Raw genomic sequence first — 134,302 nt, forward strand, 5'->3', positions numbered from 1 at the left:
GTTCAGCTGGGAGCCGCGGCCCCCAAACCATCGCTGCTGGCCTCCACCTTGCAGGCCTGGGTATGCCACCTGCCCTCTTCTCTGCTTACAGAGCCCTGAGCTGTTCCCACATCTGCAGCGTCAAGGGAGGCGGGAGGGGACCCAAACGCTCACCTGTGCCGTCGGTGGGCGTGGTGAGACGGGGCGCCCGGAAGAGGTGCGGGGAGGCGTCCCGGGGGGCACGACAGGGGCGTCTGCGCTGGGGCTCAAAGAGGCAGCCACCAGGCTCCACCTCTAGTACTGGGTGGGCCCGAAAGCTCGTTCGGGTTTCTCCGATAAGATATCACAGAAAAGCCCGAATGAAGCGTTTGGCACACCCAGTATTTGCGACCAGGAGCAAGTGGACAGGGCTCCTTCCAGCGACGGCAGGGAAGCGAAGCAACCGACAGACAGTAAGTGCCAATGGGGAGACTTTTCTCTTATTGAATTTTTATATCATCAGTAAGAAAGTAACCAATTTAATACTACCGTGCAAAAAAGGAGAAGGTAACGGGTTGGTACTTTTAGGTCATATTAACATATTTAGTAAACTGTTAATCTGGGAATAATGTTAGGTCCAAAGAAGAGTTGCAAAGTAGGGCAAAGAGCTCTGATTTCCTCCTACTCACCTCCCCCCGCCCCGGGTCAGCACCTCCCCGCCGCCCACTGCATGTCTGTCCCTGGAGGCGTCAGGGCTGGGAACCTGTGAAGGAAAACCCAGATGAGGTTTTCATCAACTTTCTCCCACGAACGTCCTTTCCCTGCTCCGGATCTGGGGCAGGACATCACGGGGCACCGGAGGGCGCCGTGGGGTCCGCTCCGGGAGCCGTGGGGATGGCGCCCAGAATGGCCTAGTGAGGGCTCCACGTCCTGCGTCTCCGTCTCTGTGTCTTTTTATTTGTGGCCTGCTGTTTACACGTGGTCATGGGTCGAACACAAGGATGGAGACGGGCGCGGCCTGAAGCGATGTGGCGCTCCATCCCGGCTGGCCTGGAGCCTGGAGACCCTGGATCCCTAAGTGGCTTCGTGTGAGAGGATTCTTACAAAGCAGAAGTTGCTAATGTGGAGTCGGAGGTTTACAGGCCTCCCTACGAACTGTACAGCCGCCGCAGCTCCTGTCTGCGACTTGCACCGGCAAAACGCTTTTCTCTGGGTAGGAGTGTTTATCACTGACATTGTTTAGAATCACTCCGCTGGTGACGGCAGGAAGAGGACAGCCTGCCAGCCGGCTTTATTTGTGTTTTAAAATCCCTGCAGACGGTGCCCTCCTCCCTCCGTCCCACACGGCAGCAGCCCGGCCGTGAGGAAGGGGGAGGAGAGGGCCAGCGGGGCAGAGGTCTGGGGGCTGACGGGCAAGGGGAGGCACCAGCCGTGAAGGGTGACAGCCCTGCAGAGGTCCTTGCCCCCTCAGGGCGTCCACAGAGGGTCTGGTTCCCAGGCTCCTCGGAGGCCCAGGGCCGCCCCACCCTTCCGGCGGCCCGTCCTCCCGGCCCAACTCCTGAGAAGCAGCTGACACCACGGTTTTAGGGGAGGAGCCCAGGGAGCGCAGGGCGCCTCCTGCAGCGGGAGGGAAGGCCAGCAAGCAGCAGCACCGCTGGGCCCACCTGTGTGCCATGCACCTGCGCGTGGCCCTCGTCCAGACCGTGTGTCCTGGTTTTGCTCGCCACAGGCCAGCCCGCTCGGGACCAGCAGCGCCAGCCCGTCGTTCCTCCGTCCCACCGGCACGCGAATAATCATCATTCGGGGCAGACGCGGTGGAATAGCTGAGACAGGGCCTTCGGGCAGGTGCCGCTGGACATGAGCGTCAGCGAGAAGATGGGCGGTTGGGAGATGGAGCAGGGGAACCGCCAGTGCAAAGGCCCTGGGGCAGCAGCACGAAGGCCTCCCGGCAGGGGTGTCGGGGCCCAAGGCAGGGAGGCGAGGGGGGCGGGCTGGGCAGGGGGGCAGGCCCCTCAGACCAAGACAGCAGGCTTGGGTTCTGCTCTCTGTGTCGGGAAGAGGTTGGATGAGCGTGAGGAGAGGCCTGCGAGCCGTGCTCCGGACCCCTCGGAGGCGGGAACCCTCTGGTCCAGGCCGTGACTTCGGGGAGAGACGGAGAAGCGGTGGGGGCGGGTGGGGACCAGGACTTCCCTGCAGGGCCTGCAGACCCTCCCTCTCCCCCAGCTGCTCGCAGGCAGAGACCCGCGTCACAGCAGCCCCACAGCCCATGATCCCACAGACCCCTGGTTCAAGGGAGCCGGCTGTGTGGGCTGGGTTCGGGGCCTGGGCAGCCGGGGGAGGCCGGCACGGCGGACGGCAGCGTCCGCCGCCTGCACGCAGCCCTCCCGCACCTGTCCCCAGATTAGATTCCTCCTTTCTCATTTCCACCGTAATGGGTCCTTCAGACCTCATTCCAGCCCGAGATATTATCTGACCCGTATAATTAATTAATTATAGCCCCAATATTATAGATTATTAAAAATAGCATAACTAATAGTGTAATATCTCAAGCTGTCGACTTTAATAGTCAACATTGTCTTGGTGGCGCTTATCAGCCCGGGACACCCGGTGAGAATATTGATTCCGGGTAATTTTAGCCGTCATCTGCCATCCTGACGGCGAATTGTCAGGTCCTCACCCAAGCCGGGGCTCATTTGAAATCGTTAAACCGCCGTGCGGCTCACAGTGGATCTTAATGTTTCCTTTTTTTCCCCCCTTCAATATGTTTCAGCAACAGAGGAAAATAAATAGAGAAGTGGAGAGAGAGGGAGAGAGAGGGCGGGGGAGGGAGGAGGGGGGGGAGCGGGGGGGGGCGCTCTCAGGGCCCGGGAGGCAGGACCCATTTGTCTCTTCCCCTGGGGACCCCTGCCCCCCCCCCACTTCCCCAGCACATCTTCTCAGGGATTCTCCTGGCTGAGCTGTGCAGGGGGAGGGGGCTGAAGGACAGGGCTGAGGGGTTCGAATCAAACACACGGACAAGACGTGCTGCAGCTTGGCCCGGAGAGGGAGAGCGCGCCGGGGCCCCTCAGGGGGGCCTCCACCCGGTCTGCACCCCAAAGAGCTCCCCGAAAGCCCACGGGTTACAGAGATGGAGAGTCAGACCCACACCACACACACGTATGCACCCAGACACACACACACACACACACACACACACACACACAGTCACACACCATGCACGGACCCACGCAAACACGTGGACACCCACACACACGCAGAGCCACACGTGTGAATGGACACACTGGCACCTGTGCGTGGGCCGCAGGGACACGCCCCCAACCGTGTGGACTCACTGCGGGCCCCCTGGCCTCCCGGGTGCGGACACAGAAGCGGGGGCGGGTGTGGATCTCACCCCCGAGGGGACCGTGGAGCGGGGAGGGAGGTGCAGTCACAGACATGCGAGGGGGGCCTCGGGAGAGGAGGGAATGGAGAAGCGGGAGCCGCTTCGGGCCACGAGGGCAGCTGCGGGTGGGGAAGCCGCAGGGCGGGGCCGCGGGGGCCCGTTCTCCGCAGCCCCCCCACCGCCACCCGCGTCTCCGTCCCGCCCTGCGGCTCAGCGGCCCGGGGGCGCACCCGTCGTCCCGTGGTGATCGCCAGCCGTCCTCGGACACGCGCCCACCCCACCCCCGCAGACAGGGCTCCCCACCCCGCGGACGCTTCCTCTCGGGCACGCAGCCTCCCCTCCTCCCCGGCCGCCAACAGCTCCCCGCGGGCACACGCCCCTCCCCCCCGCCCCGCGGACCCCGCCCCGGGACCCCAGGAGGCCCCTGCGCGCCAGCGTCGCTGCTCCTAGGCTTCCCGGAGCCTTACTCAAACTTCTAATTATGATTCATGCGGGCGATAATAATAATTTAAGAATCAGGGAGCCGCGCAGGAGGCATTAACCTCAATTAAGCTCATTACGCCGCCTGACCGCCCCCCCAGGTGCCCTCCCGACCCGCGGCCGCAGGCCCCGTGAGTGTGGTAGGGCCGCTGGGCACCTACGACTGCATTCATTCACTGAGCGCCTCTACGAGACGGCCTTTGCGCCCCCCCCGCACCCTCAGACCCCGCTGGACGCTCCCTGCCCACCCCGCCCCTTCCTCCCAGCACCCACCCAGCTCCCTGCTTGCTCTCCTCTGGGCCAGAAAGGGCACCTTCTCACCTCCCTGACCTTCACCTCCCACCCACCCCCCTCAGGTGACCGCCCAGGCTCCTCGGGGGGCAGACCTGCCCACCTCGCTCTCTGCTGCCTGCAGACCCAGCCTGGACTCACCCTGTCAGGCGTGTGGTGGGGAGTGCAGAAGCATGGGCACACGGGAGGGACACACCGTGACCGCGGTGGCTGAGCCAGCTGGTGGACAGGTGGACGTCTGGTGACAGAGGGAGCAATGGATGGGAGAGCCACGTGAGCCGGGAACGAACAGACAAGTGGGTGGGTGCTGACAAGGCCACGTTTTCTCAGCCCTGCTGCGTGGACTGTATCAGTCAGGGTTCTGCTGCAATCCCGCTGTGTAACAAATGGCCCCAACGCTCTCAGTGGTCCACAGCAATGGTCATTCCTTTCCTGTTGGCAGACCAGGATCAGTTGCCAATTGGCACCCCCTCCCCTGCCAGATTCATCAGGTGGGGTTCAGGCAGCCTCCACACCTTCATTCCCATTCCCAGCTGAGGGACCATCAGCGCCCTGGAGCAGGTTCTGATGGGAGAGACTGGAAGCTGCTAGACGCAGAAACTCAGAGGCCCCTGAAGGCCTGAGTGTAGAAGGCCTGGTCACTCCTGCCCGTGCAGGTCACGTGGCCAAGCCCAGCTTCGGCAGATGGGAAGCATCCTTTCCCCGTTGGAAGGCCCTGGCGGGGAGGAGCAATGAAGGGAAGGGAAAGCTGGGCCTAAATTATCCAATCGATGACATTTCTGATTTAACTGGAGCTTTTCCGGTTGCATGGGGCTGGGGGTAGGGGAGACGCATTACTGTAAATGTACACGCACGCGCTCGACACAGCAGGGGTGGTAATTCCTCCCTGTACAAAGACTCCCCAGGTCTGTCTCCTGACCACTGGCCCCCGGGGAGGCCCGAGCAGAGCCAGTGGAAGCGATTCAGGCGCCGGGGGTTCACCGAGGCAGGAGGAATCCAGGAGGGAGTGCAGGAGAGGCAGGGGCAGGGCCGAGCAAGGGTGCCCTCCTGCAGCCCTGGCCCTGGAGGAAGGGTGGTCCCCGGGGACAGGCACGCCGGTTAGTCGGGGCCGGTTCTCCCAAGCAGCTCGTGGTGTGAGCTTGACCCTCCACACTCAGCAGCTAGAACTGGGGATCTGGGCAGGGCACCACCTGCATCCACTGCACCAGGCAGAAAACTGATCAGTGCCAGGTCACACTGTCAGTGGAGGACAGAGCCAGGGTGGCTAGGGCAGGACAGACAGGCTAGGGAGTCAGAGCGCTACGGGGGTGGAAGGTCCTTCCAACCTTCCTCACCAGTATAAACATGCCTTTGCATTTTGCACCCTGCATCTGCTTCGATGGGGGACACGGAGTTGAGTGAGACACACACACAATGTCCAAGAGCCCACAGTCTGGGGCCAGAGCCCAACGTGAACACATAAAGTTCTCATGACATGTTAAGACATGACAGGGCGAAGCTGGGGGTTTGGATGGGCACCCAAGATGGTGCCTCCCTCCGTGTGCTGCTGCCCCTAAGGTGAGTGGGAAGGATCTGTGTAGACAGCAGCCAAGGGCACCGCCAACAGAGGCGCTCGGCAGCCAGACCATCCGGGCTCAGCAGGAGCTCTGGGCACAGGACGCAGGCTTAGGAGGTAGGCAGCAAATCCCACAGGACCCAGCCAGGAAGGCCTCGATGCCAGGCTGCGGAGCCCGGAGTCGGCCCTGGGCCACGGCAGCCTTAAGGAGTTTCTGGAAGAGGAGTGTGTGACGGGATTTGTGTTTTAGAATGACGGGGACAGACTGGAGGGCTGGGCTCTGGCAGGGGCAGGAGAGGCGGTCGCCAGAAGAAGATCCTGACACCCAGGGCCAAAGGCTCCCCAGACCCTCCACTCGGGAGGGTCTTCTCACCACTCACCTCCAGACAGAGGGGTCTTGGGCATTACCCTGGGGGAAAAAAGCCATAGAAACCCCAAATAACTCTAGTGACCACTGACAGTGAAAATGCCTAAGCCTGGAGCTCTGGGTGCTGGCGGGACCCTGAGGGACAGGAGGGGAGGTGATCATGCAGGGGAGGGTCAAACCTGGCCACCGCTGCTGCCCCTCAGAGGTGGACGGTGACAGGCAAAGAGGCTGCAGAGGACAGAGGCCCCAAGCAGGACCGGGAGGGACGAGGCCTGCAGAGGCAGGGACCTCCCCCTCCCCCACACCGGGCACCCCACCTGAGCCGTCTTCCCCGCGGCGCCTGATTGTGCATGTTAAGGACGCTGGCACCCGAAGGACCCAGAGCCACATCAAAGCCCTGACACGCGCCGGCTGGACGACCGTGAGGACACCACCCATCCCCCCTCCAGCCCCAGTCTGCTCGTCTGCAAGGTGGCGACTCCCGCCCCGGGCCTGCCCTCGGGCCAGGAAGCCTGTTGGAGCCAGGGTGCCCTCTGGGGCCGAGAGAGGGAGCTGGCCGCTGCCTCTACGACGCCGGGTGCCCCTGCCTTCCACACCGGCACCCTTGGTCCCCCACAGCCTGAAATCACTCCCAGTTGTTGATTTTTGTTTGTTTTTGGTTTTGTTTAAAGGGTTTATAGATCTTTTTTTAAAAAAATTTATTGTATTTTTGGCTGCATTGGGTCTTCATTGCTGCACGCAGGCTTGGGCGAGCGGGGGCTACTCTTCGTTGCGGTGCGCGGGCTTCTCATTGCGGCGGCTTCTCTTGTTGCGGAGCGCGGGCTCTAGGCACGCAGGCCTCAGCAGCTGTGGCTCGCGGGTTCAGGAGTTGTGGCTCGCGGGCTCTAGAGCGCAGGCTCAGTAGCTGTGGCTCGCGGGCCTAGTTGCTCCGCGGCATGTGGGATCTTCCCGGACCAGGGCTCGAAGCCGTGTCCCCTGCATTGGCAGGTGGATTCTTAAGCACTGCGCCACCAGGGAAGCCCTGTTTAAAGGGTTTAAACCTCACCTTTGTATTTGACTGATTCCTTGCCTCCAACCAGGCCCAGCGCTACATGCTCTTTATCTCTGAACTCCTGCAGCTTACAAGCAGGCGGATTCAAACCCAGGCAGTGAAAACCCCTGCGCTTTGGTAGGTCGCGGTTTGGCCTTGGTGAATGGGCTGCTGACAGCGTGTTGACAGTGCCGGGAGGCGAAGGCGCCGGGGGCCTGGGGCGCTGTCCGCGGTGTTGAACATGGGCTCGGCGCGCGCTGCCCATGGTCCTGAAGACGCCCCGACGCCCGGGCTGCGCGGGGCTGGGGCCCTCTCGTCCCCAGAGCTGCAGCGCAGCAGCCCGCATTCTCTCCCTTCTCTGGTGTTCTGAGTGTGGGGTACCCTTTCTCGAGTAGTCAAGAGACCCCAGGAGAGGAATACCTTAGAGAAGATGAGGAAACAAATGAGCAGAAAGTTCCCCTTTCACTTGCCAAACTCCAGGTGAGAAAGCGGCTGTGTGGGTCGTTTGGGGGTGGGGAGGCAAAGAGGAGGGAGCATGGGGGCTTCTGCCTCCACCTCTGCCCCCTCCCACACGTGCACAGGACAGTAGCCCGTTCAGAGAGAGCACAGCGTCAGCCGCAGGACCGGGGCGCACTGGAGGAGCCGAAGCATTCATTTGCAGAGGGGACGGTAATCCGTGCCCTGCGTATTTCACAGCGATGTTGAGAGGACGCTGGGCCGTCTGGAGTGGGGTGAGCTTTGCATGAATCAAACATCATTCAAACGGGCGGTTACTTATCCGTGCGCCCTGGGGACACCTAAGCACTGCTGCCCTTCCAGGTGCAAGACGAGAAGGGAGGCCCCCACCCCACCACCATGTGCAGTGAAGGCTGTACTCTTGTCAGCCTTCGACCCTCGAGCGGAGGATATGGGGACGTTAAAGGTCATATGGAATCCACTCCCCACAATTCACAGATGAAAAATTAAGGAGGGGGTTCACAAACACATGGTGAGTTAATGGCAGAGATGGCGGGGTCTCCCTCCTGCTCCCAAACTCCGTTGCTGAGGAGAGGGGACTGGCGACGGGTTGAAAGGACTGAGTTGCTCTGCTCTCCGCCTGCCCTCGCCTCCCAACACCTCCCTTCCCTCCCCTCTTCTGCATAAGCCCAGCCCCCACTCACTCGTGTTCCAGGGTCCACTTGTATCACCAGTCTCTCCCCAGATTTCTACCCTTGTCCATGTCGGTTCCTGCCTTGACACCCTCCCCCCGCCAGCCCGCCGGTGACCCCATCTGGCCCTGACTGATGTGCAGTGTGTGTGGGCTTAGCAGCGAGGGGGGGTTTCCTGTCCACTGGGTGGGTGGACGCATCCCCAACTTAAGCCCTGATTTCACCTGTCATTGCCCACCTGGGGCCCCACAAGTGAAGCTGGTGGCTTGGAGATAACCGGATATGGCAGATGGGCAGAGATTGCACAAATGACGGTCTAATTGACAATCAATTGTGATTAGGAGCAAAAGGACGTCTTTATAGACCCGGACGCTCTAGGCTGAAGTCGGGGAGATGCGAGGTTGTTTCCAGGTATCTGGGAGAGGAGGAGGGGTGTGTGCGTCTCCAGGACAGGTCGTTCCTTCGAGATGGGAGAGGGGTGGGGCAGTAGAGGATGCCACGATCTTCCTGATCCTTGTCCATACACAGCACCCCGCCTTCCCACGGGAAAGCGCCCCGAGGTCTCCTGTGTAGCTCCGGAGGTCCCCCTCACACCCCACTGCCCTGCCCTTTGCAATTCATTCCCTGCCTGCCCAAGCTCCCAGTAGAATGTTCAGGGGCAGGGAAGAAAGGGGAGGGAAGGACCTCCAAACTCCAGGACAGGCACAGTGCTTTCATCCAGGTAGCACTCAGCCCTGCAGCAGCCCACACCTCTGGGCAGGGACGGCACTTGGCTGCGCTGAGTGTGGGCGTGGGCTTTGGAGAGGAGCACGGTGCGGCTGTGTATTGCAGTGTAGTATTCCATTGTGCGCATTACACATCGTACTTAACGTATTGTATTCTACTCACTACGCTTTAGCGGTGATCACCACACATTCTACTACATCCACATTATATACCACGTCATTTTCTGTGTGTTTGTGTTCATGTCGAATGACAGTCGTATCGAGAGAGCTCGCGTTTCTCTTCCTCGCGTGTGCGTATAAGGGGGGGTGAAAGCAGACCCCTGGCCGCCCCCTGCCCACCCAGCGACGTGTGGCGGTCTGGACTGCCGCGTTTGTGCCTCGCCTGGTGACCCTCGGACGGACAGGCGCGGGGTGTGAGCATGCCTTTGAGGGGCTTGTGACACTATGTCACACTGAGACTCGGCCGCCCAGCGCCAGGTCAGGGCCCAGCCCTTAGGGTGCCTAGAAGCTGTGCCTCATGGGGGATCAGGCAGCAGCTCAGGGGACAGGGGACCCTGTGTGCCCCTCCGCCAAGACCAGCCCGGAGCTGGTGGGTGCATATGCGAGCCACGAGGTCCACACGGTGTGCCCGGGTGCTGGAGAATGAGCGTGTGCGTGAGTGCGTGTGAGTGCGTGGGCACATCTATATTCACACTTTGCTGGGGGAGGGGTGGAGAGAGCCTAAGAGTCCCTCCAGGAAGGTGGGGGTGGGAAGGAGATAATTACCTCTCTGTGATGAGAGATTATCCACCCTCCTTCCCCCAGAGGTGATTTATAATTTAAAGATAAAGAATAATCAAGTCCTGGCAAGGAAGGACACAGTGTTGTGGGTCTGATTAGAATCTCGGGACCGACCAGCGCGCGGGGGAGGGGACCGGCTGGGGGAGGGGAGGTCTTGCCTGCCAACCCCCCCCCCGCCGCCCCTGAACCCCGCCTCCTCGAGGCTCAGCATGTCCGAGCTTGGCCTAAATTACAGCCAATCGGTCCCCCATTATTTCTCCCAACTTTTAATTTCTGCTTCCAAAGGATCATTGCCCGCGGTAATTGCAAAGGAGCCGTCCTTGTGCGCAGAGCAGGCTCCGGGGACCGCAGTGTGAGGCGACGCACAGCCCTCGTGCACGCGCACACGGCCGCCGGCTCCCGCCTGGGTCCCGCGGTCGCGGCCGCTGTGCCCGCGGGCGTGTGCAGGGAAGAGACGCAGCGGCGGTTCCGCCCTCGGACGCCAGCCGGTCCCTCCGCCCCGAGGGCCAGGGCCCTGGGGTGCAGCCCTCGCCGCAGTAGACGAATGTGCACACAGAACACCCGGACCGAAGGACTTATTTCTCCGGGCGTGGCAAGGGGGAGTTTGCTGCGACGTTTCTCCTTGCTTGAGGCTATCGATTTTTGTGCAGGCCTCCTGCCGTCTGTACGATTTTTTCGGTCCCCATTTTGGGGGGGCGGGGCGGCCGCGGGGGCGGGAGGGCCCTCCAGCCGTCCCCATTTTTGATTCCACGTCTAATGAGCGACCCTGGGGGCCGCCGGCCCCGCCCCCGGAGGGGACTCGAGGCCAGGCCCTAATTTGACGACGCGAAGGGGGCGGGGGCGGGGGCGGGAGGGGACAGAGGGCCGGAGACCCTGTGCGAGGGAGACCCCGAGACGCGAGAGCAGCCCTCGAGCGGAGCGACGGAGCGAGGCGGGAGCGAGGTCCACGGGACGCCTGGGAGGGGGCGGACGACGCGGCGAAGCCCCAGGGCGTGGGCGCGCGAGGACCCCACTCCGCGCCGGCCGCCGAGGCGCGCCGAAGCCCCGCGCGCCGGGAGCCCGCGGAGAGGCCGGCCGGCCGCCGCGATGCCCCAGCCAGCCCTGCCGGCGCGCCCGGGGGCCTCCGCGGCCCCTCCGCGGGCGGATCCCGCGATTATCTAAAGGCCGGGGCTGCCCCCTCCCCACCGCCCGGGAGGCCGGCGCGCCGTTTCCGGACGAGCGGAGGCGCAGCGGCGCGGCACGCGGCGAACCGCGACCGCCCTCGCGGGCCGCGCTCCGGCTCCGGGCTGCGGGTCTGTCGGCCGGGCCCGGGGCTTAGTCCGTGTGCCCCGCGCGGGACCCGCCTCCTCCGCCCGGGACCGTTCGCAGCCAATTAGGCGCGCGCGCTAACGAGGGCGGCGGAGCCCGCGGCCGCCTGCGGGCGCACGTGTGTGCGGCGAGTGGGCGCGTGGGCGCCGCCGGCGGGGCCGCCATAAATGAGCGGGCCGGGCGCGGCGGGCGCCTGAGGCGGCGGCGGCGCCAGGCAGCAGCGGCCCGAGCGCGGGGCGGCGCGGGAGAGCGAGCCGAGCCGCGGCCGCGGCCGCCGGGGATGGGAGCCCAGTAGCCGGAGGGGCCCGAGCGGCCGCAGCGGCGGGAGGCCAGCATGAGCGCGAGCGGCCCGGCGGCCACCGGGGACGGCCCCGCGCTGCCGCCGCCGCCGCCCGGGCCCGCTCCGGGCCCCGCACCGCCCGCGCCCGCCGCCGCCGCCGCCCGGGACGCCATGGACGGGCGCGCTGAGCCGCCCGCCTTCCCGCGGGCCGGAGCCCCGCCGCTCGCCGCCAGCGACACGGTGCCCGCGGCGCCCGAGGGGGCTGGGCCGGCCCGGCCCGGCCCGCCGCCGCGCCCCACCTCCTTCTCGGTGCTGGACATCCTGGACCCCAACAAGTTCAACAGCAGAAGACGCCGCTGTGTGCTGCTGGGCCCCGTGGCGCCCGCGGCGTGCGCCCCGTGCGCCCCGGCCCCCGCCGCCCCGGGACGCCCGCCGCGCTCAGAGGAGCTGGAGCGCCGCGCCCTCGCCGCCGCCGGCGGAGCCGGAGCCGGTACCGGAGCTGAGCCGCCGCGTGAGTAGGGCACGGCCGGCGCCGGGTCGCGGGGGTAGAGGGACGGGCCGCGTCTACGCGTTTGCGCTCCCGGGACCCCTCGGCGAACCTGGCCGGCCCGGCGCCAAGGCTCGGTGGAAAGTTCGCAGCGCGCGGGGCCCGCACCAGCCTGCCCGCCGCCTGCGTCCGACCCGGACTCCAGGGCCCGCACCGCCCGGTGCCTCCCGGGATGCCTCCCCCGGGCCGGGCCCAGGGCTGCGGACTGCATGGCCGGCCCAGGTTTGGCCACCGCGCACCCCGGGCATTGGAGAGGGAGTCTTGCGCGGCGGCTACCCCGTGACCTCCCCACTCCCACCGCAGCCTCCGGCTCCCTCCCTCCATTCTTTTATTTCCTTTTTTTCCCCCGTTCTCTCTCTGTCTCTCTCTGTCTCTCTCTCTCTCTCTTTTTTTTGGACAAATCAGACTAATTGTGACAAAACGCTGGTTATCTCTGGAAAAACAATTAAATCCCTTCGATTACAGTTAAGGGGAAATGTGCTTAGCGGCGGAAAGCGGCCGGTAATGGGGCGGCCCGCAACCCCGGCCTGGTCGATATCCCATTACGGCTGCATGCATATCTCTTTCAAGCACCTTGCAAACTCCCCCCGAACATCTAAATTATAGGGTCAAAATTCGGATAATTACTCGATTAAAACCTATTACACTTATTAGGGGCCGCTATTGATCGAGAATTGCATTCGACCGGCTCCTGATTGCTTTCGGTGCCCCTCTGCCGGCCCTTCCTCCCTCCAACTTCCCGGGCCCTCTACCCCCCGGGGAGAGGCACGCAGGGCCGTCAGGGCTCGGGTGGGCCTTTTCAGGCGAAGGGTCTCAGGGCACCTGCACTGGGCTTCCTCCCGGTTGGGCGCAGATGAAGGAGGAACAATCGCAGGAAGGCTGGAGGGGAGCCCCTCAGGCTTTCCGCCTGGCCAGGGGACTCCATCAAATGGGGAAGACATCCCAGTCGGAAGGCCCAGTTTCTTGGTAGTTTAGGGAGGGAGCTGGGTCAGGGCCCCTCCTTCCTCAGCCCACTCCTGGACAGAGCAGGAGCTGGATGGCGGAGTGCTGTCAGGGTCACCTGGGGGACCGTCTCTCCTCCTGCTGAGGGGTACGGGTGGGGGCCAGGATATCTGCCCTGCCGGCCTCCCGCAGCCTGTGGTCACCCTGGAGGAATCTTCCAGGACTGAATTTGTCCTTTATTCTCCAGTGCTCCGTGCCAACCTGACCGGGGCCTGGTGCCCGACTGGGCGGCATGGTGCTGGGCGCCTGCCCTGGCTTCTCTCCTGGATGTATGACCACCTGTGGGAGCAGGGGCTGCGTAGAAACAGCCCTCCCCTCGCCTCCCCACCACCGCTGCCAGGCCCTGACCGGGACAGATGCTTTCTTCCAAATTTCTGAGATTCAGATCGCGGCCACCGCGCGGGCCTCTGCTTGGAGGATCTGGAGCTGCTGCTCAGACTTGATCTAGTGGGGACGCCCATCCCGGCTGGTCTCAGCACCGCTCTAGACCCCCACTGCCCAGGCCAGGCCCTCCTGGTCGGGACCAGCCTGGACCTGCTGGGGTCTCAGCCGAGGGGCCAAGGGTGGCCAAGTTCCAGGGCCCCAAGTCTTGAGGTAGGGATGGATCTAGGGCAACTTTTTTGGTCCCCGGAAATCGCCTCCCCACAGCAGGCTCCAACCTCACCCCAGGACTCTGGCCCGGCTCACTCTTAAATGCCCAGTAATTGGCTGGCTCTGTTGGAGCCTTGTGGTAATTGGAGGGTAATGTACGCTGAAATAAATTAAATGGCCGTTAACTAGTTTGTACATTACGCAAAATGAGTTTAATTAAGTTTGTATCTGCCCCGTGGATCGATGGGATCTCTCCCTCTGCCACAAGCCCCGCGGCCCTGTCCTGCCCCGCTGGGGCAAAGGCGCGGGGCTCGGGAGATGTCGGGAAGGGGGGGCTTCTGGAGAGAAGGAATGCACAGGGCACGGAGAGAGAAAGCGCGGGAGGGTGAGAAGGAAAGGAGGGGAGAGGGCAGGGAAACGAGTGGGCTAAGGGGAAAGGGAGGCAAGAAGAGAAGCAACGGAAACTGGACAAGGGATTCGTTAAGGGGAGCAGGGCGCCGGAGGGGCCAGCGAGCGGAAGGGAGGGCGCCGGGTCCTAACTGTGCTGTCCTCCCTCCCCGCCCCGTCCCCGCCCGCAGACGCCGGCGACCCCTGCAAGGCGGACGAGGCCGAGGCCAACGGCTACAGCAGCGGCGGTGGCCGCAGCCCGAGCGCGGACAGCGGGGACGAGGCGCCCGACGACGAGGACGAGGACGAGGCGCCCGAGGCAGGGGCGGCTCGCGGCGCGGAGGCGCGGGGAGGCGGTAGCGGCCTCGGTGCCCGCGGGTCGGGCTGCCGGAGCGAGGCCGAGGCGCCCCCAGGCGCTGTCGATGAGGCCGCTGCCCCCGGCCCCCGTGGGAACTCGCCCGGAGCCCCGGGCCCGCCGGGAGCCTCGGCGGCCCCCGGGGACGCGGGGACGACCCCGCAGGGCGCGGCGACGGCGACAAAGCCCAAGCGGAAGCGCACGGGCTCCGACTCCAAGTCCGGGAAGCCGCGGCGCGCGCGCACCGCCTTCACCTACGAGCAGCTCGTGGCGCTGGAGAACAAGTTCAAGGCGACGCGCTACCTGTCGGTGTGCGAGCGCCTCAACCTGGCGCTGTCGCTGAGCCTCACCGAGACGCAGGTGAAGATCTGGTTCCAGAACCGCCGCACCAAGTGGAAGAAGCAGAACCCGGGCGCCGATACCAGCGCGCCGACCGGCGGCGGAGGGGCACCGGGGCCGGGCTCCGGGCCGGGCGCGGGGCTGCCCGGTGGCCTCAGTCCGCTCAGCCCGTCGCCGCCCATGGGCGCACCGATCGCCATGCACGGTCCGGCCGGGTACCCGGCGCACGGCCCCGGAGGCCTGGTGTGCGCCGCGCAGCTGCCCTTCCTGTCGAGCCCGGCGGTGCTGTCGCCCTTCGTGCTGGGCTCGCAGACCTACGGTGCGCCCGCCTTCTACGCGCCGCACCTCTGAGCACGGCCTCGGGACAGGACGGGACGCCGGGCTGGGCAGCCCCACGCGGCCCTCGTGCCCCCGAGGCCGCGCCCAGGACCCGAGGGCGCCCGCCGGTCGACCGTTTTGTAAGGCTGCGGTCGCCGACTCTGTATATAGCCGATTGCTACAGAAGAGTTTTAAATTTATAAACGACTGTCCGCGCGCGTCGGGGCCGAGCTCGGCCCTCTGGGAAGCACTTTGCCGAACTCAATCAATAAACCGCAGGAGGCCGCACCCAAGTCCCTCAGGCTCCCTCATCGCCCGCGCCCCGTCCTCCTCGCCGCCCTTCGGTGGGGACTTGTGCGCGACCGAGGCGCTCCGGGGTGCTCGACCCGGCGCGGGCCTTGAGCCCCAGTTTCCGCCGGCGCCCCGTAGCCAAGCTCGCCCCATCCTGCGTAGCCCGGGTGCCCCCACGCGCTGGGGAACCGGCGCGCGGCTTGGTGCTGTGTGCGCCGAGGCTCCGGTCCAGGAGTCCCGGGTCCCCGCTCCTTCCCTTCCCCGTCTCCCTCCTCCGCCCGGGGCGCTTGGGGGTGAGGGAGGCCCAGCGGGACAGTGCCCGCGCGGTGGGGCCTGGGGGCAGCGCTCGCCTGACCGGGCGCCCACCCTGCCCCCGCCTCGCTGCGCACCCGCGCTGCCTTCCCCGAGCACCAGGCCGGCTCGAGGAGGAGGGGGCTCCCGCCGCTTCCCGGTGGAGGAAGGCTGGGGCTGGCCGGGATGGAGCAACCTGCCCAGCGGCGCCTGAGCCGGACCCCGAGCCCGGCCCGCGGGAGTCCGGCGCGGCCACCTCTCCTCCAACAGCCTGCAGCCCGGCTCCGGGCGCGGTCCCCACGCCGGCTCCTGGAGCGCTGGGGAGCGAGGGGGAGGCGAGAGGCGGCGGCGCCTGGGCCGGGTGGCCGACTCGAGGCGAGAGCCGCGGCTCGGGGACGCGGGCAGTGCCGCGCGGTGAGGGGGTCCCCGCCGCAGCCCCGCCGGCGCTCAAGGTGGGTGTCCACGGACGCCGGCGCGGTGAAGCCGTGCGCCTGCCCCGCCCCGTGGCTGCTCCGCGGCCGAGCCCTGCGCCCGCAGAGGCGACACCCCTCTGCGTGTGCGACTAGCGAGCTCTCAGAGGGACGCTTTCCTGCGCTCTTCAGCCCGTCACCCACCGCCGTGGGCAGGGCTGGGACCGAGGTTAGGGCTGGGGAGCAGGAGGGCCCTGCGGCGGGTGACAGCCACCGCCGTCCAGGCCCGAGTCCGGGAAGCCGCGGCGCGCACGCACCGCCTCCACCTACGAGAGGGCGCCCTACGGTGTCCCCTCCGTCACCGGTGGGCAAAGGGTGGGGGAGGGGCCGCCCCTGACCACCGCGCCGGGGGAGGGGCGGAGGCAGCTGGAACCGCCCTGCCCACCCATGCAGCCCCCGCCGCCTGGGCCCCCGGCCTCTCGCTGGCTGCCCCTCACCTGCCTCAGACCCCAGTTCCCCGCCATGCGCCGCTCCGCCTCCGCCCTCCGCATCAGCTCAGGGCTGGTGCTGCTGAAAGTCTCGGAGTGTTCTCGCTGCTGGTAGTTAGCCGTCACCCGAATCCTCCACCCAACCTGCGGGCAGCCGGGATGTCCCCGAATCTAACCGGCCGGCCGGGGTGCGGAAGGATGAGGACACCCCTGGTTTCACTGCTGAGGCCTGGGCCTCCAGGGTGTAGACAGCTGACAGAGGAGCCCCAGAAGGCTCCAGAACGTTCCAGAAGGTTCTTGGCCTCAAATCATCAGCATTACTGTGCACTTAGCCCAAACAGGGTGCCAGGGGCTGCCAAGCAAAAAGACACAGCCTCCACTTTCAGGAGCTGGGGGGAGAGGCCAGAGGAGGGCAAACCATGAGGACCTTGCAGGAGCCGGACCTGTCCCTCAGGGGTCCCTCCCCTCCCTCCCTCCCCTAAGCCCACCTGCTGGGCCAGAACCTGCTGGAACAAAGGGAGAGGTCAGGGAAGACCAGTGCCCCCGACCCTCCACGAGGCCTGGTCCTGCAACATTGTCCACGGTGGGGCAGGAGGGGAGAAGAGGGATGGGTTCAGACTCGAGACTCGACAGCTCTGGCCTCCTCCCCCTCCCCGTCCCGCATCCTGCCCTCACTCACGACGGTTGCCCAGAAACAAGGCGGCCACACCGCTGGACCCTTCAACATCAGTCAGCTGTGGCTCAGGGCACCCGTGAGGGGGCCGTTGGAAGCCATGAGGCAGGGAATCAACGCCCCCCGCCCGCCCGTTTCCACCTCCAGGCGGACTCAGCCCTGAGCTGATACCACAGCCGTGATTGGCCCACACGCTAGGCAGACGCGGCTGCTCTGAGCACCTGTGCAGGCCCTGCTGCGGGAGCGGGGATGGCTCCCTGTCACTTCCCTGGGCCCCTCCAGTCTCTCTTTGGTGCGTGCCTACCACGTGCTGGGCCCTGTGTCAGCCCATCTGAGCCTCCCCACGCCCGAGTGGCATCCGAGCTGCGGGTATCTGCACATGGTCACGTGGGAAGAAACAGGCCCTGGCCCCGGCCTGAGTGCCCTTGCCCCTCCTGGAGGTGCCCACAGGCCCAGCTCCCACCCCAGCCCTCCCGCTCACTCTCCTATCAGGTCCTCAGAATCCGCCACGTACCTGGAGAACTTAGGGGTGCAGGCTCCTCTGGCTGCTTCCCCAGGGACCCTCCAGCTGGCCCCACCACCCTTGCTCCCAATAGGCTATGGGGGGGGGCCTGCCTGCCCACTTCTCAGCCTGGGGTTCCTGAGCTGGAAGCAGAGGGGAGTCGTGGCCCTGCTGGCACCTGATCTGTCCCCCCCCATGGTCCCACTTTGTTGTCAGTGCCATGAGCAGTGGCACAGCCCCAGGATCTTCATGTACTCTGGGAAGGCCCTCCTCCAGCCCCTAGGACCAGCCCTGGCCCCAGACAGCATCCACCCCCAATCCCAGAATGGTACTCAAGTAGTTTCCATCACGTGGAAGGAGCAAGCAAGACACAGCCCCTGCAGGTACGGGCCCGGACAAGCACAGGCACCCAGAGCCCTCCCTGGGGGACTCCCTTCCCCACACTGCCCCCCAGCCTCCTGCCCAGGGACTGCTGAGCCCCACCCTCCTCCCTTCCTTGTGCCCAGCCCACAGCTGGCTGGCTGTGGTCCCTTGCTGTGTGTTAGGCTTTGGTTGCATGAAAGAGAAAAACTGAATGAACAGAAGTTGAAAGGAGATTGTTTATTTTCTCTTGTGTGAGGGAATGCTGACCTTTGGCAGCCCTGGGCAGCTAGGACACCTTCCCAGGGTCCTTGGAGAACCAGTTCTGTCCAGCTCACCACTGCCTCATCCTGGCTGGGCTGGACCCTCATCCTCATGGACCCATATAGAGGGTGAGGCTCCAGCCATCACATCCACATTCTAGGCAGCAAACAGGAAGAGAGAAGAGGGGCACAACTGCCTCCTTTTAAGGCGATTTCCAGAAGCCCATGTAACAGCTGCTCACATCTCATTGGCCAGAACTTTGGTCACATGACCACTCCTAGCCAGGGGAGGTTGGGAAATGTAGTTTTTCTAGCAGATGCGCTCTCATTCCTGGTAAAAAGAGGAGTGGGTGCAGGGGCTACCACCCTTGCAGAGCATCCCAGCAGCTGCACCGTTTCCCTGCCTGCCTGCCCCACTTAACTTTAAGCAGCTTTGTTCCGTTTGGGCATGTTGGGGACCCTCAGCCTTACCCAGTCATGGCCACACCCTCAGGGGACACTCACCTGGACTGCAGCCTGCCCCTGGCCCACTGTGCTCACTTCCCTGCTCAGGACCCCCCAGGGCCCACCGTCCCACCCCCAAGGCAGGCTCACGCCACCTGCCCGTCCTGCCACAGCCCTCCCCTCCCCCTTCAACGGTGGCCCTGCTGGCACCTCATCCCTGTCCCCCGCACGGTCCCACTTTGGTGTCAGCGCCAGGAGGACTGGCACAGCCCCAGGACCTCCACCCCTCCTTGCCGGGCTGTGCTGAGTCCAAATACGCTCTAGTGTCTCCACCCGACCCGGGATTGCTTCTCCGACTGCCTGCAGTGTGGCCCCCTCGCAGAGCCACCAGAGCTGTCTACGCTGGCCTCCCTCCCCCGCCCGTCACGCACCCTCTTGCCCGCCCACAGCCCATCCCGCTCCGGTGCCAGGTCTGCTGCTGCTCCTTCCTGCCGCGGACGCTGCCGATTCCTTCTCAAAGCTTGGGGGACCCACTGTGCCCACCCGGCCTGCAGAGGCAAGGATGAGCCCCAAGGGCCGAGCCCAGCTCTCCCCCATCTCTGAAGTGCCCCAGCGGCACCTCACTCCCCTCCCAGGACCCACTGAACTCCCGCTCCGTCCCCGTCCCCCTCCACAGAACACGGAAGCTCTCCTGTGGCCCCCTCTCCAGGCCCCCCAGCCCTCCCCAGGCCCGTGGTGCTGGCCCATCACTCAGCCTCCTGTGCCCCTCCCCACTTCCCACCCCTTGCTCCAGGTCAGCCAGCGTGACCTACCACGTCCCCCATCCCAGGGTGGCACCCAGGTCTCCATCCTGGGCCACTGAAGTGTCACTCAGCTGGGGGACCTTACCCAGCCATGTGCGGCTTCCTGGAGGGTGTGGTGTTTCCACGGGGAAAGGCAAGGCTGGACAGACAACTGGGGGAACCTGGGGGCAGGCAGGGGAGTAGTAGCAGGGAGGGGGTGGGGAGGAATCAAATAGGTCATTCCCAGGGACGCAGGGACTGTCACTCAAGGGGAGGGTGCAGAGCTGAGGCACACAGGTCCACGGGGTGGCGGGGGGAAGTCCCTCCCATCCATTCCACGGCCACACCCCCTGTAGGCAGGACACAATCCGGGTGCCATGTCCCACCCCATACCAGACAGCCGTGTGGTGGCCCCCTTTGGAGAAGCCCCTGCTGGGCACTGACAGGCTCTCCCTCTTGCCAGGACACAGGGCTGAGGGCAGCTGGGCGCGCATCCCCAGAGTAAGGACAACTTTTCCTGCTTTCTGGGCAGCTGGACAATGCCATGTGACTAGGTTTGGCCAAGTTGGCATGAGCAGAGTGTATGTTGCTGGAGGGGCTCCCAGGAAGGCTCCTCACAGGAAATGGCTGAGCCCAAGGCACACACCCCCTGGCCCCTTCCACAGACCCAGTGACAGCTGGAGCTCCAGCAGCCACCTTGCACCAAGAGGTAGCCTTGGGGGATGCAGGCCCCGTGCTCTGATACTGGGAAGGGATGAGGCCCAATGGCTCTGCGCGGCCTCCTCCCCAGCCTGGGCACCACCCTAGGACAGAAGCATATTTAAAACCTTGCGTTCACAAGCCACTGTTACTCAAGTTCTCTGTTCTGTGCAGCCAGCTCTGACTGCCACCGTAACAGCCCTGCCAGCCTCCCTCCTGCCATCCCGCTGCCTGGCCCAGGCAGGGTGCCCTGGACCAGGGTGCAACACCACCCCACCCCGCACCCCACAGCAGCCCCCGTGGTCCAAGGCTGGAGCCGGAGCCCTCAGCACCACGAGGACCCGCTCCCACCAGCCCCACCCACGCTGCCCCACACCACCCGCGCTGACAGGGACTCCCCATTCACTGCTCCCGCCCTCCTGACGAGAATCTGCCTAGCCCAAATGCCAGCACTGACGCCCGGAGGCCCTGGGGCCCCACGCCCCCAGGCAGTCCGGCTCTTGCTTGCCAGGTCCTCACCGGGCACCCTGCTCTCTCCCACACGCAGGTGGGCTCCTCAAGGCACTCGGGGTGTAGCCTTCCCCTGCTGGCTCCAAACCCACCTACTGCCCAGGCTGTCCCAGGCCCCCCTGCCCCTCCCTGACTCGTGGGGTCCCAAGCAGCACGTGACAAGACAGATGGGAAGGGGGGGCACTGAGGGCACCAAGGGAGGGGGTGCAGCTTCCTCTGCTTCCGCTGGGGCCTCTGAGGCAAGTGGGACCCACCCAGGACCCCCTCCGCACCAAGTCACTTCTTGGGGGTCCTGGGCTCAGAGTGGTGGAGCCTGCTCCCCGAGGAACAGGCCACTGGGCCCCACTGGCCAGAAGGGCCAGCCCGGGCCCCGCTGCTGCTCCCGCCAGCCAGAAACACATGGACCTGTGGGTCTGGTCTTAATAAACACTCACGGATCTTCATTACAAGCTGCGATGCCAAGAGCACCGGTCACAAATCAGCCACGAATTAAATTAAATCTTATAAACACACCAGTTACCTGACTTTACCTGCAGTTATACAAAAGAGGACAGAAATATAAGAGGTCTTTGACATAGGCATGGACTACCAAGGCACAGTAATTAAAACAGTATGATATATAAATTGGCAGATGAGTTGATGAGATAGAACAAAGTTCAGAAATAGAACCACTGTATGTAGGGACTTTAACAAATGATAAAGGCAATATTTTAAGTTTGCAAAAACAAGTGAATTCATTACTAGTGTTGGGACACCTGGATAGGTATTTAAAATAAAAAACAATTTCCAGAGCCAGGTTTTATATCAAAATAAATGGTAAGTAGATCAGTGACTTAAACATGAAAATGCAACCTATAAAAGTACTAGAAGAAAAGATGGAAGAATTTTTTAATACAATCTTTGAGTGGGGAAGGAATACAAAACTCAGAAGCCATGAAAGGTGGGTTAAATTCAACTACATAAAAAATCTACATGGCAAAAAACAACATAAGCAAACTCAGAAGATAAAATGAGGAAACATTTGTGACTCAGCATGTACAGCTTGTTAATGAATAAAGAGCTCCCACAGTTTAATAAGAAACCAATAAGCTAACAGAAAACTGGGCAAAGGGTATGGAATACAATTCACAGAAAAGGATAAACAATGAATGCTTTAACATTATGAAAAATGCTTGCTCTCACTCCTAAGAGAAATGTCAATTAAAACTATAACACGCTACTTTCTCATGGAGCAAAGCCCAAAACATTCATCAAGTGAGAGCCAAGGCAGAGTCAGCAGCTGGCTGGCAGGGCGCTGAAGGTGTGCCCACCACACAGACACACGCACACACAGCTAGTCAGAAAACCACCAGACTCACTGCATCAAAGCATTTAAGGAAATCTCTGTCCAATCATTAGCTAATCACTAAGCTGCCTTGAAGATAAGTCAACAGGTCCAGTCTGAGACACAGGAAGAACGAAGAAAAATGAACAGGCCTCAGAAGCCAATGGACACCATCAACCAAGTGTGTATACATGATGGGAGTCCTAGGAGAGAAGAGAGGGAACGGGGCAGAAAGAATCTTAGGAGAAACAGTGGCCAAGTTTGATGAGAAACAATCTCTACAACCAAGAAGCTCAACAAATTCCAAGTAGGACACACACAAAGAGACCTTAACTAGACACTTCGTGGTTAAAACAGTCAGAGGATAAAGACAAACAGAGCATCTTAAAAGTAGCAATTAAAAAACGAACTCGTGTTCGAAGCTTCTTTCCAAAGACTAACAGCTAGCTTCTCTCCAGAAACCCTGCAGCCAAGGAGGCTGTGGGATGACACACTCAAAGTGTTGCAAGAAAAAGACCGTTAAACCAAGAATTCTACATCCAGCAACATTATTCCTCAAAACGAAGGAGAATTGAAGACATTCCCAGAGAGACAAAAATGAAGAGAGACTTCACTGCTAGCAGAGCGGCCCTACAAGAGACACTGAAGGGAGTGCTTCAGGTTGAAGTGAAACATATCAGATTCAAATCCTCAAAGAGAAATTAGGGCGCTGGGAAAGGGAACTGCAGAGCCAGATAAGAGACAGTATAAATGTGCTTGTGTTTGTAAACCTTTTCTCTTCCTATCTGATTTAAAAGACAACTACATAAAGCAATAATTACAAAACTATGTTGATGGGCTTACAATCTATTAAGATACAATTTGTATGACAAAAATAGCAGAAAAGAGCTGGAAGGAAACAGAGCTCTAATGGAGTTTTTGCACATTACTGAAATTAAGCTGTTATTCATCCAAACTAGATTGTATTAAATTGTTCATCATAATCCGTAAAGCAACCACTGAAAAATATTACTTTAAAAATAGCGGTAGAGGGCTTCCCTGGTGGCGCAGCGGTTGAGAGTCCGCCTGCTGATGCAGGGGACGTGGGTTCGTGCCCCGGTCCAGGAGGATCCCACATGCCACGGAGCGGCTGGGCCCGTGAGCCATGGCCACTGAGCCTGCGCGTCCGGAGCCTGTGCTCCGCAACGGGAGAGGCCACAACGCTAAGAGGCCCGCGTACCACAAAAAAAAAAAAGAAAAAAAAAATAGTGGTAGAGACACAAAGGAATTAAGGTATTACAAGGGAATTAAACAGCCATTTAACACACAAGAAAAAAAGGTAACAGAGGAAGAAAGATTTTAAAAGACATGTAAAAAAAACCAGAAAAATGGCAGACATAAATCTTACCTTATCAGCAATTACATTAAAGGTAAATAGATTAAACACTCCACTCAAGCAGCAGAGACTTGGTAGAACAGATTTAAAAACATGATCAAATATATGCTGTCCATAAGACTTCAGATTCAGAGATATAATGAAAGTGAAAGGCTGGAAAAGGATATACCATGCAAATAACCAGAAGCTACGCTAACATCGTACAAGAGACCTTAAGGCAAAAACTGTTTAGTACTAGAGATAGAGAAGGCTGTGCTATAAAGGGTCAACCCATCGGGAAGAAATAAGAAGTATAAACATATATGCACTTAACAGAGCCCTAAAATACACAAAGCAAAAACTAACAGAGAAGGGAGAAATAGATAATTTAACAATAATCATTGGAGATTTCAATACCCCACTTTCAATACTGGATTTAACTGCTGGGGTAAAGATCAATAAGGAAAAGAAGACTTAAACAACACTATAAACCAGCTAGACCTAACAGACTCTACAGAACACCCATCAACAGCAGAATACTCATCCTCTCAGCTGCACATAAAACACTCTCCAGGATAGACTGTAAGTCTCAAATTTTAAATTGAAATCACAAAAAACGTGTTCTTTGGCTACACAGAATGACATGAGAAATCAAATAACGGAAATTTGGGAGATTCACAAGTATGTGGAAATTAAACGACAAACTCCTAAATAAACAATGGGTAAAATAAGAAATCAAAAGAGAAGTTAGAAAATACTTTTGAGATAAATAAAGATGGATACACAATATACCAAAACATATGGGATGAAGCTAAAGCAGTGCTTAGATTAAAATGTATACCTGTAAACACCTATGTTACAAAGAAGACAGATCTCAAATCAATAAGCTAAACTTCCACTTAAGAAACTAGAAAAAGAATGAAAAATACTAAACACAAAGCAACCCAATGGAAATAATAAAGATTAGAGTGGAAATTAAGTAAAAAATGAAAAATAATAGAGAAAAACAACTTTGAAGAGATTAGTGAAACTGATAACCCTTTAGCTAGACTAACCAAGAAAATTAATGAGAAGACTCAGATTTCTAAAATCAGGAATGACAGAAGAGACATTACTATCAACCTTACAGAAATAAAAATGACTATAGAGTAATGCTATGAACCACTGTATGTCAACAAACGATAACAAATAACCTAGATGAGATGGACAAATTCCTAGAAATATACAGACTACTGAAACTGACCTAGTGGGATTTATCCCATGAATGCAAGTGTGGTTCAACATACGAAAAACACTTAATGTAACACACCATACGAAAAGAATAAAGGACCAAAACCACACGATCATTTCAATAGATGTAGAAAGTGCATTTGACAAAAATTCAACTCCCTTCACGACAAAAACACTCAACAAACTAAGAACATAAGGAAACTTCCTCAACCCGATACAAGGTCATCTACAAAAAACCCAGCTACCATTACACTCAATGATAAAAGACTGAAAGCTTTTCCTCTCAGATCAGGGACAAGAAGAGGATGTCTCCTGCTCTCTCCAATTCTATCTGGCACTGTACTGAGGCTCTAGCCAGAGCACCCAGGCAAGACAAAGAAATAAAAGGAATCCAAATTGCAAAGAAAGAAATACAACTTTCTCTTGCAGATGACATGAGAGTGTGTATAGAAAATCCTAAGGAATTTACACACACATACAACTATTAGAACTAATGTGTGAGTTCAGCAAGGTTTCAGGATATAAGACCAACATAAAAAAGTAGTTGTATTTCTATGCATTAGCAATGAACAATCCAAAAATTAAATTCGAGAACAGCTGCATTTACAATGACATCAAACAGAATAAAACATTTAAGAATAAATTTAACAAAATAAATGTAAAACTTGTATACTGAAAACTACAAAACATGGAGAAAATATAAAGAAAACCTAAATAAATGGAAAGATATTCTAAGTTCACTAATTAGAAAATTTAATATTAAAATGACATTACACTTGGCCCTTGAACATCTCAGGGTTTAGGGGAGCCTACCCTCCATGCAGTCAAGAATCAACGTGTAACTGCACCATCAGCCCCTGAGTCTGTGGTTCTCCTCCAAGGAGTCAACCAGCCACGGCTCACGCGGCCCTGCGGTAGTTACTGCTGAAAAAGTCCTTGTGTAAGTGGACCCGTGTAGTTCAAACCCATGCTTTTCAAAGGTCAGCTATACTTTCCAAAGTGATCTCTAGGGTCGACCCAATCCCTAAAATCTCAGATGCACCCCCCCTTTTTTTTTGGTGGCACAAATTCATTCATTCATTCATTTATTTTTGAGATTCCATTACTCTTTATTTCTAGCAACAGTGACAGACATGTGAGGCGGCTCAAAAATTTGTTTGGAAATGCAAACGACCCAGAATGGCCAAAACAATGTTTAAAAAGAACAAAGTTGGAGGATTTCGAAACTTACCACAAAGCTACATTAATCAAGACACTGTAGCAGTAGCATAGGATATATATAGGTCAAGGGAATAGAAGTGAGAGTCCAGAAATAAATTCACACATTTACTGTCAATTGATGATCAAGAAAAGTGCACACAATTCAATGGAAGAAAGAATAATCTTTTCGAAAATGATGCTGAGAAAACTGAATATCCACACGAATGAAGCACAGACAAAAAAATTAACTCAAGGGCTTCTCTGGTGGCACAGTGGTTGGGAGTCCACCTGTCGGTGCAAGGGACACAGGTTCATGCCCTGGTCTGGGAGGATCCCACATGCCGCGGAGCGGCTGGGCCCGTGAGCCATGGCCGCTGGGCTTGTGCGTCCGGAGCCTGTACTCTGCAATGGGAGAGGCCACAGTGGTGAGAGGCCCGCATACTGCAAAAAAAAAAAAAAAAAAAAAAAAAACACTCAAAATGGGGCTCCCCTGTGGCGCAGTGGTTAAGAATCTGCCTGCCAATGCAGGGGACATGGGTTCGAGCCCTGGTCCGGGAAGATGCCACATGCCACGTGCCACAGAACAACTAAGCCCGTGTGCTACAGCTACCGAGCCTGCACTCTAGAGCCCGCGAGACACAACTACCGAGCCTACGCTCTAGAGCCTGCGAGCCACAACTACTGAAGCCCGCGCGGCTAGAGCCTGTGCTGTGCTCCGCAACGAGAAGCCACCACAATGAGAAGCCTGCGCACTGCAATGAAGAACAGTCCCCACTCGCGGCAACTAGAGAAAGCCCGTGTGCAGCAACAAAGATCCAACACGGCCAAAAATAAATAAATAAAAGATAAATAAAATTAAAAATAATTAACTCAAAATGGACCAAAGACCTAAAATGAACAGCTACATCTTAAAACTCTTAGAAGAAAACATAAGAGTATATATTCATGACCTTGGAGTAAAGCAACAGCTGCTTGGATATGACACCAAAATCACAAGTGACAAAAGGAAAAATAGATATATTGGGTATCATCAAAATTCATAATTTTTGTGTTTCAAAGAATACGATCAAGAAAGTGAAAACACAGAATGGGAGAAAACAGTTGCAAATCATATAAAGATCTAGTATCCAGAATATATAAAGAACTCTTACAACTCAAAACAACAATTCAACTTAAAATAGGCAAAGGATCTAGATGTTTCACCAAAGAAAATATACAAATGTCCAATAAGCACATGAAAAGATGTTCAATATCATTAGTCAAATCAAAACCACAAAGATACACCAACTCCACACCAAGATGGCTAAAATTTAAAAGACTTAAAATTAAAAGCAGATGTTGGCAAGAACATGGAGAAACGAGAAGCCTAATTACACTGCTGGTGGGGACAGAAAAACGGTGCAGCTGCTTTGGAAAATGTTTTGGCAATTCAATCAGTAAGTTAGAGTTACTACCACGTGACCCAGCCATTCCACTTCTAGGTATAAACCCAAAAGGAATGAAAATCTTCGCCCACGCAAAAACCTGTACACAAGTGGTCACAGCAACGTCATCCATGATAACCCCAAAGCGCAGACAAGCCGGATGTCCACAACGAACGGATAAACGAAGCGCGCAGTGTGTCCATGCAGTGGTGAGTCACCCGGTCCTAAGAAGGAAGCACGGACAGAGGCCCCAGCGGGGAAGCACCCTGGCAACGCTGTGCTAAGTGAAGGCGGCCAGTCACAAAGGGGCACAGGCTGCTACGACTCCACTCACAGCAAACGTGCAGCAAAGACAAATCCAGAACAGGAGAGCAGAGGGGGCCGGGGCTGGGGGAGCAGGGTTTCTTTCAGGGTGATGAAAAGTTCTGGAACTAGACAGTGGTAGAGATCGTACAACACTGTGAGTGTATTTAACGTCACCAAACTGTACGCTTTAAAAGCGTGAATGTTACGGTACGTGAGCTATGTCTCAATAAAGTTGATTTTTAGAAAAACGGAAGAGTGAGGTAGCTCCCTGCATTCTGATGTGAAACCGCCAGCAGCAGCCTGTGAGCTGGAAACGCCGTGAGCAAACAGCTGGCTCCCCTTCGTGTCAACATGAAATGTGGGTTTTCCTCCGAGGAGGAGAAGGCCCGGGGGCAGGGCTGGAGGCTGCGCACTCATCCTGGACGTTGAGCGACCCTGAATCACACCACAAAGGGCACAGGCTGTACAAGACGCCCACCTGTGGACACGGCTACCCGAGTTCACCCCGGGCTACTAGGCAGTCAGACCGGTAAGCGATGGCCGTGGTCCCCCCAGCAGGGGCGAGTCCACACCTCTGGGGCACTTTAAGGAGAAAGTGCACCATTTCTTCACGTTACATACACACTATAATCGTGGCTGTTGTTACAGCCCAGACCGGGTCTGCCTTTCCATCCTAGCTCATCAGCAGAAGAGGAGCTGACGACCAGAGGGGACCCGGCCTGGCGCTCTAATTCAGCGCATAGTTAAACTGGTTTGCAAACTTCTCATGCTTCTTCCGGTCCATCTGGTTCATGGCTGTGACCACCCTCTGCACAGCGGCCCTGCAGGGAAAGCACAGCGAGACGTAATCAGGGAGGCACCGGCCAGGGCTCCGGGCTGCTGAATGCAGCCTGGCCGGGCTCAGGCACGGGTCCTGGGCCGGCTGCCCATCCGCTCCCTACGGACGGGCGACACAGCTCGGACACAGCCAGAGCTTCCCCGCCCAGAGCCGAACACCAGTTGAGTGGCTCTGCCACCGAACGTGGCCTTGGCCGCGTCCTGGCACCTCTCCCGTCACTCCCTGAGCCCTGAAGGCAGCTCCCAGGATCCCCAATCCTGCCAGCACCAGGGTGCACCCCACAACAAGGGCGCAACCTGCCAGCAACCGGGCAGAAAGCAGCATATGGGCAGAGGCGGTCAAGACATGCTGGATCCACTCAGCCCAGCTTGCTTTCGCCCCACCGTGCAGAGCTCGACGTCAGGCGAGGAACGCACGTCTCGCGGCCAGCATGGTTGCCCTGACGAAGTAGCGCCTGTGCCTGGGAGGAAGCCGCTGGGGCCTGACAGCGAGGAGGCCCGGACACGAGCACCACTCCAGGGGTCAGGCACGACCTCCCTCACAGATCACAGAGGCTCCGGCCACAGTTCCCGGCCCCTCGGAGGATGCCCCCGGCCCCCGCTCCTCTGGGCACCAGCACCCACGGCACCATCAACCCTGGCTGAGCCTCGGGGAGCCAGCCTCGTGCCCAGAGCCCGCGGGCCGAGCCCTCCCCTGGATGCAGACGCACATGGCAGGCCAGCAGCGAGGAGCTGTGGGGGCTCCGCGCGGGTGTTCAGGAAGCCGCCCTCCTGCTCACCCGACTCGGGCAGGGCCCTGGTGCCACCTCCTCTGCCCGGGGTGGACGGCGCCCACGGGGCCTGGGCGCAGACACCCTCACACCTTCTAGGGCACCTGGCAGTGCCGCCAGGAGCGCCTCCGGCCGCCAGAGCGGCGGGGTTGGGGGCAGGCAGTAGGGGCGCGGGCTGGCGGCCTCTCCACTCTCATCGCCAGCAACACCAGGCCTGGGGCGGAGGGCGGGACCCCACGCGGAGCTCTTACTTGGCGAAGACCTTCTTGGCAATGCGTGCGCGCGCTGTGTCCGCCTGCCGCTTGAGGTCGGTGAGGCCAGACCGCCGTCGCCTGCCCTTCCCACCAGGCCTGGACGAGCCGAGATCCACCCCAGTGGCTGCCTCCACGTCCCTCATGAGCTCAGGGTCCTGCCAGGCTGCAAACACACCCGACATTGCAGAAAACTCCTGGCGCCGACCTCACCTGAGCCCCGAGCCCTCCCTGACACGGGGGCAGGGAGGGCCACCGGCTGCCCGGGGAGTGGGCGCAAGGCCCCCGTAGGCCAAGGTGGGTGCCTCCACTGACCCCTTAGGCAGGAAGGCAACCGAGGCTGGCGGCCAGGGGGCTGACAGTGCCCCGCCAGAACCCAGGCGTGGTCTCTGGACCCGGCTGTTGGCCGGAGGGTGTGCACAGCAGGGTGGCCTCGGCCTCTTTACTGGTCCAAAGATAACTTGGCCCCAGGCCCCAGCGATGAGGGTGTCGGTTCACGCAGGCGGCCCTGCTTCTCCCGCCACAGCCCAGGCCCTTCAGGTCAGAAGACGGTGCTCCGCGGGGAAACAAACATCGCCCAGGCCCAAGGCCTGGTCTCACCAGACCCGGCTGCAACAGAGACAGGTCAGTGTGCCTGTCTGCCAAAACGGGAAGCGTTAACCGTCTAAATGAGGGGCTCCTAATGCAGCGGGCACAGGCATCGGAGTCAGAGGCCAGCGTCCCAGCCCCACCCACCACTGCCCTGGCAGCGACTTCCGCCTCAGTCTCCTGCTGGGTCGGTGGCGTGGAGGTCCCTGAGACTCCATCTACCCTGCTGTCTCGGGAAGGCCGCCCTGGTCAGGAGTGTGACAGCACAGCGCCCCAACGTGCCCAGACCTACGGACCCAGGCCCTGGCTGGCAAAAGGGGGCTGGGCACCCCAAACCCCGATGGCGCCCACCGTGCAAACAAGAGCCCCACGGGGGCTGCGGCAGAGGGGCTGGGCGGCAAGCAGAGCACGTCCAGCGGGGGGAGAAGCCACGTGCCCACACAGATAGCGAGGCCTCCCCAAGTTGATCTTTGAGGTGAAGGAATACGGGGCGGCACAATCCAGATACGGCAACGATTAATCCAAGATTAAGGAAAACCGTCCAAACAGTTTATCTCCCAGTAATGAGAAGGCGTCACAGTTTAGGAACCTGGTGAATGGAGCAATTGTTTAAACACAACGGAAAAACGCCGGCACCCAGTAGAGATGGAATGAGCATCTCAGTAAAATGAAGGAGCAATTTAAAAGCCTTTGAAAGAAATCAATAAGAGCCGGGCCGCGCGGCCGTCCTGCATGCTGACGGGCCCTGGAGCTCCGCGCGCATTGTCACCGAGGTTAGCGCCAGGGAAAAGAAAATTGCCCGGCGTGTGAGGGAGGCGGGGGTCGATACTGTAGTTAGTAAAGAGATGCTATTTCACATCTGACTGGCCAGCGCTGGCCCGCGGCCCGGCCTGATACCTGTTGTTAACAAGTCACCGAGGGCTGCAGAACCTGATACTCTTCAGGGCTGACACAAAAATAGGCACTTAATTTGCTCCCGAGTGCGGGCCACCACGGAAGGCCTTGCCCGCGGATTAATGGGTCAGGGCCGCTCCCCGCCGCCCTCCAGGGCTCCAGGTACCAACCCTGGGTGTGAGGCTGAAAACTAACGTTTGTCCCTCGTGACAAAGGGGAAATCCCTGCTAAAGAGGACACACGGCCCAGCTGAGCCCCACACTGGCACCACCCCTACAGACACAGCCGCCTGCTGCCTCGGGGAGCTCCGCGCCGGGGGCCTGGCCTTTCTTTTAAGAAAAGGGGCCCAAGGCGGGACAGCCTCCAGACCCCAGCCCAGACCCGACAGACCACGGGATGTCGACACGGGTCAGGGTCGCCCCGGTGGGCCCCCCACCCCCACCCCAAGTGTACCTGGGTGCTGCCCTGCCAAGGACGCTGCTTCTGCGGGTCACCACCCTGCCCAGCTGTTCAGGGGCCTCTGGGGGCCGGGCAGCCGCCACCCCGCAGCTCGTGCCAGAATACAGCACCAGCTCAGGTGCCAGGATGAGATGAGCTCCCTGAACGGCAGAGAGCATCTCGGTGGCTTTGGCACGAAAGCCCCTCTCTGGCACGAAACAGGCCTACAGGCCGGTAAACGGGGGCCCTGGGTAGGACCCCAAGAGAGCGCCCCAGGCTCAGAGGCTCAGCAAGGACGCCTGGGACCACCGGGCAGGACCCTCACCTCCTGCCCCCACACACGCACACACAGTCCACGTGCATGCAAATCGCACACCACACACGCCGCAGCCCTCCTGCCCGGCCCCTCGTGCACGGCTCTGCGAGACAGCAGGTGACAGAGGGCGGCAGCTGGCGGCCTGGTGGCAGCTTGGGGCTCAGCCAGTTTACTTCTCATGCCTCGCTTTTTCCATTTGCTTGAAAACGGGTTTAAGAACCCAGAACCCCAACAAACGATGACAAGGTGGTCTCTGGCCGTGGGTGTGTCCACGCCGCCCGCCAGGAGCCGTCAGGCTGGCGCTCAGCGTCCTGCTGGCCCCGAGGACAGTATGTCCCGGCCATGCTTGTGAGGTATGACTGAGCGGGAGGCGGCAGGCAACCGCCCGCGGAAACCACGGGCCACTCTGCAGGCTGCTGGGGTCCAGGGCGCCCCCACGCCGTGCCGCCCCCACCCCGCCCCCCACCTACCTGGGCGCCCCGCCGGCCTCTGCAGCCGCTGCTTCTGCCCGCGGGCCCTGTCCTCCGGGTGGAGGGGCTGTCCCGCGTCGTCTCTTGGGACGATCTTCCCGTGGAAAGGGCACTGAGGCAAAGAGCGGAGCACTTCTGAGGCGGAGCGGGCCACCAGCCATCCCTACCTTCACGGCTCTCGGGAACGGCCAGCCCACACCACCGTCTGCTAACACACCCCTCAAAAGAAGGGCCCTCGGGCGCAGCCGCGACAGAGCCAGGCGGCGGAGGGAGATCTGCTGTCAGTCTGGCCAAAGCCCCGCCTGGCGCACAGGGCTGCCTAAGTGGACCCCCGGCCCGGCACACAGCATGCTCAGGACACACGTGCGCGGGGACGCAGCAGCCAGGGCAGAGCAACTCAGCCCTGTGCCCGCGTGTCAGACCACCCACGCAGGGGAAGGTCCTGGCACCAGCAGGCTGGAGCCCAGTGCCCCCTCCAGCCCCATCCTGGCCTGGCTGAGGTCGCCATCCCACTGCCCAGCCCCGCACCCTCCTCACCTTCAGGCGGTCTTGGCGCTCGCAGAGCCGGCCGTCGGGCCGGGGGGCACGGCACCGGTGCTGCACGGGCTCGAATCGCCCCGCAAAGGTGATCTGGCGGCTCCGGAGAGACTCAGAGACAGCGGCGCTCTCTACTTCCGCTTCCACCTCGCAGGGCTTCCAGAAGCGGTGCTCCGAGTCGGACCTGCACATGGACAGGACGCTCAGCGCCACCATGGGGTGGCCACCACAGCACCCGCAGCAAGGCCAGCCTGGGCGGCTGAGCAGGGGACACCCCTGGGCCTGTGAGCCCATCCGGGATGAGCAGAGACGCTTACCACGGCGGGGGCACTGCCAGGCACCCCACCCTGGCGGCCCACCGCCCTAGCCTGGCCTGGACTCGGGGCAGGGGCTCCCTGATGGAGGTTAATAAAGGACAGATCTGCCGTCCCCGCCCCACCCCGTGCCCGCTCTGGAGAGAAAGCGTCCAGCGCAGCAACGGGGGCGGCTTCCCGGAAGCTCTCTGCGGAGCCCCAGGCCCAGCCCGCAGAGATCCGAGTCAGAGGACCAGAGGGCGGTTGTGACGACGGCCTGGGCAGAGAGCCTGCAGCAATGGGCCGGGCCGGACCCCAGTCCTAGGCAGACAAGCCTTCAGGCCGTCTGTCATGATGCCCGCCCATCATGTTGTCATGATGCGGACAACAGGGGACATCCCCCCAGGGAGTAACGGGAGGTTCAAAGAAGGTCCACAGGCCTCCGGGCAGGGCTGTACGAGCCCGGGGCACCATGCCTACGAGAGCCTGAGAGCCACACTCGGCGGGACACGTGAGGGCCTGCGCGGCGGCAGAGCCGGGCCCTGTGTTGGTTGTGTCCCCTGCGCCCAGGCCGGGGCAGGCTGGGTGGCCCACAGGACCCACGGGACGCCCGCGCTCACTTGAGGATCTTCCCGGCCGTAGGCTCCTCTCGGCCCCAGTAGCACAGGTCCACCCCGAAGGGCACGATGGGCGCCCGGGCCCGCTCTGCCGCCAGCCTCTCGGCCTCCTCTGGACCCAGCGGTGCCCTGCAGACAGCACAGGAGGATTCAGTGACGCACTGCCGGGAGCTGGCCGCGGCCACCTGCCTCTCCACACCCCCCGGAGCTCCCGGTCACACCTGGGCCGTGACCTCTGCCACCTCGGGCCTGGAACCCAGGGCAGCCACTGAAGCCCTACCAAAAGAATGGCCATCCCAAGACCACACGGGGAGCTGGCCTCAGATCTGCGGTCCTCACACTGGGCCCAGGGGTGTCCCGATGCCCGCTCCCTTGAACCCCAGAGCCTTGGCCCGCCCCCAAGGCCTGGCCTACACACCAGCGCTGAGGACCCCCGGCCCCTGCAGCCCCTGCCCCAGCATGGATGTTGGCAGGCGCTTGCCCGGCCGGGGGTGCATATGCGGGGCTGCCTGGGCAGGGCAGGTGTCCGGGCATCACCTGGGGCTTGCGGGCGAGGCCGGGGGCAAGTGGCGCTGCAGCCAATGCAGCTGGGCAGCCGCAGAGGTGGGGTCACAGGCCTCCTCGCTGCTCCCCGTCCTCTTCCTCGCCTGCGAGGCCAGTGTGGCCGGGTCTTTCTCCAGCCCTGCGACAGAAATGTATCTGCTCTTGGCCACCATCCCCATGACCCTGGACAGACCCCTGGAGGGCACCGTGTCCCCATCCCACGGTGATGGCACAGCACGTGTGAGGGAGCCGAACCCTCCATCAGCACAGCACCTGCCCCGCCAGCCAGATGAGGCCCCAATGCCGGCATCTTACCGGCAAGGCCACCAGGCCACCTCTGCAGGCCAGGGTCCGTGCCCAGGTCCCCAGGGCAGCTTCTCTGACACTACTGGGCCCCACTGGCCCACCTGTGCCAATTCCCGGGCTGTCCCTGACCCCTGCCAGCCCCTCCCAGTTGGGCACCTGGGCCAGGGGCTGCCCAGGAGGCACGGGGCAGGGTGTGGGTTAGGACCTCAGAGGCACTCCATCCTGAGAGCGAGGGCAGCGCCTCCCTCCCCAAACTCTCCTCCAGACAGGGAACCGCTGCCAAGAAAGAGGTGAACAAGAAACAAAATATCTGGAAGGTGAGAAAAAAAGAGGAGCTGGAGCACCAGGGCCCCACAAAGAGGGAGCCAGGAAGACGAAGACGGCAGGCAAGCAGAGGAGAGGATGACTCCAGGCCGGGCTGAAGGACAGGAGGGCGCCTGCACACCCATGGGCAGCTCTCTCTGGTCAGAGACGTGAAGGGCATTCACACAGGCATCAACTTCCTCACTACTGGACCCCAGAAAGAGAAAAGGCAACTGGAGCGGATGAAATAAAGAGCCCAATCTTCCTGGAATCAGAGCAAGACCGAGGGGCCATTGAGTGTCAGGAAGGAGACAGAAAGAAGAAGGTGCAAGTCACTTACAAGGATGTTTAGGAATGCAAGAGATGAACAGAAAAGTCTGAGAAGCTTTCCTTCGGAAGCCATAAGCATCCCACAGGCACCAGTGTCTTTAAAACAACAGTGAGTGTAAGGTCTGGGAAACAACAGTCAAACTTGGAATTTTATACCCAGCTATGCTAGGTTTCAACATGCAGGTGAAGGACACAGCCCCACCTGGAGGTTCAGGAGGGTTTGTGGGACACATGGGGACAAAAGGCCAAGACATGACTTGGTAAGATTCACTCCCACCTCCCCCGAAACCCGAGTACCCACAACCATCAGAAGTAAGTTAGTACCTGGATGACCCAATGTGCCAGGCTGGGGGGCCTGAGTGAGCGGGAGCCAGCATGTCCCCCATCTTGTGCAGGACGTGGGGACAGGGACGCGCTGGGAGGTGCATGGCAAGGGGAAGTGTGAGTGCAACTCTCCTGAGCAGGCGTCACCATCAGAAGCAAAAATACTCTTATCATTTTATTTATACTGGACGAACACTTTCAACACCAGCAGGAAGTTTACCCAGCAAATAGAAGACAAGGAAAAGAAAAAAACAAAACAGGAGCAACAACAGCAAACTAAAGAGGAAGGCTGGCAAACAGATGTGCAGCAAGCTGGTAACCCCAGCTGAGAACACAGTAGTAACTCAATGGACTCAAGTCAACGAATACACACACGGATGAAGTTAAAAACAATCAGCCATTAACCACTTTGGCGAGAACCACTTAAAACAAAAGGTTAACAGAGACTAAAAATAAAAGACAATAAAAGGATGAAAAGACACTTGCTATGCCAACGGGAACTAGAAGGAAGCTGAGCCGATGTCACCACAAAAAAAACTGGGTTCTACATCAAAAAGCTGCATAAGAAGAGGAGTGTGTGAAGGTGTAACGGAAGTGCATGGCTCTGCCTCACGAGCGCCCTGAGAGCTCCGGCCGGACCCTGGCCAGTGGGGGTGAACGAAGGGTCAGTGAGGTCGAGGCTTCTACGACAGACACCCTGGGGTCTCACGTCCGAGAAGTCCTTCCCAGGACACACGGAAAACTGACACGACAGCCAGGCAGTCCGCTGCAGGGGCCAAAGGGCCGCCACGGGAGCAGAGCAGCACCAACGCTGACACGAAGCGCTGCCCGCGACGCCATGAGCCTGGCCTCCCTGATGGTGCGTCTCCATCCCTCCATCCACGCGCACGGACTCGAGAACATCCCCCGCGTAGAGAGAGAAACCAGAAAGGAAATGACACAGCACTGAGAGCTGGACGCCAGGGGAAGTGCTTCCTGGGGGAGGAAGGGGAAGGGGAAGTGGCAGGGGGTGGGAGGGGAGAGGGGCGAAGAGGACGGGTTGGGAAGGCTAGCTCAGGCCGCCATCAGCTCCGGGCTCTCTGCAGCAGGGCGGGCAGACCTCACGGCCAAGTCCTCCCGGTGTCTGCACGCGGCCTCTCCGCGTGCACGGCCAGCGTGCTGGTCTGGTGCTTTAGCAGATGATAGCGGGCGAGTAGCTGCGACAGAGGCCTCATACCGCCACAAATCCAAAACCGTTTACCCCAGGCCCTTCACGAAAAACACCTGCCCTGCCTGCTCCAGACGCCCTCCAAGTTTGTGCACGGCCCTGAGGGTATGGGGTCCATCCCTGCATCTCAGGTGCCCGTGGCTGAGAGTGGAGGACGTGGGGCAGAGCCACTTGGCGTGGCAGGGTCCGCCTTGGACACCCGGCAGCACCCTGAGCTCTGAGGCCTGGGTGCTCTCGGAAGGCTGGCGGGGACCCGGCCCCGTCAACAACACATCCCGGGCCCAGTCACGAAGCCTTCCAGATGCCCCCGCTCGGGATGCCGACAATACAGCGTCACCAACGGGTGCAGAGACCCCAACACGGGCACGCGCGCACACGGGGAGGCAGGACTGGTAAGTGGCCGCTGTGGAACTCATGTAGGTGGCTACAATCGCAACCCAGAGAGCGATACGGGGATTCCTAGGAGTTACAAAAATGAAACATATTTTTCATTGGCTTGTTGTTTTAAACCATTAAAAAGATGGGTGAGCGTGTTGAAGCAGGGTAAACACTCAGAGCACTAAAAACCACTACCGTTCTCACACTGCTGTAGAAAATCAATCTCCCTGACACACTTTTAAGGTAAAAGTCCGAAAAGCAGACGTGTCCCCCGCTCCCGGGTGCTGTGTTTTCCGGGAGACCAGAGGTCGCAGGTCACGGCGAACCCCGCCCATCCCACCCACCCGCGCGGGGGTGTCTGCCTCAAACACAGATCTCAGCTCAAATCTGCTCCCTCGGCGCTCCACGGCTCTGAGGGAGAATCATGAGAACGCCAAAACCCCCTGGGCTGGTTTAAACGGACCAAGTGGCACCTCCGTGCGTGCAGCGCTAAAGCAGATGGGGCAGGCAGGATCGATGGCAGGAAACGGAGCAGCGGGCGGCGGGGGCTCCACGTGGAGTTCGCTGCAAGCCTGACACTATTGATTTTACCTAGTTCAGCTGGCCTTGTAATTAAAATGTAAATTTCAGAAAGAGATTACGTCCTGACAGAAATGGTGGGATTAACGGGAAGATAAACGCCCCTCAGTGAAAATTCAGAGAAAGAAAGAAAGCGGGCACCCGCCTCCTCAGCTGTGGATTTAGACCGAATCTACTGCAGTGACCCGAGTTTAACTGAGAAACCAGTGACGGACTATCAACTACAGTTACGAACTGGCACGCCCAGCACTTCCCGCAGTGGCCTCGCGGCCCCGAGCTCTGCGCTCCTGACCGGGCCCCAAACCCCTCCAGGAAAGGGGGGGACGGCACCCAGCCCCCCGCTGCCGCAGGACAGACCCGAAGCTCAGCAGGTCCTGTCATGCGAGGGCTGCCAGGCTGCCTGGCCCACGAACAACCAGGGGATGGCTCGGCTCCGCTCTGTCACACCTGGGGCCCCACTGGGAAGACAAGCAGTGGGTCGGTGACACCTGGAGGTGGTCACCCACAGTGGTGCCTGGTGACCTGGGAGCCTCCTGGCGGGGCTGGAGCTCCCTCGAGGCGGGCGGCCAGGGGAGACCTGGGAGGGCAGTCAGGGCACCCCAGGGCCTCCAGCACCCCTGGCAGGAGGCGGGCGGAGGCTGCACCCTCAGGCGCCCAGGGAGGGTCACGTGGCGCAGACGGCAGAACCCAAACGCTGGAGGGCCGTGAAGCTGGTGTGGTAACTGGGTGTGACGCGCCTAACGGGTCACGTCCTCACGCTCCAACTGCCTGCGCGTCTCAACTAACAAATTCACATCTCATTTCACACACTCCGATTCAAATCTACTTGTCCACTTCGCCACAAACCCACACGCGATCTTGGTTTTATTAGCTTCCTCTGGACAAGAGGTGCCTCCTGTGCAGACAAGGCTTTTGGAGACCTTTTGGAAAACAAAAGAATGCTACATGGGAAAGACAGGTCGCGGGTAGCAGGCCTTCTCAAGGTGTGTCATTGCTCCTGGGCCAGGTGTCAGGCTGTGACTCCATCAACGGGAAGGAGGACACCGCCTGACCTGTGACACCCCTGAGGAATGGAGACTAGGCAGCCGGAGAGCCCAGAGAATGTGGGGCGCTTGCCCCCCACCCACAGAGGCGGTGGCCTCCCCCCGACTCCCTCCCAGCCCAAAGGGCTCTACCGCAGCGGGAACCACACCGCGTGCCCCCAACACCCCCCCGCAAGCCCAGGAGGCGCTCTCTGCTCTGAGGGTGCCCTTCCAACCCTGGACTCGCTCCCGACAGCTGAGACTTCTGTGACCCCAAGCAGGCCTCACCGTGGTGGGGCCTGAAGCTGCAGGGCGGGGGGGTCAGCATGGGCCTGTGGGGTGGGTCGGGGGCCTCCGTGTGTGGACAGCCTGGCCGCCCCCACAGGAACTGGCAGCAGGGCCTGCCGACCAAGTGGACAGCGGGAAGCCGGGGCGGGCCTCGGGGAGGGGCCCAGGCCAGTGAGCGCCCCAATCAGGAAATGAGCATCACGTGGTTTGCCACGAAAGCAGCTCCGCAGGGTACCTCGGGACCCAGTGGCATAGACTCGGGGTGCCTACCACGGCCAGCGCCCTGCTTGGCGGGCCCCAGGTCGGACGTGCGGTCTGCCCCGAAGGGCAGCGTCCCGAGTGGGACCTCCTCCTGGCCCCTTACCACACTCAGGCTGCAGGTGCTCAGGGACGCAGGCCTCGTACCCTTCCTTCTCCGGGACCTCCACAAAGTCCTCGTCGTCCTCGTCCTCGTCACTGTCCCCCGGGGCTGCCGCCTGTGGAAACACCCCCAGACTTGTGAGTGGACGCCGCAGGCGGAGATCTGAACAACCCCAGTCCTACTTCTGTGGACTTTCTCCAGGTTGGGGTTTAGCGTTGACCGTGACGGCCGTGTCTGAGGTCTGCTCTCGTCCCTAAACCACACGAGCTGCACGTGCTCCTCCACCGGACGGCCCTCGGAAACGCACGGACGGGCACTGCTGCAGCCCCCAGAGCCCCGAGCGGCAGGTCTCACCCGCACAGGCAGGGCCTGGATGATGGCCCTCCATCCAGCCCCAGCCAGGCCAAAGCACCTCATCCTACTAGCTCCCCACCTGTGCGTCCAGTGGTGCCGGCGTGACCACAGCACTTCTGGAATACTCTACCCTCAAGACGGCTTGTTAAAAAACCACCGAAGAGGAAGCTTCCTCTGGACAAGGCCAACCTCCCCGCCTGCTCTGCGAGGCAGGGTCACTGTGCTGTGCCTGGAGCCCGCCCATCCCTCAAGCCCAGGGACCCAAGAACCACCCAGAGCGTTCTTTTCAAGACCCGTCCCCTCCACGTCTGCCCCCACCCCCTCCTGGGCAGTGCCCGGCTGGGTAGGAGCGGCGGGGACACTGAGCATGGAGGGCTCACCTTGTGGGGACCAGAGGGCCCTCCAAGAAGCAGGACCACTGAGGGCCTCGCACACATGCCAATGTGCTGGGGCCAAGTGCAGCACGAATGAGGTGTTGGCAGCCCATGCTGCTCTGACCCGGAGGCACAGCCCCTCCGCGGCCAGAGCAGCCTCCTGCTCCCCTTCTCCCTCACCCATCCTCAACGGCTCCCGGCACTCCAGGACAGGGCGTGGGGGCCTGTCCTTCCCGAGAGGATCACGGCAGAGAGGCGCCCAGAAGCCCGGCCCCACTGCCAGCGCCATCCTGAAACACTGGGGGCGCGCTGCCTGCCTCCAGCCTCTCAGGCCAGGAGGGGCTGCTGCCCCCAGGCCCACCCGAAGGAAACGTCCAGAGAGCTAGCCCGCTGTCGGGGTGACAGCAACCGATGGTTGTATCCATCAGACTTGCCCTCCCCTCCAGAGCCCACCTCGCCGGCAACGCCTCAGGGGCACACAGGCACGCCGGAAGAAGGATGGAGGGCCCGGCCCGCCGACCCCCAGGGCAGGAGGCCAGCCAGGCCGCAGCTGCCCTTGGCACTGCCAGGCCCGGGACGCCCCACGCCCTGCGGACCCGGAATCCATGGAGGAGCTGCCCGGGAGGCCTCACCAGATGCAGATGCACTGAGCTTGGGCACAACCGGCGGCGTGCGTCTGGGAAGCGTGGAGACATTAATCACTGGAAACTGTAATTTTTGTTATCGGTCTAACACTGATCAAAAGGGAAGCCTGTCTCCGCCGCTGACCTGTGAAACGTCCCAATTACACTCTTTGGAAATGACAGGGGCACTTAACTCCAGAGCTGAGCAAAATGACGACCATCAATCACGTTTGAATAACAATGAGCCGCGGACCTGAAAATTATTTTCGTATAGAATCTACCCAGGAATTTATGAAAGGTGGAAAGCAGCCCAAGGTTTTAGGGCATTACGGTCCCGGCTAGTGCAGTGCGTATCAAACACTAAACAGAATTTATGCGTTTTAATTTTCTAAAAGGTAGATGTGGACCGGGTGCTACAATGCATAACACGTAGTGCCAGACTTTAAATATGGGGCTCATTTTCATAAAATATTATGTTTATTGCTCACACCCTTGAATTTCACCTGAAACTTTTATTAAATTTTCATTTCCTAAAAAATAATTAGCTGCTTAGCTAACTATTAGGAATTATACCTTCTTTCTCCCCAACTAAAGTTGTTTATCCCTGTGATTAAACACGAAGCCCTGGCTCCCTCTGTTCTTAAGTTCTCACCGGAGAGGCCATGAAGCTGTACGGCACACAGGAAGATCATCTAGCCCTACAGAGCTGACTCCTTCTGGCCCCCGGCCAGGTCCTCGGGCACAGCTTTGCCGTGAGCGGCCCTGGGGCCCTCGTACGAGACCTACCTTGGCCATCGCTGCCACGCTCGGGTCCTAAACCCCGTGGTAGCTGGGGTGACCCTCAAACCATGGCCCTGCAGAAGGAAGCAGGGGCTTCGCTGCTGATACTGAACTCAAGCTTGAATGAACCCATTCTCGAGTTCTAGCTCACACGGGCTGGGCTGGGCTCTGATGTCCTGAGCACACAGCGGGACCTTCTGCGTCCGGCTCTGGGCACACCACCCGCACGGGAGAACAGCAGTGCAGATGTCCCGAGGCACGATCCCTGAGGCCGGAACACGCGGGGCCAAGGGCCTGTTCAGAGGAAGGAAAGCCCCTGCCCGCAGGCTGGACAGTCCTCTCCAGGCCTCCGAAAAGCACGTGGCTGGGGACACCGAGGCCCACGAGAAAGCATCCACTGTGCTCGAGGGGCCGGCCCAGGGGTCCCAGGCAGTCGCGGTGGCAACCTGCCCTCAAGATCAGGTCAGACGCCACACTGGGTGTGGGCAGAGGCACTACGGGCAGAGTAGGGGCGAGGAGAGGCCCGAGGATCCTGGGAGGAGGTCACGCCCTACGGAGGAATCGGTTGAGGGTTGGTGGCCTTCAAAACAGGGCCAGACTCGCCAGTGGTTCTCAAGAGCAGTTCGCTGGGAGCTGAGCTTCCCAATCGGGAAGACAGACCACCAGGCATGCTTGAGAGAGCAGCCCGCCCTCGTCTGGGGGCCAGGAGGCCACGCCAGGTCGCCCCCAGGGGTGCGCCCACCCTCCCAAACAGGTCAAGTCCCAGGGCCTCAGAGGCCCAGGCAGGCGGTCCCAGCCCTGCGGTCAATGGTCTGGGTGAGGGCCAGGCCGCAGACTGAACCCTCCCAAGGCCGCAGGGAGGTGTGGAGGATGCCCTGGGCTTTCCTCTGGTTTCACACAAAGTGATTCTCGCCCACAGTTAAAAGGATTTAGAAAAATGAGGCTCCGTGATCATAATTAAACAAGCAATATAAACAGCTAAGATATACAATGCAATCTGTTTACAGAAGTAGGGCAGCAGGTTGCTAATTACTCGAGAAAGATGAGAAAAGCCACCTCCCAGGTCTGCCCGCCCAAGGCACGCCCGAGATACAGCTGGACCATTAAATAAATTTTGTGCGATCTAATTAACTCGGGGCGCCATCTCCATTACTTTTCACCCAAGAAATCACTTTTGTTCAGTTTCATGTGTGTGTTTCCCTTTTTTTAAAAAAAAAAAATGATGTAAGGCCTCGTCAGACAAGTGAGCTCCAAGCTGCATTTGTCTCCGCGGCTTGATGGCAACGCATTTAAAACCCCATTCTATCTTATAAACTAAAAATTAAACGTGCTCAGCTGTGATGGTCGTCATCACATCTGCTATTTATATGCTAATGCCCTCCCTGGACGCGGTGCAAATTGCCCAGCCGGGCCAGTACCTCACGTGCATCCTCCCCACTGCCGGGGCGCACCTCGGAAGACAGAGGGCGGGGCGCGGCGTGCACCACGGGCCGGGAACAGGAGGTGGGCGGGGCGGGGAGCGTGCGCTCACCCCCTGCACGGGGGCCTGAGAGCCGCCAGTCAGATGGAACTGTCCCTCTCTCACCCGCTCCCACGCGGCCGAGCCCTGGGAGCTGCTCTGGCACCTCGGCCAGCCTGCTGGGGGAGCGCAAGGAGGCCACCAAACCCCTGGACATCCACTTCCAAGCCGAGGCCAGGTGGCCTGAGTCTGTTCCTCGTCCAGAGGGGCAGCGCTCTCCTCCCGGGCGCCCTGACGCAGCCCTGACGCTCGCTCTCCTCCCGGAGCGAGGTGCTTGCTGTGCCGCGTGGGCCTTGGTGAGAAGACCCAGGCGGCTCCGCCTAGACTCAGTCTTCCCACCTGTAAGAGGACGGTGAAGATGGAATCCACCGCACAGGGCTGATTTGGGAATTAACGGGACCGCATGTGAAAAGTGTTTGGAAGACGGCGGCCACCCTGGAGGGTGCTGGGGGGATGGGCTGCAGGGCACAGAGGGCGCAGGGGCTTCGGGTAGAGACAGCTGACCCCGCCCCCCCTCCCCCACAAAGCTAACACACTCCCAGTCCCGGTCCTCTCCCGGCTCCAGCCCTCACGCAGCAGCAGCCTTCAGCGCAGTGGTGATGGAGAGGGCGCGTCACCAGAAAGGTTGTTTACTGGCCCTGCCAAACACAAGGTCCTGACTGCCTGCTGATTTAGTTCCCCTGCTTCCCAGGGGCGCCCGACGCGCTTGTTCCCTGCTCCTTCCTTTTCACCTACAGGAAGCCAGCACTCAGCTCCTGCAGCAGAGAAATGCCTCCAGCGCACAGCATAGCCGTGACAGCAGCCTGGCCTCGGCCCGCGCACCGGCCTGGGCGACCAACAGGAAGAAAACCTCACCCAGAGTTAAGAGGAGCGATCTCCACTTTTGCAATGAGAGGGGGCGTGTCTGAGTTAAAACCCTGTGGCTGCCACCTCAGACCACCAATGGGTGAGAACGAGAGCATCCGCGCGGGCATTCCAGCCGTGGAAGCGAGAAACCCGACAACTGAGAAGACACCCACACTGTCCACAGCTTAAACAGACTGATGCTTGGATTATTTTTTTTCTGACTTACTGGCTGGGGGAAGATTAATATTTTGTTAATTACACAATACAAAGTTAAGTGGTGATCGTAGCTACATAGTTAAACAGCAGGCAATTTAAAAGTTTTCAAAGGATTTTTATCAGTTTAAGGGATGTAGCAGCCACGGATTATTAGACCTCTCCTCTAGCAACAGAACTGGAAACTAAATCTACCAAACGATGCTCCGTATCGATCTAGTTAAGATTTATCCCCGGCCTGCTTCCACAAGGAACTGGGACAAACACTCTATAAAACAAACGGTTAAACGTATTTAAACTGGTTTAAGGATTCTTTAAAGACGGAATGTCTGCATCAAAAGGAAAACAATACGGCAACACACAGATGAAACAGGAAATCTGAAAAAAAGGCCCTTGGCCTGGCTGCAGTCAGGCTGCCCAGAAGCCCCTGCACGACCCACAACTTCCACGGTCGGAGCCATCGTCTAGGCTTCAGCACGACCTTCACATCAGCTTCGGTCTCTTCCACGTTTGTTAAAATTCTCAAATATTTAACCACACGCTCCCAGCTCAGCTCATGCTAAGTGGGGAAACACCAGGCAAAGGATTTAAGCCCTGGACATTTTATGTGAAAACAGGCGAGGGAGAAAACACTGGTCCGTAATTCTAATCACCGCTGGGCCGCACGGAGAGGGCGCAGATGTGCAGATACCGCAGCCGCGTCTATTCTGGGAAGCAGGCTGCCCGAGCGAGCGGGGCGCTGCCACTCAGCGACCAAGCCCCAATCACTCCATCAACAGGCCCGCCGCCACTGCTAGTGAACAAGCAAGCACGATCTCCAAGGATGCAGGGCCTTTGGAGTCAACTCCTGCAGGAGGCTGACAGGGCAGCGCCACTCCCACACCCAACGACGCGCCCACCCCGACAGACCCCGGCCACCCCAGCTCGTGCCCTCAGCCGCCTCCCTGTACAGAGTGCACTCTGACCTGACTGTGTCGTCACGTGCCGCCCAGGCTTTGGGGCTACCCGGCCACAGTCAAGGATGCGTTGATGCTCAAGCTGGAACCAGACCCAGTGGGCCACTCAGGGCTCACTCCCAGCAGCTGGCCTCACCTAGTAGCCCTCAAGGGAGCCATGTCAAGATATCTGGAAGGTTCTGCTACCAGTTCTGGGCTCCGAGTCTTGCCGACCCGGGCAGTGCTGGCTGGCCCCAGACCCGGAGGGACCAGCCTGCGCTGCCCGGTCTCTCCTTGAGGCTCTCCCCCAAAGCCCTGGCTGCTCCAGGACGCCTACTGCTCGGAAAAGGAGGGAGCTGCCCCAGCCCCGCCAGGCACGGTGAGGGAAAGGCAGCCTTCAAGCAAGACAGGCTGGTCTCAGGTGCCTGTGAAGGGGGCCCACGGTGCCAACCCCTGATCCACCCCCTCAACTGCTCTCGGCCCGGCCTTCCACCCTGACGCTGCACCGGGAGGCTGCTGGGGCTCAGAAACACACCCCCCAGACCCGAGAGGACGCACGCACCAGACCAATGCCTCCCCAGGGCCCAGAAAGCACCTTTTCTCATCGTGAAACAAGTATCTCAGTCAAAATTCACAGAACTAACTTATCTCCTGTTCAGCCATGCACCAAGCAAAGCCCTAGCGGCTGCGGAAGCAGGGCCAGGCGCCGGCTGACGACCAGGCCTCGTGCCCGCGTGTCTCGGGAGGAGGTCAAGATCGCCCTCTGCCGGCCCCCGGGGGCTGCACACCGGCAAAGAGGAGGGCGGGGGACAGCGCTCGGCTGGGAAGACTCTCAGAAACTCTCGCAGGGCCCGTCCCTGCGGGCCCCTGGGGGCAAGGACGAGGCACCAAGGCCCAGGGGGCTGGCCACTCTGCCCTCTAAGTCTGAGGGACTCCAAACTTGACCCTTTCCTCAGCAAGGAACAGCACTCTCCCCACCCCAGGGCTTCCTCAGGAAACGGAGAGGAGGCCGGGGGAGGGACCTGCCCCGCCCCCGCCCTTCTCCCCCTTCAGGTGCCACAGCTCAACCCTGTGGGGCTGGGGCTCTGGGTGTCCCTGGGGCGCAGTGCACTCTGCTGCCTCTTTTCTTTTTGGTTCTGACCAGAGGCTTCTTGGCTCTCTGATCGCTGACGACATATAGCTGTGGCTGTCACCTCCCCACCACCACACCCTCCAGCTGTAGTAGCTCCCCGCCCCCCCCCAGCCCCCTGGGACACCCTCGGAGGACCCAGCTCTCTCGGTCCCTTTCAGGCACGAAGGTGCAGCTCCTGGTGCAAGCCCACAGGAGGGGGCCTGGACGCCACCACCTCTGAGGCTCGGGGTCACCGCACGGGGGCCTGGTATCTGGGAGCAGGTGGTTTTACCCCTGCCCAGTCCCCAGGGCCCCTGGACCAGGGCCACACGCCTGCCCCCGCCCCACAAGCCTTGCTGGGGACACAGCCATTGAAGATCAGCTCCCCGCTCCCGAACCACGTGGCACCTGGGAGGCGGCACCGTATGCCCAGCAGATGGCAGGCCTCGAGCACCCTCCTGAAACTGGGCACCAGTCCCCACATCCACCCCACTTGGCCACCCTAGACTGGGACACTGCTCTGTGCGTAAGAGACATCCTGGTTTTCCGTGTCCTGCAACCACCCTCGGCTCCAGCGCACAGACAGGAGAAACGCCCAGTGCTAGAAGTTGCTACCGAGTTCACGGGAAGGGGCCTACTAGGTGCTCGGGCCGGGAGGCAGCCTAGTCTCAGCAAGGCCGCCTCTCGCACATCCCTGCCTGGGCCCTGGGAGCCCCCTCCCCAGCTAGAGCCTTCCTCCCGCCCGCCGCCCAGCCCACCTCCCTCGCCCTCTGCCGAGACCCGGTCCCAGTCCCTCCGCGTGTGGCGAGGGCCTGGCTGTAGCCTCTGGTGCTCTCAGTCCAGGGCTCCCGCTCGGGGAAGTCGGTTCCCAGGGAGGAGGAGAAGGGGCAACTCTGGGGCCCCAGGGACGCCTGCTTGCTTAGGAGGCCGAGCTGGTATCAGAGGAAGGTCCCCTAGCTGTCCTCACGGGCGGACAGGCCGGCGGCACTCACCTCCCTCCTGCAGCCCTCCTTGGGCATGACATTCAGCTCCCGAGATCGCCTCAGGGCAGTTTCCAGCTCGGCCTTCAGCTCGATGGCACCCTCCAAGTGCCCGCCGTGCGTCCCTGCGCGGGTGAACAGCTGCGAGGACGGGGAATCGCTCAGCAGGCCGGGCAACCCCCCTCCCTCCCTCCCCCGGGGTCACCCTGGCACCTGCTGCCCACACACCCGGCCCACCTGGACCCAGGAGCACACGGCTGGCAGGAACCTGTTCTGGACGAGCCTGAGCGTGTCCCGGACCGCATGCACGATGGCCAGGTTGTCCTCATCCTCGTGCACCGTCAGGCTGTCTGCGGCAGGCATACGGCTCGTCAGAGGGACCACCGTCCAGGCAGGTCACCGGGCACCCCAGACGGGCCACCTGCACCGCCACCCACCCTGCCCCAGCCACGCATCACCCGGGACCCCAAACCTGACTCCCTAAGGAGACTCACTGCCTCGCGATCTCGGCCACGACACATTTAGCCTGACCCCAACGCCTCCCTCCACGCCAGGCGGTCGGGAGACCCCTTCCTGCACTATTCGCGGGATGGAAGCCGCACCCACCCCTGGGCCCCAGGGTCCTCCTTCTGAGCTCCACCACGCCCGCAAGCCTCAGCCGGGTACCCCAACCTCCAGCACGCCCCTGCCTCCGTGGCCCCGGCCAGAGGGTGTCGGTTCCTTGGGGCTTGCAGGGCTCTTCCTGCAGCCTGGCTGTCCTTCAGCCCCGCCCAAGGGGCCTGGGCCACATGGGGTCAGATGGGGGGGGTCAGTGCCCCTGCCCCACCGGTGGCTGGAAAGCAGGAGCCACGTGAGACCAGCCTGGCACCCCGTATCATCACAAACATGGTGACAAGCTGTTTCTCGATGACTTCTTTCTCCCAGCCACCTTCCGAGCCCTCCGCAAGGGCGCCCCGTCACTGGTGCGTCAGGCCCACCCTCACCGCCGGGCCTGTGTGCCGCAATGAGGGCCGCGAGGCAGGGGCCACAGGACCCACAAGCCTAAGTCACCCCTGAGCCCACAGCTCGAGAAGCCCGAGCTCAGGGCCGTGCCCAGGGCCGCAGCCAAGGCGGCCTGGCAAGGGGACAGCCCGCACCTGAGGAGAGCTCCACCTCGAGCGTGTATCCGCGGGAGCCCAGCCCGTGGTGCCGCACAAAGCCTTCCGGGTCGCTGTCCTCCGAAGGCGGCCCCGCGGCTCCCGGGTGGCGGGCGCAGACAGCCAGGCTCTTGCTGCAGCAGGGCTGCTCCTCGTCCCTGCCTGCCTCCTCGGCCATGGCGGGCAAGGCGGCCCCCGGGGTCAGCTCAAGGTCAAAAGGCACCAGCAGCTGGAAGCAGCTCTCCAGCTCCGTGAGGCAGTTCCGGATCTCCGTGGACATTTCTGGGAGAACGAGACAGGGCTCACTGGGGCCCATCAGGACTTGGCCGTCGAGGGTGGGGATGCAGCCAACTGCCCGCCCTGCCCGCCACTGCCTCCACAGGGGCAGGCAGGCGCCCTGCTCCAGAGACCACCTGGCCGGCAGCAGCAAGGCCATCCTTCAGGGCGTCCTGGGTCCCACCCTCAGTCCTGACTCATGCTGCGACGGCGCCTGGCGGCATCTATGGACACCCGGCGAGACCCTCTGTGGACAATACTTCTGGAAGACAGCAGCCAGCCGAGGGGGCACACCACCACCGTCCTGCTCTGGCCGCCTCCCACCCTCCCGGCCTCTCCCCGGGGCCAACCACCCCTCCCCGCCCTGCGGCTGTCCCGAGGCCAGGCCTCCTCCCCAGGCGCTCCCCCGTAGCTGCCCTTCACGGCAAGGGCTGGCCAACGGTGGGGATCTGGGGAGGAGGCCGCCAAGACCACAGCTGGGGGGTGGGGGTGAGCAGACCACTGCGGGGCGCACGTCTCAAGCACGGCCGCCGGGGCTGCGGGGGAGGCGTGGACGGCCTGCAGGGTGCCTCCTGCTGCCCGGCCTCCAGAGGGGATGGCTGGGGTCTGTGGCTGAGTGCCTCCCCAAGCCCTCAACCTGAGCCAGCTCCGCCCAGCCAGCCTGCCCACTTGCCTCCCCACTCCACCCCACCCCACCCCTGTCGGGGACCAGGCCCTGGGACAGGAGAACAAAGAGCTGGGCGGAGACCCGAGCTCTGCCTGGGAAGGTGCAGCAGGCGGGCACGGGGGCACCCCCGGTCCCCACAGCTCACCTTCCATCTCCCGCGCGGCCTGCTCAGACCTCTCCTTGTAGATCCTGTCCAAGCGCTTCTGTTTCTCCTCTGCTCGCTGTCTCTCCGCCAGAGTCCTAGCGTCCACATCTTGAAAATCTACCTGAAAAGTTGACGTAAAGATCACACCCGACCATCGTGAACCCAAGCAAAACAAGAATCAGAAACAGACCTAAGGGGGCTTCCCTGGTGGCGCAGTGGTTAAGAATCCCCCTGCCAATGCAGGGCACATGGGTTCGAGCCCTGGGCTAGGAGGATCCCGCATGCCGCAGAGTAACTAAGCCCGTGCGTCACAACTACTGAGCCTGCGCTCTAGAGCTCACGAGGCCACAACTGCTGAGCCCGCGTGCCACAACTACTGAAGGCTGTGTGCCTAGAGCCTGTGCTCCGCAACGAGAGAAGCCACCACGATGAAAAGTCCACGCACCACAACGAAGAGCAACCCCCGCTCACCGCAGCTACAGAAAAGCCCGTGCGCAGCAAGACCCGAGGCGGCCAAAAATAAATAAATAAACTAACTGACTTAAAAAAACCAAAAACCAAAAGCTGGCGTAAAGGAAGACGCAGCCACGCCAGCTACAGCCACGAGCTCTACGTGTCTCAAGTTCACACGCCCTGTTTTTAACACACACAGCGACACACTCAGCTGCGATGTTTAACCCCCAGGAAGAACACAGCCAGCGGCGTCTCCTAGTAAAATAAGACGTTAAGGGCTTCCAGCCCCACGCGTGCCGCAGGCAGGCAGCAAGCTCGCTCCAAGTAGTGGGAAGGAAGGCTGCTGGCTGGACTGAGGGGCCTGAGAACATGCTCGAGTGGACCCCTAGGGAGTGGCAGGAAAGGCAGCAGCGCAGGCCAGGAGCACGGGCACGTGGGGGAGGCTGGCGCTACCGGTACCGGTAGGTACCCTCCACCCGGGCCAGCCAGAGCCTGTGGCAGCCCAGGCAGCAACTCACAGTGAAAGCGCGGCACAGCCCGAGCGCAGAGCCCAGCACAGAGAGGGCTGCGTGTGAGCAGCTGAATCTCCCTCCTTCTTCTCTTTCATCTTTCCTAGAAACCAGGTCCAAAGGCTCAGCACCACCGACACGTGGGGACAAGCTGCGGCTCTTCCCCCAAAGCTGCTCCTCCTGCCTTGGGAGCCCGAGGCCCGCCCCCTTCAGCACCGCCGGGGGCCAGGCAGGTCTCCCCGCGGGGAGGGGCAGTGCAGCTTGGGGCCTGCCCACCTGTTTGTTGTGCGTTAAGAAGTGGAAGCCCAGGGCCAGCTTCTTATAGGCTGTACCATACTTCTCGTTCCAGCCGCGGATGGCCCGGGTGGCGGCCTGCCTCAGCTTCTGTGCCACCTCCCTGGGTGGGGGCAGGGGCCGCTCGTGGTCGGTGCCCAGTGTGAGCTCCAGAAACTCTTGGAAGTTGGAAACGACTAACATCCTGAAATGGTGAGACCTGGCGAAGAGCTGGTCCAGGACCTGGAAAGCGGAGAGGCGGACCTCGGCGTGCTCCTGGCTCAGCTGGGCCATCAGCAGGTGGTAGGTGTGGCCAAGCTGCTCCTCCGAAGACCTGGGGACACAGCTGTCCTCACCAGGCGCCTGACGCACCCACAGGTGGCGGGGACGCAGGCCCTCCCACCACCCTTTGCCCTTCCTCCAGAGCAAAGTGGACAAACTACTGCCTGCGGGCCACACCCAGCCCCTGCCTATCTCTGCTTGGCCCACAAGTCAAGAACGGTTTTTCCTTTTTTTGGTTAAGACAAGTCAAAAGAGTAACACTTCCTGACGTGTGAGATTCAGCATGGGTGCCCAGTTTTATTGAGACCCAGCCAGGCCCATTCATTCATTCAGCAGCTGACCGCTCGTCCACAGCCCAGTGCCCACAGCAGACTTGACCGCCTGCGGAGCCTGAAGGACTCCCCACCCTGCCGGCCCGTGGGTAGAGGTCTGCCGGCCGTGCACTCGCGTAGCAGAGACCCCACCCCAAGGGGAGACCACACGTCCCAGCACCCCCAGAAAGCTCTGTGGGCCTCTGGGAGCTGCCCTGGCGGGGCTGGCACACACCCTAACCCCTCGTTGCTCCTCCTCCCGGCTATCCCCGGCCCTGCATACACCCTGCTGTTTGGGGGGATTCTGGGGTGTGCAGCAAAACCTGATCTGAGCCTGGTCCCTGATCTGGGACCTTCTATCAAAATCTAAATCACTGACACGATCACTTAAGTTCTCCTCTTTTGTAAATACAGGATATGAAAAATCACTAATTCTCCTCGGCTTACGTTCCCAGCATGACAGGCCCTCTACAGTGGCAGAAAACAAAGAGTGGTGTTGATACACAGGTCCTGCAGAGCCCACCTGCTATGACTTCTAACCTTCCTCCCATCCTTTGTTCCAACAATAACTAATCCGTAAGTCACACACGTGCGCTCAAGGACACGGACACACACACATATACACACATGCACACGCACGCACGCACACGCACACACACACACACACACAGGGGAAAGAACAGACACCAACCACAGCCCTGCTGTGTTCTCCCCCATGCCGCACAGCCCCACCTGGGACCGCTACCCAGAACGCGACCAGGCCCCGCAGGGCCCTGGGGAGACGTCCTGGGCATTACCCTTTGCTGGTTCTTTCCTGGCAGAGGGTCGATCGTGGGGACAGGGAGGGGAGGGCGGACCCCGGGGGAGCCCCACGATCTCCCAGGGCTGTCACGGGCTTGCTGAGGCAGCTGTCACCTAACACGTGAACGCTTACGACGTACTTGCAAATTTTCTTCAGCTTCTTCATTTTCTCGGGATCCACTTGGGGCTGTCCTGAAGTTGTGAGCTCTTCCACCAACTCTGAAAGTTCCCGATCCATATGTAGAAACCTGGAACGCAGACACGCTAAGTGATCACCTAGTACTTTGAGGCTCTGGGTTTCATTAGCAAAGGTTTGCTGGGCTCCACATCGGGGTGTAGGCGCAAGGCTGGGTCCTCGCTCCCTGGCCTCTGGGAGGTGACCCCCGATGCTGAAATACAACAATTCAAGGTGACGTTCCAAATCAGACCAACAAGACCTTTTTGGTGGAAATTAGAAAAAGAACAACAGCACGTGAGCTCTGGAGATGCACGGTCTGATCCCACCAGCGCGGCAGAGGATGCAGCCCCGGCTGTTCTCCGCCTCTGGCCACGCACTGCGGAAAGGCGAGCATCAGAACGGTCCAAGCGGCACTTAGTTAAGTTAGCTTTCCCACAGGACCGCCGCCGCCCCTCTTCCCTCGCCAACACGACTATCCATCCAAAGGCCACAAGGCGGCCTCTACACCCGGAGCGAGCTGCTGCGACTCGACCTGCGCGCGGGGAGTCGCCCGGTGGCCGGGTGAGGAGGAGGCCGGGGTGCCCGCGCAGCACTTGAGCAGGAAAGAAGGGGCCGGGGTCGCCCTGAGCCTGGGGCGCCGAGGACGCCTGACTGGCTGTAGGGCTCGGCTTCACCAGTGGAACGAAGGGCCGGGAAGGTGGGAGCAGCCTCTCCCGTCGCGCCCGCCAACAGTAACGTTTATCGTCGCCGACCCTCGGCGGCCAGGGCGGGAGCCGCTCTCCCGAGCACACGCCAGCACTCGGCTGCCCACGGCCCTGTCAGGGCCGACTCCGCCCCCGTCCTGAAGTCCGGGGAGCGGCCGGACTGAGGAGAGGGCGTCCGGGGAGAGGTGCGGTAGAGGCATCACGGCGGGGGACGCAGGGGGCGTCTCCAAGAGAGGGCTCGCCCTCCGGCCGCCCGCCCCCGCCCCGTCGCGCCTGCCTGGCGGCGCAGGACCGCCGTACCTACCGCGCGACCCGGCCGCTCGCCTCACCTCACACCACCCTTCCGGCGAAGGACCCGCCCCCTGTCACATGCCCCAGATCGCGACAGTCATTGGCTCGCCCTGGCCTGGGTGGTGCGGGGACGAAGGTCGGCCCGGCCAGCATAGCGTCTACGCCGCGACGCCGCTGCTCTCAAGTTAGCCCGCCCCTTCCGGAAGAGGCTCCGCCCACCTCCTGTCACGCGCCCCCGAGCTCGGCAAGCAGTGGCTCGCCCCGACCTCCGAGGCGCGGACGTGGGGTCAGGGCCGAGGTCTGCGCGGTGACGCAGGCGCGCTCCCGGCAGGGGAGGGTCGGCCGGGGAGGGCGACGCGCGAGAAAAAGGAGGCGGGCGGGCGCAGCAAGTTCTTAAAGGAGCCGCGTGCGCGGGGGAGACGGGGCGGGGCCAGGTTGAGGGGTGCGAGCTCGGCGTTCACGGCGTCGGCGCCGGGAGGACTGCGGTCCCCCGGCCCGGCCCCGCCCCTGCGATGGGTCGCCCGGGTGGGCGCCGCTGCGCATTTTTCCGGGAGTGCCGGAGACCCTTCCTCAGGCGCCGCTCGGAGGGGTCCCGGGAGGGGGCGCGGGCTCCCCGGGGCTGGGGGCCTCGGCAGAAGACCCCCAACCCTCCCCGAGGAGTGGCGCCCCCGCTGTCGGCACTAGCGTCGCCTGGGCGGCTACACTTCCCGGGTCCGATGGCAGCGCCGGGAGCTGTGTCCGGGGGACCCTCCCCGGGAGACCCTCCCTGGTTCGTCTCCCGCCCGCTCGGTGGCCGAACGTCCCGGAGGCGGGGACAGCCCGGGCTGGGCGTTGGGTCCTCACGCGGCCGGGGACCCCAGGTGCCAGGTGACACCCCCAGCCAGGTGGCCGCGCACCCCAGCCGCCCTCCCCGGCGGCCCCTGCGTCCTCGGACCCCCGCCGCAGCCAGGCCCTCGGGAGGCGCTCGCCCGCTCACCGGCCCCGGGCGCCCGGCCCTCCCTCCGCAGCGCCGCGGCCTCCGCAGCTCGTGCCCGCCTCACTGGGGCTCTGAGTGCCGCGGCGCCGGCCCAGAGCGACGTCAGGGGGCGGCTGGGATGGGCTGCGACCCGGGGTGGGGGCCGCCTGCCCCAGAGCGCGAGCGCCGCGGCCTTAGCGCGCAGCCCAGGCAGGGCCCCTCCCTGGCCGACGGTGACCAGGCGCCTGTCTCCAGCCTCAAAACGGCGTGAAGTGCTGAGACGCCACAACACGAAGGGCCTTAAACACAGGACGCTGAGTGAAAGGAGGCCGTCAAAAAGAGCAAATGTGTGATGTCACTTAGACAAAATGTCCAGAAGAGGCAAACCCACAGCAGAGGGAAGGGACGGGAAGCGCCTGCACATGGGCACAGGGTTTCTTTCTCGGGATGACAGACGTGACCTAGAATTAGAGGTGGTGGTTTCCCAACCTCCTTACTGTATTAAAACGTTGAGTTGTGCATTTTGAAAGGGTGCCTCTTGTGGTATTATTATGTAATTGTGAATTACATCTCAATAAGTAGCTATTAAGAGAAAGGAAAAGAAAGAAGGAAAAAGACAAAAATGAATTTAGAAACGACACAAGAAAGAGAGGAAGTGGCCACCTGCCCTCTCTGTGCCTAGACCTCAGGCCTCTGGTTTGCTCCAAGCAACCAAGAGCTGTTTCCCTTCTGCGGCTACAGGGTAACTGTTTCCCGACATAACGAGGCCCGACTCTCTCCAGCTCCTCCTCAGCCCTGTGCAGGCCCAACTCCTAAGAGCTGTCCCTGCCCGGACCCAGGTTGGGCAAGATGCTTGTGTGGCCCAGTCCAGCCTTGTGCCCACACCACCTGAGCCAGCTGCCTGCCGCCCTCTGGTGTCAGCTGATGGATGGCCGTCTGTCCTTCCGCTCGCACTGGCCAACGACCTTGGAGCCCCCCTGCACCCCTCTTCCTCTCATCCGCCTCGGCAGTCCACAGACAGGCCCACTTTCAGAACGTATTCAGGATCCGAGCACTTTCAGTCATCCACGGCCACCAGCAGGTCCCTGCCACCACCCCCCCAGCGGGTCACTGCAGTCACCTCTGCCCCCTCCGCCCTCAGACCCCTAGGGTCCATTCACCTTGCAGCAGCCAGAGGAACCCTCTAGAGGCTGAGGTCAGATCATGTCATCCCTTCGGCCCTGCAGTGGCTCCTATCCCAGAGCAAAGCAAAAGCCTTTATCAGCCCACGGGGCCTTCCAGGTCTGTGCTGGCCGCCCCACCTCCTCCCCCTGCTCTCCCCTCATCCCTGCAGCCAGGTCAGGCTTCCTGGAGCCACCCCATGCCTGGAAGTCAGTTCATCCCCGCCCCACCGCAGCACTTTCTCTCGCAGCCTCTCGCCTCCCTTCGCCCGGCCCCGCCCCCGGCCCCGCCCCCGGCCGGCCTGCCCTTTCTTAACCTGTGCTTTGTCTCACACTCACAAGATGACAGGCTTGTAATCTTCTTACTAGGTTATTGGGTTTCTTCCTCTTCTCTCAGGACATATGCTCCATGAAAACAGGGATCTTTGTCTTGTATCATGATGCCAGGCATACAGTAGGTGTTCCATACTTGTTGAATGTTGAATCAATGAATAAAATTAACCAAGCTGAATTGTGGTGAGAACTAAAAAAGATATTGTAAAACAACCAAATGGGATTTTTCAGGATGATAAACCCCAAGCAGCATGAACATGAAGAAAACCACTCAAGGCACGTCATAATCAAATTGTGGGAAACCAGTGACAAAGAAGCACCTTCAAAGCGGTCTGAGAGAGAAGGCCATGTTGCAAAGATAAGAGAGCAGCAGATTTCTTGCCTGAAACAACACAAGCTCCAAGACAATGGAACAAAACCCTTGCAGCAGTAAAAAAAAAAAGACAGTTAACCTTGAATGGTATGTACAGTGAAATGTCCCCCCAAAACTAAACTAAGGTGAAATAAAATCATTTTCAGACAAATAAAAGCTGAGGGAATTCATCAGCAGATCTGTGGTGGAAGAAATGTTACAGGAAGGTCTTCAGAATTAAATCAGAGTTTAATAACAAAAATATCTGGAAAATCTCCAAGTATTTGGAAATTAGCCAACAGACACCTAAATAGTCCATGGGTCACAGAAAAAATCACAAGGGAAACTAAAATGTTTTGAACTGCATGAAAATGAAAACAACATTAAAATGTATGGGATGTTTATGTTAGAAATGAAAGGGCCCAAATCAGTAATCTAATCTTCCCCTCAAGAAGCTGGAAGAAGAACACTTAAACCCAAAATCAGTGGAAGGAAGAAAACAATAAAGAGCAGAAATCAATTACACAGAAAACAGTCAAACAACAGGGGAAAATAATCCAAAAGTTGCTGCTTTGTAATAATCTATAACATTGATAGAAATTCTGATTGATAGAAAACTGACTCTAGCTAGACTGATCAAGGAACAAATGAGAAGCAAATGACCCACAACGGCACGAGAGCGCACATCACTACACGTTGTGCGGATATTACAAGATAATAGACCACGTTATAGACGACGTGCTTAGCAAAGGCCTAGCAGAACAAATCCAGCAATACATTAAGAATATAACATACCAAGTGGGATTTATCTCAGGAATACAAGGTTTGTTTAACTGCTCAAAATCGAAGAATGTAATTCTCCATGACAACAGAATAAAGAAATATCATATGGTAATTTCCTTAGACAAACTAAAGAACATTTGACAAAATTCAACATCAGTTTATGGTAATAATTTTCAGGAGACCTCCTCAACCTGATAAAGAACACCCAGGAAAACCTACCGCAAGCATCACCCTTAACAGTGAAAGAGAATGCTTTCCACCCAAGATTGGAAACAAGGCAACGATGTCCACCCTCCTATTTAGCCCTGAGCTGGCGGCTCTGGCTGGTACAAGAAGGGAAGAAAAAGAGAAGCAAGGCATGCAATTAGGAAGAAAGAAGTAAACTGTCTTTATTTACAGATGATACAATTGTGTACATAGAAAATTCCTTAAAATTTACCAAAAAGCTACTAAGATTAACGAGGGAGTTTAGCAAGGTCACAGGATACAAGGTCAATATACACAATCACTCTATGTCTGTCTGTTACCGTATTGGAAATGTTGGAAAGGTAAATTTCAAGATTAAGTTTATAGTAGTGTTAAAGATCATGAGATAATTAGGGTTAAATTAACAAAATATGTGCAAGGTATGTACACTGAAAACTATAAAATGTAAATGAGAGAAATGAAGGTAGATCTGAATAAATATGTGGAGACACAGGCTGTGTTCACAGATTAGAACACCCAGGACTACCGATTTTCAAGTCCCTGTTATGGACTGAATCCCCGCCCCAAACCCACATCTCCGTGTGACTGTTTGGAGGCAATTAAGGTTAAATGAGGTCATAAGGGCGGGGCCCTGCTGCAGCAGGACCGGCGTCCTCCTGGGAGGACACAGGGAGAAGGCGCCAGATGGATGGGGTCTCACTAGGACCCAACTGCCGGCGCCGTTGTCCTGGACCTCTGACCTCCAGGACCGTGAGGAAATATCCTCCTGTCTCAGCCGTCCAGCTTGAGCAGACTAAGACTGTCCTCAAATTGATCTTGAGATTCTACGCAATTCCAGTTTAAACCCCAGCAGACTTTCCCCCCCGCCCCCCCCCCCGGTAGAATTTTACGAGCTGATTTTAAAATTTACATGTGGGTGCAAGGGAAGTAGAGCAGCTGACACAATCTTGAAAACCTAGAAAACAAGTAGAACAAAAGGGACTCACACTCCCTGGTTTCAAGAATTCCGTTAAAGTTCCAGTGACTGAGATGGAGTGTGGCATGAGGACATCCAGAAGTGGACCCAGACAGAGAGTCAGGGGATGGTTTTCCCAGCAAAGGAGCCACCATCATTCGATGGGGAGAAAGTCTTCTGATGTTGGAGCAACAGGATAAACACACGGGGGAGAAATGATCCTCAAGCTGTCCCTCAGCCCACACACACAGGTTAATTTGTGATGCATCACAGACCTAAACATAAAAGCTAACACTAAATCTTCTGGAAGATATAAGAGAATATCATTGTGACGTTGAGATAGGCAAATATTTCGCAGAATACAAAAAGGCATTCACCATAAAAGAAGAAATTGATAAATTGAACTTCACTAAAATTAAAACCTCTGCTGATCAAATGACAGTGTCAATGAAGTATATATACAGATTTCTGACCAAGGGTCGGGAGCCAGACTATGTAATGAATCCCTACTAATTAAGATAACAGGTAATCCAAGGAGAAAGGGGCCGAAGGCTTGACAGAGTTATGACTAACCAATCAGCGGGTAGTGAGGCAGACCCAGCCCAGGAAACGCAGAGCACAAACACACATAGAAAAGAATGAGGTGGGGCGAGCGGAGGGGTGTGGACTGTGTGGCCCCTCCAGGAAGTCCTTGGTGGCTGCGACGATAAACACGTGATGACCCCAGGACACAGGGACTCTACTTCCAGGTTTTTACCCAGGAGAGAAGAAGGAATGTCCAGAGACGGGGGTGCCAACGTCCCGGGAACCGCCCGCGTGTCCAGGGCGGGGTGGACCAGCAGGCTGGGTGCGCGTAGAGAAGCAGCGGCCCACAGAGACCACGGGGAGTTTCTGGGTGAGACAAGTCAGGGACCAAGAGCTCAGTGCGTGATTTGATTTTAGTGAAGGCGGAACTCACCTGAGTTATGAAAAACGGGGCGATGGCTGTGTGTAGGGCAAGCAGACAGTCTGGAGGGGCCGGGGGCGCTGGCCACCTGGGCCCACTGGCTCATGTGTGTGAACATTTATTTAGCAAAACTCATCCAGCTGTTGACCTAAGAGCTGTGTCTCCACACACGCCATTTTCACAACCAAACAAGCCCACAGGGAGCTGGTGCTCACGGCCAACGGCACATGCAGTCCACATGGAGGGCCGGGCACTGGCGGCGGTGCGAGCGGGGTGGCCCATGCCGGCCAGCCGCCTGTCGAGCAAAGGTAACACAAGACCGGCACTCCTCCCACAAAACACGTGTGTGTGTTCAGCAAAAGCCACGCACAAGAGCGCTCGGGGCAGGTTTATCTGGAAACAACCAAGTGTCCACCAGTGTGTGGACGGGAAGTCACCCTCCACACGTCGGTGGGACGCCACACACGGTGGAAAGCACGAGCTGCCCCTGCCCGTGGGCGGGCCACCCAGGGAGCCGACAGTAGCGTTCTGTTTTCACCAAGTCTGAGAACCGCTGAGCCACTCTCACCAAGAACCACCGCTGCTGGAACGCTGGCCTGGGAAGAACCCGGGGGGCAGCCCCGAGGGCCCCACGCACGAGCACGCGTGCAGAAACTCATCCTCGTGTGTGTGCACTGCTACAGAAAGGAAAGGGCAGGAAGGCAGGCCGGGAGGACCCCTGCTGCCCCCTCCCTGGGTGCAGGTGGCAGCAAGGAGCCCAGCGCCCCGCGGACAGCTCTGCCTCGCACCCCTGCAGAGCCGGGAGCCCACGTGTGCACCGGGGCCTGACTGGTGGCAGATGGGCACGGGCAGACCCTGCTCGGACGGCGCTGCCATCCTGGGCCCCCACTAAGCAGAGCACACAGCGACGACCTGGAGACCGTGGTCTCTGGGGTGTGGGCCCAGGGCCCAGGGGTCGGTGTGGGCGCCTGGCAGAGGAGCAGAGAGCTGGGCCCAAGGCCGGGAGCCACAGCGGCCAGCACCCAGCAAGAAGCCTGGGCGGGTCAAGGGTCGGGGAAGCACAGCAGTGAGGCCAGGAAGGAGGCCAAGGAAGCCAGAAGGCTCGGCCGACATGGCAGAGAACAGGCGTGAGGGAGTGGTTAGCAAGAGCCACGGAACCCAGCGCCGGTCCTAGCGGGAAATGTCTGCGGGAACGACGGGGACAGAGATTCGCAGCACAGAGCACGGCCTGGGGCCAGGCGCTGGGGACCTGGTGGAGCGGGTGGCCCTGCCCCGACCAAGCCGGAGTGGACTCCGGCTGCTTCTGAGCCCCATTTGGCCACAGTGACAGAGCTGTGTGAATTAAGAAGAGGAATTTGCCAAAGGGAACTGGGCAGCTCCTGGACTGCAGGGGGCCGAAGCAGTGGGCTGGGGGAGGCCCCTCCACCGAGGCACGACCTGCTAGGCAGAGAGGCTCATGCGGTCGCCCGCATCCTAACCCTGAGGCCCCTTGCCGCGCTATCCCTGCCGAAGTTCAGCGGGGAGATCTGAGCAGCGGCCCCTCCTCCCAGCCTGGCACCTTCTCAGCAGGAGACACGCTCTGCTTCAGGTGCCTCAAGTGACCCCAGAGGAACCCCCAGTTACCAGGCACTGCTCGGGGAGCAGCGGTGAGGCTGAAGGGGCCCTGGGACAGGGCTACGGGACGGAGCTCACGTGGGAGCAGCTCTCCGCCAACCCGGGCCCCGGCCTGGACCAGCGGCCAGGTGGCAGACACCACCGGTGGGGTGGGATGTGCACGCGGAACAAGAAGTAGAAACCCTTTTATTCCCGTGTCTTACGTTTACATTTTATTAGCTAATCAACATCAACATGCAAAAATAAGCGTTGAATACAAACCTCTACAATACGGTTTCATGTAAACTACAATGGTTCATTTGATTTGAAAAGTCATCAGTGGTTACTTCAACTGAACTATTGGCTTCTGTAATGAATAGTGTTTAGAGCTAAAGTTACGGAGCCGTCGGCAAGGCCTCTGCAGACCCCGGTCCAGTGGATTTCCACGGATACATTCTCAGGCAGGAGATAAGGCGGCACGAGTGACATGACACTGAGCCTACACACATCCTAACACAGCCCCGTGGGCGCGGCTGCAGGCAGGCGGAGGTCCTGGAGGCCGGCCCCACCCGCGGTGCTGGCGTTTTGGCAGCAGCTCTACAGAGAAGTGACAGGGTTCCTCGTGGCACCAAGTCGCTGCAGGTCAGTCTGGCATGGCCACCAGCGCTCCCGGGCCACGGCCGAGGACCAGCCTGTCCCCCGGGGATCCTCATTAGCAAAAGGGAGGGAGCTGTGAGAACACGGGGAAGGGATCAGTCCCTATGGTGAAAGGTTCTAGCCTCCCTCCGCGTGGCCAGTCTTTAAAGAAGTTTCTCTGAAAGGTGAAAGCGCTTCAGAAGCGTCGAAGAGCTGACTTGTTACCAAATCAAGTACGAGCTTGTTAACTCTTCCTTCTTCTCTTCCCAAGAGTGTTTGTCGTTGCTCACTGATCTTTGGTCGCAAGAAACAGAAAGGCAGGCAGGCAGGGGCCCGCAGCCGCCCGGGCGCGGCAACCCGCCTACATGATGTACACCTTCTCGGCCTGGGAGAAGTGGAAGACCTCTTTGGTTCTCGGGCAGACGACTTTATCATCCTGCCGGATAGAGAGCAGGGACTGAAAAGAAAGACCAAGCGCATTAAGACGGGCCAAGATGGTTTAAATCAACGTTTCTATGAGAGAAACCCACAGAACCAAGTCTCGCGAAACAAGTCACTGCATTTCGCAAGTTACTTCCGGCAGGTAGCCCTGCCACGAAGCCTTCAGTGCCCAGCCCTGCTAGCCCCGCCCCACCCTCTGACCCCGCCCACGCTTCCTACAGGCCCCGCCCAGGCCCCGCCCTCACGTTGTAGCCGTAGACGTAGCCGTTGGGCAGCATCATGGGCGGGTTGTTCTCGTTCATGACGTCCCCCGAGATCTTGCAGACCAGGCGCGAGTTGGCGCAGTGCGCCATGGGCAGGGGCTGCGCCAGCTTGTTCAGGGAGCGGCTGCACACTGGGCAGTCGGGGCTCCGCGAGCTGCCGTCCTCCTTGTAGCACTGCCTGCGCGTGGGTTAAGGAGGGCGGGGGCCGGCTGAGGTTCTAGGGGGTCCCCCGGGCACCACGGGGGAGGCTGTTCCGAATGGGTCGATCCCTGGAGTTTGGGCAGGACCCGGAGGCGGCCCGGCTCAGGGCAGCTTTCCACTGGACACCTCCTCCCCCAGTCTCAACACCGTGGGGCTGCAGCCCAATTAAGGCAGGGGTCTGAAGTCGGGGGATGCAGCGCCCGTTTCAAGGTGGAGGACGAGGGTGCTAAGGAGCGGGGTCTTGGACCCCAGCCCCACACTAAGAGGGGCACACGGGGAGCCACTCCCAGCGCGAAGGATACGGTGTCTTTATGGCCGAGAGGCCGGCCTGCAGGGTGAGGGTGAACACGGAGTTGTTCCCCAGCTGGTGCAGCCGGTAGTTGTCGTACCGGAACTGCTGGATCAGCATCCGCCACCGGGCCGGGTCCAGCAGGTCCTGGAAGAAGCGGGGCAGAGTTGGGGTGACAACAGCAAACAAACGCGAATCTTCTTCCCTGCAGATGAAAGGTGACAGGCGGAAGAGTCACCCCACTAGCCCGCAGGCGGGCGGCGGGAGGGCAGCCGTGACTTCCGGCCCGCGGCGAGCCCACTGCTGACTCGCTTTCTGGGACACCGACCTGTTGGGAGGGGACTCGGATGCTCTGGAGCATGTGTCCTGTGGCCTCGAGACAAGTCAAGGACTTGGGGCTGGAAGGACAGCTCAGCACGGAGTGAGCTCCAGAGCCTCTTGCTAAGAGCATTAAGGTCTGAAAGGAGAAGCCTTATTCCAGGAAACCACTTATTAGAAGAGATTAAATCATGTCCTTGCCTAAAACCACCCAGGTTTAGACTCAAGAAGAGAGCACAGGGAGGGAGGAGGAGACACACACACAAAAGCACAGCCAGAGGTTCTGTGTGAGCTCCTCAAGAGTCCTGGTGTACGGTACACATCACACTCCAACGTTTAAGAAATGCTTTTAATATTTCTTTTATCCAAGTCCACGGAGAATGAGGTCCACACCCAGGGGCTGGCACTGCCCAGTGCCGACTCCGAGGCCCTGTGCGGCCTCTGCTACAGCCACCTCTCAGAACAAAGCACTTCGTCCCGTTCCCGCCGTGACCCGTCAGGACACGCCTGTGACTTCCCACCATGAGGGACGAGGGTTTCGCTCCCTTAACCAGGCTGCTCCAGCACGTCTCAGGAGTATCTGGCCCCCTGCTCCTGCTTCCAGGACACTCCACCGTCCCACTCGGTTTCTGAGTTTTCTGCACCCTAGATCCCCGCTTGCTCTGAGCCGAGGTTCTCCTGCGTCATCTTGGTCTTCTCGTTTGTGCTGCTCAATCTGTCTGACCGACCTTCGTAGGTGGGAGGCTGTGTCAGCGGTGCAGGTGGAGAGCTCTGCCCCGGGGAGGGGTCACCCGCCCTGGCGGCTGTGGCTTCCGCCCTGGCCCGGAGCCCATTCTGAGGCTCGGCCCCTCCTGTCTGCAAAGCCATGATGGCAGCACTCGCCTGGCTCTTTACAGACCCTGCAAGGCCGCATCGGGGAGGGGCCACGCTCCATGCCCTCCTGAGCTGGACATCTCGCCCCCAAGGGCAGGCCGGCCTTTCTTGCACTTCTAACGAATCTCCAGAGCAGGAAGAGCAAACGCTGTGAGTCAAAACCTGAGTTTAGACCTGAAGATCTCTGTGACCTGCTGACTTACATTCCCCAACACTGCAGAAGGTGTGAGTTCAGTCAGGGTGAGAAGCTTCCAGCCACACACTCCGGGCGGCAGGGGCCCCACAGAACTCGGCGGGGCAGGCGGGGCTGCAGGGCAAACACCCGGGGCCTTGGACAGAGACCAGCTTCAAGGCCCGGAGCACAGGGCAGGTTCACCACACAGAAAAGGGGTTTTACCCTCTCCCTGCACACGCTGCAATGCTGAGGCCCAAGGCGATGGTCAGGGAGGCCCTCTGGGAGGGAATGGGGTCACGAGGGTGGAGCCTCATGAATGGGCTTAGTGCCCATCTAAGGAGAGCTTCCATTGGGCTCCCAACCCGTCCGCCATGGGAGGACACAGCAGAAGTCTGCGACTCGGATGAGGGCCTCACCAGACCCCGCGGGCACCTGATCTTGGACTTCTAGCCTCCAGAACCGTTAGCAATACATTCTGCTGTTCACAAGCCCCCATCTGTGGTATGCTGTTGCAGACGCCAGAAGGGACGAAGACAGAAACCGGCTACTGGAAGTGGATGCTTTAGATAACAAATACCTCAACACGGGGGTGTGGCTTTGGAACTGGGCAATGGGCAGCAGCTAGAAGCTTGGAGGTGATGCCAGACAGAAGGGAGCATTGAAAGGTGGGCCCAGGAGGAGGAGGGGGAGCGGCAGGGAGCACCCCAGGCTCCGCAGAGAAGCCCAGGAGCTGTGGACTGTCAAGGCCACCGTGATGAGGCCTCAGACGAAATGAGGACCACGTTACTAGGAACTGGAGGGAGGGCTCCTTGTTACGAGGCGTGGCGAGCCTGGCCGAACTGCACTCGGGGACGGGGGAGCTGTGGGCGATGAGCTGTCTCTGAGCAAAGTGCCGAAGGTGTAGCCTGGCTTCTCTTGAGTGTTTATAACAAAAACCAAGAAGAGAGGAATGACTTAAAGACAGAATCGTTCATGAAAAGGAAGCACAGCTTCAGGCTGTGGCAAACCCTGTTCGCGCCGTGAACGCTGAGAAAGGCTGCTGAGGAGAGGAGACCAGCGGTGAGCGGCGCCCAGGGCTCAGTGGGCCACCCCAGGGAAAACAGCCAGTTTGAACCTCAGGGGACGGAGAAGGGAAGGAATGAAGGGGGGCTGTCAGACTTCTCAGGTTTTACGGGACGGGACTTGCGGTGTTTTTCCAAGAGAAGGTTCAAAGGTCATTAGGGCAGCCCCCAGGTTTCAAAAGGCCCACAGCTGTGGGGGGTATGCCCCTGCCCAGACCCCACATGGACCCTCAAGGTCAAGGAGAGCCGCCGAAGGGGGAGGGACCGAGGGCAGACGTGCCCAGTGATCCTGGCGCAGGGAAGAGAAAGCAGATCAGGAACAAGCGAGGTCGGGAAAGACACTGGCAGAGCCGTGCAGAGGCCCCGGCCTGTGCAGCCCTGACCAGGCACTGCAGAGAGAGAGGCGCCCCCGGGGAGGGAAACGGAGCAGTCGGGCACTTGGAGCTGCGCTTTGCAACTGATGCGCTTCGGGAGGTTTTCTGATTTAAGGTTTTTTTACCAGCATAATGGAAACAAGACGGGAAAAGTGACCCTGGGTCCCACGAACCAGGCCCAAGACGGGAAAGGAACAAGTCGTGCGTGGGCCACGTTCGACTGTGGCAGTGACTACAGACCAGACCTTACAAGCACCCAGGGCCCCCAGGCGCACCCTACCTTGTAGGGGGAGATGTGCGTGTCCGGCGGGAACGCCAGCATGCCCATGACCTGGCGGACCTCGTCCAGCTGGCTCCCTTCGGCCTGACTGAAGTGCTTTCTCGCGTGTCTGGAAAAGGACAGCGCGGCCTGTTGAAGTCTGCGCTCCCAGCGCCGGAAAGCTGAGCTCAGCTCCAGGGCAGCCGCGGGATCCTGGGCCCCGCCCCCACCCAGACACGCAGAAAGCCTCGGTACTCAAGCACCCCCTCCTCCAGGGGACGGGGACGGGCTGCGAGGCACCAACTACAGAATCCCACCTAGAGAACACCCAGAGGCAGTGCCTGAATGCAAACAGTACCTCCCCGAGCCCTTCCAGGTGACCCTGGGTGCCACGGACTGGGCCCAATGACATCCACGGCACCCGGATCCGACCCGCCCCTCCTCCTGCACGGCCCCTGGGGCCCCAGAGAGGGTCCAGCCTCCCGGCTCTGCAGTGACCCCCAGAACAGCCTCACTCGCGTCCACCCATCAGACCCCGGGCACTGAACCCTGGCTGTGCCGGTGGAAACAGCAGGAGGGGGCGGGGACCCCTGCCGCCACGCCTGCACTATAGCCTCCTTCCCTGAGGCTCCCCGTGGAGAGCAAAACTGGCCACGCCCACCCTCTAACCACCACACCCTGGGCTGGGAGCCCCCCAGCCCGGCGCCCCGTGCCGCCAGGAGACGGAGCTCAGGGCGCGAGGCTGAAGCTGCAGCAGCGGGAGGAGCGACACAGCTAGCTGCCCAGGGCTCCGCTGCCCTGGGGACACGGTGCTCCCCGCTGCCCACAGCCTGACCTGCGACGGCCATTTGCTCCAGGGGCCACGACGGGAAGTGTGTGGTGGAGGCCTGGCCGTCGGGGGCGCCCGCGGCCTCACCCCCGCTCAGCAATGGGAGAGAAGCGGCCGTGCGTCCCTGGGCAGGGCCCAGCCAGCCAGACACCAGCCCTGCCTGCCCCCAACCCAGACCGGGAGGGGACCCGAAACGTCCGCCCCGAGAGTCAGGAGGAAGGCCTACCTCACAGCATCGAGCCTCTTGTTCTGCCGGATGAGCTCAATGAACTCCTGGATCCTGAGGCTGAACTCCAGGCAGCTCTGAGGGTGAAGACAAGACAATGGGCAGCTTAGACGGGGTCACCAGAGCCACGTGCCAGCTTGAGGCCACGCGCACAGCGACAGCCGCTCCGAGTCACCAGGGAGGCAGGGCTGCCACTGAAACCGCGATCTCAATCCGCAGCCGTGGCTTTCTGGGCTCTGACGGGCTGGGGCCCGGCCCCTCCCAGCGCAGCCTCGGCCAAGTGTGCCCCCGAGTGCGTCCCTCGGGCCGGGCCGGGGAGGGCAGGGAGGGCCGGCCGGCGGCGCCGGGGGCGAGAAGCAGCGTGGGCCGTCGGCAGCGCAGAGGGCGGCGGGTAACCGCACAGACACAGCGGCCGGTTTCCTGCACGTCAGTGAGCACGCGCCCTCCTCTACCTCCAGCCTCGCCGGCCGGCAGCCCTCAGCCACACGGGGCGCCTTCCACCTAGGCGGCTCCGCAGCGGCCGCGTTGAGGCGGGGGACCCGGTGGGTGGGAGAGAGCGCTGGGCGAGGACCTCAGGGTGGGGCCGTGCGAACCCCAGGAGAATGCTCCGGACAGAGGGCCGGGCCAGTTCTGAGGCCCGGCGGGGCGGGGCCTGGGGCGCTCGGCCAGGACCAGGTGAAGGAGGCAGAGGTAGTGAGAGCTGGTCAGGGGCTGGTTCCTGGAAGAGGCGGGAGCCCCAGGATTTGCCGAGGGTGCGGGGGGTCTGGGGCTGGGGCTGCTGTGCCAGGAGAAGGCCGTCTCCCAAAGGCGTCACCTGGGAGGTGTCAGTCCCAAAGCTCCACGGGAGACTCTGCGGGCGGCTAACAGGGCCCCAACCAGGGGGGGTCGCCTGTATGGAAGCCCAAGCTAACTTTGAAATCTTAGCGATATCAATCCAATTGGGGCTAAAACCCCTGCGGTTGGGGGTAGAGGGCAAGCAGGCAAAATGAACTTTCGTGACCTAAGGTGAAAAACCTGGATTATTTTACAGAAGAATTTAGATGATCACATCTTTAACATGGTTTCCACCAGAGACAGAATACGTGGAATTAACAGAACAGGACGCAAACCTCACTGTCACTGCCACAGCACCCAGGTCGCAAGATGGCGTCAACGGTGCTCTACGCCTGACGCTTCAACTCGAGTTTGCCAACCCCACGACTCCCCACCCAAGCCCCGGCGTGCACACTGCATTCTGGGGAAGTGCCTGGGCCGGACCCTGGGAGGACACCCTCCACAAAGCCCCCCCCCCCCCCCCGGGACACGGGGTGAGGCCGGGCTGACTTGACCGCCGGACCGTGCTGCGCAGGGCGTCCGAGGCACGGCCGAGATGCAGAGAGCCACTTACCTGGTGCCCGCCCACACATCCACCCCACAGGTGCTCAGGGAAGACAGTCTCCCAGCCCGAGCCCCCCTCCCTGCCCTCTGCACGGGGGACTAAGCCCTGGGCAGCAGTCTGTCCTGACCCCCGACTGGGTGGGGCAGGGCGCAGGCCGCCTGGCAGGTGCCGCACAAACCAGTGAAGAGGACACGCCCCCTTCAGAGGCCGGACCAGCAGGGCCAAGAAGGGGAGCAGTGGGGAGAGGCCCCGCCTGCCTCCGGGGCCCAGCGACTGCTGCTGCCTGGGGCCGCTGGTGGATATGCCGCCGAGGAGCGTCACGGGTAAACGCTGGGCCACCGCTTTACACAACTGACACGTGGAAATGCGTTTCGTTATTTACGGTGGCTCTTCGCTCTCCAGGTTAACCTTCAAACAGTCTGCCGAGAAGGAAGGACACACGCAGGCGTTCACGCTCCACGATCTGGGTGACGTCACGTGCTGCTGGCTGAACACGCCCCCGTGCTGTCTGAGAAAGGCGTGGCGTCCTCCCATTTATGACCCCTTCCGAGTTTGCAGACACGCAGCGCACACGCTGCTGCCTCCGTTAGCCTGACATGTCCAGAGACCCAGGTCAACTCCGGAGACCTTCTTTGCTGTGCCTAGCCTTGGAAGTATTTCTCAACTGCGGAAAACGTGGGTCTCAGAGTTTCTTTTCTCGTCTAGAATCTCATCACTGATCTGAGGGATCCCTGGCATCTGGCACGGACACCCATGACCCCCCCGCCCCAGCTCCCTCCCCTCCCCGGCCTGCGATTGTGATCAAGTGCAGGAGCTCATGTGTGCCCACACATGTACGAACTGTACAGTGACTGCGTACTGACTTGCGTTCAGACGCTATTTTGTACTGAGCACGTCCTGGTGTCGTCAGGTTGTCCTCTGAATGCACTTCTGGACGACTACTTATGCTCCTTCAAGTTACATGGCGAGGTCACAGGAATGTGCCATCCGTGGATTCGGTCCCTGCCAGCCCACCCCCTGGTAGCTGCAAGGCCCCCGCTTTGACCCGGCCCACGTGGTGTGCCCTGGCCAAGCAGCAGTGTTCTCTGGGAGGGAGCAGGGCTTGCAGAAACCGCCTGTCGCGACCGGAGGCCTGTTTTCCTTCGGCCCTGGTTCCCAGCGAGCGCACAGCCGTGGGGGCGGAGCAGGCGAGCGGGCGCGGGTTACATACCAATTCTGGCTTTCCTTTCATGGTTTCCATACCAAGATCCTCACTCTCTTTAGGGGAGCCACTGGCCACTCTACTTTTCCGTCCCGTCCTGGCGTCGTGCTCGCTTTGGCGGCCCTGAGTGGCAGAGAGTGTCACCCTTGGCTGGTGACTATGTGCACACGACAAGCTCAACGGGGCGGGGTTAGAGGCACTCAGTTTAGAACACAGAAGACAAAGTTTTTCTGACAGAGGCAGGAAAGGTTAATACAATCAAGCATTTCTGCAAGCCCTAAGGCAATGACACCTTTCAGTGAGTATGTTTAAATTCTGCAATTTATGTTTAAGTGCCTATTTTTTAAGCTGCTTGCGGGTCTCAATAAAGGCTGTACTGGAGAATATCCCAGCCTGGAACTCTGCACCCTGGCAGGCGGGTACCCGCTCCCACCGGCTTCCCCACGAGTGTGGGGGCCGACCCGGCGCCAACCCCACACAGCGGCCACACGCAGCGCAAGCCCGGTCAACACCTCGTGCCTTCAGAACCTCATGCTCAGAACTTCTGTCCAAACCATAATGCAGAGGGGGTGCACTTTTCAGGGATTTTACCTAAAATCTAAACGCCACCCCCAATAAAACCCCAAAACCCACACCAAACCCAATAACCCTCCACTATGAATCAGAACCCCAGAATCTGAACCAACAGGTGAAAGCACTTTGGCTCTACCGCAGGTGGCGAAGCTGCCTGCCCACCCTGCAAGCTCTGCCCAGGCACGCCCTGCCCCCTCCAAGAGCCCTGTCAGGTGCAGCCCCGCCCCACAGGAGCCCCGCCCCACAGGAGCCCCGCCCAGGCGCAGCCCCGCACACCTTCATCTTGCGCAGCCGGGACTTGTTGTCGTGGCACCAGGCCAGGCAGGTGGCCGTTTCGCGCCTCTCCAGGGACTCCTCCACCTCTTTGGCTGTCAGGAACATCTCGATGTTCACTAAGTCCTGCAGGGAAGGAAGCACTGCCTCAGAGCACGGGACCCCGGACCCGCCCAAGGCCGGCCCGACACAGCACCTGGTGCCCAGCAGTCTCATAGGAGCACCCCCGCCCCTTGCCAGGGCAGCTCCTCCGTGGGTCGGGTCTGCACAGCAGGCAGGCCTGCGCCCCAGTCAGACACTGGCTCCCAGGCCCCCTGAGAGCCCAGGCCCTACCAGAACCTGGGGCCCTGAAGGGCAGAGGTCTGCCCCCCATCAGCTCTCAGGGCGGCCACGGAGACCCCAGCAGTTCATACTCTCATTTTCTGTGTTTTGCTCTGCAGCCTGATTTAAAGTTTAGAGTTCTGAGAAGGGGCAGCAGGGTGGTTAGGGGCTGCAACTCTGCCCTCCGTTGTCTGCTCCCCTCTCTCCGTCCCTGAGGCCTGGCAATCTGGGAGGGCAGGCCAAGTGCAGCTGCATCTGCTGGGCTGGAAGATCCCAGTAGGGACAGGGACCCGCGGTAACAAACCCACCAACTGAAGTGCACACCTGCTGCAGTCAAGGGGGCTCCGTGTGGTGCCAGGAAGTGCAAGGCCCCCAGCAAGAGGCTGGGTTACAGCCAGCGAGAAGGACCTCCCTGGTCGCACACGGCAAGGTGATGAATGCTCAGACATCACAAAAGGAGGGGGGTCATTAGAAGAAAATGAAAATTTCAAAAGGTAAATTTCTCTTCCATCTGGAACAGACTCAAGCAGAAAACGTTAGTGAAGATCGTTTTCTCAGTTACCAGGTGGAACACCCAACACAAACATCCCTGGAACCCCATGTCTCCAGAGTCCCCACTCAGGCCTCATGGGCTGCTGGGCACTGCAGAGCACAGGACAAGAGAGCTTTCTCGCCCACACTCTCTCGACCAAGGTCTGCCACGGCAAAGCAAGCCAGGAGCTCGCCACCGAACTTCCGTACCCAGGCACCAGGGCCACGTCAAGCTCCCTGCGGGAGCTGTGCCACACAAGGACACAGAGTCCTGCTGGTGGATGCAGCGTTAAGGTGCAAGCTTTCAAGTAGGAGACACCTATTCTATTTCAAGAGAAAGTCACCGAATGCATATAGCTAACGATGCTGCAGTGAAAACCAGGCACTTACAGCAACATTAACAAGAAGAAATAATCGAGTACAGTTACTTGGCAACAAGGCGGCGCCCACGGACCAGCTAGCTCCTGAAGCATCTCCTGCGGAACCAAATGGGTCAAGGGCAGAAAAGCAGCTGACCAGAGGGCCCGGGGTGTGCTCCTGTTGGCGGGGGGGCACACTGGAGATGCCCTGTCAGCTTCCCAGCTCCTGCACGGCCGCTCCAGACAGCGGGCAGGTCAGGGTGGCTACGCAAGGGCAGCGCTACCCACGTCCTCAGTAGGGACGGAGGCTGGGCCCGCAGGAGGCGCCCCCAACCTCCCCATCCTGAGTGCCGATTACGGAACAGAACCCAGCCAGGCAGGGCTGGGAGTGTGGCGGGCCGAGCGCCACGGCCACTGCTCCGCCCTCCCGAGGGGAGCTCTGATGACGAGGTGCCCCGTGGCTGCCCCAACCGGGACTGACTGATCCAGCTCTGCTCACCGCCCTCACTGCAGAGGCGGGCTGCTTTCTCCTGAACCCTTCCCACGGGGCAAAGGCCAGGCCCCCAGGCGACCTTCTAGTCTTTCTTGTCTCCCGTTTTCCATCTTTTCCAGTTCTGCTCTAAATTCCAAGAGGTGGCCTCTCCTGCCTGCACCCCGCGGCACCCCGGGTCTTTCCTTTCCTGCTGACGGTCCTCTGACGTCCTCGGACCCTCAGTTACGGGAGCCACAGTGGAGATGTTAAACCAGCCGGTGGGAGGTGGGCCAGAGCGAGCGCCAACCACAGGCCGCCCCCGGGAGGTGCGAGCACGGAAGCTGCCAATGCAGGGGTCACAGCCGACTCCACCGGGCGTGACTCCACCAGGAGTTCCTCCCTTCTTGGCCTTCTGCGTAGCCCGCACTCCCCCTCTTCGCGGCGTCTTTTGATGAAAAGAAGTTCTTAACGTGAAGGAGCCCTAGCTGCAGCCTCTTCCCTGGAGGCCCCGCCCAACCCCAAGGCCAAGAGGGTGTCCTCCTGCACCTGCTTCTGAAAGAGACTTCGATTTCTGCGCTCTTTGTGAAGCTGGGGGCTCCTGTGGAAACCCCCTTCCAGGACTGTCTCCTCGACGAGGTGCATGCCAACCTTCCGGGGCTGCGACCTTCTTCTGAGGAAAGCCAGCCCCCCCCCGCCGCCCTCCCGTCCCTCTTGGCACTTCTGCAGACACGTCACCTTCACCAAATCTCGTCTGGCTTCGTGCTTCTCCCCTCTACAAGGTGCACGTTTGGGGGCCGGGAGGCGTGGGGAGCTCGTGCCTCACCAGCCACCGCAGGTGTCCGTGGCCACGCCCTCGCAGGTGCGGTGGGTGTGGGGGTGCGGGAGTGAAGCCTGACGCCCACCGCAGATGGACAGGCTGTGCCAGGAATGTGAGGCTAGGAGAGCCCATCGGTCAGAAGCTGGCCGTGCTGGGCAGGGGAGGGAGGGGTGAGGAGAGCAGGCACCGGGGACCACTGGGCACCGAGCTGAGACTCGTGGCCCTGCCGTCCACAGCAGGAGCCTGGGCGCGCGGCACATGCAGCTCCAGGGAGCTGCCCGGGGCTGGGGTGCAAGAGCGAGGAGCCCCCCGTCCCCAGCCCCACTGCACGAGTGTGTCAGCCACGTCGAAGGAAAGGCCTAGGGCTGGAACTAGACAGGGACATGGACACAGCAGGAAGTGGGGCCAGGGCACACAGCGGGGACCTGCGGATGCCGGTGCGGGGGTGACAGCACTATGCCGTCAGGGACCCAAGGCCACCTGCTGGGACGGGGGGCAGGGCCTCACGCTGGGGTTTCAAGCCGCTAGGGCTGACCCCTCGACCCAGGGTGGGAGCCACGCACGCACGGGTGACACTTAAGCCATGCCAGGGGATGGGACTGGCGGGGGGGGGGGGCAGGTGAGCCCCAGGCGGCCAGCAGTGCTGAGACCGAGAACTTGAGAGAGGAGGGGCGGAACCAGTGGGTCCCGAGCGTGTGGCAGAGGAGCGGGCTGAGACCGGATCCCACGTGGAGACAAGGGAGACACTGCCATCCACGAGGATTCTGCCGCCAGAGGCTCTGGCCAACACAGGACGCGGACAGGGTCGGGTGGCCACGCACTCTGGTCTGAGCAGCCCGAGCAACTGTTCCTTGCCCCCCCCCCCCCCGCCAAGTGAAGGCTGCCCTCGGGACACCAGGGTTACCACTGCCCCCAGCCACACTGCCCCGAAGGCCAGAGAAAGGTGCAGGCCGACCCGCAGAGGCCCGGCGGCGGGTGGTGACGGCCCCCTTCGCCACCGGCCAGCAGCCTAGGGTATCGAGTGCTTCCACACCTGCACCCCCGGGGCCACCACACACGGACAGATGGAAAACGTGCCTAACCCCAGAGAAAGGCGTCACCCCCGGAAGAATGGTCACGGGACGCCCCTGGCGGCAGGAAGGCGGGCAGCAGTGGGGGGAGGGACCCTCGGAACGCGTGCAAACCACTGCGGCAGGGGCGACGCCCCCCCCCGAGCCGTCACGGGCAGGAGGACGCGCGACTGGCCGAGTGGAGCGTCCACGAAGGGCCGGGAAGCCCGCCGCCCGGAGGCCCGCAGCCCCGCGCCCACCTCGACGCCGCTCTGGCGCGCCAGCTTCACAGCCGTGTTGTAGTAGCCGCAGCGCAGCAGGTGCTCCACCATCATGCGGTCCATGCGCTTCCTCTTCCACACGCCGGCCGCCGCCGGCTGCCCGCTGCTGTGCTCCTTGAGGTGCTCGATCCTGCGCTTGCACAGCTTGGCGCTCTCATCCTCTGCCTGGATGGATTCCACCGCCTGTGACACGCGGACAGAGGGGGCGCTCGGGACGGGCGGCGACCGGGCGGCCCACCCCAACCGCCGAGGACCCGGAGGCGGGGAGGTCAGAGGGCAGCTGGGGCCCAGGGCCACAAGCAGCAAGAGTGTGAGGGGCTGCTGCTACCGAGGGGGCGGCAGGGTCTGTCCACCTCCTCAGGGACGCTACTGCTTTACGTGCGCTGGGGCTATGCTGCCAGAGGCGCAGAACTTTACATTTGTCACAGCTTCCTGGTTAATGAAACTACTTGTCATCCTAACGTGACTTTCTATCTTTTATAATACTTTCCCTTAAAGGCAATTCTGCTCAAAGTTAAGACAGCCAGGCAGATGTGTTCCACGCCTGTGCGCCACATAGCAGCCACTGTCAACCACCTGAAGTGTAGCTCGTGCAAGCCCAGCAGTGAGTTCTTGCTTTTATTCCATTTAAATGTTAGTGGGCATAGGAGGCTGGTGGCTATGCACTGGACAGCAGGTCCAGAATTCTGGTCGGCCCTTGTTTCCTTCCAGCACATTCCACTATGGTTTGGCTTCCAACTGCCATCAAGAAGAAGTCAGCTGTCAGGATATTTGCTGCTCCTTGACAAGCGGATTTTCCTCTGCCTGCCTTTAAGATTTTTCTGTCTCTCTTTTCTTCGGTTTCACTATGTGAAAATCCTAGCTATGTTTACTCTTATTTAACCTGTTTAGGTCTCCCCTTCACTCTCCCTGCACCTCTCGGCCCCCGCCCACCTCTCCTGGACTCTGGCCCACTGCAGTCCCTGCTCTGCTCCCTAACCTCTCACCCTCTCATGTGCTCTCACCTTTTCATCCCTGTGCTGTATTCTAGGTAATTTCCTCAGACCCACCTTCCAGCTCACTCACTCTCTCTTTAGCTTGGTCTGATTGTTAAGTGTTAAAATGTTTGTTGTAAGCAAACATCTGAGTTTTTCGTTTGCTATTTTTCACTTCTTTTATTTTTACTTGGTTCTTTTTAACTTTAAATGACATACTTTCTATTCCCTGCAGATATTTTCAAGCTATTTTTTCATCCTTTAAGCACAGTAAAGTATGGTATTTGATAGTTTCTGTACCTGAGGTCTGTGCAGATCTCTTTCTATTCCTGCTGTGTCGCAGCCGTGGTGTCTTGGGTACCTGTCCTGGTTACTGTAGTTGAACAATCTGATGCTCAGATGGAAGGCATCCTCCACTCAAGAGAACTGCATTTACTCTACCTGGAGCCTGGAGGCAGCACCCGCTGGGACCACTCAGACCAGGCTGAAGGAGGGAGTGGGCGGCAGCGCTTCTCCCGGCAAGTCCACTTCTGGGCACCCTCACCTGAGGTGTAGTGCTGCTGGGTCCTGACATCAGGCCCCCCACTCTAATGGCCCCGAATCACTGGCCAGCGAGGCCCTTGCTGGGAGCTCTCTCTAGGCAGCAGGGGTCCCTTGCCTTCTAGCCCCCCTGACCCCCTGCTCTCCAATTCTGGTGAATAAAATGTTTTCAAATATCTTATCTCACTTTTTAGGGCCTATCAGTGGGCATACCTACCATTCCCAGAAACAAGATACCCTATGTGCTGTTTTGAGGTGAAATGGTGAAAATAATAAATCAATCTACTACCCATCCTGGCCTCCCCCACCTGGGCTCCCTGGGACATCTGGAGTCAGGATAACCTGGCCCTACAGGAACAGGAATGTGGGTCGGGAAGCCAGCCTTACAGCTGGCAGACTCCAGAACACAGACAGCAGGGGAGGGGGGCCCCTCCACTGCAGCTCCCCCAGGAGGCGGCCCCTTCTCAGGACAACTGGGTGAAGGGCGCGCCCACGCTGTGCGTGCAGCCTGGGGGCAAGGCAGGCAGCACATGGCCCGGAAGCAGCACTGACCTTCCTCTTGAGGACACTGAGCTTCTCCACCACACCATCCAGGAGGCTGACCACGGAGTCCACGGCTGGACAGCTGCTCAGGGTCTTCTCCAGCTCCGCCACTACCATGGTGACGTGGCTCGTCTCCCGGTCAATGTTCTTCTGTGCGGCACGGAAGCGCTTGTTCAGTGTTTCGTAGGGCACCTGCAGAAAACAGAAGGCCACTGAGTCCACACTTCAGTGGGTGGGCGCCACATATCGTCCACACGGGATGTGCGGGCCTCCTTCGTGGCACTTTTTGAGGCAAGAGGCTTCGACTTCTCATTCTCTAAAAACGCATCTCCTCTAAAACCTGCCCGAGCCCCCACAAAAGGCCCGTGTGAGCGAGGGTCACCTGTGTTCCTAGACAAGGACACAAAGGCTGAGATGTACCCTGACCCACATCTAAGATGTAGTGCAGCCTCCACTCTTCCCAGAAGCCTCCACAAGTCAGCAGACAGAAAGATCACCAAGTTCATCTAGAATAACACAGTTAAGGAAATGACCAAAAAGGAAAGCAGTACTGGGGGCTTTAATCGATTGGACATGAAAGCCCACGATGTGCAGCAGAGATGCCGGACAGAAAGCAGCACCTCAGGTGCACCTCAGGGTTAGGAAGGTGAGGGCATCAGCACCCGTGGGAGATCACAGGCACACATTTAACTGATCTCAACGGGAGGACACCCATTCTCCTGAGTTATTTAAAAAATACCCATTGGGTTCCCTGGTGGCGCAGTGGTTGAGAATCCGCCTGCCGATGCAGGGGACACGGGTTCGTGCCCCAGTCCGGGAAGATCCCACATGCCATGGAGCGGCTGGGTCCATGAACCGTGGCCGCTGAGCCTGCGCGTCCGAAGCCTGTGCTCCGCAGCAGGAGAGGCCACAACAGTGAGAGGCCCGCGTACTACCAAAAACAAAAAAAAAATACCCATTCCCTCCAGAGCACGGGAAGATAGAAAACCCATGAAGCATCACTAAAAAGTCTGGAGAACTGCTGTTCACACACTCATCAGCCCCCAAGGTCATCACAGCGCAGCAGGCAGGGTACAGCACCGCGCCCCGGGGACCCCTAGGGAAACCCACTGAAGACAGGGACTCCCTGCCAGCACGCCCTGCTCACACAGCGGGTCTCCGTGGAATTCTGCGGTGGCTGCCACAAACTGCCCCTGTGAGCGCTGCGTCTTCAGGCCTGCCCAGCAGGGAGGCACCCACTCCCGGGGCACTGCTGGCTCCACCGACACTTGCTAGGCACCAGCCGTGTGCCAGGTACCGTGCCTGGCGGGGAGGAGACCCGGGCCTGGCTCAGAGCCTGGGCTTCCCAGCAGCAGGGACCCTGGGGTGATGGCAGAGACAGGCAGGGCCAGGCTCCAGCCACGGAGGGGCCACCACAGCAGGACTCTTTGCCGGGGACCCAGCAAGGCCAGCACTGTCCTTGCCCTCAGCTACCACTCCCACTCGGCAGTGCACCAACATGCCTGTCCACGCCTTGGGTCTCACCAGCAGTCTGAGGGGCAGAATGCCACGAGCCGAGCCACATCTGCCACGCGTGACGGGGTGGGCTCGGCCAGGGTCGGTCACCCCGCCAGGACTCGGGCTCGCTGATGACCTGCTGTGGGCTGGCCGTCAAAGCACAACCAAGCCAAGAGACCAAGCCCAGCGGGACACGGCAGACGGCCTCACAAGGACATTCGGGGCCACCTGCTGCTGGTGGGCGGCGTGGGTCCCCCGCACGGGCCGCCGGACTGGTCTCTGAGGTTCACCCCCCACACTGGCTGCCTCCTCTGGACTCAGTACCCCCTGTAAGAAAAACCGGAGGGGCTCCTCCGGCGTCCACTTGGTCAGAAAGTGACCACTGCGTACAGCACCCGACACGGTGCCAGGCTCGTGGCGGACAGCAAACCACGTGTGGTGAAGGGTTCCCCCCCAGCTCCTGGGGAGGGTGTGTCCTGCCACAGGATGGGATCTCTGGAGGGGGGAGGCCTGACCCAGCCTTCAACCACCACCCGTGGTCTCCACGACCAGGACTGGGGGGGACGGGTCTCTGCAATGGGAGCGGCACGTAGAGCAACCTCAAGATTGTGTGACACCGGCACTGGGGAAGATGCACCAGCGTCCTCAGCTGCCTTCGGTTCGCCCCCCAACACCACCGTCCTGACCCGACGACGCCCCCAGGCAGCCTCCACGGTGCGCAGACAGGGAGAGACGCCGCAGGGGGCTCAGGTCAGGGCTGGTGGGGTGTCACCGATGACCGCAAACTCCCTTCCAGGCTATTTGTTAAACCCAAGTGAGTGCAGGCGTTAATTTTACTGCTTGAAAGAGCGAGCACTCAGTTCCAAAACGACTGGGAAGTGGGTCACAGGCTGTGCCCTGAGGACCTGGGGCCAGGAGCAGAGGCAGCCTGCCCGGTCCCGCAGGCCGTCTGCGTGAACACATTGTGTATTTGTAATCTGAGCTGTACTGATGCATTCATAAAAGAAAACAAAGTGGAATTACTAGAAAACAAATTGAACAAATCCCATGCTGCACAATAAACAAAAGCTCCTAAGTTGTTTTTTATTATCACATCCAGATGTTAAAATTCTATTCCAATAAATATAATCAAAACAACCATGACACAGCAGAAAAGAGTCACATGCCTGCACAGGCATGGGTGCGATCCCGGGCCAGAGAGCCTGCACGGGCCGGGCACCCACCAGCACACCCGTGCGCACCACCGAGGCAGGGGGATTCCAAAGAAAGCTCCGTGGGCTGGGGAGCCGACTTTTAACTCTTATCCGAAAAAGATGCCGGTGGTGCTCTCACATTCATCCTCAGTCCATCGTTTACTGGATCCACTCAAGCTTATTAGTCAAGCTTACCTATTTCTCTTCTGAGGAAAGAGGCCGACTCAGGATCTGGCATACGTCCACGGTGCGGGAATGGAACCACGGCACAGCCCGGCCGGTGGTGCTGGTGGCAGCGAGGGGGCTGCCCCCGCACGTGGCCCACACCCTGCCCCACCCAAGCTCCTGATGGCTCCGGACACTCTCGTCCCCCAGAGGCCTCCCCTGCACCCGCACCAGCCCCACGCCTCTCCTGGCCCTGGCCATCCTCCCACGCCCCAGACCACCCGCCCACATGCTCGGGGGCCACGCCAGCTGGGCCACGCGCTCTGCAGGGCTGAGCTTTCGGGTCCGACCCTCTGCTGCCCGTGTCCCCCTCTGAGCTCGGCCACCCTCCCCCTGCACGTGCGCCTGGAATCGACGTCCTTCCCAGGGATGCCGGGCTGCCCAGGCCTTGCCTCTCCCGCCTTTCCCCAACTGTCCCCTGCTGTTCTGTCACCAACAGCTCCACAGGCTCCTTCCCAAGGGGCTTTTGCCAAAGAAAGGGTGGAATTTCAGAAATGCCGAAGACTCTTAAATCATGCCAAAGTATCACTGAGAACGAGGCAAAATTGAGATGCTTTCAGACAGGCAAGGCTCCAAACCCCTTAGCAGCCAAACCCCTTCTGGGAGGAAAATTACTGAGACAGTCCTCGGTGAGACAACAAAATCACAGAGACGTGAGAAATGGCAGTGAGGGGGGAAACCAACAAAGAGCCAGACCAAGAGGAAAACTAGGCGTTCTTTAATACACTCCTAAATGCACAGGCAATAAAAACAAGGGTAACACACGGGACTACATTAAACTGTAAAACTTCTGCAAAGCAAAGGAAACAATCATCAGAGTGCAAGGGCAGACCGGGAACAGGAAGAGATGTTTGCAGACCACACACCTGATAAAGGTTACTATCCAGGCTTCATGAGGAACCCCGACAGTTCCATGACAGAAAGACAACCCAGCTGAGAGATGGGCCACGGACTTGAACTCACACTTCTCGGAAGAAGAGACGCGGCCCCGACACGTGTGGGCAGGTGCTCAGCACCACTGACACTCGGGGTTGTGACACGCCAGTCAACCACGAGGAGAGCAGCGCACACCTCGGGACGCTCCCGGCAGGAACAGGAAGCAGCTGTGCTGGGGGGTGCCAGCCCCAACTCTGGGACCCCACCTCCAGGGCCGGGAGGAACAGTGTGTGCTGTGGGGCGTTCTGCCAGAGTGGCCTGAGCTGACTGAGGAGAGTCCTAGAGAGCCGAGCACGATACAGCACTGCTAGACACTGAGAAATGATAGAGATGGTTCATTTGTTTTTTACCTCGATCAAAAAATATCCTGAATGATTTTGGTAACGTACGGGAAATGGTGCCTGATTCAAAGCACTGGTCCAGGAAGGCAAGGAGACCAAGGAGGGTGGGAGACCCGGGGGGTGGACCCACGTGCACGGTCCGTGTGGCCAACCAAAGAGACAGGGCAATTCAGGGCAGAGAAGACCGGCTGTCTCCGCAACAGAGGTGCCGGGACTGGACCCCACGTGGGAAAAGGACAAACCTCAACCTGTGCCTCATACAATCTGCACAGATTCCCTTGAAACGGACCACAGACCTAAACATAAAAGCTGAAACTGTAAAAATCCTCGACGTAAACATAGGAGAAAATCTTCACAACCTTGAAACAGGCAAAGAGTTCTTGCAGGCATACAGAATGCACTAACTGTAAAAGAGGAATCAGTAAATTAGTCTTTATCAAAACTAAAACTTTCGCCCTTTGAAAGATAATTTAAGGTAAGCTGCACCACTTTTTTTTTCAAACCACCTCCCCCCCTTTTCTAACTTATTTTTGGCTGCGTCAGTTCTTCATTGCTGCGTGTGGTCTTCCTCTAGTTGCGGTGAGCGGGGGCTACTCTTCATGGGGTGCACAGGCTTCTCGCTGCAGTGGCTTCTCTCGTTGCGGAGCACGGGCTCTAGGCACGTGGGCTTCAGTAGTTGTGGTTCACGGGCTCTAGAGCGCAGGCTCAGTAGTTGTGGCGCACGAGCTTAGTTGCCCCGCGGCATGTGGGATCTTCCCGGACAAGGGCTCGAACCTGTGTCCCCTGCACTGACAGGCGGATTCTTAACCACTGTGCCACCAAGGAAGTCCCCCTGCATCACTTTTTATTTTACCAATTTTTAATTGAGATATAATTCAGATACTATAAAAGTCACCCTTTTAATTCAAGTATACAACTTAGTGGTATTTAGTACAATCACAAGGCTGTGCAACGATCAGCATCATCTACTTGCAGAACATTTTCATCACCCCAAAATAAACCCGTTGCCTACAGAAGTACTTCCCATAGCCGGGCAACCAGCCACTAATCTACCGTCTACTCGAATGGACCTGCCTATTCTGGACATTTCATATCAATGGAATCATACATTCTGTGGCCTTTTGTGTCTGGCTTTTTAAAAAAACTTAGCATAATGTTTCCAAGGCTCATCCACGATGCAGAATGTACTTCATTCCTTTTTATGGCTGAATAGTATTCCATGATGCGAACACCACATTTGTTTATGCACTCATAAGTTGCTTCCACTTTGGAGCTATTATGAATAATAAGGCTATAAATTCCTGCACAGGTTTTTGTATGGGCATGTTTTCACTTCTCCTGGGTAGATTATCTAGGAGTGGAACTGCTGGGTCACATGGTAACTGTAACTTTTTGAAGAACTACTAGACATTTTTCCTTCTACATATTTTCTGTTTGTATTCCTTACCCAATACTCAAGAAGAACTACCGGACTGCTTTCCACCGTGGCTGCACCATTTTGCATCCCTCAGAGAACTCTATCAGGATTTTAGTTCTCCACACCCTCATCCAACACTTGTTACTGTCCATCTTTCTGATCACAGTCATTCCCATGGGTATAGAGCAGTGCCTCATCATGGTTTCGTTATTTCACTAATGATGAATGGTGTTGTGCAGCTCCTCTCATGCTCATTAGCCATTTGTATCTCTTCTTCAGAGGAGTCTCCTCAAACCATTTGTTCGTTTTTACATCAGGTTATTTGTTTTTATATTATTGAACCGTAAGAGTCCTTTACATATTCTGGATACTAGATCCTTATCAAAAATGATCTGCAGGGCTTCCCTGGTGGCACAGTGGTTGAGAGTCCGCCTGCCGATGCAGGGGACACGGGTTCATGCCCCGTTCCAGGAAGATCCCACATGCTGCGGAGCAGCTAGGCCTGTGAGCCATGGCCGCTGAGCCTGCGTGTCCGGAGCCTGTGCTCCGCAACAGGAGAGGCCACAGCAGTGAGAGGCCCGCATACCGCAATAAAAAGGAAAAAAAAAAAAAAAAAAAAGATCTGCAAATATTTTCTCTCTGTTCTGAGTAGTCTTCACTTTCTTAACAGCATACCTTTGAAACACAAGCTTCTTCCCTTTAATAAAATCCAATTTATCAGTTTTATTGTAAATAAAACTCTTTTCATTTCCCTTTTCACTGTTCATTTCTAAGATACAGAAATACAAATTATTTCTATTATATAAACTGACCTTGTATCCTGCAACCCTGCTGAACCAGATTATTAGTTCTAACAGGTGTGTGTGTGTGTGTGTGTGTGTGTGTGTGTGTGTGTGTGTGTACGTGTGTATTCCTTAGGACTTTCCATACACAAGATGATTTCACCTGCAAATTGAGTTTTACTTCTTCCTTTCCAATTTGAATGCCTGCTATTTATTTTTCTTGCCCAACTGCCCCAATTGGAACCTCCAGGACAATGCTGAATGGAAATGGTGAGTGGACATCCTTGTCTTTTTGCTGATCTTAGGGGAAAGTTTTTGGTGTTTCACCACTAAGCATGATGTCGGCTGTGGTTTTCTCAGAGATGCCCTTTATCAAGTAGAGGAAGTTCTCTCCTGTTCCTAGTTTGTTGAGTGTTTTAATCATGAAAGGGTGATGGATTTTGTCAAGTGTTTTTATCTGTGTCTATTGAGGTGATCATGTGGTTTTTGTCCTTTATACTATTAGTATGGCATTACGTTGACTTTTACATGTTGAACCAACCTTGCATTCCTGGGGTAAATCCCACTTAGTCATGGTACATAATCCTTTTCATATGTTGTCAGATTCAGTTTGCTGGCTGGCATGCTGTTGAGGATTTTAGCACCTATATTCATTCATAAGGACTGGTGTGCAGTTCTCTTGTGGTATTGTTTGTCTGGTTTTGGTATCAAGGTAAAACTGACCTCACAGAACAAGCTGGGAAACTTCCTTCAGCTTCCATTTTTTGGCTGTTTGTAAGAGAGCAATGTTAACTCTTTTTTAAACATTTAACAGAATTCACCAGTGAAGCCATCATGTCCTGGGTTTTTCTTTATGGGAAGTTTTTTTTTTTTTTTTTAATCTTTTTACATGGTATAGGCTATTCAGCCATCATTTTTACGAAAGGGTGATTTTATGTGGTTCAACTCAACACATTTTTCCTTCTACATATTTTCTGTTTGTATTCCTTACCCAATACTCAACAAGGAAGAGGGTATTGGAACTTTCTCATCAATTTGAACCAGTTTTTTATGGTTCACATTTTTTTAAGGTTTGTTACTTGCTTTTAAATTCTGGTTTTATCTTACCTGGTTATACAAAAAAATTAAATTTGTATTAATCAAATCTACTCAATGTTTCCTTGGTAATTTGTTTCACTACAGCTTTTACGATCATAGAATTTCTCCATTTAATTAGTTGAATGTTAAATTATATTTCCTCCAGTACCTCTTTCCCCTTCAGTGGCTCGCAAAAAGTAATCCTTCCTGTTTTCATAACTGAAACAGAATCTGGCAAACACCCTAACTGAGACCTGTATGAAACATCTGTACTCTCATCCAGCTCCACAGCAGCCCTCCCACACCGTGCCATTTGCTTTGGTACATGTTTCTTCAAACCTTCTCCAGTGTTTGCTGTGGGTTTTCTCACAGTATTTGCTGACAAAGAGATGCATTTTAGTTTGTTCTCATACTGTTTTCAGCCATTTTTACCAGCACAGGAAGGAAGTATTTCCCCAATGGCATGAGGCCTTTTATCTTTCACAATTAAGAAACCTCAGAAGAGGTTTCTAAATATTTATCACAAAGCTAACAACGTCTCGTAAAGTGTTGGACTGAGCCCGAAATGGCAGCAGACGTCCCTGCCTGGCCTGGAGAGCTGTGCCTCGTGTTCCGGCGTGTGGCACGGGAGTCTCATGAACCACAGTGGCTCTACGCTCCCCTGGGCTGACCTTCCCAGGCACAGCACACACCTGAGGGAGGCTCAGGAAGGACAGGAGTGCTTCAAACCCCCTCTTTCAAATAGGCTTCCTGAAAAGTGACATGTTGCTGGTCCACCTCTAGGGGGATGTGATGAGATGGACTTTTCACTCCGTGAAGTGCTGACAAAGCTGGAGGGGGGAAGGGCACCGCCAGCACCTCCATATTCTCCCTGCTGGGGGCCGGGTCCTCTCATCCGCGACTGCTGGTTACTCACAGGCACCTCTGCCTGCCACTGGTCCACCTCAGCAAGGGCAGTATGGGTAAAACAGTACACGCTGCCAATGCTGAGCTAGCCGGCGCGCACACAAGGCAGCCTGGCGCCAGGCCTCCACGTGAGCGTCTCCAGGCCCGGGACGGCTCGCTGACCAGACACGACACACAGAGCCCGAGCAGGCACCAGTGCCCACCGTATGCATAACACCAGGGAAACACTGTCTCACCTTTTCCATACAACTTAGAACCAAAGCCAGCAATCTTGCAACAAGGCTGTTACTTTTGCAGTTTCATACCAGACCCTGGTGTCCAGCAGAGACACCCTTCTTGGAGCTTCCCTCATGATAAATAAGAAAGGTCTGACCAAGCACACAGAGAAGTCAGATGGCAGCTTTACAGCTACTGTTAGCATCTTCAAACAGAAACCCAGCACCTCTGCTGCTGCCAGCCCCGGCGCCTCCACTGGCGCCCACTCTGCTGGCGTGCTGCAGTCACCCTGACGTTTTACTCTTCCTGGCATCTTCCCAGGAGATGTTCTACTGGGTATTGCTGGGATGCAGAAGAGTGACTGACTTTTGTCTATTTCTCATGTACCCAGTTACTGCGTTGACCTTTCTAATTAATTGCAGTCATTTTCTGGTTAGTTTGCTTGTGTTTCTGGGTACACAAACATATTCTGTCTCATTCGTTCTAATAGTTACATTTACTTGTTTCAACCTTACTTCTTTGGATAGAATTGCCAAAATAATATTTAATAATTCATCTTTTTTTTTTTTTTTTTTTTTTGCGGTACGCAGGCCTTTCACTGCTGTGGCCTCTCCCGGTGCGGAGCACAGGCTCTGGACGCGCAGGCTCAGCGGCCGTGGCTCACGGGCCCAGCCGCTCCACAGCATGTGGGATCTTCCCGGACCGGGGCACGAACCCGCGTCCCCTGCGTCGGCAGGCGGACTCTCAACCGCTGCGCCACCGGGGAAGCCCCTTCATCTGTTATTTGAAGAGTTATTTCTTCTATGCCCTCCAAAGAGCTTATAATCCCAGTGGTTAGAAACAAAGAAGCAAAACACAGTTAAGTCAAATGGTAGCGGCAGCTAAGGAGAAAAACAGAGCAGAAGAGGGGATGGTGGGACTCCCAGTCTAAATAAGGTGGTCGCACTGAGAAGGTGATACCTGAGAAGAGCAGGGAAGGTGAGGGAATAAGCCAGACTGACATCTGGGGGAAAGGATTCTGGACAAAGTAAACAAGAGCAAAGACCCTGAGGCCCCCCCATGCTGGCACATCCTGTAGCAGCAGGGAGGCCACTGTGGTTCAGTGTCCAAAGGAGTGGAGGTGGGGGAGGAGGGGGGGGGGAGGGGAGGAGGTGGGGGAGGAGGAAGAGGGGGCCAAGTCATGAGGCCCTGGAGGGCCACTCTTCACCTTCGACTTTACCGCTAGTAAGACGGGAGGCTGCCAGGAAGAAGCACGGGCAGTGCCGGGGAAAGCTGGGGGCTCCTTCAACAACCCGGAGAGGGACTGGTTTAGGCCACGGTGGCAGAGTGAAAAGGATGTGAGGACAGGCTGGATGTGAGCTCTGAGAACGGAGGCATCAAGGCTGGCTCCAAGGTTGCAGCCTGAGCTGCTGGAAGCGCTGTCCCCCACGGAGACCAGGAGGGTGGGGGAGCGGGTTTGCGGAGGAGGTGGGTAAGACAACGAGTTCAGACTTCCACATGTTCAGACACCTTACAGACCCAAGGGGGGACATCTGACAGGCTCCCGGGTCCAAGGCTCTGGGGTTGGTGAGGGGATCCAGCTGGGAGTCATCAGTACACACGGGGGTCCTGAAACAAGGTCGCCAAGGTAGTGAGCAGTCCCAACAAGGAGGATGAGGGGCGGCTGTGAGCCTGGGAGGAGCCAGGCATGGGTGGCGTCACGGGAGCCGCCTGGGACCCTACGCCGGGAAGGAAGGGCAGCCGGTGGCGCACGTGGTGAGAGGTGGGGGCGAGCAGCAGACGCTGTCAGGGGCTCATGCAGCACCACGGGGTCACCTGGAGACCCTGGCCGGAAGCCTGCCAGGGAGTGATGCGGCAAAGCAGCCAGGAGGCCGCTCATGAGATCAGGAGGCGGCCATCTCGAAGGGGGTGCCCCGAGGATGCTGTCCAGTGCCACCTGGAAGGTCACGGCAGGCACACCGTGAGTGGACAGAGGGGCAGGGCGCAGACTCTCCTTCCCAGCAGCTGAGCCTTGAAGGAAGGAGAGAGGGGCGCGGGCCGGGGTGGGGGGGTGAGAAAGGAAACTCCGAAGGCCGCCACACCCGGAACACCGGCCCACGGACAAGAGTGAGATGTGAATGTTCAAGGGATTTCCCCCCAGACAGAGGAGACGCTCGCTCGGCCAGCAGCTACCGCCGGTGCCCCCCACGGGCCAGGAGCTCTTCCAGGCGCTGGGAGGGCGACCACCACCCAGACACGGCCCCTCACGGAGGACTAGTGTCCCAAGGGGGCATCTGACAGAAAAAGCTCTAGAGGGTGACCGAAGCCAGAAAGAAAACACCAGGGCGAGGGCCGGAGCCAGCTCAGGGCAGTGGCCTGGGGCCACGTGGGCAACGACACGTCAGCAGTGCCCTGGCCCAGCCGGCTGGTGGCGCGCTAGGATGCCGACTCCCACGTGCAGAGACCCGGGAGGGACACAGGATGGGGCGGGGAGCCAGGGGAGGTCTGGCTCAGATGGGGCATGGCAGGGGGGCCGCTGGCATGATGGGAAAGGGGGCAAGGCCAGGTCCCGGGGGCTGCGTGTGGCGGCAGCGGAGGGCTGGCTCTGTGGACAGTGAGGTCACCGACCCAGCCGGGGGGCCTTCTCCCCTCGGCCACATTCTGCGCGACAGTCCAGTTATCAAACTACTCAGCAATGTTTTATTGTTAACTATTGGTTAGTAGTGATTGAAACAGTGAGTAATTCTGGTTTTCAAAAGGTTATAAAAAACGTACACCTGAAAATAACCAACTGTTACCCCGGCCAGGTTCGGGTCGGGTCAGCATCAAACATCCCGCCTCAGCCTGCCCGAGGCCTCTTCCCTTCCAGCCCCGCCCCACCCCGCCCCGCCCCGCCCCGTCCGCTGCTCCCCGGGCCCCTTGTCGCCAGCCAGGCACTCAGTGGCCCCTGCCCCCTCTGCAGGGCTCTGGGGATGTCCAAGCTGCCTCACTCCAGTGGGGCCGTGAGCCTTCGGTGTCAGGGTTGCCAAGACTTAAACTCAGCCCACATGGCTCCTCCCCGAAACACGCCTCCCCGGCCACCCCCGAACCAGTGCGCTGAAACCCTGTGTCCCCAGTTTAATGCCTCCTGCCACCAAGCGTGTGACCAGGACGGGGCCTCACCCGTCTCTCCATGAGGCCGCTCCGCTGTTGTGCACCATAGGGGACCCCCTCTCCCGGGTTTCCGAGAGTTACAAGAGCGCAGATGTCACGTGCTCAGTGATCACGGCTGTTACAGACCCGGCAGGAAGCCAGGGGCCCGAGGCATGTGTGGCGACCACGCGGCTCCCCCACCAGCTCTGCCATCACCTGCCCAGGGCTGGGGGTCAGCGCCGGCTCCAACAGCCCACCCCTTACAGAGAAATGGAGATTAGAAAGCCCTTTCTTTTCCAGACTTGAAATCTGTTTAAAACACTAACAATACTTAAAAACACAAGCAGCGAGCAGGGACCCCTCACGTCAACCCACGTCTCTCCGGAGGGCCCGGCGCGGAGGACGCTGGGACAGGACACGCCGCCAGGTCGCCTTCGTGTGGTCAAACATCCCTCCAGCGACAGTGAGAGACGGGAGCGCGAAGCCAGGAGGACGCGCGGGGCAGGCACACACTTCAGAGAGGGGCACGCAGCCGAGCTCTGGGGGTGTGGGGCTCTGGAAGCCAAGGCCACGCGTGGGCTCTTTCAGCTGAGAACAAACACTGCCCTGAAGGTGTGACGAGGCTGCAGCCTGAGAAGAAGGCAATCATGATGCAAGCAGCTGCGGACCAGAGACAGCCAGCGTCTGAGGGAGGGACTGGCTCACTCGGGAAATCACAAAACCTAAAGTAAAAAGGGGTTAGGCCCCAGCCACGGCCACCACCTGGGACACAGCATAATCAGATACTTGTCTCAAAAGTCCAAACGCTTTATGCTACCAGAGTTTCTCAAACTTGAGAACACGTGATCCCCCAAGCCCGGCTGAGACCAAGTTTGTAAAACCGCACTGAAAGTTATAACTTTAGCATGTAACTGGCACACAAGCTTTCTACAAGTACAAAATCAGGATTTGAAATTGCAGGGCAGTACTTGGTCAACAAGACCATCACCACATTAAAAGCGGCAGATTTTTTCAGACACAGGAGAATCTGCCTCCAGGCCCAGCTGGGAGCAAGGGCCACACTCCCAGCCTGTCACATGTGATGAGGAGGGGACAGCTGGGAGAGGGACTGGGGAGCCAGGATGAGGCTCCAGGTAAGCCCAGAGGTGGGCCCAGGTGAGCTCAAGGGGAGGAGTCAGGGTCCAAAGCAGGTTTCCAGCGACGATGCCAGGTCCCTCCCCTGGGCTGAGCGAACTCCCACCTGATCTGGACGGTGACAAAGAAGGCCTCCAAAATATGATTTTCCTTCAGCTATCCAAAGGAAAAAAACAGAAGTAAAAATCCCCAAAGCTAATGGGATAATTAGCAAAGTAATTTGGAGAATAAACACAAATTGCTTTTATAAACAGAAAAAACTTCTAAAAACATAATCAGAACAGGGTTTCCAGTTGACGATGGTGGGTCTCGCACTCTAGTTTCCACTTCTCCTTTCCTGAGGCCTGAGGGGCACGCCCCACAACCCAACACACTGCAGGGAAAGGTGCCAGCCAGGGCGAAGCACAAGGCGCCCGGGCACGCCCACTGCGGTAAGAACAAGTGCCCCACAGCAAGGTGCAGACCCGCCGTTCTCAGGGGGACCACCTGCGCCCCCGGCCAGGACAAGCGGCAAAGCCGGCAAAGCTAGAGGCACCCGGCGGCGAGCTCCTCACATCTGGGGGCTGAGGCCCGGGCTGCTGCTCAGCATCCTGCAGCTCCCGCAGCCAAGTCGCATCCAAAAACCCACAGGCTTGGGCCCAGCCCCACCCGCCCTGCCCTGGGGGGGGAGTAGGGGCTGGCGGGGTGGGGAGCGGGGGCTGGGGAGGGGAGGGCCCGAGGGCCCAGTCAGAGGCCCAGGGAGCCGCAGCCCAGGGCCGCTCCACCCTCTGGCCACTCTGCCAGGAGAGCAGAGCATAAGAGTTTACCAGCCCTGAGGCTGTGAGGAGGCTGCCCAGCCCTCCATCAGGGAGGAACGCCATCCCCTGTGAAGGGGACTTGCCTGCTGCACACTCGTCCCTGCTCTCCTGCGGGAGAAGCTGCCTTCAGACTGGAGAAGCACAACCCACGCCTTCCAGAACGCCCACCCCCAGCCCTCACCCCCTGCCCCCTGCCCTGTCCCCCCACCCCCTCTCCCCGCGCCCCCTGCCTCTGGACTCCCTCCAGACCATGAAGAGCACAGCTCCCGAGCCAACAGCTCTTCCCATGTTCCTGGTGAAACTTCCTCATTATCCAGTAGGAATTACTCCTGATAAAAATGTTAACTCAGCAGTGACACACGTCAAGAGAACAGACGAATTATCCTGTGGGATCTAAATAATATGTGAGGGAAAATGGAGAGAATACCTTGCAAAAGTTCTACTTTTAAAAATCATTCCAGAAAAGAAGTAAAATTTCTTTATTTGGCAAGCTCACTTGAAATGATACTATAATATTTCTTGGGACTTCCCTGGTGGTGCCGTGGTTAAGAATCCGCCTGCCAATGCAGGGGATACGGGTTCGAGCCCCGGTCCGGGAAGATCCCACATGCCACAGAGCAACTAAGTCCATGAGCCACAACTACTGAGCCTGCGCTCTAGAGCCCGCGAGCCAAAACTACTGAGCCCACAAGCCACAACTACTGAAGCCCGCGTGCCTAGAGCCCGTGCTCGGCAACAAGAGAAGCCACAGCAATAAAGAGCAGCCCCTACTCTCCCCAACTAGAGAAAGCCCACGCGCAGCAACGAAGACCCAATGCAGCCAAAAAAAAAACCACAAAAAACCAAAAACAAAATCCTTTACCTCTAGGAGTATCTGCCTAACTACGTTAATCAAAGCCCGTTTGCTAAGTCTGCAACTCAGACTTGCTCACGATTATGAAACGAGAGAGGAGGACTCGGAGGAGGGTCCTGCCTGCCTGCCTGTCTGGTGTTCCCCACATTCACCACGTTTTCATCTCTGAACCCTCCTGTCTGTCAGTCAAGCGGCAGGCCTGGCAGGGGCTGAGCGAGACCAAAGCTCACCGTCAGCGGTTCCCACTCACACCCCTTTGTTTTGGTCGGGCGCCTCGGGCAGCAGAGAATCATGGCCTACGAGCCGCAGGGTCTTGCGGGAGTGGAGTGTCAAAACAGCACGACCTCCACCTGCGGTCCAGCAAGCAGGCATCTGGCTCAGGCCAGCAGAGCTTCCCTTCAGCTACCTTCCCACAGCCAGAGCCCTCGCTTCACCCTGAGCCGACCCCGGCGCGCTCGTCTGACAGGAGTAAACAACCGCAGAGGCGCTGAGGACCCTCCCGAGGTCTCCCAGGAAGTGAACACAGCTCACAGCAACCTGGCCACACCGCACCCGCCCTCTGTCACCACTGACGTGGACAGGGATGTTGGGTCCTCCAGGAGGAGAGATGCGACGTGGCCCCCGGGAAAGGAATTCAGACGCACGTAGGCTCGGCCGCAGCTCTCCTGGGAAGGTTATAACCTTGAGCGTTGAAGGAATTTATTCCCAGGTGCTTCACCGTAGTCAATCACCATCGAATCCTCTACCAACTAGGTAAGAACTGGCACCGACCCCTCTCCCGGGAACACCGATTTCACCCCAGCGTAAGTCGACTTGCTTCAGCGACCATCCAAGGTCACCCAACTGGCGACCGAGTGGCAAGGGCTGTATTTCAGGTTTGGTGACGCCCCGCAAATGGGTTCCCATTGGGTCGTGAGGTCTCTCCTCACAGGTTCCCTAATTAGAGGCTGGAAGCCATCCATCAACACCATCTGACACGAGCTTCCGGGAGGATAGCTGGACACCAACCGCCAGTCACGGTGGGCACTCTGGCTGGGCGCCCGCGACCCCACTGCCCTGAGACCCCAGCCTCCGAAGTCACCAGCCTGTCTACGACCAGGACTGTCGCTGATGCAGTTCACGGTATTATAGGACGAAGGGGCCACAATCGGGCTCCGGAGGGAGAAGCGGGGCGCCAGGCAGACGCGCTCCCCGCCCTGTCACGAAGGCAGGCGGGAGCATGGACGGCCACACGCCACACCCGCCCGGCCCTCAGGTTCCCTGCCCCCGGGGAGCCCGGCCGCCAGCCCCGGTCCCCAAAGGGACGGGCCCCCAGAGAGACAGGCCCCCAGACCCTGGGGAGCCTGGCCCCCAGAGTCCGGGCCCCGGGGAGCCCAGCCCCCAGACCCCCGGCCCCGGGGAAGTCCGGCCCCAAGACCCCCGGCCTCCGCCCGGCGCCCCACGCCGCGCCCCGGCCTTCGCCCCGCCCCTCCCTCTCCCCCACGACGCCGCCCGGCGAGGCGCGGGCCCGCGGACCCCACCTTGAGGGTCGGGTACTCCTGCACCTTCAGGGTCATGGAGAGCTGAGCCGCTGACTCTTGCACCGCCATCTTGGACCGGCCAAAACATTAGCGGGCGGAGCGGAAGCGCGGCGCGCGGCACGCCGGGTAGTGACGTCGAGGGGCGGGGCGGGCCAACGCCTGCACCAATCACGTCCGCCCCCGCCCCGTGGCGGAGGATGGGTGCCGAGAGGCGTCCGCTCCACCCAATCATCGCCGGCCTTTCTCTCGTTCAGCCAATCAGAGGGAAGCACTGGTGGGCGTGGTCTCTCCTTGAACTTGAGGCGGGGCGGGGCGGCTTCTCTCCACCCGTCGCTTGCTTGCTGCCCTAGCCGCAGTGCTGGCTTCCCAGAGCGCCCCCGGGGGTGGGGGCCGGGGTCCCGCGAGGAGGGCGGCTATGGGGGTGACTGGGCTCGCGTGGGGCGGCCCCTGGAGGCAGTGACCCCTCCCTCCTGATTAGGACCCCTCCTTGCAGTGACCCCGCGTGGTAGTCGTGGCCAGAATGTCTGCAGGCCACGGGTGCCTGTCAGCCGGCTACTTTCCATGGGCCCCTCTCCGCAGAGGTGCGTCTGGAGCCTGACACGGAGCCGCAGGTTCCCGCTGGGGAGGAGGAGAACTGAACTGGCTAAGGAAAGAGGCTCCCACAGTGTAACAAGGACCCGATGCGGGGAGAGCATCCAGCATCCCTGGCACACCGACTCTAGTTTCCTTTCAACCACTTCACATTCTTATTCCCTTTTATTCCTTTTAAAAATAGAAATTAAATTAGGTTTCACTAGTTAAGAGAAGACTTACAAATTAAGCCACATCTCACACTCATTTCTGAAACGATTTTTAAAAGAAATATTAAGCTTAGCATTGAAAAAAACACCTAAGGCGACACAAGAAAGCCACTGTCGCAATGGGAGCCACTCGGACTCTGTACCCTCACCTCCACCAGCCCCCATGTCCTGCAGCATTCTAGCAGAATCATGGCAATAACAGAACCACGGGAGGATGAGAAGCTTCCTGTCCTGGATAAAACCAAGTTCCTGGAACCTGATCACATCAACCAGAGTAACAGCATCAAGGCAATCAGAGCCTGTGCAGCTCAAGGCTAAGCTCAAGCCTCTGTCAACTGTAATAATATGACAGCCAGTTATTTCACCAACAAAAGTGAGTTTACTCAGGAATAGTGGAGGAACTTCGATTCAGAACATGCAAACAAGGACAGACCACAGGCAAACCCAGAGAACAAGAAATGGGGACTTGCTTTTATAGGGAAAAGAAGGAGTTGGGAGGGGCTGTGATAACGGAAGAGTCCATTGGAGGAGATGGGGGTGTGTGGCAAAGCATGGAGGCTTCCCATTGGCTGAGCTGCTGCAGTCTCTGATTGGCTGGGCTTCTGGGGGGGTGGGGTTGGAGGGAAGTTTTCTTCTTCCTGCTAGATGGTAGGTAGAGGCATCTTCCTGTTTGGGGTAATTGACATGCATGGTGGGTGTGAGAGCACCCCCTACGGGCCTGTGCTGACTCCAAAGGTTAGTGGACTGCTCCTTAATTAATTCTACATTTTCCCCTTTCGCTCAAGATCTTTCCTTGAAAGCATCACTGATCAAGAGTCAGGATCTCCTCACCTAGTGCTTTGCCCCCAGTTAACTTAAAACCAGTAATTAGAGTCAGCATTTGGATCTTCAGAGGCTCTCATTTTAAAGAGGCAGGTTTTCATGGAGGAGGAGAGAGGAAGGTGGTGGTGGGGTCAGGGCCTGAGCACAAGATGGTTTCTAGGGGCAGAGTCTGAGGCAAAGGGAGTGGGAAGACACACAAGACCCTACCTGAGACAAAGAAATTGGGGGCAGGCGGGGACACAAGAAGCACAAGGCTTTGGAAGCCATTTTGTTCTCCTTTTTTTCTTTACTTTTTTTTTTTTTTTTTTTTTTTTGGTTGTTTCAGCCAATTTAGAAATTGTATCTTGCAAAGAGGCAATTTTACAGTTTTGTGCATGTTTGGAAGCTTCCAGTTACCAGTGAAAACAAATATGCCATTCATTCTGCTTAATTTTAGAACCACGGTCCTCCAATTTAATCTTAAGAAAAACAAGTTTAGGGAGATTGAACGTTCCCCATAATGGCCACTGTAATTCCAGATTACTTTTGGTTTGTTCAGCCCACTTAGCTAAAAATGTGCATGTGGGGGATCCATAGTTATTTTTTAAATTATTAATTAATTAATTAATTTTTAGCTGCGTGGGGTCTTTGTTGCTGCGTGCGGGCTTCCTCTAGTTGCAGGGAGCAGAGGCTACTCTTTGCTGTGGTGCACAGGCTTCTCATTGTGGCGGCTTCTCTTGTTGCGGAGCACCGGCTCTAGGGCACATGGGCTCAGTGGTTGTGGCTTGCTGGCTCTAGAGCGCAGGCTCAGTAGTTGTGACACATGGGCTTAATTGCTCCATGGCAGGTGGGATCTTCCTAGACCAGGGCTTGAACCCATGTCCCCTGCATTGGCAGGTGAATTCTTAACCACTGTGCCACCAGGGAAGCCAGATCCATAGTTTTTAAACATGAAACTGGCTGGAGTCCCTGAAGGAGGGCTGCCCTCAAAACATTTAGGTGACTGGGATCCCATTTCCCTTAGTTCTCCTAGAAACCCAATAAAGTTGCTAGAGTCCTAGCCCAGATTCCAAAAGGAATAAAATGAATTCCTAGATCACAGCTCAATCCCCCCAAAAGAATCTTGTCACTCCATGCTCCAGACAACAACTGAGTACTCACCAAAGATAAAGTCTTGGACTGGAATGGACAAAACTTTCCCCCTGAAACGACAAAGACTTTCCATATCCCAAATAAAGTTGGAGAGCTCAAAATGCAAAAAGAGCCAAATTTGAAGTCTAAGATGAGATTCACCAAAATGAAAGCAGGTGGCAGTTCATGGAAGTGATGAGCACAAGGGGCTCAGTGTGAGTACCTTGCTCAATTCTGGGGGCCATTGCCTCTTGGGATTTGATGCCTTCAGATCCCACTTCTGACACCCTGTTCCTGCTGGTGAACAGACACAGAATGGTGAGCTTGTCCATGCTAATTTCTGGAGTGTGTGGAAGTGAGAAGGATAGAGATGGATTCCTGTGTATGGTACATGCCTCTCAGGAGACATTTGGAATGAAATTGTTGGTGTAAGCCTAGAAAAATGCATCTGTTCTAGAATTTGTTAAACACTTGCCAAGGGAAAAAAATGGATGTTACCAACTGAAATTGATCAGTTCATCTAATCACAGATCATAAGAACAGTAGTGTTCCTGCTTAGGAGCTTTAGGAAATTGTTTTTGCACTTCAAGCAGAAAAACCCCTCACTTCAACAGTATGAAATGAGCACATGCAGCTTTGGAAAACTGTATTGTTTAACCTAGGCTGTCTTGTTTACAAATTTCAGAAGTATAAAAATAAAATACTCTAGGGACTTTCCTGGTGGCACTGTGGTTAAGAATCTGCCTGCCAATGAAGGGGACACAGGTTCGATCCCTGGTATGGGAAGATCCCACATGCTGCACAACTACTGAGCCTGTGCTCTAGAGCCCTCATGCCACAACTACAGAAGCCCACGCCCCTAGAGCCCATGCTCTGCAACAAGAGAAGCCACTGCAATGAGAAGCCCGCGCACCGCAACGAAGAGTAGCCCCTGCTCAGTGCAACTAGAGAAAGCCTGTTGCACAAGGTTTCCCTTTTCTCCACATCCTCACCAACACTTGTGATCTTTTATCTTTTTCATAAGAGCCATTCTAACAGGTGTGAGGTGATATCTAATTGTGCTTTTGATTTGCATTTCCATAATAATTAGTGATGTTGAGCATCTTTTCATGTATCTGTTGGTCATTTGGGTGTCTTCTTTGCAAAAATGCCTGTTTAATCTTTCTGCCCATTTAAAATGGGTTTTTTGTTTTGTTACTGAGTGGTATTAATTTTTTAAAATAGATTTTGGATATTAACCCCTTATCTATGTTTTGCAAATATTTTCTCCCAGTCCATAGGCTGCCTTTTCATTTTGTTGATGGCTCCTTTGCTGTGCAGGAACTTTAAGTTTGATATAGTCCCACTTGTTGGTTTTTTTCCTCTGTTGTCTGTGGTTCTGGTGCCATACCAAAAAAAAAAAAAAAATTGCCAAAACCAATGTCAAGGAGCTTCTTCCCTATGTTTTCTACTAAGAATCTTAGGGTTTGGGGTCTTACATTTACATCTGATGCTTTTTTTTTTTTTTTTTTTTTTGTGGTACGCGGGCCTCTCACTGTTGCGGCCTCTCCCATCGCGGAGCGCAGGCCCCGGACGCACAGGCTCAGCGGCCATGGCTCACGGGCCCAGCTGCTCCGCAGCACGCGGGATCCTCCCGGATCGGGGCACGAACCCGCGTCCCCTGCATCGGCAGGCGGACCCTCAACCACTGCGCCACCAGGGAAGCCCACATCTGATGCATTTTGAGTTAACTTTTTGAGTGGTGTAAGACAGGAGTCCAATATCATGGTCTGCATGTGGTTTTCCAGTTTTCCCAGCACTGTTTGTTGAGGAGACTATCCTTTCCCCACTGGATGTTTCTGGCTCCTTATCCAATATTAGTTGACTGTATATGCAGGGGTTTAATTCTGGGCTCTCTATTCTGTTCCGTTGGTCTATGTGTCTATTTTTATGCCAGGACCATGTTTTAATTACTATAGCTTTATAGTATAGCTTCAAATCACATCCAACTTTTTCTATAAGGGTTTCTACTCAACCAGAGAAGGTCTTTAAGCCTAATTTGTTGAACGTGCCTGCCCCCCAAACACATTGGCCATAACAGTTGGCAAAAAAGCAGGGTGAATGGGGGTGTATAAGAACACTCTGAACTGCTGTTCAAGGTTCCTGATTCCTAATGAGTGAAGGCTGGGTCAACACTGTCACAACATTAGGGGGTTCTCTGGGGTTTGTTCTCTAGACAGTTACACACAGAAAAACACCACTGCTCAACAGGAACCTTGAATAATTTATAAATTGGCCTACTTTCTTAAAAGACCCAGAGAAAAAATTGAGTGACATTTCTTCTGTTTTGGATTTTCTCTGATCTAAGAGTTCAAACTAGTTCCTGCTTTGACAAAGTTGTGTTAGTTTCATTCCTTAGGACAATGGTAGGAACTACAGAACACTGAACCTAAAAGCGCTGATGTTCAGATGCACTCCCTCTACCTTTTGATCTAAAGCTATAGATGATCCACGTTTTATGTTAACTGGGTGACTAAAATATGTTATTAAAATTCTTATGTTTTTAAGAGTATTTCAGTTATCACCTTTAAGTCAAACAGCCATCAACTGGTTGTCAATTGTGCATGTCAATAGTGAAGAAGACAGAGCAAAAGGAGGAATAGGCACAAATATTAATGTTCAGTTAAACACACCCTCCAAGTCCAACCTGGGATAAATGTTTGATGCTTCCTACTACCTGCACGGGGTTCACTATTTACTATTTTTGTGGGAGTATCACAGAAACAGCATAGTGAGAACACTTTGCACATGTGGCAGGTCATACTTTACTCCTGTGTATTCAGATGTTTGTGGAATATCTATGTGTTAATGGAAGGTATTGACTATGATGGAGGGGAAGCAATCTTATTGCACACGGTCCTTCAACCCTAACCTCCCGTCACCTACTCTTGCTGCAGGCATCTGTCTACACACATGGCTAAGTTTCATTTTCCCACTATGGAAAATTTTAATCGGTCTGTCTTGTTTAGATTGTATAGGTCATTATGTCTGACATTCTTGTAACTACCATGTGATCAATAAGAAATAATGCTTTTAAATATACACACACACACACAGAGGTGTGACACATCCCACATTTTAGTGGGTGTTCATGTTATTTATAGGGTCCTTATAACAAGTACTTTTTAAAGAGAGGATTCAGGGAAGATGGCAGAGTAGGAAACACCTGTGAGGTGAGACTCCATCTCCCACCTGGACAATAAATGCAGGGGCAGAATCTTCCCCGTAACCATCTGGGTACTCTGGAGTCTGTTGAAGGCTTGAAATATCCAGGAAAAGCATTGGATGGTAAATTGTGGTTAATCTTGGTCAATTTTAGTTCTTAACACAATAACAGCTACCTACGCTGGACCCCCTATGCTCATGGAAGACAGCTGTGCATATGTTTCTGGAGCAGCCTACACACAGCTTGGGGAAACCAAGGTGGGGAAAAAAAGACACTGTGCAGATATTGGGGATCTGTGCTCTGATCACTGATTGCTGTTTCTGATCACAGAGGTGCAGATGAACAGGCTGGTGGCCCTTGTTGCACCTCCCCCATTGTTTCAAGACCCTCCTCCTCCAGCTGAAGTGACTTCCAGGGGCTTTAAAAGGCTGGCAACCTTCATCCCTGTTCACTTTTTTTTTCCTCTTTTGGGAGCGAGACATTCAAAAAACAAATGCATATATGGGGAAAATCAGAAAGTGACCATGTATGCCCAGGGAAAGGCTCAGAAATGATCTGAGAAGACCTTAAGTTTATACCTTAGGCTTATCCTCAGCACAGAGACAGCCTATAACAATAAACAACAACAATAACACAAAGTAGCAAACCCAAGGGAAGGGGGATGATCTGATTTCCAGAGTTATCACATTATTAGATTCAAATGTCCAGTGTTAAGTGTTCAACAACAACAAAAAAATCACAAGGCACACAGAGAAACAGGAAAGTATTGCTTATTCAAAGGAAAAAATAAATAAACATAAACTACCAATGAAAAGGCCTGATGGTAGATCTTCTAGATGAAGACTTTAAAACAACCACCTTAAAGACCCTCAAAGAACTGAAAGAAGCTGTGGAGAAAGTCAAGACAGCAATGTACAAATAAAATAGAAATATGAATAAAGACATAGAAAACCTAAAAAAGAAACCAAAAAGATATTCTGGAGCTGAAAAATACAATAACTAAAATAAAAATTCAACACATGGATTCAAAGGCAGATTTGAGCTGGCAGAAGAAAGAATCAGTGAACTTGAAGATAAGACAATGGAAATTAGTGAGTCTGTGGGCAGAAAGAAAAAGATTGAAGAAAAGTGAACAGAGCCTAAGGGACATGTGGGACACCATCAAGTAGAGCAACATTCACACTGTGGGAGTCCCAGGAGGAGAAGAGAGAGACAAAAGGGCAGGGAGAATATCTGAAGAAATAATGGCTGAACACTTCCCAAATTTGATGAAAGACATGAATATAAATATCCAAGAAGCTCAACAAAATCCAAGTAAGATGAACTCAAAGAAACCCACACTGAGACACACTATAATCAAACTTTCAAAAGACAAAGACAGAGAATCTTGGAAGTGACAAGTGAGAAGCAAATCATCATACACAATCCTGAATGAGATTATCAACAGATTTCTTATTAGAAATTTTAGATGCCAGAAAACATTCTCTAACATAAATCAGAGAATTTGTTTTCTTAGTTCACTCTCCCAAGGCAATAGAAATAAAAGCAAAAATAACGAATGGGACCTAATCAAACCTAGAAGCATTTGCACAGCAAAGGAAACCATAAACAAACTGAAAAGGCACCCTACAGAATGGGAGAAAATATTTTCAAAGGATGTAACCAATAAGGGCTTAATTTCCAAAATATACAAACAGTTCATACAACTCAATAACAAAAAGCCAAACAACCCAATCAAAAAATGGGCATAAGACCTAAATAGACATTTCTCCAAAAAAGATATAAAGATGGCCAACAGGCACATGAAATGATGCTCAACACTGCTAATTATCAGAGAAATGCAAATCAAAACTACCATAAGGTATCACCTCACACCTCACAGTCAGAATGGCCGTCCTCCAAAAGTCTACAAATAATAAATGCTGGAGAGGGTGTGGAGAAAAAGGAACCCTCCTCCACTGTTTGTGGGAAAGTAAATTGGTGCAGTCACTATGGAAAACAGTATGGAAGTTCCTTAAAAGCTAAAAGTAGAGTTGCCATATGATCCAGCAATCCCACTCCTGGGCATGTATCCAGAGAGAACTATAGCTTGAAAAGATACATGGACCCCAGTGTTCATAGCAGCGCTATTCACAGTAGCCAAGATATGGAAACAACCTAAATGTCCATCTACAGATGAATGGATAAAGAAGATGTGGTGTATATATACACAATGGACTACTACTCAGTGATAAAAAAAAGAATGAAATAATGCCGTTTGCAGCAACATGGTTGGACTCAGATTCTCATACTAAGTGAAGTAAGTTGGAAAGAGAAAGACAAATGCCATATGATATCACTTATATGTGGAATCTAAAATATGACACAAATGAACTTATTTAGGAAACAGAAACAGACTCACAGATATAGAAAACAAACTTATGGTTACCAAATAGGAAAGGCAGTGAGGGAGGGATAAATTAGGAGTTTAGGATTAGCAGATACAAACTACTATATATAAAATAGGTAAACAACAAGGACCTACTGTATAGCATAGGGAACTATATTCAATATCCTGTAATAAACTATAATGAAAACAAATATGAAAAGGAGTATGTATATACATATAACTGACTCACTTTGCTGTACACCAGAAACTAACACAACATTGTAAATCAACTGTACTTCAATTTTAAAAAGGTAAATGTAGAGAAATAAACATTTGTGTGTAAACTGAAAAAAAAAAGAAAGAAATTAGAGGCCAGAAAGCAGTGGGCTGACATGTTAAAAGTGCTAAAGGAAAAAAAAAAAAGCCAACCAAGAACACTATACCTGCCAAAACTCCTTCAAAAGTGAGGGAGAAATAAGACCTTCCCAGATGAACCAGCTGTGGAAGGTCATGACCATTAGAAATGCTCAAGGGAGTCATGCAAGTGAAATGAAAGGACACTAGACAAAAAACATATGGAGAAATAAAGATCTCAAGAAAGGTAAATACATGGGCAATTATAAAAGCTAGTGTTATTGAAACAATGGCTTGTTATTGCACTTTTTGTTTTCTATATTAAGACATGAATACATTTAAAAAATTTTTAGTTTAAAGGCTAGTATTATTGTAATTTTGATTTATAATTCCAAATCTTGTTTTCTACATGATTTAAAAGAATGATGCATTTAAAAGAATGTTTAGTGTCTGTTTTGTGCACACAATGTGCAAAGATGTCATTTTGTGACATCAACAACCAAAAGGGGTGGATATGGAGCTGTAAAGGAGCAGAGGTCTTGTTGTCCTTGAAGTTAACCTGGTAGAAATTCAAATTAGAGTGTTGTAGCTTTAGGATATTAAATGTAACCCCCATGGGAACCACAAATAAAACAGCTATAGAATATATACAAAAGGAAATGAGAAAGGAATTTAAACATTTCACTACAAAAAACTCAACTAAACACAAAAAAAGACAGTGATGCAGGAAATGAGGAGGGAAAGCTATAAGAAAACAAATAGCACAATGACAGATTTAAGTCCCTCCCTATCAGTAATTACTTTATGTGTAAATGGATTAATTTTTCTAATAAAAAGACAGATTGGCAGAATGGATAAGAACACATGCTCCAGGCTTCCCTGGTGGCGCAGTGGTTGAGAATCAGCCTGACGATGCAGGGGACATGGGTTCGTGCCCCGGTCCGGGAGGATCCCACGCGCTGCGGAGCGGCTGGGCCCGTGAGCCACGGCCGCTGAGCCTGCGCGTCCGGAGCCTGTGCTCCGCGACGGGAGAGGCCGCGACAGTGAGAGGCCCGCGTACCGCAAAAAATAAAAACAAAAAACCCCACATGCTCCAACTATACACTGTCTGCAAGAGACTTGCTTTAAATCCAAAGACTCAAATAGATTGAAATTGAAAGGGTAGAAAAGATATTCCTTGCAAACAGTAACCAAAAGAGAGCTGGGATGGCTATATTAATATAAGAAAAAAATAAACTTTAAATCAAAAAAGGACTTTAAATATTAATAAAAGGATCAATACAGCAAGAACTTATAACAAATATAAACATTTACACACCTAATGACAGAACATCAAAATATATGAGACAAAAACTGGACAACTACATGTAAAAGAATGAAATTAGAACACTACCTAACACCATATGCAAAAATAAACTCAAAATGTATTAAGGACCTAAATATAAGATTGGACACTATAAAATTCTTAGAGGTAAACCTAGGAAAAACACTCTTTGACATAAACCACAGCAAGATCTTTTTTGACCCACCTCCTAGAGTAATGAAAATAAAAACAAAAATAAACAAATGTGACCTAATTAAACAAAAATCTTTTGCACAACAAAGGAAACCATAAACAAGACAAAAAGACAACCCTCAGAATGGGAGAAAATATTTGCAAATGAAGCAACTGACAAAGGATTAAATCTCCAAAATATATAAACGGCTCATGGAGCTCAATATCAGAAAAACAAACAACCCAATTAAAAAATGGGAGGAAGACCTAAATAGACATTTCACCAAAGAAGACATACAGATGGTCAAGAGGCACATGAAAAGATGCTCAACATCACTAATTATTAGAGAAATGCAAATCAAAACTATAATAAGGTGTCACCTCACACCAGAGTGGCCATTATCAAAAAATCTACAAACATTAAATGCTGGAGAGGGTGTGGAGAGAAGGGAACCCTTCTGCACAGTTGGTGAGAATGTAAACTGATACAGCCACTGTAGAGAACAGTATGGAGGTTCCTTACAAAACTAAAAATAGAGCTATCATATGACCCAGCAATCCCACTACTGGGCATATACCTTGAGAAAACCATAATTCAAAATTACCCATGTACCCCAATGTTCATTGCAGCACTATTTACAATAGCCAGGTCATGGAAGCAACCTAAATGTCCAACAACAGATGAATGGATAAAGAAGATGTGGTACGTATATACAGTGGAATATTACTCAGCCATAAAAAGGAACGAAATTGGGTCATTTGTAGAGATGTGGATGGGACTAAAGTCTGCCATACAGAGTGAAGTAAGCCAGAAAGAGAAAAACAAATATCATATATTAATGCATATATGTGGCACCTAGAAAAATGATACAGATGAACTTATTTGCAGGGCAGGAATAGAGATGTAGAGAATGGACATGTGGACATGGGGGGAAGGGGAGGGTGGGACAAATTGGGAGATTGGGATTGACATATATACACTACCATGCGTAAAATAGATAGCTAGCAAGAACACGCTATAAAGCACAGGAAGCTCAGCTTGGTGCTCTGTGACAACCTAGGTGCGTGGGATGGGGGGTGGGAGGGAGGGGATGTAGGTATACGTATTGCTGATTCACTTCACTTTACAGCAGAAACGAACACAACATTGTAAAGCAATTATACTCCAATGAAAAAATATATGAAGCAAAAACTGACAAAATTGAAGGGAGAAATAGAGAGTTCTAAAACAACAGTTGTAGAACCCCACTCATAACATTGTATAGAACAACCAGACAGAAGATACATAAGGAAATAGAGGACATAAGCAACACAGTAAACCAACCAGATCTAACAGATGTGCACAGAACACTCCACCCAATGACAACAACATACACATCCTTCTCAAGTGCACATGAGACACTTTCCAGGCTAGATCATATGTTAAGCCACAAATTAAGTCTCAATAGATTTAAAAGACTAGATAACATAAAAAATTATCTCCTCCAACCACAACAGGATGATGTTAGAAATCAATAACACAAGGAAAATTGGAATATTCCTATATTTGTGGAAATTAGAGAACCAATGGATCAAAGAATAAATCAAAAGGGAAATTAGAAAACAATTCAAAATGAGTAAAAGAGAAAACAGAACTTACCAAAAGTAATAGACTCATCAACAGTGGTGTTTAGGGGAAATGTACAGCTATAAACACATTGAAAAACAAGAAAAATCTCAAATCCGCACACTAACTTAAGGAACTAGAGAAAGAAGAACAAACTAGATCAAAGCTAGCAGAAGAAAAAAATAAAGATTAGGGCTTCCCTGGTGGCGCAGTGGTTAAGAATCCGCCTGCCAGTGCAGGGGACACAGGTTCGAGCCTTGGTCCAGGAAGATCCCACACGCTGTGGAGCAACTAAGCCCGTGCGCCACAACTACTGAGCCTGGGCTCAAGAGCCCGCGAGCCACAGCTGCTGAAGCCCGCACGCCTAGAGCCTGTGCTCTGCAATAAGAGAAGCCACCGCAATGAGAAGCCCGTGCACGGCAACGAAGAGTAGCCCCCATTTGCCGCAACTAGAGAAAGGCCGCGCCCAGCAACAAAGACCCAACTCAGCCAAAAATTTTTTTTAAAAATAAATTTATATATAAAAAAAGATTAGAGCAGAAATAAATGAAATAAGGAATAGGAAAACAATAGAGAAAATCAGTAAAGCCGAAAGTTGGTTATTTGGAAAGATCAACATAATTAATCTTATCTAGATGGACAAAGAAAAATAGCTCAAATTACTAAAATCAGAAACGAAAGTGGAAACATTAAAACTAATGCTACAGAAATAAAAAGGATTATAAGAGCACACTGAACAACTGTACACTAACAAATTAGATAATTTAGGTGAAATGGACGAATTCCTGGAAATACAATACCTACCAGAACTGGATCATGAAGAAATAGAAAATAAGAATAGATATATGACTAGTAAGGAGATTGAATCAGTAATAACAACAATGATAAACCTCTCAACAAAGAAACTGGACCTGATGGCTTCACTGGTGAATTCTACCAAACATTTAAAGAGGAGCTAATACCAATCCTTCTGAAACTTTTCCGAAAAATTTAAGAGGGGGGAGCACTTCCTAACTCATTCTTTGAGGCCAGCATTACCCTGAACCAAAGCTGCACAAAGACACCACAAGGAAACTGCAGACCAGTATCCTTTATGCTTTCACCGGGCACACACCGGGCTCACAAGGGCACACAGGGAGCACTGGCCCCCTGCCCCTTCCCAGTCTGTGCCCCCTGAGGGCTGCCCTCCTCCCGACCCTTCACCCCATAAATCAGCTTCCTCAAGCTTCACGGAAGTGGACTTGCACAGACCTGACCTTACGTGTTGGCACGATAATGTGAACAGACCTCCTCCCATGCTGGTCCCCTCCTTTCTTTCTTTCTTTTTTTTTTTTTTTCGGCTTGTGGGATCTTAGTACCCCGACCAGGCATTGAACCCGGGCCCCCTGCGGCGTCTTAGCCACTGGACCCCAGGGAAGTCCCAACTCGCTCCCTCCTCTTGAGACGGCACTGGTCTGGTCTCGGGGCCGCTGCCCGCAGCACCCAAGCCCTTCCCGGGGGCCCCACCTCCAATTGCCTCCAAATGCAGGAGGCAGGATGTCAACAGAAGAGTTTGGGGCCGCAAACACTCAGCCCGGAGGCTTGCACGCCACAGAAGCGCGTCGACCCTCACAATCCATCCGCGGCATTCATTCTCGGAATCCACGTATCTGAAGAGAAAGTGCATTTGAATTACTCGGTCCTTTCTGAATAACCTTCATCAGTCTAAAAACGGTATTTACTTTGTGTCCCTTGCCGTGAAGATGAATCATGCCCCGGGGCTTGATCCCATGCTTCTGGAACCACGTTGGTCACGTGGCCGTGTGGATGGTTGGCCGGGCCTTGTGGCCGGTGCCCCGGCTGGTCGGCTCCGTGGGAATGGCCACCCGTTCCTCTCTGAGGGCCCTGGGGCTGCACAACCCCATTCTTGGAGGCGACCAAGTTACTGCCTCTTTTAAACGCTTTTCACGTATCGTCTGTTTTGTGACCGCCGTGGACTTGAGGGACGTTCGTACCCCGTTCGCTTTAGCAGCGTGTGTGGCGCTCATGTAACACCGACGTCAGGGCTGGGGGGCTGGGGGGCTGGGGGGGGCCTCCTCTGTTCTTACCCCAGGACCAGGCGTCGCTGTGCTGCCCTCGGATGCAGCTTCCCGGCAGATCTTCTCTCTGGGATGCTGGTGGCGCCTGGGGGGCCCACATCGTCCTGCCCGTGGCGTCCCTGACTTGGGGGCACAGCCGTGCTTTTGGAAGTTGGCTCTGGAAGGCTTAGCCTCAACCAAAGTAGAATAAAGGGGGAAAGTCTGTGTCACGGGCGGTGGCTGGGTGAGGGGCCCCACCGTCCGCGGGCGAGCCTGGCTCCCCCTGTGGGGTTGCACTGGGGTGAGAGTGAGGAGAGCGCCTGACCTTGGCGGGATTAAGGTCAAGTTGGAAGACCGCACTTCTCCGCTAATCCAGATGCTATGAGCCAGCAAGACTCGGCGTCTGGGCCCTGGACATGGAGACGAGTGGGTCCCCCGCTGCCACTGCGCCCCGTCCCCACCTCCTGCCGGGTCCCCGCGTGTCCCTGGCGTCAACTGACCCGAGGGCCCAGCCACGCGGAGTCGCTCGGGCCTCCGGGATCGCAGGTCACAGAACCGTCTCGGGGGAGGCGGCTTGTCTCTGGCCCGTCTGTGTTCACTGGACGCTCTCGGAGCAGAGCCTGTGGGAACCCGTGGGCACGTGTGGCTGAAGAGGTTTTCATACGACGTGTACCCTTCCGTATTTCATACCTCTTATTAAAATCGATGTGTTTGTACACTTAACCTTTGTCGATGTGGGAGCAGCCTTCGCACGCCCCGTCTGCTCTCTGACGCTTCCTTTCGGGCCATGCAAAGCCACTGCCCCCTCCGTGTTCTGGAAGCACGTTTGGGACGGACATCCGGAGCAGTGTTTTCGGGGGAGGCCCGCCCGCTGTGGGGGGGCGGGGCTGGGGGAGCGGGGTCTCCGGCTCGGGTGAGTCACACCGTCACGTCCTGGAAACGCCTCGGGCTGCTGCTGGCCCAAGGGCCGCACCCAGGGTCCCTCCTGCCTGCGGGGGGCTGCCTGTGGGCCCCCCCACTCTGCAGCTCGTAAGGGCCCCGCCGGCAGGGCCTGGCACGGGGCGGGGCGGGCCGGGGCCTGACCAAGCCGCAAAGCAAGCCGCGCTCGAGCTCCAGAGCAGCGGGGTCAGAAGGACCCCGGGCCTGACGTGGGGGTTCATTCAGGCCCCCTGTGAAAGGGAGGGACAGGAGAGAGGGAGACACACAGCGACGCGGAGATAGAGACGGAAGGAGGCTGGCAGAGGCACAGAGAGAGGTGGTGACGGGGCGTGGAGGCCGGGCATCCCTCGCGGGCCCCGCGCGTCCTCCAGCGTCCGGATGCCCCTCCCCCGAGCCAGCACCGCCCACAGTGGGGCTGCGTCCCGCGGGGCCGCGCCCCCTCCAGCGCCCCCTGTACGCGGGCCCCGCTACCACGTGGGACTTCCTCCCGGCAGTGGAAAATCCGGTGGTTCCCCCGCTTCCTCTGGTTCACTGATTCACTGGAACGAGTCACAGATCTCGGGGAAATGTATGGACTTGTTCATGATAGAGGACGCAGCTCAGGACCCGTGGAAGAGCCCAGTATGGGGCGGGGGCTGCCGGGGAGGCATGGAGGGGCTCCCTTCCACTCGCTCTCCGCCGTGACCCTCCCGGCGGCGCCTCGCGTTCACCAGCCTGGCGCCCTCCAGTCTCCCCATGCAGGAGCTCTGACCCCGTGTCCAGCCCCGTCCCCTCCCCGGAGGCCCGGGGCTGGGGGGCTGAGCGTTCCCACTCTGGTCACTTGGCTTTTCTAGTGACCGACCCCTGTCCTGACGCTGTCGCAGCCCCAGCGGCGTCGCCTCACGGGCATAAACTCAGCTGTGCTCGGAAGGAGCTGGTTATGGGTCACAGAAGACACTCATCACCCAAGAAATCCCGGGGGTCTGAGGGGCAAAGGCCGAACTGGTTTTGTTGTTACATTAGTGCCCGCCAGCTGCCCGGTCCTTTCCATTCAGACTTCCAGCGTCTTAGGATCCGAACTAACCAGCTGTGCTGGGGGCGGAGGGCAGGCCATGCGTGAGTACCAAGACCCCCTTCCCGGTGGGCCAGGGGGATCTCGAGAAGAGAGGCTGGCGGCTCCCGGACAGGTCAGTGGGAGGGCGTCCCGGCGGGGCTGTGCAGATGAGGGTGGGAGGCTGTCTGTTACAGGATGGGGGCTGCCGTGTCCGGCCCCGGGGGCCCTTCTTTCATCTCAGCCGCCCACAGGCCAGCCAGGGCCTCAATAACCCCCCAGGGCTCGGGGAGACGCTGCCCAGGCCGCTGTCCAACCAGAACTGACCTCCGGTGATTCTGATCTCACAGGAGGCGGCTGACACCTGCCAATTCTGTTTAAAATACTGATTCTTGAATAAAACATGTGCCCCACGCAGGATGATAAGACTTTACACGCAGTTAGCTGGCTTATTGGTAAGAAAATAACATTTTTTGGTTTTCCCCTGAAATCGTTTAGTAAAACAACCTATAATTAGTTTCTCTGATCAGCCGTGGAGATTGAATCCACGCAGACCACGTGACTGTCATTTTCACAACGCGCGCAGATAAACGCTCCAGACGGCAGCCTCCAGGGCCGCGCGGCTGGAGGCCAGAGGAGCGGCCGGGCAGTGGGCCCTCCCTGGGCCTGAGTGGGGCTCAGACGTGTGACGTGTGCTCGGTGTTCAAGAGCGCTCCCGTCAGGGCCCGGCATTGTAAGCGTTCTTCGGAAAGGTGCTCTGAGCCTGAAAATAAGAAGGCTGGGACACAGGACAGAGTTAAGACCTGGCTGGTGTGTGTCGCTGGTAGAGGTGCAGCCCTGCGGGGACTCAAGAGCTGAGGAGGCTACAGGGAGAGGGGCCAGCCGCCTGGGTCCAGGTGTCCCCGTGACTCTCGCTAAAGCAATCAGGCACCCGTGTGCACGTATGTGTGTGTACGGCCCCCCCCTCCCCCCGAAAGGACGCAGTTGGTGTCTTGGGAGATCTGCCTGGAGACACCCTTTCCCCCATGGTTTAATTTTGGAAATGGGTGCTGGGAAGGAGAAAACGGTAACTGGGGTGGAGAGTAGATCTTCTGTGGCATGAGGTCCCCCAGGCGGTGTAACGAGTTTTCTTCTTACTTGGGGTCACGTTAGTGAAATGGACCCACCCTGTCCCTAACTCTCAACAACCAAGCCCAGAAGGTAATCCAGGCACTCACAGGAGAGGTGCTCAAATGGCCCACCCAGCAGGCCGCAAAGGAGACAGCAGGGCACCGCGGACAAGCGACTTGCTTGATCACGTTGCATGGAAACTAGGAGAAAAAAGTGTTTCCGCCCAGAAATGGCAAAGCCTCTCTCTGGAGCCAAAGAGAAGCTAGGTACAGAGCACAGAATTTCTAGAGAACAGTGAAAATAGAAGAGTGCAGTAAAATTCACAGCTTTAAAAAGTTGCATTAAAATCAAAACCACGATGAGATATCACGGCACACCTGTCAGAATGGCTGTTATGAAAAAGAACACAAACATTGGTGAGGATGTGGAGAAAAGGGAAGCCTTGTGCACTGTTGGTGGGAATGTAAATTGGTGCAGCCACTGTGGAAAACAGTATGGAGGGTCCTTAAGAAACTAAAAATAGAACTACCATATGACCCAGCAATCCCACTCCTGAGTATATATCTGAAAAAAACAGACACACTAAGTCGAAAAGATATGTGCACCCCAATATTCATAGCAGCATTATTCACAATAGCCAAGGCATGGAAGCAACTTAAGTGTCGATCAACAGATGAAGAGATAAAGAAGATGTGGTACATATACACGATGGAATATTACTCAGCCATAAAAAAGAACGAAATCTTGCCATCTGCAGCAACATGGATGGACTTGGAGGGTATTATGCTGAGCCAGACAGAGAAAGACAAATACTATGATATCACTTATATGTGGAATCTACAAAATAGAACAAGCAAATATATATAACAAAACAGAAACAGACACACAGATTTAGAGAACAAACTAGCTGTTACCAGTGGGGAGAGGGAGGGGAGAGGGGCAAGATCGGGGTGGGGGAAAAAAGGGTTATTATGGGATTATATGAAATCATGTGTGGGGAAATTGTGAAAATTGTGAAGTACTATAGAATTTAAAGAATCTTTCATTCAATTAAAAAGTTGCATTAATTATAGAAGAAAGAAATAATAACCTACATACTCTATTTTTTAAATTTACCGAGATAACAGTAAAAGGAAGCAGAAAGCAGAAATAATACAGATTAAAAAAATTAAAAGGTTAGAAAATTTTACAATGGTAGAAGAAATATATAAATGCAGAATACGGTTGTTCAAAAAATAAAATGGATAATCCCACTAGCTGATCAATTTTTTCTTAAAAAGCAAGATGACAGAAGTATGGAAAGTAAGAAATTACAACCGCTCGTTGTAATGGACAATTACAAGGGAAACCTCTAAGGAGTAAGAGGAGCGGCAGGAACCATAAAAGAGAAGAAGCTTCCGGAAATGAGCAGAGCCCTGCCTTGTACCCGGCCAGTCCATTAGAGGGACTCACACGGCACGTGGACTTTCTCACCCAGCTTCTCCCGTTAAACGAGCCGGTGAGGTCCACCCCGTTTATCAGTCAGCGCGCCATTCTTTTCCACGGCCAGCAGGCGGCTCGGGCCGAGGCCCTGGTTTGTCCATGCGTCCTGGCGGGGCAGGTGCTTGGGCCGTTTCCGGTTGGACATCCCTGCCGAGCGCTGCTGTGGCCCAGCGCAGTGCTCTCTGGGAATGTGTCTGGGATGGAACTGCTGGGTGATGGCTGGGGCCGGGGGTGTTTAACTTTATCTGAAACTGCTAAACCGCTTCCCAAAGTGGCTGTCCTGACGGCCACTCTCGGAACTGCCGGAGACAGTTCCCGTTCCCAACATCCTGCCTTTTCAATGTTCGCTGTTTTGGTTCATGTTGTTTCAACTTACATTTCACCTGACTAGTGATATTGGGCATCTGTCCATGTGATGATTGGTTATTCATATAGGTACTTCTGTGAATTGTCTGTTTAAATGGTTTGCTTCTGTTTAAATTGCGGTGTTCATCTTTTCCTCGTTGATTTCACGAGTTCTTTTGAGCTCTTTGTATATTCTGGATACACGTCTTTTCCCAGATACGTGTTTTGTGATATTTTCCTCCCAATTTGCTTGGCTTTTTATTTACTGAATTTGCCTTTCGATGAGCAGATAATGCTAATTTTAATGAAGTCTAATGTATCCATTTTTTTTCTATTATGGGGCATGGTTTTTGTTTCTTATCTAGAAACCTTTGACAACCTGGGGGATAAAACTCTCTCCCTCTGGAAGTTCGGTAACTTTAGTTTTGACATCAAGGCCTATGTTCCACCTTGAATTAATTTGCAAACTGTGAGGTAGCAGCCAGGGCTCATTTCCATACAGATCCCAGTGGGTCCTGCACTGTGTGTTTAAAATGTTTCCCTTTCCCCACTGAATTGCGTTGGCAGCTTATGTAAAATCAATTGATTTGCTTTTGTGTTGGTCTATTTCTGGACTCGTGATTGAGTTCCTTACAGCAAACCACACTGTCCTAATTTCTTTTTTTTTTTAACATCTTTATTGGAGTATAACTGCTTTACAATGGTGTGTTAGTTTCTCCTTTGCAACAAAGTGAATCAGTTATACATATACATATGTTCCCATATCTCTTCCCTCTTGCCTCACCCTCCCTCCCACCCTCCCTATCCCACCCCTCTAGGTGGTCACAAAGCACAGAGCTGATCTCCCTATGCTATGTGGCTGCTTCGCACTAGCTATCTAATTTACATTTGGTAGTGTATATATGTCCATGCCACTCTCTCACTTCGTCACAGCTTACCCTTCCCCCTCCCCATATCCTCAAGTCCGTGCTCTAGTAGGTCTGTGTTTTATTCCTGTCCTACCACTAATCTCTTCATGACATTTTTTTTTCTTAGATTCCATATATATGTGTTAGCTTACGGTATTTGTTTTTTTCTCTCTGACTTACTTCACTCTGTATGACAGACTCCAGGTCTATCCACCTCATTACAAACAACTCAGTTTCATTTCTTTTTATGGCTGAGTAATATTCCATTGTCCTAATTTCTGTAGCTTTATAATAAATAAGTCCTGAAACCACAGAGTGTAGGCCCTCCGACTTTCCTCCTTTTTTCTTTAAGATTTTCTTGGCTATTTTACATCCTTTTCATTTCCATTTAAATTTTAGAGTCAGTTTGTCAATTTCTAAAAAAAGAAATGGTCCTGTCAGGGGTTTGATTTAGATGGCATTGAATTTATAGATCAGTTTGGGGGATAACTGACATCTTAACAATACCGAGTCTTCTAAACCATGAATATGATATAGCTTTCCCAATTTTCAGGTCTTCTTTAATTTCTCTCCAAAGTTTTGCGGGTGCTATAGACCCAATGTTTGTGTCCTGGGCTGGCAGTGGGGGTGGGGGTTGGGGGGGGAGGGGCCGGGTCCCACATCCGTCTCCAGAAATCTCCTGACCTCCCACTCCTGCCTCAGGTGGCCCTGTCTCTCAGGACAACATCCCTGCCCCTTTGCGTGGCCTGCCGGTGTCCCGCTCCTCCGGCGTGGGTGGCCTTGCTGTCCCCAGCCCAGGTGGAGACTCAGAGCCTCTCGGGCACACTCCATCGCAGAGGCCTGCTTTCCTAGACAGTCACTCCCTTCATCTGGTACTAGAACAAGACGGACACGAGCGCTCACAGAACCCCTCACGATCCGTAACTACTGTTAACGCCCTTCTCATTCCAGATAGCTATTGTTCGCGTTTTTCATTAAGACAAACAAACAAACAAAAATGGACAGACTTGCCAGAAGTTTGTGTATTTTTTTTAAAGACCAAACTCTATTTTAATCGGCTAAATTACATGAATCTACTGCTTTTATAGATCAAAAATGGAAAATATTAATAATTTCTTTGGGAGTTCAACCTAACATCATTTTTACTTAAAAAAATACTTTTTTTTAAGAGCAGCTTTAGGTTCATAGCAAAATTGACAGGAAGGAGGAGACCCTTCCATCTACGCCCTGTCTTCCCCACCATCAACACCCCGCACCAGGGGGTACGTGTGTTACGACTGACAAGCCTCTGCTGACGTGGCATCATCACCCCAAGTTTATACTGCGGTTCATTCTCCGTGCTGTACATTCTGTGGGTCTGGATGAACGTACGATGACGTGGGTCCTCGATTATAGCGTCAACACGCAGTAGTTTCGCTGCCCTAACAGTCCTCTGTGTTCTACCTGTTCACCCCTTCCTACCCTCCAACCACTGATCTTTTTCTGTCTCCATAGTTTTTCCTTTTCCAGAATGTCATATAGTTGGAATCACACAATCTGCAGCCTTTTCAAATCGGCCTCTTTCACTCAGTGATATGCATTTAAGGTTCTTCCATGTCTTTTCATGGCTTGAGAGCTCATTCCTTTTTAGGGCTGAGTAATATTCCATTGTCTGGAGGTACACAGTTTATTCATCCATTCACTTTCTGAAGGACACCTTGATTGCTTCCAAGCTCTGGAAATTATGAATAAAGCTGCTCTAATAAATCTCTGTGCGCAGGACATAAGTTTCAGACTCCTTTGCACGATTACCAAGGAGCATGATTGCAGGGTTGTATGGTGAGAGCATGCTCAATTTTGTAAGAAACCACCAACCTGTCTCCCAGTGTGGCTGCAGCATGCGGCGTTCCCGCCGGCAGTGATGAGGGTTCCTGTTGCTCTACATCCTCGCCAGCACGTGGCGCTGTCAGTGTCCTGGATTGTGGCCGTTCTGACAGGTGTGAAGTGGGATCTTGTATTAACTTGCATTTTTCTGATGACATACGATGTGGAGCATCTTTTCATGTGCTTATTTGCCATCTGTATGTCTTCTTCAGTGAGGTGTCTGTTAAGGTCTTTGGCCCTTTTTTTTTTTTTTTTTTGCGGTACGCAGGCCTCTCACTGCTGTGGCCTCTCCCGTTGCGGAGCACAGGCTCCAGACGCGCAGGTTCGGTGGCCACGGCTCACGGGCCCAGCCGCTCCACGGCATGTGGGATCTTCCTGGATCGGGACACGAACCCGTGTCCCCTGCATCGGCAGGCAGACTCTCAACCACCGCGCCACCAGGGAAGCCCTGGCAGTGCATTTTGATACGCTGGGAAAATGAATAAACATTCGGCACGTGGATTCTCTACATTAAAATGTTTCCAATTCTGTAGATACTACAGAAAAAGGTACTTAAACCCACAATAATGTATCTTCAGGAAGTCAAAATGGGGGTTTAACTGTTGTGTAATAATTCCCTATGACATGAATTATAATAAAGATGAGATTCCAGCGTGAGTAGCAGACGCATTGGTGAAAATCACTTCTTGCCCGCGAGGGTCTAAGGCGGCGCGGGTTTGGGCGAAGCCACAGATCCCGTTCGCGCCGCCGTCTCCACCACTTGGTGGCTCTGAAGCCCGGGACGCCCCGCCCTTGCGGTCCTTCACGGGCGCCAGGGGGAAAAAGCCCAATTTCACAGCTGACCACAGAGGCGGATCTGCTCAGCGGGCAGCTCCATCTTATGCTTGGAGGCTTGCTCGTTACTTGCTTATCACAAAACTTTTCTCCAATAAAAACGTATGCTCTGTTTTGTTAATTTGGTTCATCGTCTCACCCGTCACCACAGATGCCAGGAATGTCATTTGCCACAGTTGTTGGCCGGCACCGGCATTTGGTCACCTCGTGGCACAGGTCTTAGCCTGGACATCGCAGAAACGTGCGTCTCGGAATACAGAGGAAAATACTGGAACTGCCAGTTAACGACGGTGTCATCACCATGTTTCAACCTGTAAATAATTGGAATGAAACATCTTTGCAGACATCCTGGTGGTTCCTGCGATGGGCGGGCCCAGCTGGGGGGTGGTGCAGAGGGCGCAGCAGGGGTGACGGCGGGCTCCTCCACCCACCCAGGTGAGGGGGCCCTGGAGAAAGTGGGGGAGGCCTGGGCTGTGGTCCTGTTCTCTGCACCCACTGGTGCGGCGACGGGGGCTCCAGACCCATTGAGACACCCGGGGGTGGTAGGAAGGGACCCCAACTCCTATCCCACGTCCCCAAGAAGAGGCTCTGCCTGGGACCTGGGCTCTGGCCGTGGACATCTCTCCACTCAGGGCGTCAGAAACTGAAGAACGATGCTGTTTGGGGGCCATCTGTAGGATAGCCAGAACTTGCAAATCGACTGAATTTCTTATATTTGAGCAACAGGTACTGGGCCCCAAAACTTTAAAACGCCATCACAGTAGACGTGCAGGACCTCACCACTGAGAGCTCAAAACTTCCTGAGATTAAACACGATGTGGGGCGGGGGGTGCTGGAATTGGTGGGTTTGGTTTGGGTTTTAGTATTCACACTTTCCACCTCACTTTATGCTACATACACAACGGAATTTATTGAGGAACTTGCCTTTAATCCATCCCCGCCCTTCAGGCCTGTCATCCTTTTTTTCCCCATTTTATTACACTATAAACCCAATAGAACATTGTTATTACCTTTGCTCTAAGCTGTCAGAGAAAAAGAATCTTTCTTGATAGATAGAGATAATCTCTCACCACCTGTAGAGAAAGATGTTATGACTATATATTCACCACACGTTTGGCCTTTCGGTCTCTCGTCCCTTCATACGAGTCCAGCCTTCCAAGTACTGCGTTTCTTTCGCTGAAGAGCTCCTTGTGGCATTTCTTGCTCTGCAGGCCAGCTGGGAATGAATACTTAGCTGAGTGTCCTTATTCAGCTGAAATTTCCCATCTGTTGATGCATACTATACTGTCCACCTTTTCTTTTCTTTCTTTCTTTCTTGTTTCGGCCGCGCTATGCAGCATGCAGGATCTTAGTTCCCCAACCAGGGATCGAACCCACGCTCCCTGCAGTGGAACTGCGGAATCCTAACCACTGAACCACCAGGGAATTCCCTACCCACCTTTTCTACTCCATTGTCTGACACTTTCATCATAGTTTCTTGGATATGACACCGAAGGCACAGGCAACAAAAGAAAAAACAGTCAAATTGGACTTCATCAAAATTTTAAAAATGTGTGCATCAAAAGACACTATCAACAGAGTAAAAAGGCAACCCACAGTGGGAGAAAATATTTGCAAACCATATACCTGATAAAGGATTAATATCCAGAATATACAGAGACCTCCTAAAACTCAACCACAAAAAAACAAACAACCCGATTCAAGAATGAGCAAAACTTGAATAGACAGTTCTCTGAAGAAGATATAAGAAACATCACTAACTATTAGAGAAACACAAAGCAAAACCATCACGAGATACCACATCACCCCCATTAGGATGACTCCTATCAAAAGACCTTGGTGACAAGGACGTGGGGAAATTAGAACCCTGTGCACTCTTGGTGCGAATGTAAACCGGTGCAGCTACTGTGGAAAACACCATGGAGGTTCCTCAAAAAGTTGAAAATAGAGCCACCATATGATCCAGCAATCCCACCTCTGGGTATATTTCTTTTCTCCCGTTGCGGAGCACAGGCTCCGGACGTGCAGGCTCAGCGGCCATGGCTCACTTCGCGGCACGTGGGATCCTCCCGGACCCGGGCACGAACCCGCGTCCCCCGCGTCGGCAGGCGGACTCTCAACCACTGCGCCACCAGGGAAGCCCGTAACTCCTTGGTTTCTGATGACACTTTCATGCAAAATCGCCAATGCCCTCTGACGCAGGCTTGTTTATTTTATTCACTTAAGCTCACAGGAAGAATTTTACTGAGAAAATCCCTTTAGAGCACTAATAGTAGTTTTAAATTCCTTTGTAGAAAATATAATGTAACGAAGTAGGAAAGAGTTGAGTTCAGAAATAAGTCTCCCAGGACTCCCTCTCCCACGGAGGTGTAAGCCCTCCTATACTCATGGTTCATTTCAGCATTAAAGCCCTTTTCCTAAGGGGAGGGTGACACTGCAGTCCAGCGTGGTTTGCACATCAGAAGCAGCGCTGTGCTCGGTGTCCAGCTCAGGCCGCACCCACCCCTGCCCCTTCCACCTCCCCGGACCCTGCTGCAGACGCCCGCAGCCTCAGAGCCCTGTTCCCCAGCCTGGAGCTGTCCCGGAGCCTGTTCCCCTACAAGCTGCAGGGACGGCTGAGAGGCAGGCTCTGGAGGAGGAGTGCAGGGGTGGCCGTGTAACCGGAACCAGGAAGAAAGAATGCCGATGCGCTGTTGCTGGGCATCAGCTTGTCCGCCGCATGGCAGCGCACACGAGGGTGCAGCGTGAGCAGTGAGAGGAGGGGACAGAGGCCAGGGCAAAACTGCCCTCGAGAAATCCAGGACACAATTTGGTAGTGGCTTCTTAGATATGACACCAAAAGCACAAGGAGCAAAAGTTAAGAATATGAAGGTTGCACTTCATGAAAATTAAAAATTTTTGTGCATCAAAGGACACCATCAAGAAAGTGAGAAGAAGGGCTTCCCTGCTGGTCCAATGGTTACGACTCCGTGCTTCCACTGCAGGGGGCGCAGGTTCCATGCCTGGTTGGGGAACTACGATCCCGATCCCGCGTGTCTTGCAGCGTGGCCAAAGAAATATTTTTTGTGTGCTTTGTGACCAAATGTGACGCCAAAATATTTTTTGGCGTGGCCAAAAAATAACCAACAGGATGGGAGAAGAGATCTGCAAATCATGTAACGGATACGGATCTAGTATCTAGAATACAAAAGAACTCTTGCAACTCAACAACAAGAAGACAGACGACCCTATTTAAAAGTGGACAAAGCACCTGAACAGACATTTCCCCACAGAACATACACGAATGGCGATAAGCTCGTGACAGGATGCTCAGCATTCTAGGGCAGGGCCTCAGGACGTGCTGCTCCGTGCTGGGCTGCTTTGGCATATGGGTTATTTCGTGTTAAAGGCGCCTGAAAAACAGCAGGTGCAGGAAGGGTGCTCTGACCTCCCCGTTTCCTCCTGAGAGCAGAGGTGAGACTCGACGTAGAGGACATCCTCCCTGCACCAAGAAGAAACACTCCTCAGCACAGACGGGTGGCCAGGCGAGGACCCTGCCAGCAGACCTCGTGAAATCCCTTGTCTTTTCCTTCCATCTCCCCAGGTATTTCCCCTGCTGTCCCACAATTGCTGCTCTTTGTTCAACCTACTTTATAAGCGCCTGGTCCTCACCGCCTCTCGGGGGGTCATCGTCCTGTGAGGACTCCCCCCCACACATAAAATTTTATGAAATAAAACGTGTCTGCTTTTCTCCTGCTGATCTGTCCCGTGTCAGTCCAGCGAAGGCTAAGGGGATAAAGGAGAAGTCTCACCTCCCACCTCAGGCACTAGGAAAACGCAAATCAAACCCACAGTGAGATGCCACTTCGAAGAACAAAATAATCCCCAAACAGAAAACGGCGAGTGTTGCTGAGGGTGTGGAGAAGCGGGAACCCTCCCACTTTGCAAGTAGGGATGAAAATGGTGACGCTGCTGTGGACACCATGCTGCTGGCTTCTCCGAAAGTGACACGTGGGACCCAGCACTCCACTCCTAGGGAGAAACCCCAGAGAACTTAGAGCAGGCGTTCAGACGAACGCTTCCTGGAGAACACGCTTCCGCGTGGTCCCGGTGAGCTGTGTTGTAGCAGATGAGACCTGGAGGGTTGCCAGGCCGGACGGTGGGGTAACCAGACCTCCCGGCCCCTTCTCGGCAAGTCGGAACCTGGTGCACAAAACGACGATTCAACACGTCAAGACGCTTTGCCGTTGCTGCCAAGATTGTCACAGTCATAACTCATTTGTTCGGGAAGATAAATGGAAGCCACAGGCATACAGGCCCTGTGCCACCAGCACAGAGACCCCTCGGTGGAGGGCCGAGGAGCGCCACGCTCCTTCTCCACGTGGACGCCAGGCCTGGAGCTCTCTGTTCCAGCTGTGCCCCGAGGGCACCACGGGCTCCTGGGCACCTTCGAGCCCAGGCATGGAGGCTCCGGGCCGAGTGGACGGGTCAGCTGCTGCCACCGCCCTCCATCTCCAAGTCCGCTCTGAGGGCCGGACACCCCCAGCTGCTGTGCCCGAGTCCGGGCCGCGTTGACACGGAGGCCCTGGGGCTCCAGGGGTCCCACAGCTCTGCTCGGGGGCGGGAAGGGGGAGGGGCGCTGAGGGCCAGGGCAGCCGGGCCCTCGGTGTGTGAGCTTCTGACTTTGCTCTCGGCACCACCGAGACCCGGTCCTTCCCAGCAGCTGGACAAGTAGGGGTGCGGAGGCAGCAGGGGGGCCCCACGGCAGGGTGGTGGGAGAGGTCAAAGAGCCCCCCGAGTGCAGACACACACCACAGTCAAGATGTCTCGTCTCCCACACTGATCTCCTGGTTTAACACATTCCTACAGAAATCCCAGAAAGTTTTATTTTATAGACACTGACAAGATTATTCTAAAGCTTATATGGAAATGCAAAGGAACTAGGACAGCCAAAACAACTTGAAAAGGAACAAAATGGGAGAATGAAGTCAGTACACTCTATCTCAAGACTGGTATGGGTGGAGGCAAAGAGCCAGGACCAACGAGCAGAACAGAGGACCCAGAAGTAGGCCACACTCACGTGGCTGATTTCTGGCAAAGGCGAAAAATCGATTTAACATAGAAGGATGGTCTTTGCAACAAGTGGTACCAGCGCAACTAGACATCCACAGGCCACGAAACAAGGACCAAACAAATGAACAAAAATACCACGACCTAAGCCTCACTCCTTATACAGAAGTGGGCACAAATTGATCCCAGCATAGATTTAAAAGTAAGATGTAAAACTATAAATCCATCAGAAGGAAGCACAGGAGAAAGACATGACCCTAAAAGCACAGTCCATAAACTAAAACACTTGCTAAATTGGACTTCAGCAAAATTAAAACTTTCTTCTCTACTAGAGATCCTACTAGGATGAAAAGACAAGCTACAGACGAGGAGGACATACTTGCAAACTGCACATCTGACAAAGGAACTCTCAAACTCAACGGTAAAAAACACAAGCCACCCAAATAGAAAATGGGCAAAAGACATGAACAGACATTCACCAAAGAGAATATACGGGTGGCAAATAGGCACACAGGAAAAAATGTCCCGTATCACTAGCCCCAAGGGAAACGCAGAGGAGAACCGAAGGACATCACTGCTCGCCTGCCAGAAGACACCAGACTGGAAGGAACGCAGGTCTCACGCGGCCGGTGGGAGTGTAGGTGGTAAGAGACTCTGCTAAGACAGCTTGACAGGTTCTTAGCTAAACAGAAGCCCGACCAATATCTCAAAAGGTCGCGGCCGTGTGACTCCATTCAGGTCACACTCTGGCGATGACAAAGCCCCCAAGATGGAGAGCGGAGGGGTGGCTGCCGCGGGCAGGGGGGTGGGGGCGGGGCGACAGAAGGACGGAAGCCTATGCGCCCACCGCACTGACACCGGCTTCCCAGGGAATGCTGTCGTACGGTGATGGAAGATGTCACCACCAGGGCAAAATGGGTGAAGTGTGCCCGGGACCTTTCGGCCCTATCTGCACCCTCCTGTGAACCTATCCATATTTCAGAACATATACATATGTTCTAAGGCCACATCTGTCGGACCCTCCCTCAAGCCAGCCGTCCCAGCCCAGCTCCCTGGAGCTCAAAGCTTCCCCGCGCGCCCCGAGCCCCGAGGGGAGGGGCTGCGGCGAGCGGCAGTGAGGAAGGAAGAGGGTCCTGGGCAGTGCAGGTGCTGGGCTGCAGCCTGCGGCTGAGGGGGGCAGAGAGGGAGCGGGCAGCATCGGACCAGCGCGGAGCTGGAGGCCCGGCCCGGCGCCTGTCGGGGGGGCGCTCTGTGCGGGGCCGGTTTGCGACGCTGGAGGTCTGGGAGGGGCAGTCTCCGGCTGGGTGGGGGTCCGCTGTGCTGCGGTTCCCGGCGCCCGCGCCCTCGCTGCGGGACGGGAACGCGAGGGCGAGGGGCCGGGCCAGCCCCGCCGAGGGGCGCGGGTGCAGGAGGCGCCCGGTGCGCGTGCGCGAGCTCGCCGGCCCGCAGAGGGGCGCGAAGGTGGACGCGAGCACGAACGCGCAGGGCACGGGGTGGGCGAGGGCCCGGGGCAGGACGAGTGGGCGCGGCTGGCGCCGTGGCTGGCTCGGGGAAGGCGGCGGAGGACGCGGCGATGAGCCGCAGCAGCGACCGCAGAAGCGCCACCGCCTCTGCGAGAGCGCGGCCGCGCCGGGCTTTTATAACAGCCCCGCGCGTCACACTGCCTCCCTGTGACGTCCCGCCGCGCCTCCGGCCAACCGCCAGGCGCCTCTCACCGTATCCTTGGTGACTTCCCGCCCAGACGCCATTCCTCATCCCGGAGCGGGCTGCTCGCGGAGCCAGTAGGTGGCAGGTATTCGTTCCGAGGTGCGGCTCCCCCGCCCCGCCCCTCACGTAAGCTCCGCCCAGGGGTTTCCGTGGTGACGGTGAAGCCTGCCTGGACTCTGACGCTGCAACTGCTCGCTCTTGTTCCTCAGCTTCTGCCATCCGAGAGCTGGTTCAGAAGACAGGCCCTGAGAGGAAGGGGGGGTGGGGTGCGGGGCGGATGGGCTGCAGGTGGCGTGGGGCAAGGGCAGGGGAGGCGAGGTTCTAAGAAGAGGAAGGGCCGTCATACCGCAGGGTCCAGGACAACAGAGGGAGTGGGCCACCCGTGTGGTAAGGTGGGTGCATCCTTCCTAGCGAGCACCTCATCACTCCCGTGCAGTCGTTACCAAACCCAAGTCCGTGTGCCTGATACGCAGTGAGGCCGAACTACAGCAAAACATCAGAGTTGGGAATAGAGAGAGGTTTCCCGCAGGGCCACGCAAGAGACGGCTGGCTCATGCCTTGAAAACCCCAAACTCCCCGAAAGCTTTCAGCAAAGCCCTTTTATGGGAAAGGTGACGGAGGGGCGTGGTTAGTTGTTGCATATTTCTTGGTGTCAGAGCCTTTGTTCTTGAGGTCGGGTCACGGTCAGGTCACAGTGTTCCTGCAAACCTCCACCAAACAAATGTTATTCTCTCTTCGGACAGGAAAGGGCAAGGTCCCAAGGCACAGCTGTCACCCTCTGAGGTCCAGGTTCTGGCTAAGAGGAGGGGGTCCCTGCGGGGGAGTGTTCACCCAGCAACCAGTCTGGGTCGTCCGGCCAGTGCCCAGGCCCAGCTACAGAGGCAGATCTCAGCTGGTGGTGCCCTCAGGGCCAGGTCCCCGGGCCTGCCCAGCCGTCGTCACTGAGGGAGCCGGGCACCGAGGACCCGACTGGTCCTCGGGCTCCTCAGGCCACTAAGCAGTGAGGGCCAGGTCCCACGGACTGCAACACTTGCAGACTGCCGCTGCCATTAGGTCACAGAGGCGGGGATGGGGGAGATGGTCACCGCTGCCTCAGGGCCTGGGCCTGGCCAGTGGGCAGCCTTGGTGAGGGCTCTGGAGCCCTGCAGGACACAGCCCCCCAGCCTGTTTCCTGGGCACCCCCAGCTCACCCGCTGGCCCGAGGCTGGGTGAGCTGGAGGGCCCTGGGGAGAAGGCCGGGATCGGCCTCTTACGTCACTCTCCACCTGATGACCACCGCTGCCCCGCCCGTTAGCCCAACGGGACCCTCAGCTGCCTAGCGGTCTTGCTCTAATTGTCGGGCATTGGCGGTCTCACATAACAGTTGCCTCGTAACGGTGGCCTGGGACACAGTTGTTTGTCCCTGCTCTGTCATTGCGTTCATCATTGAAGACTTAGCCCCACTTGCTGCTGGCACCACTACACCCCTGTCTTTTTTTAAAAAAATTAATTAATTTATTTTGGGCTGCATTGGGTCTTTGTTGCTGCACGCGGGCTTTCTCTAGTTGTGGCGAGCAAGGGTTACTCTTCGTTGCTGTGCGCAGGCTTCTCATTGCAGTGGCTTCTCCTGTTGCAGAGCACGGGCTCTAGACACGTGGGCTCAGTAGCCGTGGCTCACGGGCTTGGTTGCTCCACGGCACGTGGGATCTTCCCGGACCAGGGCTCGAACCTGCATCCCCTGCATTGGCAGGCGGATTCTTAACCACTGCACCACCAGGGAAGTCCTACACCCCTGTCTTTATTTTTGGTAACTTCCACATCCACCAGGACCATGTGTTCTATACCTGGACTTTTGGTCCTTGACCTCCTTGCCTCCTGTTGTGAACATCGTTGGTATTTTCCCTGGCAGCCATTTGTTCTGTGCCCAATACAATAAATACTAATAAATAAAATGTAAATTGTTCTGGCCTCCTGATGCGGTGGGCTCACAGAAAGTAGGCCCATTCCCAGGGAATGAACCATGACTGGAGAAAACCAACCATGCTCCTCCTCTTCCTCTTTGCTAGGATTGGTTGGGGGTGGGGAGGGCATTTAACACAGTTCTTAATAAAAATAATACAATCTTATGATAGCAACCCAGGAAACAGGGGAAAGTACAAAACTTGTAAAAGCAACAAACCAGTGCCTGTCCTGCCGTCCATCTCTCACCAGACCATCTGGTGACCATCCTTTTCGATGTCACTTGAGCTCACATTCAGGGGGCGAGAGATGCTGGGAAACGGAGGGATGGGGGGACAGATAAAAACAGAAGCAACTCCATCATAGCACAGTGGTAAGGCAGGTGCTATTTTAATAGTGTTCATTTTCGTTTTCCATCAATTTAACAGAAGGAAAAGAAGCAAGGGAAATGGAACGGACTTGTGAAAGTCAGATGTGGGTTTTTTACTACCAGAGATATTTGTTTCTAAATTAAGAAAAAAGGTGATGAAAGCCAATAGGAGGGTGAGGTCTCTGTCAGCTTACCCCCCGCAGCAAAGCCCCACAGCAAAGCCCCGCAGTGGGGACGTGCCTTCTCAGTCCAGGAGGCCACAAGTCAAGGTCAAGAGCGTCCCGCTCCTGCTCCCTAGGAGGCTCCTGGGGAAAGTCCTTCCTGCCCCTACCAGCCTCCGGCCTCCGGGGTGCCCGGCAGGGCATGGCATTCCCGGCTGGCGGCCACACCCCTCCCATCTCTGCCCCCGTCGTCACATGGGCTTCTCTGTGTGTCTGTGTCTGAATTTCCCCCTGCTTATAAGGACACTTGTCAGGTTGGATCAAGGCCCACCGAACGACCTCATTTTACCTTGATGACACCTGCAAAGACCTTGTTTCCAAGCAAGGTTGCCTCCGCAGGCCCTGGCACTGGGGCTTGAGCATGTCTTTTGGGGGAGACACAGTTCAATGCACACCAATCATCCTGGACTTTTCTTACAGACAAGTTTCTGCCAAGGGCGGTTGTGAGCGAGGGCCTCCTGTGCTACCTGGAGCCTGCACCCCCCTTCCTTTGTGTCGTCCCCCCGACCCCCTCGTGCGGTTTGCTTTGTCTCATTTGCCAGCTTCAGGGCTTCCGCGGCCTGTCCTGCAGCCGCGACTTGACAGCTCTTTGCCGTTGGTTCTTTGTGTGAGGGTTTGGTTTCACCTCCGCCTGCTCTCCATGACTCCTGGGCCCTGAGATCCTGAGCCGAGCCAGGCCTGGGGGCCACGGTGCTGCCCGACCCAGGGAGAACCGGCTCTCTGCTTGCAGCCGGGTCTGAGGGGGTTCCCGGCGTGCCTGTTCTGGTGAAGGAGAATTGGCATCGCGAATCGGCCAACCTCTGAGAAGGGAGTCCTCGCCTCAGGCCGCCGCGGCCCAGTTTCCTGCAAACACAACCCGAAGTATGAAATGCAGTCTTTCATAGATGGCCTAAAGTACCTCTGCTGAGCTGTTTGCATTTGTCCTGCTGGTGGAGACATTAGTTGCCGCCGTGGTGATGCTTCTCTCTCTTGTTCACAGTTTGACCTCCATCCTGCAGGCAGGACCGTCCAAGAGATTGCTAAACTGTGTCTCCAGAGCCGCATTGCTGGGGTGCTCTTACGCCCCAAACTGCTGTCACGCAGGGAGGGAGGGAAGGAGGGAGGCAAAGGGGGAGGAGGGGTGGGAGGTGATGACATATTTAGGTTGATTTTTTTTTTTTAAATCAAAATGGAGTAGCTGTGTTTCAGGCATCCAAAATGGAGCCAGGTGGCCAGTGTGGATGTGGTTTCAGACATTTCCTGCATCACTGAGAACTTGGATTTTCTCTGAACTGTATCAAACTCCACCAGCCCTCTTCTTATTTATTTATTTATTTATTTTTGTCTGCGTTGGGTCTTCGTTGCTGCGCGTGGGTTTTCTCTGGTTGCAGCGAGTGGGGGCTACTCTTCGTTGAGGTGAGCGGGCTTCTCATTGCAGTGGCTTCTCTTGTTGCGGAGCACGGGCTCTAGGTACGTGGGCTTCAGTAGCTGGGGCACACGGGCTCAGTGGCTGTGGCTCGAGGGCTTAGCTGCCCCGTGGCATGTGGGATCTTCCCAGACCAGGGCTCGAACCCGTGTCCCCTGCATTGGCAGGCGGATTCTTAACCACTGTGCCACCAGGGAAGTCCTCCACCAGCCCTTCTCAAAACAACATCTGCAAGCAGCTGCCGGCTGTAACCTTGTAGCTTCAAAGTTCCCCAACCCATTCTCGCTTAACTTCTTCCAGCTCCAATCCTGATTCCTGAAAAGCAATTTATGTCACCGGGCCATGTGTCACCTTTCTAAGCCCTCCATCTTGTAAGCTGGTGGAACACAATTCCAGTGCTTGGATCTGGGCTGTGGTCCTAACAAACCCCAAATAAGCGCCTCTTTATTACAACCAGGTCTTTGTTCTTGGTTAACAGAGAGAAGAAACAAGCAACCATTAGGGCTTTCGGTCCTTGGTGGAGGGTTGGGGGGAGGGGTGCCTCTGGCTTTGCTCCGTCTTCTTTTTGGCACTGGCTGAGTCTGCCCTGGACTCGTGTGACCCTTTGTGGGGTCGAGATTTGGTGTCAGATGACTAAGGAGATGCATCAGACAGCACCCCTTCTCCCCTGCCTCACTGTGCCCCCAGCCCCGGGAGGACCCCATGGCCCATGCACTTGGCTGAGTTGGACCCTCAGGATCCAGCCAGGGCATCAGGTTAGGGGGCAGCTGGGTTACCTGAGGCCGACCGTGTCCTTGCACAAGGACCATGGCCTCTGTCCAGACGGACTCTCCAGGCAGCTCCCCCTGCAGCCACAGGCACTGCCTCCTTCACCCTTCAGCTCTCCCATCACTAGCCCCACCCTTTCTTCAAGTGCACAATGTCCTTTATCATTTTCCAACAATAATTAGGCTGGGACTTCCCTGGGGGCCCAGTGGTAAAGAATCCACCTGCCAGTGCAGGGCACACGGGTTCGATCCCTGGTCCGGGAAAATCCCACATGCCTCGGAGCAACTAGGCCCGTGCACCACAACTACTGAGCCTGCGCTCTAGAGCCCACGAGCCACAACTACTGAAGCCTGCATGCCTAGAGCCCATGCTCTGCAACAAGAGAAGCCACCACAATGAGAAGCCCACACACCACAATGAAGAGTAGCCCCCGCTCGCCACAACTAGAGAAAACCCGCGCACAGCAATGAGGACCCAATGCAGCCGAAAATAAATAAATAAATTTTAAAAGAAAAAAAAAGAACACTCACATTGTTGTGTAACCATTGCCACACCATTGCTTACAATGCTTGCGGTTGACTTGTGGTTAATACTCTTTATCAAGTTAAGGAATTCCCCAGCTACTCATAGTTTTCTCACAGGGTTTCATCAGAAATGTTTGTTAAGGAGTGACATCGGTGAAAATGGTGGAGTAAAGGACTCCAAAAGTTAGCAAATACTCTGGCAGAAACAATCAGAATAAACTTTATCAAAACTCTGGAATACAGTCAGAGATTTAAAGAAACAAGGTGAATGAATAATCAAGAAAAAGGCAGCTCACTCTCAGCATGAGGGCTTTGTGTCATTTTCTCACCCTTGGCCTACTGCCCCCATCCCTGGCTTGGCTTGGCTTGGCAGTCTTGACAGTGGCAGCCCATGTGCCAGGTGTGGGTGTCTGGTGCCAGAGGCAGCAGAGTGGACCTTCTTCCCAAGGAATTGTGGTTTTTTGTTTTGACCTTCTGGTGGCTCCCTGAAGGACTGTTGCAAGGGGCTTGCCTTTATTTTACCTAACTGGAACTCTCCCAGCATGGAGAAGTAGCCAACTAAGGGGCTGATTTTTGTCAAAACATTTAAAGGCAAATGTATTAGCTGTTGCTACTGGGGCAAACAACAGACACACTAAAGAGCTTGGGAGGAAAAGCTGGGCAGTGAGGTACTTTGGGGAATAAGGTTTTGAAAACCTCCCACATATCCTTGGGAATCTAGAGGTGCATGTGCATAGCCAGGGCTGGGCACATCCTCAGAAAAGACTTGAGAGGCCCTAATCTCTCACCTCTGTGTGACCTTTGGGCTCCATGTAAATGGAAGTGAAGGCTAAGGCAGAGCTGTCAGCTCCTTGGGTGAGAGATGAAGGCACTGAGCTCACACACACAGCCCCTCTGCAAAGACTGGGAGGGTTTTTGGTGTTTCTGTTACTTATCTGTTTGTTTGTTCCAGGCTTTTAAAAAAGTCTTTGTCAAATCACTAACCATGAAGCTAACTGACCAGAGTGGCCACATGACAAAGGACACAGACTTTACAAATTTAGTTCAGAAAAGTCACTAAAGAAAACAACAGTAGGGCTTCCCCGGTGGCGCAGTGGTTGAGAGTCTGCCTGCTGATGCAGGGGACATGGGTTCGTGCCCCGGTCCGGGAAGATCCCACATGCCGCTGAGAGGCTGGGCCTGTGAGCCGTGGCCGCTGAGCCTGCGCGTCCGGAGCCTGTGCTCCGCAATGGGAGAGGCCACAGCAGTGAGAGGCCCGCGTACTAAAAAAAAAAAAAAAAAAAGAAAGAAAGAAAAAGAAAACAACAGTAACCACAAGACATGACAACAAATCCTGGATAATCTGATTTCTAAAGTTGCCACATTATAATATTCAAAATGTCCAGTTTCCAACAGCAAAAATTATTATGAGGCATGCAAAGAAATGAGAGTATGGTTCATACAAAATAAATATACAGAAGCTGCCCCTGAGAAAGCTTAGACATTAGACTTATACGAAGGCTTTATATATACTATTTAAATATGCTCAAAGAGCTAAAGAAACATTTACAAATAACCAAAGGAAACCATGAGAACAATGTCTAGTCAATTGGTGGCTATCAGTAAAAATATAGAAATGATCAAAATGAACCAAATAGTAATTCTGGTGTTGAACAGTACAGTAAGTGAAAGGAAAAATACACTAGAGTTGTTTCAACAGAAGATTTGAGCAGACAAAAGACTCAGTATACTTGAAAAATAAGTCAATAGGCATTAGACCATCTGAGAAGCAGAAAGAAAAAAGGAATAATGAAAAGAGCCTGAGACTTGTGGAATACCACCAAGTGAACCAACATATGCATAATGGGAGTCACAGAAGGAGAAGATAGAGAAAAGGGGCAGAAAGAATATTTGAAGAAACAGTGGCCAAAATCTTTCCAAATATGATGAAAATAATGAATGTACTCATCCAAGAAGCTTAACAAATTCCAAGTAGGATAAACTCAAAGAGATCCACATTAAGACACATAATAATCAAGCTGCTGAAAACCAAATACAAAGTGAGAATCCTGACTCGTATGAGGGAACCTCTATAGTAATAACAGCTGATTTCTCGTCAGAGATCATGGAGGCCAGGAGGCAGTGGGATGATAAATACATTCAAAGCATCTATCAACCAAGAATTCAATACCCACAGAACTATCCTTCAAAATTTAAGAAGAAATTAAGACATTCTCAGATAAACAAAAACTGAGACAATCTGTCACTAGTAGACCTGCCCTGCAAGAAATGCTAAAGAGACTCCTTCAGGTTGAAATGAAAGGACACTAGACAGTAACTCAAATCCATACAAAGAAGTAAAGAGCACAGGTAAATGTAAAAGCCAGTATCATTGTGCTTTGGTTTCTAAGTCCACTTTTATTTCCTATTGATTTAAAAGACAGTTACATAAAACAATAATTATAAATGATATTGATGGGCGTACAATGTATAAAAGTGTGATTTGTGATGAAAACAACAGAAGGGGGTGGGGATGGAACTAAATAGGAGCAAAGTTTTTAAACTACTGAACCTAAGTGTGTATTAATTCAGACGAGATTATTATAGATTAAGATATTGCTTGTAATCTGCAGAACAGCCACTAAGAAATTAACAAATATATATATTTTTTTCTGGGAACAAAAAATATGTAAGACAAATAGAAAACAAGTAGCAAAATGGCAGAAGTAAGTCCCTCTTCATCAGTAATTACACTAAATATAAGTAGATTGAACTCTCTGATGAAAAGGCAGGCAAAAAAGTGGAAACCACTCAAATGTCTATCAACTGATGAATGGACTAACAAAATGTATATCTATACAATGGAATTTTATCCAGCTATAGAAAGGAATGATGTACTGATACATGCTACAACAATAGATGAACCTTGAAAACTTTACACTAAGTGAAAGAAATCAGACATAAAAATCTACATATTGCACGATTGAATTTAAATGTAATTACAGGCAAATTCATGGGGACGTTAATCTGCAGCTTAATGGTTGTCAGGGTCTGAGGGGAGGGGGAAATACGGAGTGACTGCTAAATGGACACAGGGTTTCTTTGGGGGTTGATGAAAATGGTCTGGAATTATATAGTGGTGATGGCCGCATAACACTGTGAATATACTAGAAGCCACTGAACTGTCCAGTTAAAAATAATTGAATTTTATGTTATGTCAATTTCACCTTGATGAAAAAATAATTTTTTTACCAGATTTTACCAAATATTTTTCTTGTATTTATTGCGATGATTCAGTGAAAAAGTTCCACTGATTTTTTTTAAAAAAATTATTTATTTTTGGCTGCATTGGGTCTTTGTTGCTGTGCACAGGCTTTCTCTAGTTGTGGCGAGTGGGGGTTACTCTTCGTTGTGGTGTGTGGGTTTCTCTTTGTGGTGGCTTCTCTTGTTGCAGAGCACGGGCTCTAGGCACACGGGCTTCAGTAGTTGTGGCTCGCGGGCTCTAGAGTGCAGGCTCAGTAGTTGTGGTGCACGGGCTTAGTTGTGGCGCACGGGCTTAGTTGCTCTGCGGCATGTGGGATCTTCTCGGACCAGGGCTTGAACCTGTGTCCCTGGCATTGGCAGGTGGATTCTTAAACACTGCGCCACCAGGGAAGCCCCTCCATTGATTTTTAATGTGTTAAGTGTTAATATATTTTCTAACGATAAATCATCTTTACATCCCTGAAATCAACCTAATTTGGTGTAATTATTTTTATACATATTGATGGATTTGGTTTGCTGATATTTTATTTGATAATCTTATATTTCTGTTTCTAAATATGATTAGTCTATACCTTAAAATTTTTCATTGTAACATCTGAGTTTGATGTCTCAAGATTATTTGGGTAGCTTTCCTACTTCTTAATTACCTGAAACACTTTAATAAGATTTGGATTACCTGCTCTTTAAATATTTGACAGAACTTTTCTTTAAACCATCTGCATTTTTGCAGGGGGTCCATCTTTAAACTAGTGATTCATTTTCTTTGTGGTTATTGGGTTATTTGGGTATTCTATTGTTTCTTGAGTGAGTTTTGATTAGCTTACTTTTTAACAGAATATTGTTTATTTTATTTAAGCTTTGAATTCCTTGGCAAAATTGGTTATAATATCTTCTTTTGATTTTAAAATCTCTGTTCTATCTGTGGTTATATCTCACTGTTCATTGCTAATATTGTTTAGTAAAGCCATCTTTCCTCCTTTCTTTTTCAGTCTTGCCACATTATGACTTTTGTACTTTGTATTAGTTATTGATTGCTGTGTAACAGGTTACATCGAAACTTAGTGATTGAAAACCACAAACGTGTATCACCTCACAGTTTCCCAATGTTAGGAACCAGAAGTGATGAGCTTGGGGCTTCTTCCCCAGGGTCTCACAGGTCTGCCATCAATGTGTCGACTGGGGCTGCAGTCATCTGAGGGCTCAGCTGGGGTCACAGCCACTTCCCAGCGCACTCACAGGGCCATTGACTGGAGACATCAGCGTCTCCACATGGGGCCCCTCCACAGGACAGCTCACAACAGAGCAACCACTCTTCCCAGAGCAAGGAGCTCCGGAGAGATAGAGAGAGGGAGATGGAGGTAGAGATAAAGTTGCAGACGCAGAGGGAGATGGAGATGGGGATGGAGGTGGAGATGGAGATGGAGATGGAGATGGAGGTGGAGGTGGAGGTGGAGGTGGAGATAGAGGTAGGGCTGGAGAAGGAGGCAGAGAGAAACAGGAGCCACAACCTTCTTGTAGCTTCACCTTGGAGGCGACATCCCATCGCTTCTGCTGTATTCTAGTCTGTGGGACCATCAGGTAGTACAGGCAGGTTTTGGTTTGTTCATCCTGCCTAATGTTTGCTTTCTTTCTGATCTTTAGTCCTATGAATCGCTTCTCTAGTCCTGACTGTTTTCCTCCTTCTTCTCTCCATGGCTTTGCTCTGCTGTCCACGTCTAACCTCCTGAGTTGGACACTTAGGTCTCTGCTTCTCCACTTCTCTTCTTTTCCCACATGTGCAGTTTCAGAACAGAAACTCCCTTCCAAGTATGTGTTTAGCTGCATCCTAAGCATTTTCTTTATTGCCAAGTTCCACATGTTTTAAGTTCCATTCTGATTCTTCAATATCTCACCTCCTCTCTGCCTTTCTTCCCCAAAGTATTGTCATTATTACCTTGTGTGAGTAGCTCACAGTTGCTTCTTTGTGTGTGTGTGTGTGTGTGTGTGTGTGTGTGTGTGTGTGTGTGTATGCAGGCCTCTCACTGTCGTGGCCTCTCCTGTCGCGGAGCACAGGCACCGGACGCGCAGGCTCAGCGGCCACGGCTCACGGGCCCAGGTGCTCCGTGGCACGTGGGATCTTCCTGGACCGGGACACGAACCCGCGTCCCCCGCATCGGCAGGCGGATTCTCAACCACTGCGCCACCAGGGAAGCCCTCACAGTTGCTTCCTGCTCACACCATTTCCTTCTCAGCCCCACTTCTTTCTTCCTGAAGTGCTTCCTCTAGCAGTGTCTTCGGCAAGGACCTGTCACTGATAAACTCTTTAGTCACGCGTGTTGGAAGATGTTTTGGTTTAAGCCCTCTCCCTCAAGTGATAATCTGACTATTGAGTTAGACCAACTTCTGCCGAGACCCTCACTATCCCCGGCTCCCTGTGGAATCCCCCCCCCCACACTGTTGCCTGTTACTATGGTAACAGTGTTACCATAGTAACCTGGTAACTGGTTACAAACAGAACGTGGCAAACGGGGTTCACATCCGCGATTTTGTCACAAACGCCTGTGGCCTCCACCTTGCTGGAAGACTCCCGTCACCTCGTTGGCTCGCGGGCTCCGGGAAAGCAAGATGCCATTTGGGAGAAGCCCGTGAGGCCAGCAAGTGAGGTGCCTCAGCCCAACAGCCAGGGGTAGCCGAGCACTGAGCGAGCCCGCCAGCAGACCCTCCCCCAGGGACGCCTTCAAGCGGGACCCTGACCTGGGCCAGCGCCTTGACTGCAGCCTCGTGAGGCCATCAGGCCAAGCTCGGCCACGCCTGTGTTCCTGACCGGTAGAGGCTGAAATGCTAAATGGGTTTTGTTCTAACTTGTTAAGTTTTGGGGTAATTTTTTTACACCACAGCAGATAACCATGCTATGTGTAAGATCCCAAGTCAATAGTTATTTTGTCTCGAGACTTTGAAAACATAGGTATATAGTCATTGTTTGCTTTTATCATCTTAATAAGTCTGCTGTCGTCATCACTACTTTTGAGGCGCCTGGGGTGCTTCCCTCTCCTGAACGGTTTGTCTCTTGTGCCCTGTGGTTTCTCTCCCACACGTACAGGTGCAGGTTCCTTTTCTCCAGCTCTAGACTCAGGCGCTCCGGAGTGCGAGTGTCCTACACCTCTCAGCCGGGGGAAAGTTCTCAGGCGTTATCGTTCCTTCCTCACCCCCTCGGTCCCCCTGAATGGCAGCCCTGTGGACACCGCCCGCCCCTCTGTGTCCCCCGCACGCCACGCCGCGTCCTGGTGGCGCGCACACACCTGGCAAACCCAACGTCCGGGGGCTTCCCGGCCGCTCACCCACCGGCCGCTTCCCTCCAGTGAGTGTGGCTTCCTTTTGGAGGTTCCATCCTCCCCCCCGGCGTCTCGTCCCTGCTTGCTCGCCTGCCCTCTTACTCCCTGAGCCCTTGCGGCGCTGCACGTGTTGACTGGCCGGCCCTCTGGAGACGGCGCCTGCTGCCCCTGGCCTCCCTCTCCCGCCTCCGGTGTGAGCGCATCTTCGCTGGTCAGCATCCAACGGCGCTGGGAGGAGAGCTTCCGCCCGCACTGATGCCATGTTTGCCTCTGTCCTGGGCCCCGCGGGTGTCGCTGGCCGAGGCCCGAGCTCTGTGTCAGTTTATCTGCGGCAGGGGCGACGGGGTCTGGACCGTGAGAGCCGTGAAGATCCAGTGTCTCAGCTCCAGTGAGGCTCTGAGCCCTGTGTCTCAGCAGCCCAGGCCTCCTGCTTCGTGTTCCTCCCGGCAAGGGCCCTTGTCTCGTGAGGGCTGATGCGGGTGTCAGGACGGACACCCTGAGATTCTGAGACCAGCTCTCCCGGCCGCCACCCGTCTGCTCTCACTCGGCCGTGTCCAGCCGCCGGAACATCCCGGCTTCCTCGTGAGCCGGTTCCACGTGGAAAGGTCGCTGCTTCCGTCTCGTTTTTGCAAGTTCTAAGTGGGAGGGGCCTAGGGCTCTGCGGTCGTGGGTAACGCCAGAGGGGGAAGGCTCCTTTTGCTTTGTTTCTAAGATCATTTTCTGGTCTTGTCTTCGGAACATTTGCCATTCCCCTCTGTGTCGACTTTCTAGGGCTGCCATAGCAAAGCACCACAGACCGGGTGGCTTGTGTAACAGAAGTTTATTGTTTCAGTGCTGGAGGCCAGAAGTCCAAGTTCAAGATGGTAGTGGGGTGGTTCCTTCTGAGGCTCTGAGCAGAATCTGTCCAGGCCTCTCCCCTCGCTCTGGTGGTTGCTGGAAACCTTTGGCCTCACCTTGATCTCTGCCCCCATCTTCATCCAGCCTTCTCCCTGTCCCCAAATCTCTTTCCTCCTCTTATAAGGACACCACTCATTGGATTAGGGCCCACCTTACTGACCTCATCTTAATTTGATTACCTGCAAAGCCCCTCTCTCCAAATAAGGTCACATTTGAGGTACTGGGGGCATGAGTCAACCCATAACAGTCTCCATTACCTGGAACGCAATGAATGACTCAAAAGTTCCATGTTTTTGCTGAACTCACCAATGTGACCTGTCTCAAGAGGAACTCTGCACTGGCGGGACACTTTCTCCCTGAACGTCCAAGGTCACATCCACACGCTTCCCAGGAGAGCCTTCTCAGGGCTGGCAGCTGGGCCGGGGGGCTTGCCGGGGGGCGGGCCCTCCACGCGTTCCCCAGCCCCACACATCAGGGCATGAGAAGCAGCCTTCGGGTAACGTGTTTCATCGGGTCCTAGCCAGCCTGCCGGACAGGCGACTTTTCATTCCCTCTTTATGATCGAGGAAACTGGGACCTGGGGGGAGGCGGAGAACACCCACCCAGCCGCCGCAGCCCCCTCCACCTCCCCAGCCTTGGAGCACTTCACAGTCTGCGGTCACCTTGAAGGTAGATGTCATCTTTCTTCTCGTCTTATGGCTGAAATCCTGAGTGTCACAGAGGTTATATAAGTTGTGTGGCAGTTTCCAGTCTGTATAACAATTATCGTAGGTATTTGTCCATTCCTGTTTCAAGTGCACCTGCGGGTGGGTTCGCTGACCAGCCGTTGCTGGCCGTGCATCCGGCGGGCAGCCGGGCGCTCTCCTTCAGCACCGCGTCACGGTTTCCAGGCCCTGCGTCTGTGGACCACGACAAGATGCTGAGACTTTACTGACCGGGAAACCTGAAGCCCGGGGCTGAGGGACGGGCGCTGGGTAAGGCGCTGACCCTCAGCCCCAGAAGTGCGCTCGGGCGTTGAGAACAGTGGGTGCGGCGTCCCTCCTGGTTGGTCCCAGCGTGAAATGACCTGGAACGGAGCAGGGCTCCCACACATGGCCCGCACGAGTACTTACACTGAATTCAAGGCCACAGACATGCGGCCCCACGAAGAACACTTGTTTAACCCCAACGTTCGCTTCTGGCTCCTTA

General features: G+C 55.9%; 3 protein-coding genes across 12 annotated transcripts; 1 reads left to right on the plus strand and 2 right to left on the minus strand.

Moving 5' to 3' along the window:
- Window positions 1–11,358: 11,358 nt before the first annotated feature.
- Window positions 11,359–14,876, plus strand: NKX1-1 (NK1 homeobox 1). Its single transcript, XM_059066040.1, has 2 exons — window positions 11,359–11,815; window positions 14,023–14,876. The coding sequence occupies exons 1-2, from the start codon at window positions 11,359–11,361 to the stop codon at window positions 14,874–14,876; spliced, it is 1,311 nt and encodes a 436-aa protein (XP_058922023.1).
- Window positions 14,877–26,142: 11,266 nt separating this feature from the next.
- Window positions 26,143–54,173, minus strand: UVSSA (UV stimulated scaffold protein A). 7 transcript variants are annotated; one of them, XM_067036848.1, is made up of 14 exons: window positions 54,154–54,173; window positions 51,775–51,882; window positions 50,244–50,574; window positions 49,006–49,126; window positions 47,918–48,199; window positions 47,019–47,131; window positions 46,794–46,922; window positions 39,050–39,161; window positions 33,943–34,087; window positions 33,409–33,534; window positions 32,496–32,679; window positions 31,959–32,070; window positions 29,253–29,418; window positions 26,143–28,215 (listed from the first exon to the last, which is right to left on the minus strand). In XM_067036848.1, exons 2-14 carry the CDS (start codon window positions 51,870–51,872, stop codon window positions 28,122–28,124), a joined length of 2,013 nt encoding a protein of 670 aa, XP_066892949.1. In that variant the 5' UTR covers window positions 51,873–51,882; window positions 54,154–54,173; the 3' UTR covers window positions 26,143–28,121. The 7 variants fall into 7 exon arrangements, with proteins under 7 accessions (XP_066892949.1, XP_066892945.1, XP_066892946.1 ...); XM_067036844.1 differs by lacking the exon at window positions 54,154–54,173 and adding an exon at window positions 53,784–53,856; XM_067036845.1 differs by lacking the exon at window positions 54,154–54,173 and adding an exon at window positions 52,846–52,980.
- A 6,123-nt stretch (window positions 54,174–60,296) lies between these two features.
- Window positions 60,297–91,496, minus strand: MAEA (macrophage erythroblast attacher, E3 ubiquitin ligase). Of its 4 annotated transcripts, none has more exons than XM_059066323.2 (10): window positions 91,354–91,496; window positions 75,358–75,540; window positions 73,271–73,474; window positions 69,465–69,587; window positions 68,625–68,738; window positions 66,037–66,113; window positions 65,003–65,111; window positions 61,935–62,068; window positions 61,414–61,609; window positions 60,297–61,184 (listed from the first exon to the last, which is right to left on the minus strand). In XM_059066323.2, exons 1-10 carry the CDS (start codon window positions 91,420–91,422, stop codon window positions 61,089–61,091), a joined length of 1,305 nt encoding a protein of 434 aa, XP_058922306.1. In that variant the 5' UTR covers window positions 91,423–91,496; the 3' UTR covers window positions 60,297–61,088. The 4 variants fall into 4 exon arrangements, with proteins under 4 accessions (XP_058922306.1, XP_066892952.1, XP_058922307.1 ...); XM_067036851.1 differs by lacking the exon at window positions 91,354–91,496 and adding an exon at window positions 79,130–79,388; XM_059066324.2 differs by lacking the exon at window positions 68,625–68,738 and having other exon boundaries at window positions 91,354–91,485.
- Window positions 91,497–134,302: the final 42,806 nt, after the last annotated feature.

The sequence above is a fragment of the Kogia breviceps genome, chromosome 6 (genome assembly GCF_026419965.1).
Source record: "Kogia breviceps isolate mKogBre1 chromosome 6, mKogBre1 haplotype 1, whole genome shotgun sequence".
NCBI classification, from domain to species: Eukaryota; Metazoa; Chordata; class Mammalia; order Artiodactyla; family Physeteridae; genus Kogia; species Kogia breviceps.

Bases quoted from the DNA above. Each gene is read 5' to 3' on its own strand.
- NKX1-1 (XM_059066040.1), top strand. From the start codon at position 11,359: ATGAGCGCGAGCGGCCCGGCGGCCACCGGGGACGGCCCCGCGCTGCCG. The intron at 11,816-14,022 runs GTGAGTAGGGCA...CCCCGCCCGCAG, and splicing joins TACCGGAGCTGAGCCGCCGC to ACGCCGGCGACCCCTGCAAG.
- UVSSA (XM_067036848.1), bottom strand. From the start codon at position 51,872: ATGGATCGGGAACTTTCAGAGTTGGTGGAAGAGCTCACAACTTCAGGA. The intron at 48,200-49,005 runs GTGAGCTGTGGG...TCGTTCTCCCAG, and splicing joins GGCCGCGCGGGAGATGGAAG to AAATGTCCACGGAGATCCGG. The intron at 47,132-47,917 runs GTGCGGGCTGTC...TGCCTGCCGCAG, and splicing joins CGAGGTGGAGCTCTCCTCAG to ACAGCCTGACGGTGCACGAG.
- MAEA (XM_059066323.2), bottom strand. From the start codon at position 91,422: ATGGCGGTGCAAGAGTCAGCGGCTCAGCTCTCCATGACCCTGAAGGTG. The intron at 65,112-66,036 runs GTAGGCCTTCCT...GTCCTTTTCCAG, and splicing joins AAGAGGCTCGATGCTGTGAG to ACACGCGAGAAAGCACTTCA. The intron at 61,185-61,413 runs GTGAGGGCGGGG...CTTTCTTTTCAG, and splicing joins GCTACGTCTACGGCTACAAC to TCCCTGCTCTCTATCCGGCA.